Raw genomic sequence first — 144,179 nt, 5'->3', positions numbered from 1 at the left:
GTCCCCCACTCAGGGCTGGTGAGAACTGTAGACAGCTCTGGGACAAAGGCCAGGCGCTGGATGACGCATGTAAGAACAAGAAACACAAGAGGGACCAGGCAGTTACTGAGGACTGGTCTTCTGTCGCTTGGCTCATGGAGAATAGGAGACAAGAGCAAGTGGTGACATGGAGGGCAGAAGGACCCTGCTGGTGTCCAGCAGGGAGGTATAGAGTCCCATCTGTGCTGAGGACAGACATTTTAGGGACATATCCCATCATGCTATTTAAGGAAAATCAGAGTGTACATCCATATTGCCTTCTCCCTGCACTCAATCCCTCCTTTTCTTTATCATCTACTGTTCCTAAGGCAAGGAGCATGAGTCATTCCACCTAAATTAGGTAGCCAGCCTGGTTACATGTATGCATTATTTAATATGTGAAGTTATCCCATCCATTGCACATTTTAAACTTAGCAAATTCTGCTCCTGATCTTCTATGTACAATGTACAGAAACGGCCTCCATTTAGCCTACTTTAGGAAAACCCACTGGAGGTCCAGGAAGAAAAGCGCAAATTACAGTGGATCCAAATCAAATTCTGACTAGTTCACAACAGTACCATAAGTGATGCTCAAACTGGATAATCATATCACACTCCATCCTACATATGTCATTTTTAAAAGAGAAATGAATATTCATTTATGATAAAGGTTTAAAGATATCAGTCAGTGTATTATCCAAGATCCTCTTCATGAGACATCTTTCCAGTGGTAGCAGAAGGAATAGCTGTGTGGGGAAACTGGTTTTGTTTTTTCCTATAGATATCATGAATTACATATCTTATCAGATTTTTTCTCTTCTCACCAGCTGCAAGAAAGATTAGAGTCAAATTGGATACACTAAATATTACCTCTAGCAAGTATTTAGGTATCTGTAATAAGCACCTCATTCCTTGCTCCATTTTATTTCCCAACTATTTCTCTTTCTCACTAACTTTTAAAAAGTTACTTCTACTGTATATAAAAAGTTACGGGATCAGACATCATTTATGACCATCCCAGTTCTGGAAATACAAAATTTGGGGTTATTAGAATGTGAGTATATGCTATAGCTAACACTATGGGGATGACTGAGTTCACCAGTAAAAAGCATAAAAAAGCAAGAGGACGACCAAAAGCAATGTCAGCCACTCTGTGGGGTGAGTGGAAGAAGGACAGCCATTGAAGGAGACCGAGAAAGGAGCCAGAACTAGCAATGATGCTGAACAAGTGAATTTGCTGATGGGCCAGTTGGAGTGCCCCGTGTCCACAGTGCTACTGCAGTAAGGCAGTAGAGAAAGGACATTGAGCTGGGCGTTAACTGAACATCCGTGACTTTTGCAAGGGTACTTGCAGTAAATTCCGAAGGTGGAAGCCAGACTCTGGAGTTAAAGTGGAGGGGGAAGCATCAGGAATAAAATTTTCTTTTTCAGATACTTGGCTGGGAAGAGGAGGGAATGAGGTAAGTGTCAGAGAGGCAGGATGCAGGAAAGATTCTTTGAGTATGTCAAAAGCCTGAGTTTCTGGGCTAGATAGAAAAGTGCTAGTGAAGAAGAGATGCTGGAGGGGACGAGAGAGTGAAGGGGGAAACTGGGAAGAGAAAAACAGATGATACAGTCTTGAGACAGAGGCTGAGACAGTCTTGAGAGAGAGGAGATGTAATCAGAGGAAAGGATCATCTCTAGAAATCCATCAGGTCACCAGGGAAAAAAGACCAGTCTAGCAAGTTATTTGACACAGCATGCCTGCATTTTTAAAATGTTTCAGCCTGTTCTGTTGCACTTTTGAAGACAGAGCCATGGTGACCTATTTAGAAGCCAGCCAATAGAAATAGTGGCTTAAGGTATTGTGTTTTGTTTTTTTAAGTTAATCATCCTGGAAAATTTCAGCAGTGCTTAGGAAAAATCTTCCCCTACCTTTTTTTTGTTGTTGTTCTTTTTTCCTGTTTTGATGTAACCATTAAAGTATTAAAAACACATTCTTTTTTAATACTAATGAATACTTAGATAAAATATTCCATGAATGAATCCTATTTGTGGGGTGGAAAAATAAAGGTTTGCCAACAATGAACACTGGGACTCCCAGACATGCACTTCCAGATCTCATGCCTTCAGATTCTCTCCACACAGGTATTATGTCCTCTGTGTTCATGGACAAGGGACTCAAGCTGAAACTAGAAACAATTCCAAGTTGTGCCCACATCCATCTCATATGGCACCTCCTGTTGGAAAAAAAAATGACCACCTGAATCATAAAAAGTGTGCAGGGAAAATAAGCACTTTTATGCAACTTGATATTGTGAATACTTTTGTCTGTGATTATTCACAATGAAGGGACTTCCTTGATGGCTCAAATGGTGAAGAATCTGCCTGCAATGCAGGAGGTTCAGTTTGATCCCTGGGTCGGGAAGATCCTCTGGAGGAGGAAACAGCAGCCCACTGCAGTATTCTTGCCCAGAAAATCCCGTGGACAGTGGAGCCTGGTGGGCTATGGTCTCCAGGGTAGCAGAGACAGACATGACTGAAGCGACTGCGGGCACATGTATACACACAGACACACACTCACAATGAAGGTACCTAGGACATCAGCTGTCCTCAGTTCCAAAATAGGCAGCTGGTCTTTATCCATAAAAGCCTCACTGCTTTTTAATCTTATCACTGACACCTACTAGGAAATAGCATAAATTCCACATATTTCTTCCTGTTTTCAAATTTTCTTTTGACTTCTTAAGATCGTTTGGATTCTCTATCCTTAACAATTTAAGTTAAAATCTAATAGAATCAGGAAATCAGAATTTTCAGTTCATCTTATAATAAAATTAATAGTTTAATAGGCTCAATTTTGCCAATAATGCAAAGATATGTTTTAAAATTAAGTATAAGAATTCAGGAAATAAAAGGACTCTTTCCTGGTTACTAGACCCAGAGCTATATTTAAAAATATATTAAACTGATATTTTTAAAGTCAGAACTGATTACATATGGTCTACACATAAGCAAAAAGTTACGTTTATTTGACTAAATAATTTTCTTAGGCAACTATAAGAGCAAAATTTCTATGTCTTGTTTGTTTTCAGGCAAACCAACATGTTCAAAACACAAAAGTGCTAACTCACTGGGGAGGAAGGTGTATTAAGAGATTTCAGAGACCTAACTGACTGGGGAGGAAGGTGTATTAAGAGATTGCAGAGACCTGGCCTGTTCAGGGAATGCCTGATTCTAAATACAGCATTTGAACTGCAATTTGAAGGGTTGATAGGATTTCAACAAAACACGAGTTGAAGGAAGAAACGCCAAGTAGAATGGCAGAGGCAATGCCAATGAGAGAAAATTGAAATGTGCATGTTTTTAGTTATCCTACCAAAAGCTGGTCTTCTGTCATCTGCTAACCTCTAAAATATGTAAATGAAACAAACCCAGCACATACTCTCAAAGTTGCCCCCAGGACACAGGAAGAGCAGCATCAGCAACCCCACAGCCCACAGGAGTAGGTCTGTGTTTTCTGCCTTTCGTGTGCTTTGAGCAACCAGAAGAAAGAAGCCGGAGCTCTGGCTTTGTTAGAGATTGGCATGTCAGGAGAGCAGGAGAAAGGCCATCCCAGCAGAAAGAACAGCATATGCAGACACACAGACGTTTTTCCTGTAGTTTCTGTTTCCAATTATGTAACTGTGAGGAGAAGAATAACAACATCTAACTCATTACATTTGTCAGGTACAGGTATTAAAACCTCACTGAGTCTTTAGCCATGCCTCTGATGAAGGTACTAACTCCGTTTAACAGATGAGGAAATTGAGATACAGGGGATAAGTAACTTGCCCATGGGCACAGAGCCAGATAGGAGGATTTCAACTCAGGATGTCTGGCTCCAGAGCCCACATGCTTAACTGCAGTGTCACCACAGATAACCTATGTTGTGAGGTCAAGGAAATGTGGGAGATTTGCTCTAACCAATTCTATAGTTGGAACAGCTGTATTTTTCAAGCCCTAAAAGTTATCTGGATAGCAGCCATCCTTGAACATGCATTGAGCCCTTAAAACATTCTACTCGACATACTACCACCTCTGTCCTTAGGGCTCTTCTATTTCTGGTTGGAAACTGTGATGGACTGCTATCATATTTTCTTCTGCAAACCTCCCTTGTCTTGAGAACCTCTCTCCCCACCGCTACCTAGTGGAGACTACCATGTTCTTGCATGAGACGTTTGGTCACTACTGATGGATCTAGAGGTGTGCCTGCCTGTGGGCTTGACTGAACTACAGCTGAGAAGTGACAGCTGATAAAACTAATGGCAGGAGCTATGAGATACAAGACTTGGCATCATCAGCCGTGTGTTCTCAGCCACACGGAAGACATTGCTCTACAGCAGTGGAGGGCAAAACCAACAGTCAGAAAGAAACACGTTTGAGAGCTGGAGAGAGCAGGAGCTCTGAGGGCATTTGAATGTCTAGATCCTGCTGTCCCTAAGGTCCAGCCACATAGCTCCCCCACCTGAATTTAGGTTATATAAGATAAACCTATAACCTTCCAAAACATTCCCCTCTTGCTCAAACCAGCTGGAGTTCTACCACTTGCAATCAAAAAGTTATTAACACAAGCATAAAGAATTAATTTACATAAAAATACTCAGAAACCCTTTATAAACAACTGGCAAACAAGGGCTGCTGTGTCACTATGTAAAATATCATTTACATATACACATAGTAGGAAAAGTGTGAGCGGGGACCCTTTTCTAAAGGTAGTGATTGGCAACAGATAATTTAGTTCATGTTGCCAAGTGGTTCAACTTCATAGACTCTTATTGAGACCTTCCCTCTCTGATGCCAGAAATTTTAGGGCTAGGTGATCCTATGTGCTTTAAAGCATGGCAGCTTTCTGAGCACTCAAAGAATCTGGAGGAGATGCATTTCTAAGTCAAATGGTACACAAGTTTTGACTCCACAGTAAAGCAACTGATTTTTAAATAAATATACCAGAGTCTAAAGCCCAAATGTGTGCTTTTTCATTTAAAGCCATCAACCTAGGACCACACACTTAGTCGGTGAGGCTGTCTCAAGGCAGCATTGGAACTCCATTAGGGAGATGCCCTTCACAGCTTACCACCTACCTATCCTCTAAATATTCCTAATGGTACTAAACATTTATCACTGGAGGTAGATCTAGAGTTTTGGAATGATCAAAATATCTGGAGCCAAGATTGTTGATTAAGGTGAATGATGCAGCTTAAAAAACTACTTGGCACCAGAAATAATATTTGAATATAAATATGGAGATGGAGTTCTTCATTATTGACAAACCACTTCTGACAAGTGATTTTCCTCAGTTATGTACTGTTATAATTTTATAATACAGTTTAACTGCAAAGTAAAATTTTTAAATCTTTTAAATTTATAAGGAGAAGAAAATCTCCTCCCCCTAAGTCCAAGATCTGATAATAAGGGATGTTCTCCAGAAGTGTTTGGGTGTATTATGTAAACTTGTTTAAAAAGCAAAAAATCTTACTTTAGACTTTTACAGAATCTTCCATTCCAGCCTCAACTGTACTGAATTATCTAGATTATTATCAGGCCCAAGCGGGACATTTATGACTTTGAAGGATGAGAAGGGACAATTCTTCACTCTAAATTCTTCCCTCTAAATGTGATGATCTTCTTTGAGCAGCATAGCAGTTAAATTTTTTTCATTTTTTGCCTTTTAAAAAGTTTCCTTCCTCTGTAAGTTACTCTTTCTGCCTACCCTATGAGGTCACTGAGTCTACTGAGGACGCCCCTAACAGTCTAGGAGACAAGGATGCTGGAAGCTTCTCTTCATCTTTTCAGAAATTTTACTACTATAGAGCACTTCTAAAACCTTTTTTACATGCTCTCTGTTTAGTCGTAGATCACAAGGGTTACAAAGCAATCTCTTCTGGTCCCAGAAAATAAATACATCTGATTTGGAAATTCTTGTACCAGCGAGATTGTGCAAATATTATTTGTACCAGTTATTTCTTAAATAAATAAATAAAACCCCAGAAAATCTTTTTAAAACACCATCTCAAACAATACAAATGGAAATGTGACACGCATGGCATGGCTGTCTGTTTTACTTGCACTGTTTTACTGTTTCATATTCTGAGCAAACAGAGAGGCTATTTTCCCCCAAGGGTTCAGGAGGGCATACGATTTCATTTCTTCAGAAAATTGTTTCTCAAGATTTCAATCTTCTTTTCTGGAGATGACAAAACATAATATCAGAAACACTTATGCTTTTTATCTACTATATTTTCAAAGCATAAATAAAAGCTCAGTATACATTTAAGACAGGTAGATTCAAACTTAGGGATAAATCACATACATATCCAAATAGTTTTATCATGTAAGAACACTTTAATTTTAAAATGTTTAAGAGAAGATCAACAGAAAGACTAGCCCTTTAAAAATATTTTTCACTGTCACTCATTTTACTCAGACACCATTCAATTGTCTAAATCTTGGGGTTAATGAGACAAGTAATAAAAAAAATTAGATTTTTAGAAAAGGGGATTCAAATGGGCAGCATTCAACCAGAGCTTCTTTTTTCTTTTTCTAATAGTGGTGAGTACTATTTTGGTTTTCAACCTTATTACACTTCTATTCATAGAGCATGGTATAAAAACTTTAAACCTCAAATGTGTTAAGAGTAAAACAAATCATGCATCTATGAAAAGATGAGCATAATGGCTTTTTTCATAGTATGCCCAATCCACTTTGCAACTGGTCTCATAGCATTAGCTGAAGAATTCTCATTAGCATTAATATTCTCTTAAGTTCTACTGTCTCATCATTTAAGCAATAATTTGAGGATCAATTCAATTTCATGGGAATTTCATTATTCCAGGCCAGCTTAGTGGCTTTGCAACACAGGGAATTTTAGTTGTTGGGACACTGAAGTTTTCATGGTCCTTTGTGGAATAATTGAACACATACTTGCCCAGCACACACAAGTCATTAAACTAATGTCATGGATGAAACCAGTTATTGAATAAAGGAATAGCTTCTGAAGTATGGATGCCCATCAGCTCCCCACTTTTCTTCTCTTGGCTCCTAGCTTGTTTGCAGACACTATAGCGAGTAGGTCATCCAGGAAAATACCAGGGTTGGTCCCTGAAGAGATTTAAGGAGATGTTTCAGCATACTTGAGGCCCTATTTCATCTGGTTGCTGTCTTGGGTTAAGGCATTGCCTTTTAGAAGGTCTCTAAGATACCAATTTCTGATCTGGGAGACTTAACAGAAACTCCTCAGCAGTATGCCCTACATGTCATAGGTGTTCAATATATGTTTATTGAACTGAAATAGCATCCATGAGATCATGTCCATGTGACCTGCCCAGTTAGTAATGAGTGAAAGCATCACAGGACAGAGCAAGAGACCTGAGTGCAGCGGAGGGCTGGGGGTGGGGAGATGGAAATTAAAAATCCCACTTGGTAAATACAGAATTATTTTGCAACTGAAAAGGGTTTAGAAAAGAGCTTCATTGTGTGTTAAGCAAACTATATTCTTGACACCAAAAAATATTTTTACTGGTTGCAGGAAAGTTCAGAGAAGTCACCCTATAAGTTTAAGCAGTGTTTTATATATTCTCATTCACTGGATGAGACCACACAATTGCACTCATCTCACACACTAGCAAAATAATGCTCAAAATTCTCCAAGCTAGGCTTCAACAGTACGTAAACCACGAACTTCCAGATGTTCAAGCTAGATTTAGAAAAGGCAGAGGAACCAGAGATCAAATTGCCAACATATGTTGGATCATCGAAAAAGCAAGAGAGTTCCAGAAATACATCTACTGTTTTATTGACTATGTCAAAGCCTTTGTGTGAATCACAACAAACTGTGGGAAATTCTTAAAGAGATGTGAATACCAGACCACCTTACCTGCCTCCTGAGAAATCTATATGCAGGTCAGGAAGCAATAGTTAGAACTGGACATGGAACAACAGACTTGTTGCAAATGGGGAAAGGAGTACATCAAGGCTGTATATTGTCACCCTGCTTATTTAACTTATGAGAAACTTATGAGAGTACATCATGAGAAACACTGGGCTGGATGAAGCACAAGCTGGAATCAAGGTTGCCAGGAGAAATATCAATAACCTCAGATATGCAGATGACACCACCCATATGGCAGAAAACAAAGAACTAAAGAGCCTCTTGATGAAAGTGAAAGAGGAGAGTGAAAATGTTGGCTTTAAACTCGACATTCAGAAAACTAAAAGCATGGCATTTAGTCCCATTACTTTATGGCAAATAGATGGGGAAACAATGGAAACAGGGACAGACTTTATTTTGGGGGCTCCAAAATCACTGCAGATGGTGGCTGCAGCCATGGAATTAAAAGATGCTTGCTCCTTGGAAGAAAAGTTATGAACAACCTAGACAGCATATTAAAAAGCAGAGACGTTACTTTGCCAACAAAGGTCCATCTAGGCAAAGCTCTGGTTTTCCCAGTAGTCAAGTATGGATGTGACAGTTGGACTATAAAGAAAGCTGAGTGCCAAAGAATTGATGCTTTTGAACTGTGGTGTTGGAGAAGGCTCTTGAGAGTCCCTTGGACTGCAAGGAGATCCAACCAGTCCATCCTAAAGGAGATCAGTCCTGGGTGTTCATTGGAAGGACTGATGTTGAAGCTGAAACTCCAATACTTTGGTCACCTGATACGAAGAAATGACTCATTGGAAAAGACCCTGATGCTAGGAAAGATTGAAGGCAGGAGGAGAAGGGGACGACAGAGGATGAGATGGTTGGATGGCATCACTGACTCAGTGGAAATGATTTTGAGTAAACTCCGGGAGCTGGTGATGGACAGGGAGGCCTGCCATGCTCCAGTCCATGGGGTCACAAAGAGTTGCACACGACTGAGCGACTGAACTGAACTGATTTGCTGGAAGTAGGAGAGGCCAGAGGAATAAGAACATTGCACCTAGAATGATAGTTGTGAGGCTTCTGAACTTTGACACTTGTGAACCCACAAAACTTCAGCAAGATTCATGTTGATGTTTAGCAGAAACCAACACAATTCTGTAAAGCAATTATCCTTCAATTTAAAAATTAAAAAAAAAAAAAAACTTCAGCAAGTCTCCTGGCTGATCTTGGAACTTCTTCCTGTTATGTTCTTAATAGATGATCCTACTCCAACCTTAGGATCCTAGGACAAGTCCTGAACATGATCAGTTATGACATCCATGCAACATGCATTAAGAAAATGAAATACAGGCTCTTTTGCTATAAGAAATATATGTGTTTCAAAAGATACTTGCATTCTGCAAAGTCACAGGATTTACAGGGAAAAAAGTAGTAGCAAACCACTCCAAATTTAAGCAACTTTGTAACAAAAATACCAACACAAAGAATAATAAACTTAATAAAAATATTTTCAGTTTTTTTAAAGCTCAAGTTAACTTCCTAAAAGACTACTGTAAACACAGGAATTTTTACCTCTTTTAAAAAAAAGATATATACTTTTTTACCACAATAAAAGAGAGAGAGAGAAACTAGACAGCTTGCTAGAAGAGATAAATTAAAAGACAGAGGACACAAACAGATGGAGAAGCATACCGTGTTCATGGACTGGAAGAACCAATATTGTCAAAATGGCTATTCTACCCAAAGCAATCTATAGATTCAATGCAATCCCTATCAAGCTACCAACGGTATTTTTCACAGAACTAGAACAAATAATTTCACAATTTGTATGGAAATACAAAAAACTTCAAATAGCCAAAGCAATCTTGAGAAAGAAGAATGGAACTGGAGGAATCGACCTGCCTGACTTCAGGCTATACTACAAAGCCACAGTCATCAAGACAGTATGGTACTGGCACAAAGACAGAAATATAGATCAATGGAACAGAATAGAAAGCCCAGAGATAAATCCACGAACCTATGGACACCTTATCTTTGACAAAGGAGGCAAGGATATACAATGGAAAAAAGACAACCTCTTTAACAAGTGGTGCTGGGAAAACTGGTCAACCACTTGTAAAAGAATGAAACTAGAACACTTTCTAACACCATACACAAAAATAAACTCAAAATGGATTAAAGATCTAAATGTAAGACCAGAAACTATAAAACTCCTAGAGGAGAACATAGGCAAAACACTCTCCAACATAAATCACAGCAGGATCCTCTATGCCCCACCTCCCAGAATACTGGAAATAAAAGCAAAAATAAACAAATGGGACCTAATGAAACTTAAAAGCTTTTGCACAACAAAGGAAACTATAAGCAAGGTGAAAAGACAGCCCTCAGATTGGGAGAAAATAATAGCAAATGAAGCAACAGACAAAGGATTAATCTCAAAAATATACAAGCAACTCCTGAAGCTCAATTCCAGAAAAATAAATGACCCAATCAAAAAATGGGCCAAAGAACTAGACAGACATTTCTCCAAAGAAGACATACAGATGGCTAACAAACACATGAAAAGATGCTCAACATCACTCATTATCAGAGAAATGCAAATCAAAACCACAATGAGGTACCATTACACGCCAGTCAGGATGGCTGCTATCCAAAAGTCTACAAGCAATAAATGCTGGAGAGGGTGTGGAGAAAAGGGAACCCTCTTACACTGTTGGTGAGAATGCAAACTAGAACAGCCGCTATGGAGAACAGTGTGGAGATTCCTTAAAAAACTGGAAATAGAACTGCCATATGACCCAGCAATCCCACTTCTGGGCATACACACTGAGGAAACCAGATCTGAAAGAGACACGCGCACCCCAATGTTCATCGCAGCACTGTTTACAATAGCTCGGACATGGAAGCAACCTAGATGCCCATCAGCAGACGAATGGATAAGGAAGCTGTGGTACATATACACCATGGAATATTACTCAGCCGTTAAAAAGAATTCATTTGAATCAGTTCTAATGAGATGGATGAAACTGGAGCCCATTATACAGAGTGAAGTAAGCCAGAAAGATAAAGAACATTACAGCATATTAACACATATATATGGAATTTAGAAAGATGGTAACAATAACCCTATATGCAAAACAGAAAAAGAGACAGAGATGTACAGAACAGACTTTTGGACTCTGTGGGAGAAGGCGAGGGTGGGATGTTTTGAGAGAACAGCATGTATGTTATCTATAGTGAAACAGATCAGCAGCCCAGGTGGGATGCATGAGACAAGTGCTCGGGCCTGGTGCACTGGGAAGACCCAGAGGAATCTGGTGGAGAGGGAAGTGGGAGGGGGGATCGGGATGGGGAATACGTGTAACTCCATGGCTGATTCATGTCAATGTATGACAAAACCCACTGCAATGTTGTGAAGTAATTAGCCTCCAACTAATAAAAATAAATGAAAAAAAAAAAAAAAAGACAGAGGCTGCTTATTTGAGAAAACAAGATCAAAATACCCAAGGATCAGAGAGAACCACACACTCAGCACTTCGAAGATAAAGCACACAGCCAAGCTGTTCACAGGTTGGTCTTCTTTTCAACAGAGTTTGGCTGTAGGTCCTATTTCTATGGGGCTTCCCTGGTGGCTCAGACGGTAAAGAATCTGCCTGCAATGTAAGAGACCAATGTTAGATCCTTGGGTCGAGAAGATCCCCTGGAGAAAGGAATGGTTCCCCACTCCAGTATACTTGCCTTGAAGATTTCCATGGACAGAGGAGCCTGGCAGGCTACAGTCCGCGGGGTCACAAAGAGTCAGACACAATTGAGCAACTAACACTTTTACTTTCTATATTCTATGTTCTTCTAACTTGCTGCATTCAACTGATATTGTTTGGTGATGCAAAACATTAATCACCTGAGGGAAATCATGTATAATCAATATGACTTCTGAGTTATACTGGCCTCATTGTCCTAAATACCAGTTACATAAAAGCTCATTCCTATTTTAGAAACACTACAGATTCCCCTGGAAAAACTGTAGGTAAACTACAATAGGGCTTCCCTGGTGGCTCAGTGGTAAAGAATCCACCTGCCAATGTAGGAGATGCGGGTTCAATCCCTGGGTCAGAAAGATCCCCTGGAGAAGGAAATGGCAACCCACTCCAGTGTTCTTGCCTAGGAAACCCCATGGACCACTCCATGGGAAATTTCTCCATTGGAAATCCCACGGAGCCTGAAGGGCTACAGTCCATGGTGTAAGAGAGTCGGATATGACTGAGCAACTAAACAACAAAACAGATGAAATAGATGTAGATGACAATAAATATAGATACCGATAGGCAGGAGACCAAAGGGTTTCCCAGGTGGTGCTAGTGGTAAAGAATCCACCTGCCAATGCAGGAGATGCAAGAGACGCAGTTTCAATCCCTGTGTCGGGAAGATGCCCTGGAGTAGGAAATGGCACCCCTGTGCCATTCAGTATTCTTGCCTGGAAAATTCCATGGCAGAGGAACCTGGCAGCTACAGTCCATGGGGCCGCAAAGAGTCAGACACAACTGAGAGATATTCTAGTTCTAGGGTGTTGCCCAGTACCTTACGTGGAAGAGGAATTTTTCATAGAGAAATAATGATCTTGAAATCCCAGCATAACAAAGGAGATTAGTCAAATAAAAAGACAGTTAGTCAAGTCATCCATCAGGGGTACCCTTGCTTTGGTAAAACAAATGTCCAAGGTCTATTAAGGTTTTAGATCCAGGAAGGATCACTTCATTTATAGCCCTTTGAAGACACACTTGTAGAAACCAGCATTTCCACTCTTTGAGATTATTCAGCTAATGCATGGCCAACAGGCTATGCTCTAATCTGTTGCTTTTTCACCAAAAGAATTTATCCAGGCCTTTTTCCTTTAGGCTCTTCTTGATGCTAAGCAGTTCACCCTTTTAATCTGCTTATTCAGCACAAAATATGAAACACAAAATAAAAGCAGTGGTTGACTTTCCATAACTGCTTTTTGTTTTACCTCATTGGCCCCTTTTTGCCCTATTTGAATAGTACTGCATCTCCTTCACATTTTAGTTTTAATGAGGTTATTTACCTTGCATACCCAATGAGATTATACCTAATATAATAAATTCTCTGAGACGTGTCTGAGAGGGCAGCCTATTTAACTATTAAAAGGATTAACCTTTTAACTGAGAGTGGTCTTTAGGCTGGACACAACTTTCATGCTGAACTTTCAATTACTTAAAGATGTCACCATAGCATACAGAGGTGTTTGCATTTACATATACTAATAGATCAGCCTTAAAAATAGCCACATGCTAACTTTGCACAATGGCTGGTAAAGAAAGCTCACCTGTTGCTATGTATCACTCTTGCTCATGTGTGTTAATGAAATACATGTGAGCTAATAATGCAAACCAGGAAGTAAATAATATTTTTAATGCCTTAATATTGCTATCAATTATATGTGCTAAGAAAATACATGGAGAGACAATCCAAGCAGACCCTTCAAATTTCCTTTTAGTCAATAGCTTTCTTCCCCACCAACCTTTTTACCATAAGTGATAATGCTAATTACCTTAATTGTTTTCATATTGCCATTCCAGGTGAGAAACAATAGAATTGGCCAAAAGCCTATAAACAGAAAAGGCATGCTGCTGCTGCTGCTGCTGCTAAGTCACTTCAGTCGTGTCCGTCTCTGTGCGACCCCATAGACGGCAGCCCACCAGGCTCCTGTGTCCAAAGGATTCTCTAGGCAAGAATAGTAGAGTGGGTTGCCATTTCCTTCTCCAAGAAAAGGTATGAGGTAAAAGCAAATGACTTAGGTAATCCACCATTTGGCCAATAAGTTTGGCTTTACTTCATCAGCTGGGGGATGGGGATGGAGAGGAGGAGGGAGGGAGGTAGTGGTTGGAGGTTAGGAAAAATAGAGGAAAAATACTTATTTAGCTTATCTAGATCATTGCATTTGAGGTAATGTTAAAAAGAATTTTCATAAATCCTTTTTCCTCCAAAATCCAGTTGACTTTTGCATTATGGCACATCTCACTCTCAGATCCTCATAAACATTATCACTTAATCTGCTTGATTATATGTTGTACTGACCTAAAAAGCATCTGTTTATACAGATATCCAGGGAGAGCATCTCTCAAGTCAAAACAATTTGGTCTCTATTCTCAGGAAAGGAGTAACTGAAAGGAGACGCTCCCCTTGGACATAAACCATCTTGTCCATCTCCCCCTGCAAAATTCCCAGAAAAATCTAGCTTATTTACTAATGATCTGGGGCTTGTGGATTAGTCCTAGAGGATGCAAATATTTATTGATAACCTACCAACTGCTATCTACAGGGAATATAGCAGGGAACAAAACATTCAGAAATTTCTGGCAACATGAATTACTTTCTACAGGGGGAAGAAGTGCAAAATGAAGATGCCAAATATATAGTACATTCGATGGTGATAATACTGCTGTTGAATGTTACTGACAATAGAGAAGTTTTAGACAATTTTAAGAGAAGAAAAAAGCAGGAAAGGGAATGGAGGGATATTTTAAGGAGGTGTTGTCAGGTTAGGGAAGGCAGGCTGATATTTGAGTAAAGACCTGGGGCTGGAGCGTCCAGCTAAGCAAAAATGTTTAAGACAGAAGGACCATTAAGAAAAAAAGGCTTTGAGGCAGGAGTATGGCTGGCATGTTGGAGGAAGACCAAGGAGGACGGCAAAGCCAAAGAGAAATGGGATAATTAGAACAGGAACATCAAGCAGGGGGTGAGGGTAGGTAGTGAAGGACTTTATAAGCCATTGCAATGTCTTGAGCTTTTATTCTAGGTAATATGCGGAACTGTGAACCTAAACTATAGACCTAAATGCCTGTCACAGATGAACGGAAAAAGATGATGTGTTATATACACAATGAAATATCATCCAGCCATAAATAGGAAGAAATCCTGCCCTTTACAACAACATGAATGGACCCTGAGGGCATTGTTCTAAGCAAAATAAGCCAGAGAAAGACAAATACTGTATGATATCACTTATATAGACAGTCTTAAAAAGACAAACTCAGAGAAACAGAGAGTAGAGTGGTTGTTACCAGGGTTTGGGGATGGTGGAAGAAATGAGGAGATAATGGTCAAAGGTTATAAACTTCCAGTGAAAGATTAACAATTTGGGGGATCTAATACACAGCATGGTGATTGTAGCTAATGATGCTGTCTCATATGCTAGAACATTGCTAATAGAGTAAATCTTAACTTTCTCACCACAAACAGAAATGGTAACCATTTGACAGGATGGAAAAGTAGCTAATACTATAGTGGTAATCATTTTACAATTTATAACAAATCAACATATTGTACATCTTAAACTTATACAATACTATATGTCAATTATATCTCAATTAAAAAACAAAACAATAACATGCATGGTAAGTCACTTCAGTTGTGTCTGACTCCTTGCAACCCTATGTACCCCACCAGGCTCCTCTGTCCAAGGGATTCTCCAGGCAAGAATACTGGAGTGGGTTGCCATCCCTGCCTCCACGGGATCTTGCCAACCCAGGGATCGAACTCCTGCATTGGCAGGCAGGTTCTTCACCACTAGCGCCACCTGGGACAAAAGGATGGGAAACTATGGGAAGGTTTTTGAGTAGAGGAGTCATCACACCCTCCTAACAGGCTTACTTTGGCTGCTGCTGGAAATGGATTATGAGGAGAGTGAATGAGTGCCTGTTACAAATAACCCAGAGGAGAGATGAGAGGGGCTGCAATCTGAGAGAAGTATAGAGCTCATGTCTGAACAGCATGGAGTGAGATTAAAGACTGCCCACAGAGACAGCTAATATCTGTTACAAATGAATTTATTTTATAAATTTTAATTCACATTTATGTATTATGAAATCCATCACTGAGAACACAAATTAGTGGCCTTCAGTGTTAAAAATTGTTAAATACACTGTGTATACATTTTTTAAAGGTACTACACATCCACATTAGAAGCTAAGTCAAATGTTTGAGGAATGACAGGACTTGTGGAGTCAAGGGGATCTGTGGAATACAGCATGAAAACCAGCACTCCCTGGGCTGCTATGAGAGATGTCACATCCTGTGAAAGCTGATGGAGGTGGCCTCAGACTACCCTTGGGTAACATCAAGAGAGGCCGGGCCTGTTAAAGTGACTGGAAGCAATAGGACGTCCCACTTCCTCCTAACTCTCCTGGGAGGGCCTGAGTCTTACAGCCCAGAACTATTTCCTTACCTGCCTTCTCAAACATCTGGTGATAATTTCTGACAGCAACATGTGTTAGTAGAAGTTTGTAGAAAATATATTCTTTGTGAATAGGAACATCACAGTGCATGAACATGGAAACTACATGCAAAATCCATAAAGAACTATGGGAAAGCTGATACCCCAAATTCAATAGAAGGACATGCAAAGTCCTGGGGATGCAGGTCAGCAAAGGATGATCACAGAAGGAAGGGAGAGGAAGGAGGTGAAAGGGCCTAGAAAGGCAGCTGACTAGTGTGAGGTCCTTCATGAGGCCAGTGCATGTAACCAAAGGTTAAATAGAGAAAGGTAGCCGGTCATCAACGCCTAGACCTCTAGGTAAAATCCAAGGTGTGGGAGCTGTGGACAGCAGCAGTTCATACCCTTCCCTCCCTGGCATCAGTTGAAGACCTAGAGGCACAAAGGAATTCAAAATCAAGGTATCTTCATTTCATTCAAAAATATTAATTTTCAGACACGATAAGAAGATAATCTATATCAGAGGCACAGTGTCCTGCTAAGAAACAATTCTAGTTCAGCAAACACTCATGAAGAACATACTGTTTGCCAAGCACCACCGTAAGTGAGAGTTGAAGTTATGTAAGAGACAATTAGTCCCTCAGTGATAGTGAGATCCAGGAAGAAATATTCATCCTTTGTATAAATCAAACAAGCATCTGACATGTATTCAGAAAGATTCTGATAGACATCTTTTTTTAATATTTCTCAGTGCTTTCAGTAAAAATCTCAATGGGAAGACAATTTTTTAAATGGCACAGAATCAAAGAATTTGAATGTTGGTTTTAGAAATTCACTTAATACCAAGAATAGAAAGGTAATTTCTGTACAGAGCAACTAATAATCACCTTTTCTGCTTTTGTCATGAATCAACTCAACTCTGTATGGTAGCACAAAAGAGATAGAGCTAACAGTGAAAGCAGAAAGAATGCATACTGCCCGTAACTAAGCAGAGGAGGAGCCAGCAAGCAGTACCATATTCTTTTTTAGCTTCTAATAGTAACATCTCCAATACTGTTTCACAAAATCTGGGCAATGCAAGGAGTGCTCATCTTACCAAAAGAACTCTTCAAGATTTCCCTCAGAGTATTACTATGGAACATTTTTACAGGATATTTTAATCATTTTAATGTATACAAGGGAAAGAAATACTGCTGTTAAAAAGTCAGTTTGAACAAATAGGTAAGACTGGAGGTGGTGCAATATAGTGAAACATTTGTGGATCAAGTGAAGTTGCTCAGTCGTGTCTGACTCTTTGTGACCGCATGGACTGTAGCCTGCCAGGCTCCTCTGTCCACAGAATTTTCCAGGCAAGTATACTGGAGTGGGTTGCCATTTCCTTCTCCAGGAGATCTTCCCAACCCAGGAATCAAACCCAGGTCTTCCACACTGCAGGCAGGCTCTTTACTCTATGAGCTACCAGGGAAGGTTCATTTATGGACCAACCTAGGTTCCAATCCTGTGTTTGCCACTTATCAGCTGTGTGACCGTGGATGCATTACTGAATTTCCTGGAACTTCAATTTCCTTATCTAAAGAAAGGAGATAAATAATTTCCTACTTCAAAGAATTCTTTTAAAGATCAAATTATACTGTATATATAAGATGTCTTATAGCAGGTTGGGTATATATTAAACTTTCAGTCAATTACGGTTTCCCTAATAGAAAACCAGCACATCAGGTACATTGCTGTACATAAACAGACATTTAAAATAACTACCCAAAAAGTAAATATTTCTACAAAGCTCTAAATGTATTGTAAATTTACCTATCTAATTCTCTAAATCATGAAATTCATTCTCATCTCTCTCACAAATTGCCACAAATTCTCAATTTGGGAAGCTTAAGTCAGATTTTGCTATAACTGCTATCATAGAATGATTCTAGAGCAATCTGCACTAAGATACATCACTATATACTGTATTTGTGATTATTTCTAAATGTTTATCAGAAGCCAGTTTTAGGAACTTATTTAACCATCCATAAGAAGCAGTCTCCGTAATTTGTGAGATTTCCAAAGAAATATATTAAGGGAAGATTAAAGATTGTGGTGTCATATTACATAAAAATGAAGCAACTACTTATTAGAAGACAAAAACCTTTTGATTCATTCCTCTTAATTAAAGGAATTAATGAGCTGTGTATGGCTTTGTGCAAATAAAGGAAGGAGGAGAAAGTATGTAGATGTACCAGGGCTTCCAAACCATTCTACATAGGCTTAGAGCACTTTATTCAAGCTGATGAAAGAAAAAAAATCTAAGTTTCTCAGATTCCTTCCTAATTTTTAACTCCATATTTTTAATAAAACATTCACTTTTATTCTTTATTCCAAAATAACTTAACAGAGGTCTCTATATTCTTACTGCCCAGATAAACTCACTTTTTTCTCTGCCTTTTTTGAAAATGAACTGTTTTGCCAGAATTTGCACATACAAAAATGTTCTGAATGTGGGAATAACAGAACTATTAACTTGAATTAAAAATCTTTCTGTAACATGGTGATTTGTTGGAGCTCATTACTCCAGATTTTTAATTTAAAAATTAGACTCTAAAAGTAATGCACATTCTTGATATTCAGTTTGGGAAAGTTTTGGGGGAAAAGATGAAAAAACAGAGTAACACATATACTACAACCCAATATGATTAGTTAAAATTTGTTATATTTGTATAAACCCCTCCCTCTCATATGTCTGCATCTATTTATAGATAGATCTATATTTATAATTAGTTTCATATACTTGTATATGAGACCAGACTGTACATACACCATGTAACTTTATATCCATGTTTCTCTTAATATCAAATCTTGAGTATTTTCTTTCATTATTAAAAATACTTCAAAAATATTTTAAAATGCATTATTTAAAAACTTGCCCACTCCTGAACATTTTGATCATCTACTTTTTTTCACTGTCATAATTAATTCTGGGATGAACCTCACTTGAAAATGCAAGTGTAGGTTTAGACCTACAAAGCAAAGGTACAGACTCAAACTTAAGGTATATTCTGAAGGAGAAATGGAAGCAGAGATGTCAGGGAAAGGAGTAAAACCAGGCATCCCAGCCTTCGGCCTGCTTTTGCTTGAGTGTAAAGGAAACCTCATTACCACTTGACAGCTGTTTCACAGCCTGTAAAGTGTTAAGGGTTCAAACCTCCTCCCAGTGACCAAACACCCACGGCTTCAGGCGCTATGGAATGGTCAATAATGGACTCACGATTTTGGTAACAATTCAAGTGAGAAAAGCTACAGGAACAAGTGGGACCCCCCAGAGAGCCTCCTGCTCACAGTTTGGTTTAAGGATACAGCTGCGCGGGGGCAGGGTGCGGGGTGCGGGGGCTTCCCTGGTGGCTCAGCGCTAAAGAATCCACCTGCCAATGCAGGAGACGCAGGTTCCATCCCTTATCCATCCAGGAAGATCCCAAATGCCACAGAGCAACTAAGCTCGTGTGCCACTACTACTGAGCCTATGCTCTGGAGCTCAGGAGCCACAACTGCCGAAGCCTGTGCACCCTAGAGCCCATACTCCACAGGAAGAAAAGCCACTGCAGTGAGAAGCCTGCGCACTGCAACTAGAGAGCAGCCCCTGCTCACCACAACTAGAGAAAAGGCTGTGAACACCCAGCACAGACAAAAAACAATAAAGAATGCAACTGTGTTTCTATCAATTTATAAAGCACATACCTTAAGCTAAAAGGTCTAAAGACTGAAAGGGAACCTAAGGAAGAGAAAGCAGTTAATGTGTTACAGTGATAGAATGCAGTGAATAGCTTTTAAAATTTTGATTGTTGTACCTTAGATTTCCTATATTAAAAATTGAGAGGGAGACAGACAAGTGTTGGTGAAAAGCTAATTTTAAGACATCATTTCATGAGCAGGAAGTTCCTGGGTTGAGGGGAGGGAACAAGTAGGTATTTGGGGTAGGGTGGTGAAACTTTATTTATAACATCAAACCCAGTAAGATACCTTGTGATTCCTTACAATACTCCTATCTTATTTTCAAAACGCAATCTCACTAACCTGATGAGTTTTAAGCAATCCTCATGTCTAAAAGTGATCACTGATAAAGCTATCAGCAATCTAAAAACATGCAAGACTCATACACTGAACTTCAGTTCCATTTTTATACTAATTTTGCCACTACTGTGGCACTGTTGCTTTGTACCACACATATAGCTTCTGGCCATGGGGATAATTTGATGGATTCTTTAATGCCTGAAAAAAAGGATCTTGAGATTCAATCGTTTTTTTTTTTATATATTATTAAACATTAATGTTAATTAGTATCTTTGGTAGTTAGCTATTCTCTTAGGAGAGAGCTGCAGCATTCCTGCTCTACTGACTTGTGATCCCCTTTGAAAATTAGATGAAAGTTATGTATTCTCTTCCTAGAAAAATGTGCACATACACACATAAAACTCTGCAGAAAATTTCCAGAGGCCCTTGGACTCCCTGGATTCTTGTTAACAACCTCTATACCAGAAAGAGAGGAATTTATAGAGAGACAGTAAACAGGATGAGAGGTGGAGGAGATAAAGGATGGGAAGTAGAAAAGGAAGTTTCCCATTCTAGTCTACTTTCCCTATTTAATTTTCACAGCAGCTCCGTGCATTACATGTCATTTCTCGGTAGTCACGCAAACCAAGGTTTAGAGAGATTACCTAACTTCCCCACAAGCTCATACTACTGGAAATTGGCTGAGTCAAAATGCAAACCTGGTCTCCTGACTTTTCAAGTCCTGTGAATACTTCACTTAGAACTTACTAAGTTAACTTACTGCTTCTTCATCTTGGGACTTAAGATAGAACTGACCTATTAGATTAACCACTGAGTAGACAATGAACTCCCTGAAAGTAGGGTCCATGTCACACTCATTCTACATCTCCAGTGCCTGACACACAGGAGGCACTCATTAATGGAGAAATGAATATTTAAATTAATTCACTGGGGCAACAATCCCATAAACAGTGATAGAAGCTACATGCAGCTGTGTATGATCATATCATAAAGATCCTAATCACCACTAAATACTCCTTTTAGATGACCACTGGGCACAGACTTCAATATGTTTCAAATCACAAATGGTAAATCTCTTGTACAGAAGCAGCATTTAATCCTTTTGAAAAATCACATATTTATAAAACACAAAGTAGATTTACAGAAACCTGCCTAACATTATCATGTCAAGATCTTTGGCTAGTGAACTATTTCATCCTATGAACACCAAACTCATATTGAAAATAAGTTCATAAATTAGGACTGTTTCCAAAGATACTTATTTTGCAAATGTTGTAATGAGAACTTAAATGCATTTTTTTGTTTTTGCATTTTTTTATATTATTAAACATTAATGTTAATTGCTCTGAAGATGAAAACTAAAGTACCATTTCAATGAGGTAAAGGTAATTGCTGCATTTACTGCTCATGTCATGTTGATGTATAACCATGTATCAAAGGTCATCCTTCTGTACTCATACATTATCAAATTTGAAAGCACAATATTTGATTCTGACCAACCTTTAAACTGCCCACAATGAGTGTGAAAAATAGATGGAGTTCTACCTTGGGTTTAAAAAAAAAAAATGAACCCATGTTTCAGAAGCAGAAGGGTCAAGAAGCCAGTGGCAAGGTTAGATGTCAGTACCATGAATCTTGCAGTGTCTTAGCTTATCAGTGAGGGCTAGTACGATGATCACAAGCTAAAATTGCTGTACTAATGAAGACAAAGGTCTAAAAAATTAGATAGTACAGCCCTTCTGACAGAGGGCAGTATCTTGTGGGCAATAATGCAGAGATAGGGACATAAATCACTTTAAAGACAACAAAACCTATAATGCACAAACAGAATTGTTTACATGTCTATTGGAGGAGGCACGGTTGAAAACAGAAGTGTCAGCCATATACCTCTTGTTACTCATCTGCACAAGGCAGACCCGAATTCTGCTTCTTCATTAGGAGGCAAGTCATCTGCTCCCCTTTTCCTCTACCCACTCAAAGCTCACAGCACTACTGTCCTCTCAATTCAGCAGTCTTGTGCCATCCTGTCCTAAAAGGAGTGCTGAACATTCATGCTTGCTTCAAACTATTGCTAACAATTGTTTGCTACGATAAATTGGTCTTTTTTTCCCCATTTATTTTTATTATTAGTTGGGGGCTAATTTATTTTACAATATTGTAGTGGTTTTTGCCATACATTGACATGAATCAGCCATGGATTTACATGTGTTCCCCATCCTGAACCCCCCTCCCACCTCCCTCCCCATCCCATCCCTCTGGGTCTTCCCAGTGCACAAGCCCCGAGCACTTGTCTCATGCCTCCAACCTGGGCTGGTGGTCTGTTTCACCCTCGATAGGATACTTGTTTCGATGCTATTCTCTCAGATCATCCCACCCTCGCCTTCTCCCACAGAGTCCCAAAGTCTGTTCTGTACATCTGTGTCTCTTTTTCTGTTTTGCATATAGGGTTATCGTTACCATCTTTTTAAATTCCATATATATGCGTTAGTATACTGTATTGGTCTTTATCTTTCTGGCTTACTTCACTCTGTATAATGGGCTCCAGTTTCACCTATCTCAGAATCTACTAAAACCTGCTGCCCTTGCCTTTGCTGGTTGGAGGAGGAGAGGAGGTGTGGCAGGGCAGAGGGTAGGGGAAAGGGGGAAATGACAGCAGGAGAAAAATCCCCACTCTTCAGTAAGGACTGTGGCTGTATTAAATAAATAAAATACCATTTACTTTCATCAAGCCCAACTACAGGAGAGTGCCCTGTTGAAGAAAGATCATACAAACATCAAAAAGAATCCAGGTCTTTAAAAACCAAAAGAAAAAAATCGTGTTGAAAAGTGTCTACAACATCCACCAAAAACATGTTTCAAGTGTATAAATTTTATTTCAGTCAATACTCAGTTCATGTTATAAAATTCACAACATCCTATTCTGAAAAGTCATGTATTCTTTGGCTCTATGAAGACTCATAATTGAGAATACAAGTTCATTCCAAAATTTGATTTTGTCTGTTCCTAGGAAAGGTTTTTTTTTTAACCCTACCACTTATAATTTAATAAAATATGTCAACTCTTGGCAGGTAGGCAAAGCCTTTATAATTTTTGCTATAGACATTAAGGCAGAAGTAGCCTTTCTCATTTTCAGAAAAAAAAATAACTTAGCTAACTATAATTCATAAAATATAATGCAATAACCAAGTTTTAATTATATTTGCTATGTACAGTTTACCTCATGTTTAATGATTTTTTTGAGCAAAGTACTCAACTTTAAGATGTTTGTGTGTCTGGGCTCCAACAGACACAATGTCCAAAACCAGCTGCTTAATCCAGAAAATTCTAAATGTCAGATGCAACATTAAATGGTCAGAAATAAGAAAATAAACATAAAAATGAGATTTTTTTAAAATGCCATTTCATAGGTAAGTAAAATATGGGATCGAGGGTGGGGAGAGTAGGGATCTTCAAGAACGGAAGTTTGCTAAAAAACCCAATTTAGAAATCATACCGAGATAACGGACTCACGTGAATCAAGGAAGAGCTCTGACGCTGGTACCCCTCAGCACACCAGCTCTTAGGCCATCTTCAGCTCGGTTCATTCACAGTTATTAAGCACCTATCTCAGACATTAAGAATTCAAAACAAATGAATCCTCCCCACGCTCAAGGTGCTCACAGTTTCCATCTTCTCATATTTTGAGCTAGTCGTCCTCATTTTCTATCCCCAATTCCTGTATTTGTAGGAGTTTCAGATAGAAGTAGCATACCAACCACTAGTGCTGATCAACTCAGGCCTATCACAGGAATCCATTCTCTAAACAGACAGGTAGCAGACACCATGCCAGGCTTCAGTTTTGTTTTAATCTGTGCTGTTCTGTTGGAGGAATGCAAAAGTGAGAAATACAAGACTGAGCAACATGACCTTTCTTGTGTGTTACCAATCAAACGAGGGAGGCAGACAATCACCCAGAGGTCAGGAGATTACAAGTTCTACATGGTGTATAAAGAACAACAGGAACAAAAAGCAAGGAACAAACCGCTTAGGGAGGTTGAGGAAGTCACTCAGATTACAGAGTTAGTTCTTCAGGAAATGAGAGCTGACAAGAGTAGCATCATGAAGATCAGTGCAAGGCATCTCTCAGAAGTGTGGTCAGAAGGTGAGGGAGAACAGTGGGAGACAAGGCCAGAAATGAAGGGCACGCTTACAAGCCACCTGAGGTGGCCAGACACAAATAAGCCTGACAATAATTTTTGAAATTTGTGCTTTAGAACGCTCCAACAGCAATGTGGACAATGGACTTTAAAAAAGAAAAAAAAAAGACAAAAGCATCAATTGAAATTTTCCTAAGTTGTGAGGAACAAACTTTCTGGCCCTTTCCCTTCTCAATAATTCAAATAATTTGAGATTTGCAAAATTCTTCACTATAAAATCTGCAATACGAGTGAATGACCCCAGATCAGTTCTTTGGTTAGATCACAGTAGCTACTCTTGACAGCTGTTAACTTCTCTGAATGTAGGGACATAATTAAAAGTAGGATTTCTTAGAATAGTTGCATAAATATCAGCTTCAGAAAATGAGAAGAAGGCTTTGAGTTCAGACAAAAGAAAACAACTGTAAAGGTCTAAAGATAAACAGGAAAATAAATGCTTAATAAATGGTAGGTAGTAATATTTTTGTAATTATTGCTGGAATTATTGGATTCCTGCTTGTATTAAAGGTCAAGCAAATAATTTAATCTGTAGACTCCTGAGGTTAGAAGAAACTCAAATTTTAAAATAATATTATTTATAACCTGTGGGTAATCTTTTTCTTCCCTAAGTATGACTAAAGGAAACATCTAGAATAAAGAGCAACTAGTTATATTTTAATTCCTGTCCTTATAGTTGGCACTCCCTCAGCATTCACAATGTAGTTGTATTTATAATGAAGTTCTAGAAAAGGGGGCAAATGCATCTCTTAAGATTGGGGTCTTAATATTAAAATTAAGATTTAAAAATGTAAAAAAAAAAAAAAATCTGCACTAAAGACTACAGCAGTATTTCCCATTGTGTATACGTGTAGGTTCACGCATACTACTATTCAACAGATAATTTACTGTCTCTTCTATACACCAGGCACTGGGAACATAATAAGCAAAACCAGATATGGCCTTGACTTCAACGAGTTCATAGTTTGCTGCAAAAGATAATATTATGAAAGAATTTCAAGAGGAAGGTATGTCTGAGTGGAAAGTCTGACAGGTGTTAGGTTAAGAGAAGACCGCCCTGAAGAAGTAACAATTGAGTTACCACAAAAATGAGAAACCCAAGAGCCTGAGTCTATTTCTTTCAGCCAAAAGAGGAAGAAAAAGCTCATAGGTAGTGAAAAGGACAGAACTTAGAGATCCTAGGTTTCAATTCCATTTACAATATCCATAAATTAAGTGATCTTGGGGAATTCATTTAATCCCTGCTTGACAGGATTCCAGCCCCTCACATGGCTGTGTGAGACTAATGAGAATGTATATGAGAGTATCCAGGGCACATGGCCTGACCAAGAACAGGTATTCCAAAAAAAAAAAAAATGTTCAATTCCCCACTTTCTTCATCCTTCAAAACCAAACTTAGGATAGAAATATTTATTTTCACAAAAATAAATTTTTCCCAGTTTTCCTAAATCAAGTGCCAGGGATCTGGTAAACGTCTTTGGCAGTTGAAAATTTGGCCTATTCTCATATAATCCTGGAATAAGAACTTAAACTAATTTATGAGGGAGATTTTGAGAACTCTTTTTAATCTTCTCAGAGTGCTTCCAGATTCTATCAATTTTGCTGCCAAAACAAAAAAAAAAAAAAACAAAAAGGAAGGCATAAATATTTTTTTAAAAAAGAGAAAAATGCATAAAACAGAAAATCTAGGTTTTAAAAAACATCAAATAATATAGAGCTATGAAAGTGGATAGTATTTTCTTTTCCTAAAACCCATGAGTAGTATAAATTAAACTACATATAAAAGGAGCTTTGGAGGGAAAAGAATAGGAAATTGAATGCAGTCTAAGTTTCACACAAAGGCACACTGATAAAGGTAACTGCAGGGACACGTACTCTCTAATAAATTAAATAATTTTTAAAGGCATTTTTAAATAGTATTAAAGTAGAAAATGAGACTAGTTTCCAAGGAGGAAAGAAATTAGGCTGATACAAATAGATAGTTTATGGATTGATACAAATTCTGTACTCATTAATAATTTTAATTCTTCACTTTATTTGTATTCTTATGGTTATATTCTAATAAATGTACTTTTCTATATTTATATGTTTATCAGGCTAAACTCAGAGCCTGAATCTGTGGGTATAAATCAAACACTTTAAAGAAGGTCACCAGCACACCTGTTAACCAGTCTCATCTGCTTCTGTTTTTCTGTGTGTGCATAATAAAGTCATCTGACCAAGTGACCATGAGGAGGACCGACTAGGGTTCCTGTTTTTTTTTTTCTAGCAGCTGTTCCTCGTTATCACTGACCATGTTACTGTATGATTATCTCAACTGCGTTTCACTGAGACAGAAACTGAAGCTCTAGTAGTGAACTATTTAAACAAAAACTCTTCATTGCTTTACTAATTTGATGGTGCTGTTCAGTTACTCAGTTGTGTCCAACTTTCTGCAACCCTATGGACTGTAGCACACCAGACTTCCCTGTCCTTCATTATCTCCCAAAGTGTGCTCAAACTCATGTCCATCGAGTCGGTGATGCCATCCAATCATCTCATCCTTTCTCATCGCCTTCTCCTCCTGCCTTCAATCTTTCCCAGTATCAGGATCTTTTCCAATGAAGTAGCTCTTCGCATCAGGTGGCCAAAGTATTGGAGCTTCAGCTTCAGCATCAGTCCTTCCAATGAATATTCAGGACTGATTTCCTTTAGAATTTACTGGTTTGATCTCCTTGCAGTCCAACGGACTCTCAAAAGTCTTCTCCAACACCACAGTTTTTAAAAAAATCAACTCTCTGGCACTCAGCCTTCCTTCTTTATAGTCCAACTCTCCCATCCACACATGACTTACTGGAAAAACCAGAGCTTTGACCAGATGGACCTTTGTTGGCAAAGTAATGTCTCTGCTTTTTAATATGCTGTCCAGGTTGGTCATAGCTTTTCTTCCAAGGAGCAAGCATCTTTTAGTTTCATGGCTGCAGTCACCATCTGCAGTGATTTTGGAGCCCAAGAAAATGAAGTCACCTGTCAGTTTCCATTTTTTTCCCCTCTATTTGCCATGAAGTGACAGGATCAGATGCCATGATCTATTTTTTGAATGTTGAGTTTGAAGCCAGCTTTTTCACTCTCCTCTTTCACTTTCACCAAGAGGCTCTTTAGTTCCTCTTTGCTTTCTGCTATGAGGGTGGTGTCATCTGCATATCTGAGGCTATTGGTATTCCTCCCGGCAATCTTGATTCCAGCCTGTGCTTCATCCAGCCCAGTGTTTCACATGATGTACTCTGCATATAAGTTAAATAACAAGGGTGACAATACACTAATTTGGTAGAGTCAATATATTTAGGTCTTTAATAATTCTAAAACAAGTCAAATTACAAACTGTAAGATTTGGCAGATCATCAATTCACAATCATCTCTCTTGGTCCGTCTTCATGTAAATACTTTTATTATTTTAATAGCCTAAGAGTTCATAAACTATATGTAAATCTCTTCTATAATTCTTACAGTGAATTCATGTTATACTAGATAATGACACCACATTATTTTCTTTCAATTTTCTAAAGCAGATCTGTCTCCATAATTGTCTCCAAATTGCTATAATTCCACAAATTATCCTCATTCTTTGACCCTTCCACTGATTTGAGTGCAATCCAACAGGCAATATTGTAGAGTAATACTATAAGGTAATATAAGGGAAAAAATAAGAAAAGAAGTTTTAAGATAGTTAAGTAGTTACTGTCAGCTGAAAATAGAAATAAACATGTTACATATTTTAAATACATAAACTCTTAACACCATAATGACTGGCAGTATAAAAATAGTGGTTCAATATAAAGCATCCTACACTAAGAGCTAAGATTCGAGTTTTGACTTGCTTAGGTGCTAACTCTCCCCATGACTTCATGTAAGACATTTAGTATTTCCAGCACTCAGCATACAATGTTTAATGAAAATCATTATATAATTAGAACCTCTCCCCTCACTACATGAAACGATAGCTCTTCAGATTCAGTTATGTTCAGCAAACAATAGTGATTGTGTGTCCAATGCATTGGGCTTCCCCAGTGGCTCAGACAGTAAAGAATATGCCTGTGATGCCGAAGACCCAGGTTTGATCCCTGGGTTGGGAAGAACCCCCCGAGAAGGGAACGGCTACCCACTCCAGTATTCTTGCCTGGTAATGAGAAAGACCAAGTACAAGAATAAAGAGCATAGCTTAATAATTAGCAAGATTTCTAAACTTGGATTCTGACTGGAACTATTTCAATTGAATCCAACAACTGAGTGTCCTCCTGTCTGTGCAAGTGGGAAGATATCCCAAGCAGAGAAAGAGCACCAGGAGACCGGGGGATTAGGGAAAAAACACTGCATTTCCAAACAGAGAAAACAGTATAGCTACATTAAAAGTGTGGGGGTACAGGGGCAGAGGAACAGTGGCAACAGTTGTAGTGAGAAATGCCAGAAGAAACTAGGAGCAAAGTTACACAGGCTTTGTAAGCCGTATGGGTAACTTTGGACCTCATTCTAAGAACAGTGAGGAATAATTAAAGGGTTTAAGCAATGGTAGGACACGATTTGTTTTCCAGTTATGAAAAGTCTTTCAGGCTGAAGTGGATAGAATAGACAGCCATGGACAAGACTGGAGACAAGGAAACCAGTTAAGAAACAGTTCTGAGACGAAGGAGGCCTGAATTAGAAGGCAGTACAACCGTAATAAGAAGTAAGACTTCTAAAGTCATTTGTGTGTATATGTGTTAGTTGCTCAGTTGTATCTGACTCTTTGCAACACCATGGACTGTAGCCCACCAGGCTGCTCCATCCATGGAATTCTCCAGACAAGAATACTGGAGTGGGTAGCCATTCTCTTCTCCAGGGAATTTTCCTGACCCAGGGATTGAACCTGGGTTTCCTGCATTACAGGCAGATTCTTTACGGTCTGAGCCACCTGAAGTCACTTGCCTGCATTCAAACCTCAGATTTTTCACTTATCCAGTTGCTTACTATCTATACATGTTTCCCTATCTATAATCCAGGGGGGAAAATCCTCACAGGGTTGTTGCCAAGGAACAAATAATACTCACACAACAGTTAGCATGTTGCTTGGTACATAGGAAGAATGCAAATGTTTACTATCATTAATGTAACATTAATGGGGATGGAGAAATTAGAATATAACCGAAAGATGCTTAGGAAACAGAAATTGACAGTTAGGGTACAGAAAAAGGGGAAAGGAAAGAGTGGACAAACTCTATAGTTTCTAGCTTGCATAGTAGCACTATTTGATAAGATAAGAAACACAGAAATTAAACTGAAACACAGAAACTTTTTGAAGGTTTTGAAGGAGAAAACAGTGTTCACTTTTTAATAAATTGATTGGGAGATTCCAGTAGGCAGGTGTATCTATCACTCTGAAGTGAAGGAAAGAGATCAAGGCTGAAGATCAGAGAATGAGAGAGACAGATGGTAATTAAGTCCATGGGGGTTGATGAGAGCCTTTAGAGAGAGAAGACATAGAGCAAAGAAATGCTGACAAGGTAGAAAGGTGAAACACCAACATGTAAATGATGGGCAGAGGAAGAGAAACCTGCAAAGGACACTGAGAGAAAAGGGGCAGAGGAATAAGAGAAAAATAGTGTCAGAACTTAAAAGCTAAAAGAAAAAAAGTGTTTCAAACTAAAGGGAGCACCCAAGAGTGTCAATGGAATAAGGTAAGAACTGAGTTTTTGCTGGATTTAGCAACAAAGCTATTCATTCACATAATAAATAATAAATGTGTCAAACATTGTGCCAGGCTCTGGAGATACAAAGGTAAATAAGACAGAACCTTGCAAACAAAGACTCTTAAGTCTTGAAGAAATACAGTAAACTAATATACAGACAAAATACTCACAGATTGTAATAACAGATAGAGTGACAGGATCGAATAAAAGGCAGAGACCAGCTTTAGGTACGGAGCTTGGGAGGGCATCTCTCTGAGGAAAGAACATTTAAACTGAGACCTAAGGTGGGAAAGGGTTTAGCTCAGTCAGAAAATTGAAAGACACCCTAAGGCTACAGCATAATGGTGGAAGAGAGATGGAGAGAAAAGCCAGACATGTTTGCAGATTATGCTCAGGGCATAGTGAGAAGTTTAGATGATGACCTGTTGAGCATTAGTAAGTAGGGAAGTGAAGGTTACTCTAGCTAACAGCACTGATTAGTTTGCTTTTCCTCATTTATACTAGTCTTAATAATCAGAAATAGGACATTATACCACTCCTCAACCATTAACTGTTTATTACAATATCAGAAGAAACTTTTCTATTTTAATAGGTACTACATGATTACAGCATGTTACCCGTTACATTAATTTACCTATTTTAACCTTCTTCCATAGATACTTCTGATATCTACTTAATTCTATCACTAAATTAAAATATAATTTAATTTGAGATTATCTGAGATTACTGAGATTAATCTGAGATTACTCATTTTTCAGAATTTGAATGTTTTATAACAAGAAGACTCCGCAAAGTGTTACTAAATTGTTATGGGCCAATAACACACACACCAAAAAAACTGATGGGCTTCATCAAAAAAGAAAAAAAGGAGACTATATTCTGTAGTATTATTATATTCCACAGTTTCAGGTTCCTATTTCCTTAATCTATGCATTTATATACATGTATATGATAAAGAAAACCTGATGCAGAAAACTTTGGCTTGATTCTGAACAGCCAAATTATATTTCATATTGTTTTTTCATTTCTTTATCTTCAAGAAGGAGAATTCAGAGCCCTTCCATATTTCACAAAGACATCAAGAGTATACAATGCTACCACTTAATATCTATTGTCAGACAGTCAGCTAGGCCCACTACATAAATTACTTTTTATTGTCCTCATACTCCAAAAAGTAGGTATTCTTTCAATTTTAAAATGAAAAAACATGACCTCAGTGAGGTCAGGTGACTTGCCCAAGACTGCAGAGCTAGCCCAATCCTATAATCTTAAAAACTCTCAGACCATTAACAGATTTGGGTTCCTTAAAAAACCCTATCATATATGAGATATTAAATCATAAAGATGAATTTTTAAATGATAACAAATGGTATTTTATTTAATTTTTAACAAACCATATATAACTTAGAAATACTTGCCATATACACCATTCCTATATATTCCTTCCTTTGGCATAACTTGATAGTTTTTTCTTAGTAATAGATAAAAAGAAGATAGAAAAGATAACAACAAGAATTACTATTCTGGGTCCAAAAAACTGACAGTTAATCCTTAATACACATATTAAGTCCAATGAACTACTAGTAATTAACTGCCTAATCTCACAAAACTATGTCTCTCAAAATTAAAAACTACAAATGGTCTAAGGTTTTCCTGAATCAAAAAAATCTAACCTCTGATTAGAACCTCTAAATGTCACTAATTCTCTGAACTTGAAAGGTAAAATTTGAAAAAAAGATCATAATTTTTCTCAGCATAATCTATACATTTACTGAATTGTGAGCTCTTCCTACTAAGACTTTTCAGGTAGCTATCTCATCATTGTCTGAAGAAGTCTAGATATTTAACAAAAAGAAACTGCTGCCAGATCATCTTTATTTTCCTTAACAAAATACACATAAGAGCACAAAATTCACTTATAATATCATTATTTTACAAATATAAATAATGTTCAAAATTCAAGTACAGTCAAATGCAGAGATATTTCCTATATGTTAATATGTAAACATAAGCTAATTATATACATCAGGTACCTCTGGCCCAGCTGCAAAATAAGAGACATCAAAAGTAACACTGCACTTGACTGTTCAACTGCATTCTTACTAAGAATTCACACAAATGCCTATATTGTTACTGTAGTAACTTTCATACCTCTTAATGTAAATGCCTAAATAGATATTTTACCCCCTGGCAAATATCTCAAGAGTTAAAATTCTATCCATTTTAATAAGGAAGTATTAAAAATCTTAATTGAGTTTCATTCCTTAAAACAAATGCTATTAGAACTTTTTCCTAACCAAAGTTCTTCCTATGCCAAATGTATTTACAGGTCACAAGTAGAAAACAAAACTTCTCTTATATTTGTTTACTTTTAGAACAGAAAAAAATACCTAAACGTTGCCTAAACAGTGTGGGTTTCTGTACATTCAAAAGGATTTTACTTTACTGACACCACGTGCTTTTACTTTTAATACCGAGTAGACATAACTTTGATATATGAAATAGCTAGGCAATCTGAAATTCAAACGATACCAAGCATGTCTTTGAAGGGGCAAAAAAAGAAAGCACCACCTAAAAAAGCAATAACTGACATCAGCAAGACTACAAATGTCCAGCTGAAGGCACACGGAAGCATCTACTACATTGTCAAAGATTCTCCACTTAGTCCAGGATCAGGAACAGCATCAGCTCTGGGAACTGTTGGCTTGTCCTCACTCACTGAGGTTTCCTCATTCTCGGTCTCTTGTTTCTCCTCTGGTTCCTCTATGCCAGATGCTTGTTCAATCACTGGGTTTGTCTGCTCCGTATCTGGTATTTTGCCATCTGTCTGTTCTGTACTATTATCTAGAACATCTTGTTCTTCTAAAGATTCTGAAAAGATAAAGAGTAAAGACTTTAGGAATAGCCAATAACTACTAAATAAGATAAGCACATGCAAACAGAGACTAAGAAACAGAAGAATAGTCTAACATTATCCTTAAAATATATCTTTTCAATGTACTTAAGTACATCATGCATGCATACTCAAGTCGCCAAGTCATGTAGATTCTTCTGCTATCCCATGGACTGTAGCTCACCAGACTCTTCTGTTCATGGGATCTTCCAGGCAAGAATACTGGAGTGGGTTGCCATGCCCTTCTCCAGGGGATATTCCCAACCCAAGGATCAAACCCACATCTCCTGCATTGGCAGGCAGATTCTTTACCACTGAGCCACTTTGGAAGCCTATCCCTATAGCATACCATATATGAAATGGTATGGAAAAATGGTAAGGAAAAAACAATTTGGGGGAAACATACCCCTAAACATAATTTTACCTAAAGCTCCATCGTTCACAAAATAAATGAACTTTCAGAACTTTCCTAAAGATGGATTTGAAAGCTGAATGTCCGAATACATCAAAATTCCAATAGAATTATGTATTATAAGACAACAGCCCAGCAAAAACAGCAAATGCACTAACTCCCAGATTATGTTTCCTGAAGGAACTAGCCTCTCTTGCATCCAGGCAACACTGTGACCAATGTGTAAATGTGTACCTTTGTATGTGTGCATGTGTGTGTATAGGTGGTATGATTTCCCACACTGATTTACATCTCTATTATCCATGACTGTGGGGGTCTGGATTCACCTTTTCCAAAGTCAAGACAAGTCTTCCTTCATCCCTGTGTAAGACAAGTCCTTGGGATTTAAACCTCTGGGTCAGAATATGCTACATACCTTGAATGCTAGGGAGAGACAGGGAAGAGTCTTTTGCCTCTGACTCCATTAGCAGAGGCCAAGTAAGGGCATTGGTTCCTAACCTGAAAGTTTACTCCCTTCAAACTCTCTTTTGAGTTTCATTAATCTCAAATCTCTTAATAATAATTTAATAATAATAACTTTAATTCTTCAAAGTTTAAAGAATAGGATAGGGAAGGAAATGACAGGAGCAGAGTTTTGGGCCACTCAATTTCCAAATCAAAGATAAACACCTAACTTTGAGGTGTTTCTTTGTTTTGTTTCTGTAATAGCAACTAATATTACTGCTAGGAGAAATATGGTTAAACTACATCAGCAAAGCAAATAAGGAGATTTTCATACCCTCACAGATGATCCCTTATAATACATTACAAATGCTATTGATTCAAAAATCTGGAGGACAGGCCAGTTTACACTAGTAAACTGTTCTAGTTTTGCTCCTTGTAGAATAGTAACCCACTCCAGTATTCTTGCTGGAGAATCCCATGGACAGAGGAATCAGGTGGGCTATAATCCACAGAGTCGCAAAGAGTTGGACACAACTAAAGCAACTTAGCACATAGTAAATGCCAGTATTTTGATAACAAAATTAATACTTTTTAAAGAAAATATGCACACCTGTTGACATGGAGGTTTTATAAATTCATGGTTTTATCATATCAGTTTTAATAAATACAAATTATTATATAACATACTCTATGTGGAGTTGAAAAGAATTTTTTAACTTATTTTTAAACAGATATTTTAGACTCTAGTTTATGGAATTAATTACAATCTCTTTCTCTCTTTTTATATATAGAACAAAAAGCCAAAACTGCATAGCTAGGGACATCCAAGTTAATGAGGTTTACTGTATGGAAAATTCATATGCTCACAAAAAGATGAGGAATGTTCACGTGTCACAAAAATGCTATTTTTACTGTAAAAGAAACACTGTGCACCACTTGAAATCTTACAAAAATCAAAAGTTGAAAAGCAGTAGGTCGAGTTGTGTTATATGAAGTTGTGTTATATCCAGTGGTCAAAGGAAAAGCAGAAAGTGAAATGAAACTCTATGGACATGTACAGACCATTTCTGCTACAAGGGCAAGCAAACTCTTCAGTGGATACCTTCAGGAGTCAATAAGTGAAAGTCACTCAGTCATGTCCAACCCTTTGCAGCCCCATGGAGAATACTGGAGTGGATAGTCCTTCCCTTCTCCAGGGGATCTTCCCAACCCAGGGATTGAACCCAGGTCTCCCGCATTGCAGGCAGATTCTTCACCAGCTGAGCCACAAGGGAAGTCAATAACCATTTGTAATTCTACCTTCACAGAATTTATCCAGGGTAGAATTTTAAGAGTCACGGTTTTCTACGACTCTCTGGCCATAGAGCAATACTTACTTGCCAAGAATTTTACAAGCTGTTATGATTTAGTAAACCCTCCAATAAAGTTACATGAAATGAAAAAAATAAAAAGCTCAGAACTCAGGACTCAACTCATCAATAAACATGCTTCAGTGAACATGGGCCCACAGAGTTTGTTATCTGTTTGACATATTAACTCAGTATTAAACAGTAGAGGTATCAAAGTTTATGATTTATCATATTAAAGCTTTGTAATGTAATTCTTTTCAGAAACAGACACATCCCCAGTCAAATACAATGCAAATTTAAAAATTCTGGGATCTTAAAGAAGCAGTTAATACAAAGAGAAAATTTTTTTTTAATGTCTATAGAGGTGAATTCTAAGAAATACCATGTGACTTCTATGAAAGTCAATTATTTTCATAATCAGAAAATAGCATTATATACAAAACTTGCTCATCAATACTGTATTTCAGAAAATATACAAGAGACTAAAAAATGGTGAAATGATGAATAGGGTTTGAAAACAAAAATGACTATTAATGACTACTTTTCTTCCCCCAGGTTAATCTGTAGAAAAGTAATATTAATAGCAGTTAATGCTATAAAAATTTGGTATGTGTCATGATATAATGCAGATATTAGCTAGTCTAAACAACATAGATTTTCAATGTATGGATGTCAATGTCATTTCGTGAGAGGTCATCCCAACAAGCTTTAAGTGAACTAGGTGCACAAGATTAACAGAGATTTAATTACATACCAGTTTAATAACTAAACCACAGAACTTTATAAAAAAGATTATTAAATATATTCCAAAAGTACTTACTTTATTTCTGTGGGAGGGTATCATTTGCCTATTCTAATAAAAACAGTAAATTTTTTCTGTGAAGCTGTAGTTTATATATAATAGCTTGGTGGTATAAAATTCATTACAGTAGATGTCAATATTTGGGCATAAAATACCAAAAGAGAAACCATATTTCATGTTCACACTAATTAAACAGGTCTACTCTCCCCTGTTCAGCACCAGCTTAAGACTAAAATTAATACAAGGTTACCCAAATGACCTAATTCCATCTGTAAGAAAATTTTTAAAATCACCTTTGACAACTGTAATGCCAAGAAAACAATCTATCACAATGTGATAAAACGAAAATGACCCATGGGATTTGTTCCTTACCTGATCCTTTCCCTTCTACTATCCTACCCCAATACTCTTGAGAGAAAAGCTTTTCCCACCAAATTATAACAATTGGCTTCTGGTTGTTTGGGTAAAACTTCAATTCACCTAGATAGCTCAACCTCATAAAACTGAATGTAACTGCATAATGAACACCACCACTGCCTCACCTATAAACCACAAACATGCAAATCATTTAAGAAGACCATCGTCCCTTTAGGTTTTTCTTCTAGCTCTTGAAACAATAATTCTCTAAAAAAATTAAAGAATAGTTAACAAAACAATTTCATACATCTCCAAAAGAAACACATAATTTCTGCAGCAAAATACATGATTCTATTTATATTATGTATTCCAAAACTCCTAATATTTTAGTAATTTAGATTCTTACTTCTTATTCCTTTTTACAATAAATTTAAAAAAATTTTGCCTTGCTAACACATCAGTACCTACTATATGTACAGACTATAAAACTTACCCAAAAGAAATTTGTTAAATTAAAATGGACAATTTGTCTCTAACTCAAAGATTTTAAAGTTTTTTTAAAGATTTTTCTGCCTTAAGAAAAACAGCCAACTTATATTCAAGGACTAAAGACATGAATTTCATCCCACAATGCAACTTAATGGCTCAATGACTAAAATTCAAATAAATGATAACCACCTATGAGAAAATAGCTCATTTTAAACATAAAAATGCTGTGTAATTATTTACCATGTGTGAACAAATCCATTAGATGAATCATTAGAATGTCATTATTGAGCAATAATGTAAAACTATTAGGTGAAGGTGTTTCAGAAAAGGAAATCAAAAGGCTAAAAGATCTCTATGTCTAAAACAAGCATGAAAAAAACATATTATAGGCAAGTTTACATCTTGGGTAAGCTATACATAGCTAAAAATAGACATGTTTTTCTGATCTGATACATAGAATTCAATAAAATCTACATTATCAAATAGTACAATTTCCTAAAGCACCTAGTAAGCAAAACTAAAAACAGAACTTTCCCTAGTTCAACGTAACCTAATGGTAACAGTACATTGCTTAAACAAAAGAAAGGGAAGAGCAAAAATCAGACTATCAAGATAAATTTTACCTTATATAAATTTTACTTGCTATTTTTGATAGTACTAAGTAGATGCCATGAGTTTTATTACTAGCAAGTTATTTCCAGTGAATAAAAGCTATATTCTACTAAAAGAATTACATAAAATCTAACTAAATATAACTGAACAATGAAAACAATATTAACATTTTTTAAACATGCTAACTCCAAATCACTATACTGGAATATTAACAGTGTAGTACCCTTGTACTCTAACTATTACCGTATCTAACAAAAAGAATGCTATGAATCAATTATTTTGAAAAACACATTTAAAAAAGAAGAAAAAGTGATAAACTGATTTTAACATGGCTTAGCAGACACTCAAATATTACTGTACTATTCATTTCACAATAAAAGAAACCAAGGAAACTAAAAACCAGCTCATTACTTTGGCATACCATATCTAGTATGCTCTTAGGATAAAGTGACAATCTTAATTTTTTTATTTTCTCTAATAGTTTATTACCAAAACATCTGTGTACATAGTTTTAGAAAAAATTTTAGGAATTCAAATGAGCAGTTAACAGGAGGAATTTCTTTTTTTTTTTTTTTTAACAGGAGGAATTTCTTTCTTCTAGCGTTCCTTCTTTGATGAAAACTTTCCAAGGTTTCATGTGTTGTTCCAAGAGTGATCCAAAAATTTCAAAAGCCTTATGCCTCATCCTAAATGCAAAATATTCCAGTAGAATGAAGACAAAATGTAAAGTCTTGCATCATAAATTGAAAAAAAGGATTTCTTGTATTAATTCTAGATTCACATAAACAGTTATGAATTATGCTTTGGAAAAAACATTCAGACGAAAGAAAGTTACCTTTTGGTTCCAGCTGTAAATTCAGTAATGCAATTTCAAGAAGCTGGTTCAACGCTTTAAAAAACATATAAAAATTAAAACAGGAAAGTTTTTCTTTCAGACACTAAGTTTTGTGTAATTTTTCTACACAAAAGTGTAGAAATCAGCAATCTAAGCTCTTAATCACATTGGCTGTCAACAGAGGGAGTAGCTGATTGAGATGATATGCTCCTTATTTCACAGTTCAATTTAATCATAAAGGTATGCCACCAGTGTTTAAATAAATGTAGCTTCATCTCTTCATCAGAAATATTTCCCGCCATTTACTAATGGAATCCAGCTTGAAATTGATAACGGTATATCACAGTGTTGAGACAAGAGTCTTGGAAAAAAATTTGTCTTCTGACAAACCAAAGAAGTAAAACGATGCTCGTAATAGCCATTTTGATGAATCCAAAGAATGAAGAAGTTGCTACTATAGTGACTATCTTAACCAAATGGAATTGTTGCTTCAGTGTCTAGCATTGTGGAGCTATCATACCTTGCCTCAATGTCTTCACCTATTAACGTTACCTTATTAGGGTTGAGTTTGAGCCAGTTAGACTTCATTCCGGAGGTTTCTGACAGAAAATGAGACATCTGGGGTATTGCTCCTCCTAGATTAGATGAGAAGGAAAGGTATAGCTGGGTGTGGTTTGATAACTTTGCATCTTGACCTTAGCAGAAGATACAAAGCATGGGACTCTATCAAGATATCTATTTTGTTGGCTGTTTTTTCTTTTTTTGTCCCAACTATTGGCTTTCAAATATTCACTTTAGCTTTCATAAGCAAAGTTACTCATGGCAGGGATTCCAATTTTTCCTCTAGGCATCTTCAGGTTGGAATTCTTTAATTTTCAGTTCCAAGAGGCTGCAATGGCAAGGCAGATGATTTGCATGTGACAGCATGCAGTTCAGAGCATGACTTAAGCAAAAGAAAAAAGTCTGACATTGTGTTTGGAGTTGATGTTGCAGACATGGAGAAGACAAATATAATGATTCAGCGTTGAAGTACACAGGCCTCTTGTCATGGCTATCTGTATTCAAATTCATTTTGATATTTGTTAGTAAGCCAAAAGCCAAGCCCAAGTCAACACACATATTTTAGGTTCATTCTTCAAAGTTTAAAAAAACAAATATAGTCAAATTCTCATACTAAACGTCAGATATGTGAAAATTCACTGCCTTGTATATTATTCTCAGTTAAAGCACTTTTTTCACTACTCAGTGATTTTATAAAGAAATCAAATATATGTAAATGATAACTTCTAGAAGTTAAAAGAATGAATACTGACTGCTACCTTAAACTATGTGAATGAAATTTCCCATATGGATTTATTTTTTTTCTGTATGGGTGAAGCACCAAAACATCAGGGACTGTGTCATAACTTTAGCAATCTTCATAATTCAGAGCTGCTTAACAAATAGTTCCTCACCCAATATTAATAACAAGAAATAGTTGGCAATTAATAGTCAGATCTTCCATCTCATCTTTTCCATTTTTTCATGAAACTTCCTCAGGAATTCCTAAAACAGAACTGAAAGATAAGTTCTAAAACTCAATGAATCCTGATAACTTCCATTCCTTTAAACAAAGGCATTCATCAGCAATATTAAATCCTGTGGACCTCGATAAATTGCCTATTTCAAAGGAACACCAGTCCTGTTAATATAGTCATCCAAAGAATATAAGGCTGATTTTTCAACTTCAGAGTTTCCTGTTTTCAAGTAACTTCTAGTCATAGAAATGGTAAGGCACAAACCTATATTTATCAGTGTTAACTACAATTATTATAAGAAATTGACCCTTATGAGTAGTGGCTTCTAAATTGTCTTAAATCTGCTTCATTTACATAAATTGAAAAACAATTCCATGAAAGTATTACTAGTTAAATCTCCCAACAGTTAATTAAAATGATAACTCCATAAGTAATATTTACCAAGCTATTTCTAGATCCTGCTTAACACAATATATATTTTAAAACTCAAACACATCATAGGAGCCCATAATATCAGAGCAATACCTGATATATGCATGCTGCAAAATCTGATCCATTTTTGTCTAAAACATTTATGCCTTTATTGTTGAAAGCAAACATTATCAAGAGACAAAACTTTTTAATTAACATATTCATACCTTCATTGATCTGGTCCTCTGATGAAATTACGCTTCCTGAGGGCAAGGCGCCAAGTGTACTTGAGCCTTCCAATGCCTGCCTCTTTTCAAAACTAAATTCTGGAAGTCTTGGAGCCTGGGGTCTGGTTTTTCTTGCAGGATTCAAGAAAAAACAGTAGGCACAACGAAAAGCTGTAGAGAATTAAAAAAACAAAATACCATTAACCAAAGAAACTTTAAGGACTAATCAAGTAACCCTCAAGGTTATTTTTACAAAGAACCTTTCAAAAGCCATTTATTCCTTGTGAAATAACACATAGTTTTAATAATATTATGGCAGGTGTTCTAACGAAAGTTTATTTTAAAGCATATTTTAAAATTATTATTAGAATTATAATATCAATTTAAAGCAGCAAAGATAATAAGTTACAGAGCAGGTTAACTAACAGCAAAATAATAATAATGATCTAAATGTATTACAGAGATTACATTTCTAGTCACCACTAGGTATCTTAAAAGCCAGAACTTTACTCATCTGCCCCCCAAAATGCTGCATGTTATATTTGAGAAGCATGATTAATTTAGTTCAATATTTTTAAACAGTAGCTGCACATGAAAATACTCTGAAGAGCTTTAAAAAAAATGCTGATGCCTGGGCCCCACCTCAGATCAACTAAAGCAGATTATTTGTAGGTGGAATCTGGGCATCACAATGTTTAAAAGCTCTCCAGGATAATTCTGATGCACAGTGAAAGTTTAAGAATAGCTAGCCTAGAAGTTGTATATTGTATGAAGAAAAAACCTGAGCTGTCTTTTCTACTTTGCTCTGTGTTCTATAATATGCCTGAACAACATATACACAGCGATACCTAAAACAAAATGGCATTACATGGGAATTGGCACAGAATGAAATATTTAAGAGTAAAATATTTAAAATCTAACTGCCAAATAATTCTTACCAATGTACTCAAATTCTTCTTTCAAAGCCATGCCATTGTGAGAAAAACACTGCTGACATATAAGAGCATACCTACAGCAAAAGGAAAAATGAACAGATCAGTTACAAATGCAGACAAAACAAGCAGGAGAAGCTACTTTAGCCATCACAGCTAAAGTACACAGTTAGATTACATAGCATTTAATGTAGCTAGATGTGCCATAACAGATATTACTTTGTAAACAATAAACAACACTCTGTATGACAACAGTCAAAATTTCAATTATTTTAAAATATTATATATCAAATTAAAAATAAACTAAGAAACAAATAGAATTTTCTTACTAAGTAAGCAGAAATGTATTTGATAACAGAACACTTAAATTTTAATGTTTCCTAACTTATATTCCTGGGGATGATAGACCCCAAATCTGTGGTCAGATAAAGAGTAGAAAAGATGAAGCCTCTTAGAGATTCACAAATGAGTATTATTAAAACCTCTGTAGTAAAGAAATTTATTTAATTTTGTTTAGTCCAGTCCAAAGGTTAATTTCTATATATCATGATTTCTTAGCTATCCCAGTTACACTTAAACATCTTCCACATTTTCTATTTATATACCCTTTCTGTTCTCCAAGTAAGTACTTAATAAATACCTGGCCCTATCAAACAACATTCTATCTGTTTTGAAGAACATATAATTTTTCACATTAACATCAAATTCTAGTTTCTTTATTAAGACCCAGAAGGATGGGATGGGGAGGGAGGCAGGAGCAGGGATCAGGATGGGGAACACATGTAAATCCATGGCTGATTCATGTCAATGTATGGCAAAAACCACTACAATATTGTAAAGTAATTAGCCTCCAACTAATAAAAATAAATGAAAAAAAAATACAATAATATTAACCAATAACCTTGTCAAATATCTATTCTTAAAATACCTTAAGAATTATTTAAAAGTCTATACTATGATGTTTGCTCTGTTCATATCATACTTATAATCCTAGAGTTATTATAAGGATCAATTAAAATAACTGGAGAAGCATTTTGGAACTGTAAGTGTCAAATACATGAAACTGTCCTCACTGTTATTAAAATTACCAGCATCATTAAGCCCAGTACTCACATCTATAAAACTCCATTTCTTATAACCTACCAACTTTTCACTATTTACAAACTCTTCAAGTTCAAAAGATGCAACAAAATGATTCAAATTCTCTAAAAATAATGTTATAGCAGGGTTATAACAGCAGTTACAATATTGTTTTGTTATATATAATATGTTTTAAAATATTTTATCCAAATACTTTATCTAATCTACTACTGAAAAATAACTGAGTATGTACTCTTTTGCAGGGCCATAAAATACTCCATTATGTTCTAAAGTCAGGAGACAAGAACCACAAAATCATAGAACATTTAGTACATGTGCACATGCGCGTACACACACACACATCCCCCGACTCTGACCAATAAACTTTCTTCATTTTCATTTAGCTACACCCTAGTAAACATTACCTGTTCTGCGGACCATCACCAACTAAATATTCAACAATTCTATCCAGAGCACCTCGTTCTCGAGGCAGAATGGGTCTTGCTAAAGGTGGACCCGGAGGATGAAGACCTAGTAAATATACACAAAATTTATATGTGTAAAATACATTTAAACTTCAATTCAGTTGCCAAGAACTACCTACGCTCATTAAGAGTTTTTAAATGATGTTAACAAAGCAAAAATGATATTATCATCTCTGTATTCAAATTTTCATTAAAAATACTACACTACAAAAATATATTTATATATGTGCTATATTAGAACCAGCAACATAATCTATTAAGGAATAAAACTATGTTGAGTTCTGTACAAATTAATTTTTTAAATGCTCAGACTCTTAAAAGTTTATGTAATAATAAACTAGGAGACTTACACTTTGTACCGTAATACAGTAATCAGAGTCAGATTTAATCTCCCACTTAAAACAACTAAAATACCATGTAAAATATATTATGCAATGGTTTTAGAGACACTGGATATCAAGTAATGTAGGATAAAGACCCCTGAGACACATAAAGCAAATAAGATGAGCCCTACAACTGCCCCAACTTATTGCCTGGAGAGTTTTCCAGATAGCAACTCAGGCAGAGTAAATCCAGGTGAAGTTCATTAGTCTCCCTGAGTTGAAGAGAGAAAGCTGGAATGCTGGAGAGGACAAGGCAGGCTGAGTTCACTGGGAACAGTACCAGAGAGGAGGGAATGCAGAAAGCCAGAACACCAAAGATATGCCCAGGATGCAAATGAGAAAAACCACCTGAGGACAGAGAAAGAACTGCCCCCAAAATACTAAAGGTACCAGTGCTCACATGGGGCCAAAAATATCACATGTTCCCACCAGCCAGGATGGAAAACTTCATAACTCACAGGTCACTGGGTAAATATTCAGAGAGGCCCTGTACAATAATTTAAAAATATCCTGTACCCAATATGGCAAAATTTACAATGTCTGACATCAGATAAAAAATTATTAGTCATGCAAATTGGCAAGAAAATAAAACCCATAATGAGAAGAATCAATCAAAAGTAACCCAGAAATGATGGAGATGATAGCATTAAGAGACAAACATATTAAAACACTTATTATGACTATATTCCATATGCTTGAGAATCTAGGCGAAAACTGTAATATGTTAAGCAGAGACATGAAAAGAATTTATAAAAGATCCAAACTGAACCTCTACAGATGAAATCTACAATGTCTTAGATTTAAAAATTCACAGATGAAATGAACAGCAGTTTTCACATTACAAAAAAATTAGTAAATCTGAAGACAGCAATAGAAGCCATGCAAAATGAAACACAAAGACTAAAAAGATTTTTAAATGAACAAATCTTCAGTGAGCTGTGTAATAACCTCAAGCATCTAGTATACACATAATTGGAGTTCAGAAGAAGAGAGGAAGAAAAATTGACTCAAAGAAATAATGCACAAAATTTCAAAACCTGATGAAAACTGTAAACATACAGACCCAAGAATATCAACAAACCCTAAGTACAAGAAACAATTTCGCACCAAGATACAGCATAATCAACCTTCTTAAAACCAGTGACAGAAAATCTTAAAAGCAGTCAGAAAAAGATACATTAGTACAGAGAAACAAAGATAACAATGACAGATTACTCATCAGGAAATAAGCAAGGGAGAAGACAATGAACAGTATCTTTAAAGTTCTGAAAGAAAAACTATTAAATTAGTGAAACTACCTGTATTAGTGAAGACATCTTTTAAAAATGAAGGCAAAATGAAGACTTTTTTCAGACATACAAAACTGAAAGAATTCATAACTAACAGAACTGTACTATAAGAAATGTTAAAAGAAATCCTTCACGCAGAAGGAAACTGACACCAGACAGAAAGCTGGATCACACAAAAGAAAGAGTACTTGAAATGGTTACCATGTGGGTAAATATATAAAACATTATTTATATTGCTTTAAAAAACAATTGATGGCTTAAAGAAAAAGTAATACAGGTTTCCCTTGCTATCCATAAGTTCCCATGAAAGCTTTCGTAAGCCAAAATGGCATAAAGTGAAGAAGCAATTACCTTAGGACACATCTTGCTAACGGATGCACAAAATAAATTGAGACAAAGCACAGATGCTCACAGACAAAGTTCAAAGCTATGGCGACTTGATGATGAGATGCTGAGTGTAGTTCCCAGGGAAGGAGCTTGGTGGTGCCACTCTTGCTGCTCAGGATGCACGCTGCCTCTACAACGGCTCGCTGCAAAACAAATGCTGAACGCTATTTTCGCTTTTCATCTTTTTTTCTAAAAGCGAAAACCTTCTTCTGATTCTTTCAATTAGTGGAAACAGGCACTAATGTAGGTCTTTCATAAAATCAAAGTGGTGTAAAGTGAACTTTCAAACTGCAGAGGATATCTGTAATTCCTTGTGGGGTTTATAACACATGTATAAGTAAAATGTATGACAACAATACCACAAAGGCCAAGGGGAGATAAACATTAAGAATATTGTAATTTGATTCTTGATCTGTATGAGAACTGGTGTGATACCATTTGACATGAGCTATGATAAATTAATGATACATACTGCAAACTCTAAAGTACCCACTAAAATAACAACAAAAAAGCACTTTAGCTAATAAGGCAACAACAAAAAAATTATTAAAAGCAATCACAAAAGATACTCAACCCACAAGAGGCAGAAAACAAGAAAGGTAGCAGAACAGATGGGACAAAGAGAAAACTAGCACAATAAAAGATTTAAACTCAAACCTAAACATACCAATCATTACATTAAATATAAGTGGCCTGAGCAGCCTCACTATAAGGTAAAGATTGTCAGAATGGATAAAAAAGCAAGACCCAACAAATGTTGCTTACAAAAGATCCATTTTAAATATAAAAACACAAACAGACTAAACGTAAATGATAGGGAAAACTACATAAATATGCTGACACTAATCAAAAGAAACCGAGAGCATCTGTATTAATAGCAATCAAAGTAGATTCTGGAGCAAAGAATATAAACAGGAATAAAAATGTAATTTCGTAATGACAAGGAGCCAATTCATCAAGAGGACATAATAATCCTAAACCTATGATGTATGTGCATTATAATAGAGTTTTCAAAACACATTATGCAAAAACTAAAAGTAATACAAAAAGAAGTAAGTACACAATTACAGCTGGAGATATCAACAGCATTCTCTCAAGCACTAACAGAATAAACAGCAAAAAATCATTAATGATGCATAATACTATCTACTTAACCAACTTGATGCAATCAACATTTATAGCCATTCTACCCAATAGGAACAAAACATATATTCTTTCCAAGTGAACGTAAAGCATATACCAAGATAAATGATAGTCTGAAACATAAACCAAATCTCAATACATTCAAGAAGATTCAATATTACAAAGTATGTTTTCTGACCACAACAGAATTAAACTAGAAATCAGCAACAAAAAGACATCAGGAAAATATCCAAATATTTGAAGACTCAATAATATATAACTAAATAATCCAAGCTTTAAAGAAAAATAAAGAAATTAGAAAGTATTTTTAACTGAAAGAACAAAAACACAAATCAAATTTATGATATGAAACTAAAACAATACTTAGAGGAAAATCTATAACACTAAACACCTATACTGCTAAACACCTACAAAAGAGGACAGATCTAAAATCCATGAATTCAGTTTCTACATTAAGAACCTAAAAGGAAAGAGCAAATGAAACCCAAAGTAAACAGAATAAATGAAATAATAAAGGTCAGAATGGAAATTAATAAAAATATACTGTAATAATAGAGAAAAGCTAGTTCTTTGAGAAGACCAAACTGATAAAGACAAAACTGATAAAGCTCTAGTCAGACTAATCAGGATAAAAAGGAAAGATACAAAATATTAACAATGAGAGGAATGACATAAATCCAGATAGTAAAGATATTAAAAGAATAATAAGGGTATATTATGAATAACTTTATGCCAATAAATTCTGTAAGTCAGGAGAAACAAATTCCTCAAAAGACTACCAAACTACCACAACTTCCTCAACAAGAAACAGAAACTTCAACTTGCTAAAATTTTGTTAAGAATTTTTGCATCTATATTTATAGGGATATTAGTCTGTAGTTTTCTTTTTTTAAAACAAGTTGAATGCCTTTTTAAAAAAGAAAAATCCTTCCACAAAGAAAACACCATGCCTAGCCACTTCAACCTGTAACATTTAAATTTATTACTAAGAAATAATACCAATTCTATACAAACTTGTCCATAAAACTAAAGACAAGAAAATGCTTTCTCATACTGAGGCCAACAATATTCTTATACCAAAACCAGACCAAAAAAATTACAAGAAAACAAATAAAGAAAACAGACAAAACAAAATTACAAGAAAAAAACCAAAAAGCAAAAACAAAACAGACCAGTATCTCTAAGGAAAACTGATGTACACATTTCTAACAAAATTTTAACAAACTGAACCCAATAATATATACAAAAATAAAACATCATGACCAAGTCAAATTTACCTCACAAAAGCACGGTGGTTTAATGTCTAAAAAAAGTCAATGTTAAAAAAAAAAAAAACAATCAATGTATTTCACCATATGAAATAGTGATATTAAAAAAAAAAACTAAACTAAAACCCGATAAGAGCATCTCAATAGACGTAAAAAAAGGATTCAAAAAAATCCATCATCTGTTACTGATAAAAACCTTCAGCTAACTAGGAATGGAAGGGTACTTCTCCTCAATCTGATAGAGGCTATCTATTCAAAGGAAAAAAAAAAAAAAAAACCCTATAGCTTACACTGAGTTGAATGGTAAAAATGTAAATACTTTCCTCCTAAGATCAGCAATAAGACAATGATGTCTGCTCTCACCACTTCTATTTAACACTGCACTGAAAATTCTAGCTAGTGTAATAAGGCAAGAAAAAGAAATGAAAGGAATCTAGATTTAAAAGGAAGAAGTAGAATTATATTCAGTCACCAACAATCTGACAGCCTGTTTAGGATATATTATGGAATCTATATAAAAGTTATAAGAACCAGTGACTTTAGCAATATTACAGGATGTAAGATCACTATACAAAAATCAATTTCTATGTATGTTACCAATGAACAATGGAAACAGGTAATAAAGTATTTAAACTAGGATAAAAACATGAAATAATAAGATGTACATTTAATCAAAAAATGTAAAAAAGCTATGAACACTGCAAAACATTGCTAAGAGAAACTAGAGAGGATCTAAATAAATGGAGAGATACATTGTATTCCTATAATAAATTAGCCAGTATCAGAGATGATGAATGGAGAGTCAGGAGTAGAAGAATAACTTGGAATTTAGTTAATGATTACATCATATAAAAACAGTAACAAAAATAAAGTTACACCTTCAGAATTATGAATTGTGACTCCACGATCTCTGAAAACTGAAAGAGGCCTGTTTGCAGGAGATATTCTAAAACGAGAGACCACACAGAAGGCACTGGGAAGAAAGCAAGAGAATAAAATAAACGAGATGTGACGCTGGCCTTCATAAAACAAGGCCAGATAAGAGGAAGACAGGCAGCAAGGGACGTTTACATGGAGACCTTGTAGAAGACTTTCAAACAAAATGAGGTCTTGTTGAAACAAGCCCTGCAATACATAGATTAAAGGTCTTCAAAATGTGACAAAACCTTTAAAGCATTAAAAAATGGCTTTAAGGCAGCAATATGATATTAATATTCTAAAAGATAAGAGATTTGCTTTGTAAATAGTCACAAATCTTAAGGCTGTTACCACCTTAAAAAGGGGAAAATGATATAGAATTATAGCTAGTAAACGAAATTAGGTTCTAAAATAAGTTTTCAGTATTAGGAATCAAGTGCATTTTTCACATTTCATTGGCTATTGGCATTTCTTTGGCTAATGTTAAGTAGAGTTACACTTAACATTCAATCATTAGCATCAAAAAATAAACTTGAATGCAGACATTAAATGTCATTCCTCGTTATGAAATTTTCAACTTAAATAAGCATGCCAAATTAAATTTTGAAAGCATTTAAGCCAGCTTAACTTTTGCTGGAGTATTTTACTTCTACATGCTTAAAATGAAAATGTCCATAAAGGAATCTGGATAAATAAAACAACAGATTTCATAAAAACATTTTAACTTCCTTGCATATTAATAACTTTTAAAATAACACATCTTTGTATTCACGCTGTTATGGGTAACAGTAATTAATACAAACATCAAGAGCAATCATTGTAGGAATATTGGTCATTTTTACACAGCTTGGCAAATTATCAAGTACCTGCTGGTTATTAATTTTCAAACATATGGGAGCCCTGTGGTAATACACATTAAATTGATTCTGTTTCACAAATATGGCATAATGAAAAAATGAATTATTAATCTTCTCTATGAGAAATCACTTAGCTCACTCACATTTTTGGCAATGTACAACTTAAATACAAAGTCTTTTACACAGAAACTAATTAAAAACTTTAGTAAAACATATTATGTTTACATGATCATGAAATGGTAGGTTATTGAAACCTTGTTCTTACATGTGCTATTATATAGTTTTTATTACTCTGTATAAGTTGATAAACTCTAATTTCTTTACAAATAGTTAGATATACAAAACGCATTCTCACAAAATAGTTCTTCCATTAAACAACTAAGAGCTTTACTTTACAAGTCATGGGCATCTCAAATCAACCAGTAACAACTGAAAGATGAAAAATTTTCAACCAGTTTAACTTACTCAATTTCACAAAATATACAGTTGCCCTGAGTGGCATCATTATATGTTAAGTTTAAAAGTATTTTTCAATAACCAACAATTAAAAGTTATGATTTGTATTCATTTCATTTGTAGTTAGCTTTATTAATATATTTATAAATAAATAGTTTTTTAGTTTCCTAAAATCTTACATTGTTTTCAAAGAAAAAGGAGGGGGAAAAAATCTACTGTATTAGTAACATTTAGATTGCTTACTGATTTTATTAAGACTATGTAAATGCCCTGAATATCTGATATCAACTTCTGATGAGGCTCAAAGTCATAAATTATATGTAATTAGTCATGAAATATGAAATTAATCTAAATTAAAATTAAATATCCTAAAATAAAATAAATAATTTATTATCATATTTAAGAATCTGACATGGGACTCTACATACAATAATGTGATCTGCTGAAGAAGAAGGCTTTTATGTCCCAATCACAGTCCAAAAGAAAGTTCCAGGGTAGTATAGTCTACTACACTCCTAAAATGGGATCTTCCCCTAGAGTTCTACAAAACTGAAAAAGGAGAATCCAAAGAGACGAAACAGTAGTAAAGGCAGTATGTTAATTCAATAGGACTTTATATTAAAGTATCTGTCAGAAAATATTGAGGCTCTACGGCTTAAAAAAAGAAAAATCTACCAAGCTCACATTAACATTAGTAGTATTACACACTACAGCACATGAATATTCCTGAAATGTTAATCTGTCAAGTTTAAAAATATATACGAAGGGTTTAGCAAAAAGCATGAATACATTCCCAAAATGTTCTCTTCTATCCTCATTTTATATAAATCTGGAGCCACTCTAAAGCCGAATATAAAAAGATATGCTATACTGTTGACTACAGAATACTACAAAGTTTTATTGCCATTTAAACAAAGAAGCCATAACAGTTAAATGAGCTCAAGAAATAGGTTTCAGTATCACAAGGTGCCAGCTGTAAAGAGTTATGGCTAATTGAATATGGAACTCCTGCTTAATCAGATAACTGCTCTGCTGTTTCCAAATGAAATGCCATTTCCACACTGTCTGAAAATGGCCTGTTTTATTGGTAACCAGAGAAAACAATATAAACTGTAAATAACATTAAGTGCTCTGTTTACCCATTCCAGGCACTGAAGTAGCAGGGGATCCAAAACGTCTTGGTAACACATTTGATGATAAGGCTGGAGTAACAGTTCTTTCTGGGGGTCCACCAGGGGCTGAAGTGTCCTTTGGTGGTCCAGGAGAAACTGGAATTTGCGGAGGAGGGCCCTGGCTGGAGCCTGCTGGTGTTGGAGAAAGGTTTCTTTGAGCAGCAGTTCGCTGACGAATCTCTGAAAATAAGAATAAAAAGTATATATTAGGTTTAATATTTAGCTACCACCATTAGTCAATATCACAAATGACTTACATTCAATAAAGCTTTGCAGCACTAGAAATCATCTACAAGATCAAACTGCTTGTGAATAAAAAATCTGTACAATGTAACACTGAAAACTGACTACAGAGTACTCCATTTCTGAACCTAAAATTCAACTACATGTATATATTTACATAAGTCTTGATCTAAGTCTACCTACTGATACTATTTTTCAAAATAAATTCAAATAAAATAGAATCATCACCCAATTATGCATTATATCTTTTTATAATAAATCCCTCCCAAGTTATGATAAAGAAAGTTTATCAGAATCAGAGAAAACACCAGTGAAAACTGCAGAATTGTTTTTTCAAGATAAAAAATGGTAATGCTAAGAAATGAGCAAATAAGTGTATCTGGAATTGTCATGTAATTTATGAAGTAATTAATCTAAGTAGTCATAGAAATGCTGAAGAAAGGTACCATTCCTATTCTCCTTTATTCTACTATCTTTTGGGGTAAATTTTTTTTGTCAATACATTCAACAGAGGAAAACTTTTACTCTGCACAAATAATACAATAGAATAACAAATTTTATCTTTTTGTTGCAGAAATTACAAGAAGTTGGTAAATGAGTCAAATCCAGGCTGCCGCCTCTTTTTGTAGTTTTTCACTGAAACACAATAACACAGTTCTTTACATACTATCTATGGCTGTTTTAGAAAAGTTTGAGTAAATACAAGAGACCACATGGCTCTCAAAGTCATTCACTATATTTACTATCTATTCCTTTACAGAAAGTTTCATGATCCCCCTCTGTACTCAGTAACATAAAATTCAATTCTATCATTCCCCATCCTCACCAATATCTTACTTGAATGTTGACGGTACGATCTCAAATAAAGATGCACTTCTAACTTTGTAATTCTACATATCTCCTTAAATTATTACAAATCCTGAAACGGTAAGCTAAAACTAAAGAAGTTATTAATAAATTTTAATTAGCATGATTGGTAAAAAATGCAGTTTCAGAAGCAAAATACTTTAGATTTGGATTCATTTGACAGTTAAAGATTTTCATAAAAAGCTCACTGCAATCAAAAGTACAACCTGAACACCAGATTTCAGTTTACTATAATCTCGTCAACTATTAAGAACCTGGGTCCTGTGGTCAAAAAGGTTTGGTCAGAATCCCAGCTACAGCTCCATGACCCCAGATGGGTTAACTTTGTTAAGCCTCTATTTATTTGCAAAATTAGGATAATAATATCCTAACTCAGAATTGTTATGAGAATTAAATAAGATAATGTCTTTAAGTTGACAGCTCACATTTATTGAATACAAATTTCAGATGACAGTGCTTTCATACAATTAAGTATTTTCAAATCACCATTTAGCTGTAATTACCAGGACCAACAAACTTTCCATAGGTTCTTAATTTAGTCTCTAACCCAGCCACTGCAATAATAAATTACAAGCATGTCATCATTACATAAATGGAAATGTCCTTATATTTGGCTATTTTCCTTACAGTTTATAGAAAATTTTGAATTTTACCTAGACTAATTATTTCCTAATTAATTCTAGCAAATTAACTGGTCATTTAATTATCTTTTATTCACAAGGAACTTCTTAAAAGATGGTTACACATTAGGAAAGCCGTTAAATTCTACAAAAGGTACTGAGATCAGTGAAATCATATAAGGATCTGATTACTGGAATTAATTTAAAATACAAGGCATCAACATTTTTTTTTCATTTATTTTAATTAGTTGGGGGCTAATTACCTTACAATATTGTAGTGGTTTTTGTCATACATTGACATGAATCAGCCATGGATTTACATGTATTCCCCATCCCAATCCCCCCTCCCACCTCCCTCTCCACACGATTCCTCTGGGTCTTTCCAGTGCACCAGCCCTGAGCACTTGTCTCATGCATCCAACCTGGGCTGGTGATCTGTTTCACCCTAGATAATATACATGTTTCAATGCTGTTCTCTCGAAACATCCCACCCTTGCCTTCTACCACAGAGTCCAAAAGTCTGTTCTGTATATCTGTGTCTCTTTTTCTGTTTTGCATATAGGGTTATCGTTACCATCTTTCTAAATTCCATATATACGTGTTAGTATACTGTATTGGTCTTTATCTTTAGATTTTTAGGTAAAACATAACTCCAAAATGGGCTTCCCTAGTGGCTCAGTTGGTAAAGAATCTGCCTGCAATGCAAGAGACCCAGGTTCCATCCCTGGGTCGGGAAAATTCCCTGGAGAAGGGTATCCTTGCCTGGAGAATTCCATGGACAGAGGAGCTGGGCAAGATACAGTCCATGGCATAACAAAGAGTAGGACACGACTATGTGACTTTCACTTCACTTTCAACTCAAAAATGGTATTTTTCTTCCAGATAAATGCTTAGCATTTATTATACTATCTTAAAAGTCTTTAACTTCTTGAACAAAGACTTGAGACTGCTTCCTCTGAGTGTGCGTTTACCCAGCGAAAATTAACTAAAGACACTTTTAACGTTGCTCATATGCTACTGAAAGGTAAGGTCTATAACTAAAAGGACACCATATCCAGCATTCCATAAAAGAGACTTGGCTTCATATTATTTCTAAATCCAAAATTAGGCAGACAAAAGTGAAAACTGATATAAAAGAGTCAGGAAAGGGAGAAAACATTGTTTCAGTATTTACAAAGGAAAAGAAGGTAACAAAGAGTTACAATGACTACCATTGAAAACAGCTAGCAATACAATACCAAATCTATATTTGGTAAAGTACTATAGAATATTCTGGTAGTCTCAGTGAAAAATAGCTAAGATTTATCTACTTTTAGCTATGTGCCATTTACAAATGCTTTGTATTATTAAATCTCTTAAAAAGTTTTTTGCATTCAACAAAATAGTCATATTGGACATACTGAACATTTCCCACATTCAAATGTAAAATACCATCCCCTAACAACATTTACCAAGCACTCTCCATAAGTCTCGTTAGGTACAAGGACTATCCCATAAAGTTACCTCTTGACTAGAGGATATCCTTATCAATGACCAATCAATAATTCAATAAAAAATCACACTGAGTATGAGGACATTCGCTTCAGCCATGTCCGACTCTCTGAGACCCTATGGACTGTAGCCTGCTAGGCCCCACTGTCCATGCGATTCTCCAGGCAAGAATATTGGAGTGGGTTGCCATGCCCTCCTCCAGGGGATCTTCCTGAACCAGGGATTGAACCAGCATCTCTTAATGTTTTCTGCACGAGCAGGCAGGTTCTTTACCACTAGCACCACTTGGGAAGCCCAATTTTAAATTCAAAATGAGTCAAATAGAATCAAAATGAGATTGAAAACTACTATTTTATGATAAACAAAAGGAAGAAAACAAAGTTTAAAGTAATGAAACAAACTAGTTGTTAAAAACATAAATTATGGAATCAAATTGTCTGGATTTAAATTTCATCTCCACCCTGTTTATTAGATGTGCAGGAAGGCTTTTCCAAGTTGATGACATCTCTCAGTTTCCTCATAATGAGAATACTTACCTCTTACGGTTGTTATAAAGAATAAATGAGATAATCAACACAAAGAGCTTAGCCAGAGCACAAGAAAAGTAGTTAATAACTAATAACTATTAGAAGTGGTATACATCTAAAGGTTCCAACTTGGACAATAAATCTAAAGCTAAGCAATCTAGAAGTTCTAAAGTAATTATTAAAACAAAATATATATTAATTTGCAAATTAAATGTTTTCCTAGAGTTATTTGTGAACTTGTTTAATTGTTTAAATGCATTATATAAAACTTAAATCTATTACTCTAGCTTGCTATTAAATACTTCTTGAGATGAATGTTCTATAATACCAATAATTATCCCTTAATTTATCAGATTCTTAAATAATGATTCCTTACACATACAGGTAGAAGGTTTTGTCTTTGTTTTGGTATTAAGCTGTAGTAGCAAAAACATCATACAATAGTTAGGAGGCCTATATTTTCATCCTAGCTGATACCACCACTTCCTTATGTGAACTAAAAGTCTTTTATCCACTCTGGGTTTCAAATTTCTTTAAAAGAGTGTTGGCAGAACTACAAAGACAATCCTCATATTTTCCCTAATACTGGTTAAAGGCTTTTTGAACTATCGTGTTCAGTTCCAAGCGTCATACGAAGAAATTTCAATGACTAGGATTTTAGCAACAAACAGAAAAAGGTCTTTAAGTCTATGAACGATTAGCATATGCAGATGTGGACACTTAAATTTAGGGGAATTTGGTTCTTTATAAATGTGATCATGACATGTAGTTAGGTGGAACATGGAGATATATTTTCAGGAGAGTTTCTATTTTTGAATTTATATAAATTCAGGTCTTTCTTATTTAAATTTATATGATTCCTTTAAATAAAATAATAAAGATTATGCATCTGATATCTCCTCCTTTTACTTTCTAAATGATCTAAAGTCCACATTCACTGTATCATCTTCTTCACATCCTACTCATACTAAGCTCCTTTAAATTCAGCTTCTGCCCTGCTTTTCTATCTGATTTGTTTTCTCAATAGGTCAATGGCCTTTTATTAACAAAAATGACTCCATAACCTTTCTCTTCCCATAGAGGCAAAGCTTTAAGGGAAAAAAGAAAAGAAAGAAGAAAAACTTTCCTAACAGTTCATTCTTCAACCTAACGCAATATAGTTTTTGTCCTCCTCCTTAGCGACCAAAGTATCACCTACCACTCGAAGTACTATTGCTTTGGTTACCAACTTATAACATCATCATTACTGTTATTACATATGGTGGCAGTGGTTTAGTCACTAAGTCGTATCCAACTCTTGTGATCCCATTGACTACAGTCTGCCAGGCTCCTCTGTCCATGGGATTTTCGTTACTATATATACATTTTAACAAATCCCTACTATTTGCTAGGAACTATATGAGGCATTTTGTTTGTGTTTACTAATTTCATACAGTACTCAGACCAACTTTTTGTGATAACTCCTATCCTGTTTTCAAAAGAAACCAAAGCTCAGAAGTCAAGTACCCTCCCAGAAGTCTTACAGTAAAATAAGAGATGGAGCCAGGATTCAAATCCAAGGTTTCATGACAGATACCCTCACTCTGTTATATATCCTGCCAGATTCAATGGACTCACTTCTCTTCTACCCACTTGACCCTTTGCAGAATATGGCAGTGGGTATCATCCCTAATTATACTTCAACTTTCTAGATGCCAATTTAGTTCTACTTTTAACTCTAATCATTTTTTTTTCCCCTTTCTCCATCTACCCTTCATTTTCTCTCCCTGGAGAGAAAATTTCACTTGATCGCATTGTTTCAACAAATATCACTTATACTTCCCAATGACTCCTAATCTGTATCTATAAACTCAACTTTTTTCTATGCTCCACTTGAAATAATTAACTATCTATATGTTATATCACCTGGATTTAACTCCCACTCAACAGATACAAAAGCAAATTATCTTTGACACAAATCTATGACTTCAACTCTTATGTTCCTTATCTTGCTTAAAATACTAACATCTAAACAGTTGCCCAAGCCAAAAACCTTTACTCCTCCTTCCACTCCACACTTTTAAAATCTAATCACCAACAATTCCTGTCAATCTACTCTTAAGTCTGAATTCTCTTTTAAATCTCTTCCAACATTGTTGCAATAATCTATCTAGTGCAGGCCCTTATCTTTTACCTATATTAGCTGGTATCCTAATTCATCTCCATGTGTTCAGCCTGGCATTCTGGAATCCATTATCCATGTTACCAAAAAAACCAAAAACAAACAAAAAGGCTGTTGTTTCTAAAACACAAAGCCTCCAGTGGCTTTCCATGTTGCATATAAAATAAAGTCCCAAGCTCTGTAATGTTGCATACAAAATCTTTCATAATTATCCCTTTGTTGCTGTTGTTATTCAGTCCCTAAGTCGTGTCCAACTCTTTGTGATCCCATGGACTGCAGCACACCAGGCTTCCCTATCCTTCACCATCTCCTGGAGTTTGCTCAAACTCATGTCCATTAAGTCAGTGATGCCATACAACCATTTCATCCTCTGTCGTCCCCTTCTCCTCCTGCCTTCAATCTTTCCCAGCATCAGGGTCTTTCCAATGAGTCAGCTCTTCTCATCAGGTGGCCCAAGTATTGGAGTTTTAGCTTCAGTATCAGTCCTTCCAATGAATACTCAGGGTTGACTTCCTTTAGGATTGACTGGCTTTATCACCCTGCAGTCCAAGGGACTCTCAAGAGTCTTCTCCAACACCGCATTCAAAAGCATCAATTCTTCGGTGCTCAGCCTTATTTATGGTCCAACTCTCACATTGGTACATGACTACTGGAAAAAACAGCTTTGATTATATGGACCTTTGCCAGCAAAGTGATGTCTCTGCTTTTTAATACACTGTCTAGGTTTGACATAGCTTTTCTTCCAAGGAGCAAGCATCTTTTAATTTCATGGTTGCAATTACCACCTGCAGTGATTTTGAAGCCCAAGAAAATAAAGTCTCTCACTATTTCCATTGTTTCTCCATCTATTAGTTATGAAGTGATGGGACCAGATGCCATGATCTTAGTTTTCTGAATGTTGAGTTTTAAGCCAGCTTTTCCACTGTCCTCTTTCACCTTCATCAAAAGGCTCTTTAGTTCCTCTTTGCTTTCTACCATTAGGGTGGTATCATCTGCATATCTGAGGTTGCTGATATTTCTCCCAACAACCTTGATTCCAACTCATGATTCATCCAACTTGGCAGTTTTGCATGATGTACTCTGTATATAGGGCTTCCCTAGTGGCTCAGTTGGTACAAGAATCTGTCTGCAATGTAAGAGACCTGGGTTCAATCCCTGGGTCGGGAAGGCCCCTGGAGAAAGGAATGGCAACCCACTCCAGTATTCTTGCCTGGAGAATTCCACGGGCAGAGGACTCTAGTGGGCTATTGTCCATGGGGTTGCAAAAGGTTGACATGACTGAGCAACTAACACTTTCACTTTCACTCTGTATGTAAGTTAAATAAGCAGGGTGACAATATACAGCCTTGATGTACTCCTTTCCCGATTTTGAACCAGTCTGTTGTTCCATGTCCAGTTGCTTCTTGACCTGCATACAAGTTTCTCGGGAGGCAGGTAAGGTGGTCTGGAATTCCCATCTCTTTCAGAATTTTCCAGTTTGCTATTATCAACACAAAGGCTTTAGCACAGTCAATGAGGCAGAAGGAGATGTTTTTCTGGAATTCCCTTGCTTTCTCTACGATCTAATGGATGTCAGCAATTTGGTCTCTGGTTCTTCTGCCTTTTCTAAATCTAGCCAATACATCTGAAAGTTCTAAGTTCACATACTGTTGAAGTCCAGCTTGAAGGATTTTGAGCATTACCTTGCTAGCATGTGAAATAAGCGGAACTGTGCGATAGCTTGTGCAACCTGTTTTTATTCCAAGTCCAAAGAAGGGCAAGGCCAAAGAATGTTCAAACTACCGCACAATTGCACTCGGGAAAGGAGTACGTCAAGGCTGTATATTGTCACCCTGCTTATTTAACTTACATAGTGAAAGTGAAAGTATTAGTTGCTCAGTCATGTCCAATTTGTTGCCTGCTACATTGAGAATTTCAGCCTAATTTCAAGAGACCATACAAAAAAGCTTTCTTTTTCAAACATTTTCAAATACTATTATTTTCTAATAGTATATATGACATGCCAAAATTTAGTTGAGTTCACTTTTTTGTTGCTCTGCTTTTTAAAGAACTATAAAGCAAAATGTACTTTCAATTTATCTAAACATTTACTTTTCTTCATCACCTTGATAATTTATTTCTAGTTCTCTCTTATCTCTCAGCGTTAAAAACCTGTACCTTGCAGTTTGTCAAGGTCTCATTTGGTTAGTCACATTTTTTATAACATTCATACAAAATTTGTGAGTTCTTTTAAAAAAAATTTCTTCGTATTTCCTTTAACAACACATTTACTAAGCAACCACTATGAGTAAGACACTTCAGAATGGGATTCAGAGCTGTGTATAAAAGTGGTAAGCAAAGATAACACAAAGTTACAAATTACCCTAACTCAAGGTAAGTGCCACAAAAAAAGGAACTAATAAGGTACTATGGAGGGTTCAGGAAGGATGATATTAAACTCAGGGATGGGCTGAAGAAAGGTTTTGTGGTAATGGTGATAAACATTTAAGATAAACACTGGGGGAAGAAATGTTTTCGTTACCTGTATTAAGGTATATGTGGCACTTTTAAAAGTCCAAAATTATCTCAGTTGCCTCCATTAAAATGGAAGAAAGAGAATGTCTATGTCTCCTCCCTTGAATCTGTACTACTGCTGTTTGACCAAGAGAATATAGGTTCTGGTTTTCAAAACTACTTTCTGTCTCTTGGGCAGCTTGCTCTTAGAATCCAGCCACCATATTAGGAAAGTTCAAGTGGCTCCACTAAAGAGATCCATTCAGAGAGGAACCAACGGCCAGCACCAACTTGTCAGTCATGTGAGTAAGCCATCCTGGTAGTAGTTCCTCCATCCCCAATCAGGTAGTTCCTCCATCCCCAATCAGGTAGTTCCAACCCATGTTGAGTAGAGATAAGATATTTCTACCAAACTCTGCCAAAATTGTAAATTCATGAGCAAAACAAATAAATGTTGTTTTAAGCCACTAAGTTGCGGAATGGTTTGTAATGCAATAAATAAAAGCACAGCTGTAACAGGTAAGAACACCCAAAAAAGTGAATTTGCTATTTTATGTCTTCCCAGATTTTCTTAATCAAATGTATGACCCCTGAAACATCAAAATATGAAATATCATTATGTTTGCTAACAAAAGCAAAAAAGATTAATGATTTCTACTTTAAACTTCCATATATGTCATGGAACACAAGTGAGTAAACTGTAAAAACCTACTTAAATAAGTTGTAATCCATTTGCCAGAACCATTAAATTTTTTTTCAAAACTTCTTGATTTCAAACTTAGCTGTGGCACAATTTTGACTTTTGATTGACCTTCCTTTTATTAACTTCACTAGTAGAGATGCAGGGTTATATACAATAAACCAAATATTAGATGATCTGTTAAGGGGGTTATTTTCAGCTATCAGATGACATCCTCCAAAAATCTTATCAGCCTTCCTACTTCAGTCATTCATTGTTACGGTCATAACCTAGTTCTAGAACCTTGCCATTAAAGATAACTGAACTCCACTCAAGTTCAAGCATACCACTCTCAAACCACACTTACATTTCCTACTTCCTTCCTCTATGACTCTTCCAATTCCAAGGGGCTCTCAGTTCAGTTCAGTTCAGTTCAGTTCAGTTCAGTCGCTCAGTAGTGTCAGATTCTTTTCAACCCCATGGACCATAGCACGCCAGGCTTCCCTGTCCATCACCAACTCCCGGAGTTTACTCAAACTCATGTCCATTGAGTCAGTGATGCCATCCAACCATCTCCTCCTCTGTCGTCCCCTTCTCCTCCCACCTTCAATTTTTCCCAGCATCAGGGTCTTTTCAAATGAGTCAGTTCTTCACATCAGGTGTCCAAAGTACTGGAGTTTCAGCTTCAGCATCAGTCCTTCCAATGAATACACAGGACTGACTGGTTGAATCTCCTTGCAGTCCAACAGACTCTCAAGAGTCTTCTCCAACACCACAGTTTAAAAGCATCAATTCTTCAGTGCTCAGCTTTCTTTACAGTCCAACTCTCACATCCATACGTGACTACTGGAGAAACCAGAACCTTGAGTAGATGGACCTTTGTTGGCACAGTAATGTCTCTGCTTTTTACTATGCTGTCTAGTTTAGTCATAACTTTTCTTCCAAGGAGCAAGTGTCTTTTAATTTCATGGTTGTGGTCACAATCTGCAGTGATTTTGGAGCCCAAGAAAATAAAGTCAGCCACTGTTTCCCCATCTATTTGCCATGAAGTGATGGAACCGGATGCCATGATCTTAGTTTTCTGAATGTTGAGCTTTAAGCCCACTTTTTCACTCTCCTTTTTCACTTTCAAGAGGCTCTTTAGTTCTTCTTCACTTTCTGCCATAAGGGTGGTGTTATCTGCATATCTGAGGTTATTGATATTTCTGCCGGCAATCTTGATTCCAGCTTCTGCTTCATCCAGCCCAGCATTTCTCATGATGTACTCTGCATATAAGTTAAATAAGCAGGGTGACAATATACAGCCTTGACGTACTCCTTTCCCAATTTGGAACCAGTCTGTTGTTCTATGTCCAGTTCTAACTGTTGTTTCCTGACCTGCATACAGATTTCTTAGGAAGCAGATCAGGTAGTCTGGTGTTCCCATCTCTTCCAGAATAAGGGGATCTATAATCCATTAACTATTAAAGAGGTCAGCAAACTTTTTTTGGTAAAAGATCACATAGCAAATATTTAAGACTTTGTAGATCACATATGAATTTCTGTTGCATATTCTTAATTCTTTGGTTTTTTTCTTTTTTTCTGGAACACTTTTTTTTTTTTTTTTTGGTGTATGGCATGGGGATTTTAGTTCCTTTCCTCAACTAGGGATTAAACCCATGCACCCTGCATTGGGAGCACAGAGTCTTAACCATTCAATGGCCAGGGAAGTCCCTTGGAACACTTTAAAATGTTTAACTGTAAGCTCAAGCACCACAGAAAACAGATCTTGGCCCAAATTTGCAGACTGAAGACTGCAAATCCCTGTATTATTAATAATACTATCAATACCTTTTGACTGTCCATCATCCCCCTGTTATATCATTTCCTTTATGACCATCTCAGATTCAATAACACATCATTATAATTACCTCCTTGCATACAACTTCACCTCCTTGCCCTTTGATAATCCATTACACTAAACCCCAACCCTGCTTAAAATCAACTCTCTGCCTACTCCAAGCCTGCATTCATACAGCTAAATTCAACTGGAAAACATTCAGACAACTATGCTTTAAATACATAACCATTAACTTTCAGTGGACATAAATGTCCCCTGGTATCCCTACATTCTGAGAATTATTTTATTCCTTCTCTTCAGGTCCCTCAACATCTTCCTCATCCTCACTCTCATTAAGAAAATAAACAATCAGAAAACAATTCCAATCACCTACCTATAACTGCCTAAGTTCTCTGCCTGCCTTCCTAATACAGATGAAGTGAGCACACTCCTATCAAGAGCCAACTCCACACTTGTACACTAAATCCTATTCCTTCTTGTCTCCTCGTGGATGGCTCTCCACCAACTGTCGCACTCTCTCCATCATCATCTATGTCTTCTAGGCCATTCCAAGTAGCACATAAACATGCTATCATTTCTTTCACACATCATGCTCACCCATACATACAAAATGCTTCCCCCTCCAGCTACCCATGTTTTTCAAGTCTCTTTACGCAAAAGACTTGTCTCTTCTCATTGTTTACAACTTCTCTACTCCCTTACTTTTTTAAATCTACTCTAATGAATCCATTCCTCCACCAAAACTATTCTTTTCAAGGTCATCAAGTTCCTCAAAATTGCTAAAATCAATGGCCAATTCTAGACCCTCAACTTATTTGGCAGCGGTATTTATCACAAATGATCACTACCTAGAAACTCTTCAATAAGTGTTCAGGACATCACATACTTTTGGGTTTCCTATCTCACTGACCATTGCTCAGTTTCTTTTTCTGGTTCTTCTTTGTTACTCCAAATACCTTAATGTTAGAGTACCCAAGGGTGGCCTTGGTCCTTTTCTCTTCTTTCTCCACGTTTACATCCTTGATAATCTCATCTAGTTTCATGGTTTTAAAACAATCTACAAACTGATGACACCCAAATTTGTACCTCTAATCCAGATAATTCCTATTTACCAGACTCATATTCAACTACTTCCTTAGAATCCCCACTTGGACATCTGTCTAATAGGCATCTCAAAGATACATATCCAAAATCAAACTCTGTTCTTCATCACCTCATCTGAACCCCTCAAAGAGTGCTTCTTTTGTAATTTCTGCCATCTCAGTGGGGCTTCCCTTGTAGCTCAGTTGGTAAAGAATCTGCCTGCGGTGCAGGAGACCCGGGTTCGATCCCTGGGTCAGGAAGATCCCCTGGAGAAGGAAAAGGCAACCCACTCCAGTATCCTTGCCTGGAAAATCTCATGGACAGAAGAGCCTGGTGGGCTACAGTCCATGGGATCGCAAAGAGTCAGGCACGACTGGGCGACTAACACTTACTTATTTACTTACCATCTCAGTAAATACCTTACCAGTTACTCAGGCCAAAATCCTGAAGTTATCTCTGACTTCTCTGTCTCTGACCCCAACCATACCCAATCCATCAGGAACTGTTTTGGGTTTCAACTTTAAAACGTATGCAGAATCTTAAACCACTCCTATGTTACTAAAAGGTTCAGGTCACATCAATGCTTTCCTAAGTAACTGCAACTCCACTTTTGTTTCCTTTGCAGCCCCAACACAATCACTTTTCTTTTAAAATATAATTTAAATCATGTCAAACCTCAGCTCAAAAGACAAAACAAACTTTTTTAAAAACTAAAAACTGAAGTTCTTAAAATGGTCTGCATTCTACAAGATCCCATGTGATACGATCCTTCGCTGCCTCTTTTATTGCCTCTCTTACTATTCTCCCAATTGTTCAACCCAGTCCCAGCCATACTGGCCTCCACGCTATTTCTAGAGTAATCCAGGCATGCTTTGTATTCAATTTTTGCACTTAATGATCCCTCTGTCTGGAATGTAACTTCCCTCAGATATCTGCATGACTCATCCCCTCACCTCTTTCATGTGTGTATGTATGTATGTGTGTTAGCTGCTCACTCATGTCTGACTCTTTGTGACCCCGTGGACTGTAGTCCGCCAGGCTTCTCTGTCCATGGGATTCTCTAGGCAATAATACCAGAGTGGGTTGCCAGTTCCTTCTCCAGGGGATCTTCCTGACCCAGGGGTCAAACCCAGGTCTCCCACATTGCTGGCAGATTCTTTACCATCTGAGCCACTAGGGAAACCCTCTTTCATAACTTTGATCAAATGTTACCTCATCAATGTGGCATTCCCTGACAACCCTATATAACATTAAAACTCCATTCTCAATCAAGACACTACCTATGCATTATCCTTTTATCATTTTCCTCCAACATTATACAAATAAATTGATAAATAAAATTGTCTACCCCCCACCAAATGCACAAAAGGTGATTTTTTTACTATCTTTTGTTCACTGCTATGAACTCAGGGCCTAAAACAATGCCTGGCAGTACATACTCACTATAAAACAAAACAAATTAAAAAAAAAATCAGATTAGCACATACAGGTCAAATTTATTCCGCTATACCAATTAAAACCTTAAAAAGAAATTTAATTTTTCACTAACCCCAAATATCTATATTAATTTATCCTAGAGAAGCTATTCCAGAGAAGGCAAGGGCACCCCACTCCAGTACTCTCGCCTGGAAAATCCCATGGACAGAGGAGCCTGGGAGGCTGCAGTCCATGGGGTTGCGGAGAGTCAGACACGACTGATCGACTTCACTTTCACTTTTCACTTTCATGCACTGGAGAAGGAAATGGCAACCCACTCCAGTGTTCTTGCCTTGAGAATCCCAGGGACAGAGGAGCCTGGTGGGGTGCCGTCTATCGGGTCGCACAGAGTCGGACACAACTGAAGTGACTTAGCAGCAGTAGCAGAGAAGCTATTCAGGAATTCCCACTATGGCAAATTCAGTTTTCACTAAATCCAAACTTCATTACTTTTTAATCCAGTAAGGATATAAAATTCTTCCATTTTTCAGCCCATTATTTCTATAGAACTAAAATAAATGCTGCACATCTAGTAACCATATCACTCTATTTAATACATATATGTATATATACACACGGGCTCCCCAGGTGGCAGAGTGGTAAAGAATCCGCCTGCCAATGCAGGAAATGCAAGAGATATGTGTTCAATCCCTGGGTTGAGAGGGTCCCTTGGAGTAGAAAATGGCAACCCACTCCAGTACTCTTGCCTGGAAAATTTCATGGACAGAGGAGCCTAGTGGGTTACAGTCAATGAGCTCACAGAGCTGAGCCACTGAGCACACACACATATATGTACATATATCTATTTTTCTGTCAGTTATATTGGATTGGCCAACATGTTCATTTCCATAAGATATTATGGAAGTTTTTGGCCAACTCAATAATTTCATATCAAATGACAATATTGATTTTCTAAAATTAAGTACTCACTGATTAAAATTCCTTATTAAAAAAAAAAGGGTCAGGTTCAAACAGTTAAGATTATCAAAACCAAAGAAAAGTCTGAGAAACTGGCACAGCCAAATAAAACCTAATAAACATAACAACTAAATATGATGTGATATCCTGGGTGAGATCCTGGAACAGAGAAAGAACATTAGGGAAAAACTAAGGAAATTATTATAAACCATGGACTTTAGGTTAATAATAGTGAATTATTGGTTCATCAATTTTGTTACTGGTCCATCAATTTTAACAAATGCACTACATTAACGTAAGACATTAATAATAAGGAAAAGGCAGTGCAAAGGTATATAGGAACTCTTTACAAAGCTACTGCTTTGTAAATTTTCTGTAAATCTAAAAATGTTCAAAAAGATTCAATCGACTAAAAGGGGGGAAGAGGGCCTATATCAAGATTACAGAGTAGGATGAGCATGAGCTCACCTCCTCCCAAAGGCACACCAAAATTACAACTACTTAGAGAGCAACCATCTCTGAGAATGACCAGAAGACAAGAAGAAAAGATTTTCCATAACTAAGATATAAAGAAGCCACAAAAAAGCAGGTAGGAGGGGCAGAGACACAGTCTATTCAGGACCCACCCCACCACCCCAGTGTGGCAACCCACAAGGGGGAGGAAAATCACAACTATAGAGGTCCTCCTCAAGGACTGAGGAGTCCAATCTACACATTGGGCTCCCCAGCCCATGAGTCCTGCACCATGATAAGCCCCCAAAATGTCTGACTTTGAAAATCAACAGGGCTCACACTTGGGAGAGCCAGAAGGGTGTAGGAAACTGAGACACACCTCTTTAAAGGTGCAGGGAAAAACACACACAATCTGAAATTAAGCACAAGGCAGCAGTGTGAAACATGCCAGGGTCAAACCTACCTGCTGATCTTAAAAAACATTCTGCTGGGACTCCCCCTGAGGACTGACATGCTGTCAAGCAGCCACTTTTGTGATCTCATATTACCTTGATGACACTAAAAGTGGCAGGTGCCATTTTGGAATCCTTTCTTGAGCTTATTAACACCAGGGGCCTGCCTCACCTACCACTGTGCTAACAGAAATTGCATGGCAGCAGGCTTCAGAGCCAGATGTGAAGAGGCTGCATTGTCCACCAAAGTACCCCTAATAAATAACATGAAGCAGTTCATCTCAGCTACCTGGCCCAGGGGCCAGCTCCACATACCAGCAAACCCATATCGGTTGGTCCTGCAACAATAGAAAGGTGCATACAGTCCACAAAGGGTACACCCCTGAAGCATCTTTTGATGGATAGAGGAAAGCATGTACCTGGACACCTCCTACATAAGACCACTTCTCCAAAATCAAGAAATGTAATGGGCCCACCTAACACAAAGAAACAAACACAGAGAATTAAGCCAAATGAGAATGATCCAAATGAAAGAACAAGACACTCTCAGAAAAATGACTAAATGAAATGGAAATAAACAATCTATGTGATAAAGAATTGAAGGTAATAATTATAAAGATGCTCACCAAACTCAGAATAAGAATGGATGACCACAATGAGAACTTCACAGAGATGGAAAATATGCTTAATATCAGAGCTGAAGTACAATACCCAAATGGAAAACATACGAGAGGGAATCAGTGGGAGATTAGATGATACAGAAGAACAGACTGGTTATCTGAAAGACACAGAAGTGGGAAACTACACATGCTGAACAGAAAAAAAGATAAAGAACTCAGAAAAATGAGAAAGTTTAAGGCAGGGGTCTCAAACCTTTGAGATCTAATGTCTGATGATGTGAGGTGAAGCTGATGTAATAATAAAAGAAAGAAAGTAAGTGTACAGTAAGTGTAATGTGCTTGAATCATCCTGAAACCACCTCTCCTCCCCAGTCCGTGAAAAAACTGTCTTCTGCAAAACCGATCCCAGGGGCCAAAAACACTGGGGACCACTGGTAAGGGACCTGGGGGACAACATCAAGTAAGTGCACTAACATTTGCATTACAGGGATTCAGAAGGAAGAGACAGACAAAAGGGTAGAGAAGTTATTTGAAGAAATAATGGCCTAAAACCGCCCCAGTGTGAGGAAGGAAACAAACATCCAGGTCCTGGAAGAACAGACAGTCCCAAAAAAGATAAACCCAATGAGGTCCACACCAAGACACATTATATTTAAAATGTCAAAAGATAAAGAGAAAATCTTAAAACCAACAGGAGAAAAACAACTAGTCACCCGTAAGACTATCAGCAGAAACTTCGCAGGTCAGAAAAGAGTGGCAAAATATATTCAAAGTAATGGAGGGAAAAAAAGAAGCTTCAATCAAGAAAACTACCCAGCAAGGTTATCATTCAGAATTGAAGGAGAGGTAGAGGTAGAGTTTTAGACAACAAAAAGCTGGAGGAGATCACCACCATTAAACCAACCTTACAAGGAAAGTTCATACTGTTCATGGAGTTCTCAAGGCAAGAATACTTCAGTATTGAGAACCCCATGAACACTGTTGGGGTGTTGGTCCACTGGAGAAGGCAATGGCAAACCATTTCAGTATTCTTGCCTTGAGAACACCATGAGCAGTATGAAAAGGCAAAAGGATGGGATATGGAAAGATGAACTTCCCAGGTCAGTAGGTACCCAATATGCTACTAGAGAATAGTGGAGAAATAACCAAAAAGAATGAAGAGACGGAGCCAAAGAGAAAACAACACGCAGTTGTGGATGTGCCTGGTGATGGAAAAAAGTCCAATGCTGTAAAGTACAATATTGCATAGGAACCTGAAATGTTAGGTCCATGAATCAAGGTAAATTGGAAGTGGTCAAACAGAAGATGGCAAGAGTGAACAACAAAATTTGAGGAATCAGTGAACTAAAATGGACTAGAATGGGAGAATTTAACTCAGATGACCATTATATCTACTACTGTGGGCAAGAATCCCTTAGAAGAAATGGAATAGCCCTATAGTCAACAAGAGTCCAAAATGCAGTGCTTGGGTGCAATCTCAAAAATGACAGAATGATCTCTGTTCATTTCCAAGGCAAACCATTCAATATCACAGTAATCCAAGTCTATGCTCCAGCCAGTAATGCTGAAGAAGCTGAACCTGAACAGGTCTATGAAGACCTACAAAACCCTCTACAATAAACACCCAAAAAAGATATCTTTTCATTATAGGGGACTGGAATGCAAAAGTAGGAAGACAAGAGATACCTGGAGTAATGGGCAGATTTGGCTTTGCAGTACAAAATGAAGCAAGGCAAAGGCTAACAGAGTTTTGCCAAGAGAACGCACTGGTCATAGCAACCACCCTCTTCCAACAACAAAAGAGAAGACTCTACACATGAACATCACCAGACAGTCAATACCAAAATCAGACTGACTACATTCTTTGCAGCCAAAGATGGAGAAGCTCTATTTGGTCAGCAAAAAAGAGACTAGGAGCTGATTGTAGATCAGATCGAGAACTTATTGCAAAAGTAAGACTTAAATTGAAGAAAGTAGGGAAAACCACTAGACCACTCAAGTATGACCTAAATCAAATCCCTTACAACTATACACTAGAAGTGAGAAATAGATTCAAGGGATTATATCTGATAGAGTCCCTGAAGAACTATGGACAGAGGTTCGTAACACCGTACAGGAGGCAGAGATCAAGACCATCCCCAAGAAAAAGAAATGCAAAAGGTTGTCTGAGGAGGCCTTACAAGTTAGCTGAGAAAAGAAGACAAGCTAAAGGCAAAAGAGAAAAGGAAAGATATACACATTTGAAGGCAGAGTTCCAAAGAATAGCAAGGCAAGGTAAGAAAGCCTTCCTCAGTGATCAATGCAAAGAAAAGGAGGAAAAGAATGGGATATACTAGAGAATAGAATGGAATGGGAAAGACTAGAGATCTCTTCAAGAAAATTAGATACCAAGGGAACATTTCATGCAAAGATGGGCACAATAAAGGGCAGAAATGGTACGTACCTAACAGAAGAAGAAGATATTAAGAGATGGCAGATTATACAGAATAACTATACCAAAAAAATCCTCATGACCCAGGTAACCAGAATGGTGTGACCACCCACCTAGAGCCAAATATCCTAGAAGGCAAAGTCAAGTGGGCCTTAGGAATCATCACTACCAACAAAGCTAGTGGAGGTGATGGAATTCCAGCTGAGCTATTTCAAATCATAAAAGATGATGCTGTGAAAGTGTTGCACTCAATATCCCAGCAAATTTGGAAAACTCATCAGTGGCCACAGGACTGGAAAACGTCAGTTGTCATTCCCAAAGAAATGAAAGGAATTTGGTCAGTTTCAATCCCAAAGAAAGGCAATGCCAAACAACACTCAAATTACCACACAATCGCACTCCTCTCGCACACTAGCAAAGTAATGCTCAAAATTCTCCAAGCCAGGCTTCAACAGTATGTGAACCATGAACTTCCAGGTGTTCAAGCTGGATTCAGAAAAGGCAGAGAAACCAGAGATCAAATTCCCAACATCCGTTGGATCACTGAAAAAGCAAGAGAGTTCCAGAAAAATATCTACTTCTGCTTTATTGACTATGTCAAAACTTTTGAATGTGTGGATCATGACAAACTGGAAAATTCTTAAAGAGATGGGAATACCAGACCTTTACCTATCTCCTGAGCAACCTGTATGCAGACCAAGAAGCACCAGTTAGAACCAGACATGGAACAACAGACGGGTTCCAAATTGGGGAAGGAGTCGTCAAGGCTGTATACTGTCACCCTCCTTACTTAACTTCTATGCAGAGTTCATCATGAGAAATGCTGGGCTGGAGGAAGCACAAGCTGGAATCAAGATTGCCAGGAGAAACAGCAATAACCTCAGATACACAGATGACACTATCCTTATGGCAGAAAGCAAAAAACTAAAGAGCCTCTTGATGAACGTGAAAGAGGAGAGTGAAAAAGTTGGCTTAAAACTCAACATTCAGAAAACTAAGATCACAGCATCTGGCCCCATCACTTCATGGCAAGCAGATGGGGAAACGACAGAAACAATGAAAGACTTTATTTTCTTGGGCTCTAAAATCACTGCAAATGGTGACTGCAGCCATGAAATTAAAAGATGCTTGCTCCTTGGAAGAAAAGCTATGACCAACCTAGACAGCATATTAAAAAGCAGAAATATTACTTCACCAACAAAGGTCCATCTAGTCAAAGCTATGGTTTTTCCAATAGTCAAGTATGGATGTGAGAGTTGGACGATAAAGAAAGCTGAGCGCCAGAGAATTGATGCTTTTGAACTGTTGTGTTGGAGAAGACTCTTGAGAGTCCATTAGACTGCAAGGAGATCCAACCAGTCAATCCTAAAGGAAATCAGTCCTGAATATTCATTGGAAGGACTGATATTGAAGCTGAAACTCCAATACTTTGGCCACCTGATGCGAAGAGCTGACTCATTTGAAAAGACCCTGACTGGGAAAGATCAAAAGCAGGAGAAGGGGATGACAGAGGATGAGATAGTTGGATGGCATGACCGACACAATGGACATGAGTTTGAGCAAGCTCTGGGAATTCGTGATGAATGGGGAAGCCTGGCGAGCTACAGTCCATGGAGTTGCAAAGAGTCAGACACGACTGAGTGACTGAACTAACAAGTAAAGTTAAAGCCACTTCTCTAGGGGGAAAGGGAAAAAAAAAACTAGAAATAAGAAAATTATGAAGGAAAAGTCTCACTTGTAATGGTAAATATATAATGGAGGAAGTGGATCAGTCACTTATAAAGCTAGTAGAAAGGATGAAAGGCAAAAGTAGTAAAATCATCTTATCTACAGTAAGTAGTTAAGGAATACACAAAATTAAAAATGTGAAATATGACATCAAAAACATAAAATATGATGTGGTGGGTAAAAATGTAGGGCTTTAAGAAAGCATTTGAACTTAAAGAAGATCATCACTTAAAACAGACAGCAATATATAATACATATACAGAAACAAATAAAAGTACAAAACATACACACAGAACAAAAAAAAGAATCCAAACTTAATGCTAAAGATATTCATAAAATCACAAGAGAAGAAGAAACAGAGAAGAACTACAAAAACACCAGAAACAAATAACAAAATGGCAATAATTACTTTATATATAAATGGACAAAAATACCGTAATCAAAAGACAATGGGTGGCTGAATGGGTTACAATATCAAGACCCATACGTACACTGTCTACAAGACACTTCAGATTTAAAGATACTTACAGATGGAAAGCAGTGGAATAGGGAAAGATATTTTATACAAATGGAAACAAAAAGAAAGCTGGGGCAGCAATACTTACATGAGAAAACTTTAAACTACAGACTTTAAAGCAAAAATTGTAACAAGAAACAAAGGACATTACACAAAGATAAATGGATGAATCTTACAAGTCATATCACTTATAAATATCTATGTACCAACATAAAAGCATCTAAAAATATAAAGCAAATATTAACAGACATAAAGAGAGAAAGAGACAATAACACAATAATAGTAGGGACCATTAAGGCCCCAATTACATCAATAGATAGATTAGCCAGGCAAAAATCAATTTAAAACATTGGCCTTACATGACACATTATACCAGAAAGACTTTATATATAAATACACTAAACATTCCATCCAAAAGCAGCAGAATACATTCTTTTCAATTGCATATCGAACATTCTCCAAGATAGATCACATGCTTGGCCACAAAACAAGTCCCAATAAATTAAGAAGACTGAAATTATATCAAGCATCTTTTCTGATCACAACAGTATAAGACTAGAAAACAGTTACAAGGAAAAAATAGAAAAATACAAACACACAGAGGCTAAGCAATATGCTACTAAACAACAAACTTGTCAATGAAGAAATCAAAGGGGAAATTTAAAAATACCTTGAGATAAACAAAAACAGAAATACAACACATCAAATCTATGGGGCACAGCAAAAGCAGTTCTAACAGCTAAGTTTACAGTGATACAAGCCTACTCAAGAAATGAGAAAAATCTCAAGTAAACCATTTAACATTACACCTAAAGAAACTGGGGGAAAAAAGAATAAACAAAACCCCAAAGTTAGCAGAAGGAAGAAACTAATAAAGATCAGAGCAGAAATAAATCAAACAGAAACTAAAAAATAATAAAGATCAGTGAAACTAAAAACTGATTCTTTGAAAAGATAAACAAAATTGATAAAACTTTATCCAGACTCATCAAGAAAAAAAAAGACAGGACCCAAATAAATAAAATCAGAAATAAAAGAAGTTACAATCAACACAACAGAAATACCACAGAAAGAATCATAAAAGATTTCTATGAATAATTATAAGCCAATAAAATACACAAAGGCTACCCCGGTGGTTCAGTTGGTAAAGATTCCACCGGCAATGCAGGAGACCACCTGGAATGTAGAAGACCCGGGTTCGATCCCTAGGTTGGGAATATGCCCTGGAGAAGGAAATGGCAACCCACTCCAGTATTCGTGCTTGGAAAATCCCATGAACAGAGGAGCATGGCAAACTACAGTTCATGGTGTTGCAAGAGTCAGACACAACTTAGCAACTAACCCCCCACCATCACCACAAAATGCACAAAGCAGGAGAAATGGATGAACTCCCAGAAACATACAATCTCCCAAGACTGAACCATAAAGAAACGGCAAATATGAACAGACTATAGTTATCAATAATGAAACTGAATTGGTAATCAAACAAAAACCCCAACAAAAGTCCAGGACCAAATGGCTTCACAAGAGAATTCTATCAAACATTTAAAGAAGAGTAAATATCTACCTTTCGCAAACTATCCCAAAAAAAGAAGGATCACACCCAAATGCATTCCAACAGTGTCCCCTTTACCCTTATACCAAAATCAGATAAAGACATTGTAAAAAGATTATAAGCCAATACCCCTGATAAACAAAGATGCAAAAATCTTCAATAAAATACTAGCAAACCAAATTGAACAATACATTAAAAGGATCATACACCACAATCAAGTGGGGTTTATCCCAAGGATGCAAGGATGGTTCAATATCCAAAAATCAATTAATGTTATATATCATGTTAACAAGACAAAAGATAAAAAGATAAAAATCACGATTATCTCAATAGATGTCAAAAAAGCATTTGACAAAAAATCCAACATCCATTTATGATAAAAATTCTCAACAAAATGGGTATGGTGGAAATATACCTCAATATAATAAAGTCCATATATGACACCTTGCTTATTTAACTTACATGCAGAGTATATCATGAGAAATGCTGGGCTTGATGAAGCACAAGCTGGAATCAAGACTGCTGGGAGAAATATCAATAATCTCAGATATGCAGATGATACCACTCTTATGGCAGAAAGCGAAGGAGCCTCTTGATGAAAGTGAAAGAGGAGAGTGAAAAAGTTGGCTTAAAACTCAACATTCAGAAAACTAAGATCATGGTCTGGTCCCATCACTTCATGGCAAATAGATGGGGAAATAGTGGAAACAATGACGACTTCTCAGGGCTTCAAAATCACTGCAGATAGTGACTGCAACCATGAAATTAAAAGATGCTTGCTCCTTGGAAGAAAAGTTATGACCAACCTAGACAGCATATTAAAAAGCAGAAACATTACTTTGCCAACAAAGGTCCGCCTAGTCAAAGTTCTGATTTTTCCAGTAGTTGTGTGTGGATGTGAGAGTAGGACTGTAAAGAAAGCTGAGTGCTGAAGAATTGATGCTTTTGAACTGTGATATTGGAAAAGACTCTTGAGAGTCCACTGGACTGCAAGGAGATCCAACCAGTCAATGCTAAAGGAAATCAGTCCTGAATATTCATTGGAAGGACTGATGTTGAAGCTGAAACGCCAATACTTTGGTCACCTGATGTGAAGATGAGATGGGATGAGATGGCTGGATGGCATCACTGACTCAATGGACATGAGTTTGAGTAAACTCCGGGAACTGGTGATGGACAGGGAGGCCTGGCATGCTGCAATCCATGGGGTCACAAAGAGTTGGACACTACTCAGTGACTGAACTGAACTGATGACAAACCCACAGCTAAGACTCAGCAAAGAAAGCTGAAACCTCTTCCTCTAAGATCAGGAAAGAGACAAAAATGCCCACTCTCACCACATTTATTCAACATGTATTGGAAGTCCCAGCCACAGCCATCAGACAAGAAAAAGAATCCAAATTGGAAGAGAAGAAATAAAACTGTCACTATTTGCAGAGAACATGATATTGAATATACAAAACCCTAAAGACATCACAAAAAAACTTTCAAACCAACTTATGAATTCAATAAAGTTGAAGGATACAAATTTAATATATGGAAGTCTGTTTCATTTCTATACACTAATAATGTACTATCAGAAAGGAAAAAAATTAAGAAAACAATCCCATTTATAATTGTATCAAAAAGAATAAAATAACTAGAAATAAATTTAAGTAAGATGGTGAAAGACCTGTACTCTGAAAACTGTAAGATACTAATGAAAAAAATTGATAATGAAACAAATAAATGGAAAGATATACCATGCTCATGGGTTGGAAGAATTAACACTCAAAATGTCCATACTACATCAGTGCAATCTCTATCAAAATATCAATGGCAGTTTACACAAAACTAGAACAAATAATCCTAAAATTGATATGGAACCACAAAAGACTCCAAATAAGTAAAGAACAAAGACAGAGTTAGCATACTCCCAGAGTTCAAATTATACTACAGAGCTATAATAATCAAAGGGCTTCCCAGATGGCACTAGTGGTAAAGAACCCACCTACCAATGCAGGAGACATAAGAGACATCGGTTTGATCCCTGGGTCAGGAAGATCCCCTGGAGGAGGACATGGCAACCCACTCCAATATTCCTGCCTGCAGAATCCAATGGACAGAGGAGCCTGGTGGGCTACAGTCCATGAGGTAGCAAACAGTCAGACACAACTGAAGCAACTTAGCATGCATGCCAATGCAGGAGACACGGGTTCAGTCTCTGGGCTGGGAAGATCTCTTGGAGGAGGAAATGACAATCCACTCTAGTATTCTTGCCTGGAAAATCCTATGGACAGAGGAGACTGACAGGCTGAAGTCCGTGGAGTCACAAAGAGCCAGACACAACAAAGTGACTGAGCATGCATGCACACATACTAATCAAAATAGTGTAGTACTCACAAAAGCAGTCACATAGATCAACAGAAAGGAACAAAGCTCAGGAATAAGCCATGATTATAATCAATTAATCTATGACAAAGGAGGCAAAAATATCAAGTGGTGAAAGTCTCTTCAATAAATAGTGTTGGGAAAATTGGACAGTTAAACGCAAAAGAATCAAACTAGACCACTTTCTTATACCATATACAAAAATAAACTCAAAAATGGATTAAAGACTAAAAATATAAAACCCCTGTAAGAAAACATAGGCAATAAATCCTGACAACAGTATCTTTTTGCATCTATCTCCTCAAGCAAGAGAAACAAAAGCAAGAATAAACAAACAGGACTAATCAAACTAAAAGCTTTTGCATAGTAAAGAAAAACAACAACAAAAGAAAAACCCAACCTTTTTATTGGAAAAGATATTTGCAAGTGATATGGCCAACAAAGGGCTAATATACAAAATATAAAAATAATATACGCAACTCAATATCAAAAAACCAAGGAATCTGATTAAAAAATGGGCAGAGGAACAGAAGAGACATTCTTCCAAAGATGACACACACATGACCAACAGAAACATGAAAAGTTGCTTAATATCACTAATTATCAGGGAAATGCAAATCAAAATCATGATGAGGTATCACCTCACACGTGTCAAAATGGCTATTACCAAGAAGACAACAAATAAAAAGTGTTGGCAAAGGAAAAACAAACCCTCACATGTTGGTGGGATAAACTGGTGCAGCCACTACAGAAAACAATAAGAAGGTTGCTCAAATAATAAAAAGAACTACCAGAAGATCCAGCAATTCCACTCCTGGGTTTCTATTTGAGAAGAAAACAAAATACTAATTTGAAAAGATATATGCACACCTATGTTCACTGCAACATTATGTCAAATAGCAAGATATGGAAGCAAACTAAGTGTTCACCCATAGATAGATAAAGAAAATATGGTATACATTTATGTATACAATGGACTACTACTCAGCCATAAAACAGAATGAAATCTTGCCATACGCAACAACATGAATGGACCTATGGGTTATTCTGGTAAGTGAAGTAAGTCAGGCAAAGAAAGGTAAAAACCAGATGATTTTACTTATACGTCATACCTAAAAACCAAAACGAACAAACAAAACAGAAACAGACTCAGATACAGAGAACAAACTAGTAGTTGCCGGAGAAATGGGGAGTTGGCAAATGGTCAAAATAGGTGAAAGAGATTAAAAGGTACAAACTTCCAGTCACATAATAAATAAGTTTTGAGGATATAATATAATGTACGGCATGAGGAATGTAGTCAATAGTATTATAATAACTTTGTATGGTGACAGATGGTTGCTATACTTTCCAAGGAGAGCATTTTTTAATGCATATAAATGATGAATCACTATGTTGTACACCTGAAACCAATACTGTATGTCAACTATACTTCAAGAATTTTTTAAAAAATAAATACAAGAGATAAAAACGGGGGTAGGAGGCTGGCAGTCGGGTTAGTATTATGTCAGTAAATACTATATTCCTTTTAGTGCTAAAACCTAAACAAATTAATAAAAACTATTCACAAATTTCATAATAAATCTTAGTATAATATACATTGTGTTCAGTTCAGTTCAGTCACTCAGTCGTGTCCGACTCTTTGCGACCCCATGAATCGCAGCACGCCAGGCCTCCCTATCCATCACCAACTCCCGGAGTTTACTCAAACTCATGCCCATCAAGTCAGTGATGCTATCCAGCCATCTCATCCTCTGTCGTCCCCTTCTCCTCCTGTCCCCAATCCCTCCCATCACTTCAATTATGTTCAACTCTTTTCGACCCTATGGACTATAGCCCACCAGGCTTCTCTATCCATGGGATTCTCCAGGCAAGAATACTGTAGTGAGTTGCCACGCACTCCTCCAGGGGATCCTCCCAACCCAAGGATTGAACCCACATCTCTTACATCTTCTGCAAGGGCATGCAGGTTCTTTACCACTAGCGCCTCCTGGGAAGTCCATAATATATATCATTTACATCTAAATAATAAAAAATGAGAGAAAGCTATCTATTGTACATGAATCTAAGTTCCGGTTTACTAAACATTAAAGAAAGCTAGTAAAATAAGGACACTCCAATTAGATTCAGTTTGGAGAGCAGATTTGTTCAAGGGCCATATAATGTACATACAAACACCCTTTAGTAGTTTTTCCCCTTTCCTATTATATAAGCTCAGAAATAGGTGAAAGAAACAAAAGCAAAAAAAAGGAGGAGGGAGAGAAAAGAGTAATGGGGAGGGAGGGAGTAATGGGGAGGAAGGGAGGAAGGGACTAACAATGGTTTAAAGCAAAGAAATAAAGACAATTTTAAACACACAGAAACACAGAACTTAAACATAAATAAAATGTATGACTAAGTCACCTATCAAAATAATAGTAACAAGATCAAATTAACAAGAAAACTGTAATTCTCAATAAGGAGAATAAAGTTGAGATATAGTTTAGAATTTTTTTCAAATAGAGGAAAAAATTCCAAATAGTAATTAATATCTACAGATCTGGAAAAGTTAGGAATACTAGAATAGTGTACTCCAGAAAAAATATTTCAAAAAATAGATTATAAGCTTCTTAAGGTCAAAAGCTATACTATATTCATCTCTTTATTCCCCCTGGTGTCTACACATAAGAGTAATTTAATACATTTTTTAAGTGAATAATTCATTTGTATTATAGCTAAATGTTGATTCTCCCTAAAAGAATATCCAAAAGTAGTGCCTCAGGAATCCAAATCAGAGAGACCAGAGATGGTTTTTCTATAGTTACAATATGACATCAGAAGAAAAAAAGTTGGAGTTTCAAAAGTTTCTAAGGAAAGATAAGTTCAGATTCCTAAATGAATTAATGCTGCCTAATTATTAATAAATGCTTAAGAAAGTCATACATCTGTTCTTTTATAATGAGAGAAAATAGATTTTTTTAAAGTAACAGCACCAGCTTTCTGCAAAATAACACATTTTAAAAATATATTCACGAAGGTTATTTAAAAAGTACTTTTGTAAAGTTAGTACCAGTTATATAAGTAAAAAGTATAGAAACCTGGCCTGCAGGCCACAATATTTCTTATAATTACTAGTAAGAAGTATAAATTGTAGAAAAATTTAAACTGATTATGAAAGTAGGTGTTACACTGCAAATAATTTTCTTTTCTTCGGCCATGCCATGCAACTTGCTGGATCTTAGTTCCCCAGCCAGGGATTGAACCCGAATCCCCTGCAGTGGAAGTACAGAGTCCTAACCACTGGACCACCAGGGAATTCCCTAAAACTAATTTATTTTAATCATCTTTAAACTTTAACATAACTTTTGATAAACTTCTATATTCATTGAAAGAGCAGGCTAATATTTCTATTAACCAGAATTCTACTTATAAAAGATGGCAGAGATGAGATTCTATCCACATATCTCCACCAATTAGAATACCTAAAACTATTACGGCTTATTAATACCCCTGGTCACCGGGGAAACTAATAAAAGTACTGACTTCTCAAAGTTCTAAATATCACCCTAACTTTATAAACCAGCTCCAATTCTGATGATTTATAAGAGTAAAAATTAAATACAGTATATTCTGTATTGCAACAAAAGCCTTACAAACTACAGGCATACCTCATTTTACGGTGCTTCACTTTATTGTGTTTTATGTATACTGAATTCTTTTTTTCTTTTTTTACAAAATAAACCATACAAATTGAAGGTTTATGGCAACTCTGCATTATCAGATGATGATTAGCATTTTTTAGCAACAAAGTATTTTTTAATTAAGGGATATACATTTTTTTCTTGACATAATGCTGTTGCACACTTAATAGACTACAGTATGGTGTAAAGATAACTTTAATATATACCAGGAAACCAAAAAATTCATGTGACTCACTTTATTACGATATTTACTTTTGGGGATGGTCTGGAACCAAACCTGCAATATCTCTGAGGTATGCCTATGTATTATTATATTCTAGAGACAAGAACAAAAAGGGAAGCCAAAGCAAACTCAAAAATATCTTTTCACACACTAGTCATGGGAATTCTCTATATAATCACTTAAATTAATAACTTTTAAATTACAAAATATTTAATGATATAATAGTAATGGTTTCACTAGTAATCTGGCAATACAACCTCAAAAAGCAAGAGTTAATGCTTTTATATAGCAGTAATTCAATATTCTTCTCATTTCTAAATTATTTTCCTCTTCCTAACTAAAAGTGTTATTTTAGAAGAAACTCAAATTTGACAGAAATCTTCATTTAATTTCCTCAAAAATAAATCATAAAGATGTAGGAATTTTCATAATAGCAGATATTCCAGGAGGCTCTTATTTAAAGGGGGGGCAGGGGAATTACAAAATACTGGTGAAATCACTTAAATTTCAAAAGACTGTAACCAATTATATATTTAATCTCAATAGATAACATCTTTAATGAAAATGAAATAAACTTACTGCCAGCTACTTTAAGTCATATCCCAAATAACCAATACAAATTAATATAAAAGCATTTTACATTAAGTTTTTCACACCTCTATCACACTTTTGAACTCACTTGGGTAAACAGGGATCTTTCCAACAGCAGCAGCAGTTTCTACAAAGTTTATTTACCTTGTCCAGGTCTGGGAGTTGCAGTTGCTCCAGCAGATGGTGGCTCAAACTCCTATCAAATACAGAAATGTTATTACAGTGTCCTACTACAATGGGCAATTTATAATGAAATGGTGATATCACAGCCTTACCTTTGCTTTCTTTGAATCTGGATCAAACCTTTCAAGAATTACTTTAGCTGTTTTATAAGTTTCTTTCTCCATGACTTCTTCAAGCTGCAAACAAGAATTTCCACAAATTGTCACATTTTAAAACACTCATACACTACATATTTTTATAAATCCTATTCAAAAAGTATTCAAGTACAAGGCTTAAAATAAATAGCACATAATACATCCAGATAGCATGAAAGACTTCCTACATTCAAATAATAAAATTCAGAATTTAAAATGGCTTCTAACCTGTAATATGCTACTTGTAGTTAACAGCTTTACTACAAGGAAATACCAAATATTGCTAATTGTTTATGTATAATGAGGAGAATAATTACATGCACCAACTTCAATAATGGAATGTGCAAAAATCTATCAGCCATCATTATTGGAAGTTATTAGACATGACAAGCAAATGACAGGCAATTCCTCAGATTTATTTCCTCATAGCACTTAATGCTATTAATTTAAAGAAGGTCGTTAGCCAAGAGCTTTACAAAATAAAATCTCTGTGCCAATTAACTGCTGTCAGCATCGATTTTAGATTATTTATTAGCAGAAGCAATTAGCTTGCTGCAAAATGCAGTGAAAACTCAGTAACTGGGAGAACAGCCATGCTCTCTCAAGGAATTTGCTCAAATGACTTTACAAGGTGAAGCTCTCCCTTTTTTACTTAGATTCAAACAACTTTAGAGGGAAAAAAACAGAACACAGTAAGAATTTAAGTAAAAATCTTACTGAGTTCTATGCTCACACTAGTGACTATAATTAAAGCACTTCATTATTATAGCATTTTATTTACAATGCACTCAAGTCGCTTTATGGCTTAATATGTGGGTTTAATTTCAAAAGCAATCACTAGTAAAGCATCATCTTAGCAGTTAAAGCCCAATATCAGAAAAAGTTTTACTTTAATGCAAGACAGTCATAATTATGACAGATAGCTAATATACAGAATGAAAATGCTTTTGCAAAATCTGGAAGAGGAACTTCCTTTTCAGTGACCACTGACAGCCACTTAGATTCATTAAATGTCATGTTTATTACAAAGGCCATTTATTTTAAAACGCAAAGCAGAGCACATTTACCAAGTTAAACTATAATTAAAATACGCTGCCACAATAGTAGTTAATAGATTTCTCATTAAAAACTCAATATAATATTTAAGAAGTTAAAGTGCTTAGATGAATGATTTATTAATCTTGGTTTAGTGAAACTAAAACATTTTTCTAATTATTTCAAAATCTTCATAAAGTCTTAAAACAAGCACATCTAAATTTCTGATGTAAAGAAAATGTTTGTAACATTATTTCTTTAGGGTTGGGGAAAAACTGGGAATGGGGACAGAAGGCAAGATATGATCTATCCCCAAATGAACATAATCTACATGAAATAGCAGAGAACTGAATCCCTGACCTCTACAAATTAATTTTTGATAGTCCAGACCAGTTATAACAACAGAATTATATGTAATAATGAAAGTGGTTTATATGTACATAATACAATAGCTACAATACAATATGTGATAAATGATCACTTAAAATATTGCTTGTACAACTAAGGAACCCAACTGTAGCTTGTATTCTACTTTGTACTCAATCACTCAGTCATGTCCAACTCTTTGGGACCCCATGTACTGCAGCCCGCCAGGCTCCTCTGTCCATGGAATTCTCCAGGCAAGAGTACTGGAACGGGTTGCCATTTCCTCCTCCAGGGGATCTTCTTCCTCACCAGGGATAGAACCCACATCTCCAGCATCTTCTGCACTGGCAGGTGGCTTCTTTACCACTAGGACCACCTAGGAAGCCTCTTTATCCTACTTCAAATAACATAAATTTTAAAAGCTACATGGGTCTAGTGGCTGATTTGGACAGCACAATTCTAGAGTAAGACTATGTTGCTGCTGCTAAGTCACTTCAGTCGTGTCCGACTCTGTGTGATCCCATAGACAGCAGCCCACCAGGCTCCCCCGTCCCTGGGATTCTCCAGGCAAGAACACTGGAGTGGGTTGCCATTTCCTTCTCCAATGTGTGAAAGTGAAAAGTGAAAGTGAAGTCGCGGAGGGAGGAGCCAAGATGGCGGAGGAGTAGGACGGGGAGACCACTTTCTCTCCTACAAATTCATCAAAAGAATAACTGAACGCAGAGCAAACTTCGCAAAACAACTTCTGATCGCTAGCTGAGGTCATCAGGCGCCCAGAAAAGCAGCCCATTGTCTTCAAAAGGAGGTAGGACAAAATATAAAAGATAAAAAGTGAGACAAAAGAGCTAAGGACGGAGATCCGTCCCGGGAGCTCTTAGGCGGCATTGCTTGGGGTAGGGTCCGGGCCTGAGTGCCCTGAGGACAATCGGAGGGAGCTTCTGTGAGTTGCCAACATGAACTGTGGGAGACCAGAGGAGAGAGAGTAAATTAACCAGCCCGAACACACTGCCGGCCGTTCGCAGAACAAAGAGACCGAGAGGGTCCAGAGAGGAGCTCGCAAGCTGCGGACCGGCCCAGCCCCGCCGGAGGCAGGAGGCAGGGGGGAGGGGAAGGTCGCGGCGAGACACAGGGCGCAGGCACCCGACCGGCGCGGGCGGGGACTGGGGCTGGGGACGCGGAGGGCAGAAGGCGCGCGCACCCGACTGGCGCCAGCGGAAACTGAGACTGGGTCCGCGGAGGGGAGGGGGCGCGCCACACCTGGGGAGAGTGCGCCCACCGAGCCCCTGGCTGCCTGGACCGCTCTGACGGGGAAGGCACTGAGAGCGGGCGCAGCTTTTCCTTCCGTGCTTATGTGGAACACCCGAGGGCTGGAACCTCGCGCAGCGCGGGGCGCACTCCATATAGAACAGCCGGGAGCCTGAGCAGCGCAGAAGGAAAGAGCAGCGTCAGCCCCTCCTGGCAGCCCCAGCCCATCCCCGCGGCGCAAGCCCATCCCCGCGGAGCGACGGAACTAGCTACCTGAATAAGAGTCCACCTCCGCCCGCCTGTGTCAGGGCGGAAATGAGGCTCTGAAGAGACCGGCAAACAGAAGCCAAATAAACAAAGGGAACCGCTTCAGAAGGGACTGGTGCAACAGATTAAAATCCCTCTAGGAAACATTGTCTACACCGGAGGAGCCTGTAGATATCGAGAAGCGTAAGCTGGAACGAGGAGCTATCTGAAACTGAGCCGAACCCACACTGACCGCAACAGCTCCAGAGAAACTCCTAGATATAATTTTACTTTTTTCTCTTTTTTTTATTTTTTTAATTTTTTTTTCCTTTTTTTCTTTTTTATTTTTTCTCTTTTATTTTCCTTTAAAATCCCCTATTACTCCCCCATTACTCCTTAACTTTCATTTCCATAGACTTTTATGATTTTTTAATTAGGGGGAAAAAAAAATTTTTTTTTTCTTTTCTTTTTTTTTTTTCCCTTTTTTTTCTTTTTTTTTCTTTTTCTTTCTTTTTTTTCTTTCCTTTTTCTCTTCTATTTTCTATTTTTCTTTTTCTCTTATTTCTTTTAAAGTCCTCTAGTACTCCTCTACTACTCCTTAATTTTCATTTTCAATACACTATAACCTTACAAAAAAAAAAAAAAAGAAGAGAAGCCCTATTTTTAAACCGAAGATTATTCTCTCCCAATCTTGACTCTCTGTTTTCTACCTCAGAACACCTCTATTTCCTCCTTTCCCCTTCTCTTCCCAATCCAATTCTGTGAATCTTTGTAGGTGACTGGGCTACGGAGAACACTCTGGGAACAGACAGCTGCGTAGATCTGTCTCTCTCCTCTTGAGTCCCCCTTTTTCTCCTCCTGTTCATCTCTATCTCCCTCCTCCCTCTCCTCTTCTTCATGTGACTCTGTGAACCTCTCTGGGTGTCCCTAACGGGGGAGAATCTTTTAGCCATTAACCTAGAAGTTTTCTTATCAGGGCTGCATAGTTGGAGAAGTCCTGAGACTACAGGAAGAATAAAACTGAAATCCAGAGGCAGGAGACTTAAGCCCAAAACCTGAGAACACCAGAAAACTCCTGACTACAAGGAACTTTAAGTAATAAGTGACTGTCCAAAAGCCTCCATACCTACACTGAAACCAACCACCACACAAGAGCCAATAAGTTTTAGAGCAAGACATACCACGCAAATTCTCCAGCAACGCAGGAACATAGCCCTGAACATCAACATACAGGCTGCCCAAGGTCACACCTAACACATAGACCCATCTCAAAACTCATTACTGGGCACTCCATTGCTCTCCAAAGAGTAGAAATCAAGTTCCATGCACCAGAACACTGACGCAAGCTTCCCTAACCAGGAAACCTTGACAAGCCAATCGTCTAACCCTACCCACTGGGTTAATCCTCCACAACAAAAAGGAACCACAGACCTCCAGAATACAGAAAGCCCACTCCAGATACAGCAATCTAAACAAGATGAAAAGGCAAAGAAATACCCAACAGGTAAAGGAACATGAAAAATGCCCACCAAGTCAAACAAAAGAGGAGGAGATAGGGAATCTACCTGAAAAAGAATTTAGAATAATGATAATAAAAATGATCCAAAATCTTGAGAACAAAATGGAGTTACAGATAAATAGCCTGGAAACAAAGATTGAAAAGATTCAAGAACTGTTTAATAAAGACCTAGAAGAAATAAAAAAGAGTCAATTACAAATGAATAATGCAATGAATGAGATCAAAAACACTTTGGAGGGAACCAAGAGTAGAATAACGGAGGCAGAAGATAGGATAAGTGAGGTAGAAGATAAAATGGTGGAAATAAATGAAGCAGAGAGGAAAAAAGAAAAAAGGATCAAAAGAAATGAGGACAACCTCAGGGACCTCTGGGACACTGTGAAACGCCCCAACATTCGAATCATAGGAGTTCCAGAAGAAGAAGACAAAAAGAAAGGCCATGAGAAAATACTCGAGGAGATAATAGCTGAAAACTTCCCTAAAATGGGGAAGGAAATAGCCACCCAAGTCCAAGAAACCCAGAGAGTCCCAAACAGGATAAACCCAAGGCGAAACACCCCAAGACACATATTAATCAAATTAACAAAGATCAAACACAAAGAACAAATATTAAAAGCAGCAAGGGAAAAACAACAAATAACACACAAAGGGATTCCCATAAGGATAACAGCTGATCTATCAATAGAAACCCTCCAGGCCAGAAGGGAATGGCAGGACGTACTGAAAGTAATGAAAGAGAATAACCTACAACCTAGATTACTGTATCCAGCAAGGATCTCATTCAGATATGAAGGAGAATTTAAAAGCTTTACAGATAAGCAAAAGCTGAGAGAATTCAGCACCACCAAACCAGCTCTTCAACAAATGCTAAAGGATCTTCTCTAGACAGGAAATGCAGAAAGGTTGTATAAATGTGAACCCAAAACAACAAAGTAAATGGCAACGGGACCACACCTATCAATAATTACCCTAAATGTAAATGGGTTGAATGCCCCAACCAAAAGACAAAGATTGGCTGAATGGATACAAAAACAAGACCCCTATATATGCTGTCTACAAGAGACCCACCTCAAAACAAGAGACACATACAGACTAAAAGTGAAGGGCTGGAAAAAAGTATTTCATGCAAACGGAGACCAAAAGAAAGCAGGAGTCGCAATACTCATATCAGATAAAATAGACTTTCAAATAAAGGAAGTGAAAAGAGACAAAGAAGGACACTACATAATGATCAAAGGATCAATCAAAAAAGAAGATATAACAATTATAAATATATATGCACCCAACATAGGAGCACCGCAATATGTACGGCAAACGCTAACAAGTATGAAAGAGGAAATTAATAGTAACACAATAATAGTGGGAGACTTTAATACCCCACTCACAACTATGGATAGATCAACTAAACAGAAAATTAACAAGGAAACACAAACCTTAAATGACACAATGGACCAGCTAGACCTAATTGATATCTATAGGACATTTCACCCCAAAACAATCAACTTCACCTTTTTCTCAAGTGCACACGGAACATTCTCCAGAATAGATCACATCCTGGGCCATAAATCTGGTCTTGGAAAATTCAAAAAAATTGAAATCATTCCAGTCATCTTTTCTGACCACAGTGCAGTAAGATTAGATCTCAATTACAGGGAAAAAATTGTTAAAACTTCAAACATATGGAGGCTAAATAACACGCTTCTGAATAACCAACAAATCATAGAAGAAATCAAAAAAGAAATCAAAATATGTATAGAAATGAATGAAAATGAAAACACAACAACCCAAAACCTATGGGACACTGTAAAAGCAGTGCTAAGGGGAAGGTTCATAGCATTACAGGCTTACATCAAGAAACAGGAAAAAAACCAATTAAATAACCTAACTCTACACCTAAAGCAATTAGAGAAGGAAGAAATGAAGAACCCCAGAGTTAGCAGAAGGAAAGAAATCTTAAAAATCAGGGCAGAAATAAATGCAAAAGAAACTAAAGAGACCATAGCAAAAATCAACAAAGCTAAAAGCTGGTTTTTTGAAAAAATAAACAAAATTGACAAACCATTAGCAAGACTCATTAAGAAACAAAGAGAGAAAAACCAAATTAACAAAATTAGAAATGAAAATGGAGAGATCACAACAGACAACACTGAAATACAAAGGATCATAAGAGACTACTACCAGCAGCTCTATGCCAATAAAATGGACAACTTGGATGAAATGGACAAATTCTTAGAAAAGTATAACTTTCCAAAACTGAACCAGGAAGAAATAGAAGATCTTAACAGACCCATCACAAGCAAGGAAATCGAAACTGTCATCAAAAATCTTCCAGCAAACAAAAGCCCAGGACCAGATGGCTTCACAGCTGAATTCTACCAAAAATTTAGAGAAGAGCTAACACCTATCTTACTCAAACTCTTCCAGAAAATTGCAGAAGAAGGTAAGCTTCCAAACTCATTCTATGAGGCCACCATCACCCTAATTCCAAAACCAGACAAAGATGCCACAAAAAAAGAAAACTACAGGCCAATATCACTGATGAACATAGATGCAAAAATCCTTAACAAAATTCTAGCAAACAGAATCCAACAACATATTAAAAAAATCATACACCATGACCAAGTGGGCTTTATCCCAGGAATGCAAGGATTCTTTAATATCCGTAAATCAATCAATGTAATACACCACATTAACAAATTGAAAGATAAAAACCATATGATTATCTCAATAGATGCAGAGAAAGCCTTTGACAAAATTCAACACTCATTTATGATTAAAACTCTCCAAAAAGCAGGAATAGAAGGAACATACCTCAACATAATAAAAGCTATATATGACAAACCCACAGCAAGCATCACCCTCAATGGTGAAAAATTGAAGGCATTTCCCCTGAAATCAGGAACAAGACAAGGGTGCCCACTCTCACCACTACTATTCAACATAGTGTTGGAAGTGCTGGCCACAGCAATCAGAGCAGAAAAAGAAGTAAAAGGAATCCAGATAGGAAAAGAAGAAGTAAAACTCTCACTGTTTGCAGATGACATGATCCTCTACATAGAAAACCCTAAAGACTCTACCAGAAAATTACTAGAGCTAATCAATGAATATAGTAAAGTTGCAGGATATAAAATTAACACACAGAAATCCCTTGCATTCCTATATACTAACAATGAAAAAACAGACAGAGAAATTAAGGAAACAATACCATTCACCATTGCAACAAAAAGAATAAAATACTTAGGAGTATATCTACCTAAAGAAACAAAGGACCTATACATAGAAAACTATAAAACACTGATGAAAGAAATCAAAGAGGACACAAACAGATGGAGAAACATACCGTGTTCATGGATTGGAAGAATTAATATTGTCAAAATGGCTATTCTACCCAAAGCAGTCTATAGATTCAATGCAATCCCTATCAAGCTACCAACGGTATTTTTCACAGAACTAGAACAAATAATTTCACAATTTGTATGGAAATACAAAAAACCTCGAATAGCCAAAGTAATCTTGAGAAAGAAGAATGGAACTGGAGGAATCAACCTGCCTGACTTCAGACTCTACTACAAAGCCACAGTCATCAAGACAGTATGGTACTGGCACAAAGACAGAAATATAGATCAATGGAACAGAATAGAAAGCCCAGAGATAAATCCACGAACCTATGGACACCTTATTTTTGACAAAGGAGGCAAGGATATACAATGGAAAAAAGACAACCTCTTTAACAAGTGGTGCTGGGAAAACTGGTCAACCACTTGTAAAAGAATGAAACTAGAACACTTTCTAACACCATACACAAAAATAAACTCAAAATGGATTAAAGATCTAAATGTAAGACCAGAAACTATAAAACTCCTAGAGGAGAACATAGGCAAAACACTCTCCGACATAAATCAAAGCAAGATCCTCTATGACCCACCTCCCAGAATATTGGAAATAAAAGCAAAACTAAACAAATGGGACCTAATGAAACTTAAAAGCTTTTGCACTACAAAGGAAACTATAAGTAAGGTGAAAAGACAGCCCTCAGATTGGGAGAAAATAATAGCAAATGAAGAAACAGACAAAGGATTAATCTCAAAAATATACAAGCAACTCCTGCAGCTCAATTCCAGAAAAATAAATGACCCAATCAAAAAATGGGCCAAAGAACTAAACAGACATTTCTCCAAAGAAGACATACAGATGGCTAACAAACACATGAAAAGATGCTCAACATCACTCATTATCAGAGAAATGCAAATCAAAATCACAATGAGGTACCATTACACGCCAGTCAGGATGGCTGCTATCCAAAAGTCTACAAGCAATAAATGCTGGAGAGGGTGTGGAGAAAAGGGAACCCTCTTACACTGTTGGTGGGAATGCAAACTAGTACAGCCGCTATGGAAAACAGTGTGGAGATTTCTTAAAAAACTGGAAATAGAACTGCTATATGACCCAGCAATCCCACTTCTGGGCATACACACTGAGGAAACCAGATCTGAAAGAGACACGTGCACCCCAATGTTCATCGCAGCACTGTTTATAATAGCCAGGACATGGAAGCAACCTAGATGCCCATCAGCAGATGAATGGATAAGGAAGCTGTGGTACATATACACCATGGAATATTACTCAGCCATTAAAAAGAATTCATTTGAACCAGTCCTAATGAGATGGATGAAGCTGGAGCCCATTATACAGAGTGAAGTAAGCCAGAAAGATAAAGAACATTACAGCATACTGACACATGTATATGGAATTTAGAAAGGTGATAACGATAACCCTATATGCAGAACAGAAAAAGAGACACAGAAACACAGAACAGACTTTTGAACTTTGTGGGAGAATGTGAGGGTGGGATATTTGAAAAGAACAGCATGTATACTATCTATGGTGAAACAGATCACCAGCCCAGGTGGGATGCACGAGACAAGTGCTCGGGCCTGGTGCACTGGGAAGACCCAGAGGAATCGGGTGGAGAGGGAGGTGGGAGGGGGGATCGGGATTGGGAATACATGTAAATCCATGGCTGATTCATATCAATGTATGACAAAACCCACTGGGAAAAAAAAATAATAATAATAAAAAGAAAAAAAGAAAAAAAAAAAAAAAAACAAAGGGAGATGATATCCAACGGACTGTTTTCTGTGAAATGAGTTACCCTAATGATATTTTGATGACTACAATTTGTTAATACTTTCTGATAACTGAGTTTATCAATGAAAGCAAAATATATCAGATTAGTGAAAAAAATAAAATTGAATTTTTTAAAGCAAAAAAAAAAAAGAAAGTGAAGTCGCTCAGTCGTGTCCGACTCTTAGTGACCCCATGGACCGCAGCCTACCAGGCTCCTCCATCCATGGGATTTTCCAGGCAAGGGTACTGGAGTGGGGTGCCATTGCCTTCTCCGAGAGTAAGACTATAGCTAGGTTTAAAAACATTAGCTATAACTGTGATCTATAAAACAATACACAAAACTAAAAACTAAAATGCCACTTTAACAAACGACTGTCACTCCTAGTACATCATTCAGCAAATATTCATGTTTATGTCTATGTACATGTAAAGTACCTTAAAATCATTTTAAAAAGCAAAAAATACAAATCCATTCTCTTTTGCACTTCAGTTCAGTTCAGTCGCTCAGTCGTGTCCGACTCTTTTCGACCTCATGAACCGCAGCACGTCGGGCCTCCCTGTCCATCATCAACTCCCGGAGTCCACCCAAACCCACGTCCATTGAGTTGGTGATGCCATTCAACCATCTTATCCTCTGTCGCCCCTTCTTCTCCTGCCCTCGATCTTTCCCAGCATCATCAGGGTCTTTTCAAATGAGTCAGCTCTTTGCATCAAAAATCTTTTTTCAGGTAATAGCTTAATTCACACATTTATTCCTACCACATTTTAAGCGAATAATCTCTTTCATATAGAGAGACATCTGATCAGTGGGAAGAATACAAACTTGAAACCACAGCATCAGAAAAGATCTAGGTTCAAAGTACATCTCCATTCTTAATTAGCTGTAGAAAGACTTTAAACAAATCTGTTAGCCTCAGTTTCTCCTTTTGTAGAGCTGAAAAAATACTACTACTTTCTCATAATACTGTTGTGCAATTTAAATAATATAGGAGAGTCTACAATAGTACCTAACACAAAACACACGATCTTCAGAGATTACCTTCAATTTTTCATAGTGGAACTGAAACAAGTTTTCAAACACATTTTCAACTACCCAACATATTAATACCAGGACTCAGGAATGAGAAATTGAATTCTCAGAATACCCGAAATTATAAATTACTCTGTATTCTTCAAAATATTTTACATACTTTAGATAATAATGAATGATGTAACAAAGAATGGATTGCTTTTCTGTGATATGATTATATTGAAAGTTCCAGAGTTTTTTATTTAATATAGAGAGGGAACCACTGGTTCAGTTCAGTTCAGTCGCTCAGTCGTATCCCCCCACTGACTGCAGCACGCCAGGCCTCCCTGTCCATCACCAACTCCCGGAGTTTATTCAAACTCATGTCCATTGAGTCGGTGATGCCATCCAACCATCTCATCCTCTGTTGTTCCCTTCTCCTCCTGCCTTCAATCTTTCCCAGCATCAGGTCTTTTCCAATGAGTCAGCTCTTCACATTAGGTGACCAAAGTATTGGAGTTTCAGCTTCAACATCAGTCTTCCAATGAATATTCAGGTCTGATCGCCTTTAGGATGGACTGGTTGGATCTCCCTGCTGTCCAAGGGACTCTCAAAAGTCTTCTCCAACACCACAGTTCAAAAGCATCAAGTCTTTGGTGCACAGCTTTCTTCACAGTCCAACTCTCACATTCATACATGATCACTGGAAAAACCACAGCTTTGACTAGATGGACCTTTGTTGACAAAGTAATGTTTCTGCTTTTTAATATGCTGTCTAGGTTGGTCATAGCTTTTCTTCCAAGGAGCAAGTGTCTTTTAACTTTATGGCTGCAGTCACCATCTGCAGTGATTTTGGAGCCCCAAAAAATAGTCTGTCACTGTTTCCCCATCCCTGATACCCTGTGGTACAGAATCCACCTACCAATGCAGGAGATACGGGTTTGATCCCTGGTGCGGGAAGCTTCCATGTGCCACGGGGTAGCTAAGCCCGTGCTCCGTAAGAACGGAACCTGGGCTGTAGAGCCAGGAGCTGCAACTACGGAGCCCGTGCACCACAAACACTAAAGGCCGAGCCTGTGCTCCTCAACAAGAGAAGCCTCAGCAATGAGAAGCCTTCGTACTGCAAGCAGAGAGCAGCCTCCACTTACTGCAACTAGAAAAAAGCCTGGGCAGCAACAAAGATCCGGCACAGTCAAAAATTTAAATACATAATATAAAAAAGAGAAAAATAAACACATGATTGCTTATTATGAATCAACATTATTTTGGCAAGCTTATATACTTTGAGAACATATAAAAATTATTTCTACCTGATATAGAATTTCATCAGAGAACACTAAAAGAAGGGAACACTAACACAAAATAAATGTCAATTCTTTTTAATTTTGAGAGACAATTCTACAATATTTAAATTATAATTCTTGAAATAAAATTTTAAAACACAGAAAGCATTAATTGCCCTATCCAATATTCTTGTTCCCTGTCTCATAATGAATATTCCACATGTAGAAAACCATCTTTTGGGGTTTCCCTGGTGGCTCAGTGGTAAAGAATCCACCTACCAATGCAGGAGACACAGATTCTATCCCTGAGTCGGGAAGATCCCACAGGCCTCAGAGCAACTAAGACCATGCACTACAACTACTGAGGCTGTGTTCTAGAGCCCAGGAGCCACAACTACTGAGCCCACATGCCTTATAGCCCATGCTCCGTAACAAGAGAAGCCACTGCAATGAGAAGCCTGCACACTGCAACTGGAGAGTAGCCCCGGCTCGCCATAACTAGAGAAAAGCCCACACAGCAACAAAGACCCAACGCAGCCAAAAATATATTAAAAAATAAAATTTTTAAAAAGAGAAAAATGTCTTTTGGACTTCCCTGGTGCTCCATTCATTAAGAATCCACCTGCCAATGCAGGGGACACCAGTTTGATCCCTGGTCTGGGACATCCCACATGCTACAGAGCAACCACAACCAATGAAGCCCACAAACTGCAGTTACTGAAGACTGCATGCCCAAGAGCCCACGCGACATAACAAGAGAAGCTACTGCAACGAGAAGCCCACACACCACAGTGAAGAGCAGCCCCTGATCACTGAAACTAGAGAAAGCGCACACACAGCAAGGAAGATTCAGTGCAGCAGAAAATAAATACATAACATTTTCTTTAAAAATGTCTTTTGTTTTGCATTGACTTTGGTCAAATTATTAAGAGTGTGCCCCAAAGCATCTTCAATTCACAGCATCAGGGTACATGTTTCACCATTTAAACACATATTTTTAAACTGATAAAATAATGTCTTGCTGTTGTTGTTCAGTCGCTCAGGCATGACTGACTCTTTGCAACTCCATGGACTGCAGCATGCCAGGATTCTGTCCTTCATCATCTCCGAGTTTGCTCAAACTAATGGCCATTGAATCAGTGACACCATCCAGCTATCTCATCCTCTGTCGTCCCTTTCTCCTCCTGCCTTCAATCTTTCCCAGCATCAGGGTCCTTTCCAATGAGTTTGCTCTTCTCAGCAGATGGCCAAAGTATCGGAGCTTCAGCATCAGTCCTACCAATGAATACTCCAGGCTGATTTCCTTTAGGATTGACTGATTTGATCTCCTTGCTGTCCAAGGAACTCTAAAGAGTCTTCTCCAGCACCACAGTTCAAAAGTATCAATTATTCTGCACTTATCCTTCTTTATGGTACAACTCTCACATCCACACATGACCACTAGAAAAATCATAGCTTTGCCTATATGCACCTTTGTCAGCAAACTGATGTCTCTGCTTTTTAATACACTTCTAGGTTTGTCATAGCTTATATTTCAAGGAGCAAGCATCTTTTAATTTCATGGCTGCGGTCACCATCAGCAGTGATTTTGGAGCCCAAGAAAATAAAGTCTCTCATTGTTTCCGTTGTTTCCTGATCTACTTGCCATGAAGTGATGAGACCAGTTGCCACAATCTTCATTTTTTGAATGTTGAGTTTTAAGCCAGTTTTTTCACTCTCCTCTTTCACCTTCATCAAGAGGCTTTTCAGCTCCTCTTCACTTTCTGCCATTAGGGTGGGTGTCATCTGCCTATTTGAGGTAATTGATATTTCTTCTGGATCGTGATTCCAGGTTGAGCTTCATCCAGCCTGACATTTCACATGATGTACCCTGCCTATAAGCTGAAAAAGCACGGTGACAATATACAGCCTTGACATACTTCTTTCCCAATTTTGAACCAGAAAATATTGTCTGCTTACCCTGATTTTAGTATTGCTGTTGAAATCAATATTTTTTTAACAATTCAGATTTTAAATTATTTTTTGATTTCACATAGGCATAGTCCACAATAACACTAACTTCTCTGCATTTCTTCTGTTAAAGTATTTACAAAGATCTGTAGCCTATAGTGAATATTCAAACACTGGAAAATGCCAGAAAATATTATTGGGTAATATAAAAATGTAACATTTGAAACTTCTAGGGTGGTTAATAGCCCCACACAGAATCATATGCTAAAATTGTCAATTTAAGGACTTCTTTTGCTTCCAAAATTTATTTTATGGAATGTCACTTTGCACAGGATTCTGTACAGAGTATACTACAGTATACTGTGAGTGACATTCCATGGAATAAACTGTGGAAGCAAAAGAAGTCCTTAAAAAATAATAAATAAACTTACTAACATTAATTTGTAAGAATAACTCACTATTATAAGAGACAAGGCCCAAAACATACTTCGAACACGGCCACAAAAGCAAGACTAAGTAGATTGTGCCACTTCTCTTCTATGTGCTTCTGTCCTGTTACCTGAAATGTCCACATTAACCGACAGCTACTCTTGCCTGGAAAATCCCATTGACAGAGGAGCCTGGTGGGTTGCAGTCCATGGGGTCGCAAAGAGTCGGACACGACTGAGCGACTTCACTTTCACTTTTCACTTTCATGCATTGGTGAAGGAAATGGCAGCCCACTCCAGGGTTCTTGCCTGGAGAATCCCAGGGACGGGGGAGCCTGGTGGGCTGCCGTCTAAGGGGTCACGCAGAGTCGGACACCACTGAAGCGACTTAGCAGCAAGCATGTCAGCAGTTTTTAGCTCCTGCTTTCAATTGGCAGTAGATTCTTTTGAACCAGTAACATTTGTAGTAATTGTTAAGTTTTAATTCTCAGAGAGTTATAATACTTCTTCCCATGTTCCCAATTTTTCAAACGATTCTCCTCAGGACTTGGAAAAATATAAATTGCCTGAGAAATGGCAGGAAGGACTTACCACACAGAAATACCTGTACTACTCAGAAAAAAGCACAGAATTTTCATGAAGCCACTTAAAGAGGTCATTTTGACTCGTGTTTTGATGGATTTTGACTTTGAACTGTTTTAATGGAATGCTCATGGATAGAGACGGATTATCTGTTGAACAGTGATAATTTTTAAAACTAAAAGTTTAAAAAAAAAAAAGACCACAAAATATGTGAGTGGCAAAATGTTCACATCTAGACTTGGGAGACTTTTTAGGTAACTAAAGATTAATTCCTAGTTTTATTTTAGTAAGTACTTATATTAAGTTCTTAGATTTAAAACATTTGTTTTAAAAGATTGTTCTTACTCATTTTCCTTTCTAAGTAATGTTTTAATCAATTGATAATTCATGTTTACTGTTACAAATTACACGTTCACAAATTACAAATTACATTACAGATCTATCCAGATTAAAGAGATGCATCCCTGAGGAAACCACCTTCAATAAAACATCAAGTAGTAAATACAATTTATATTAATTTTTTTAATGAAGGAGTTAAGAGTTGGGTAATTTTAAACTAATAGTTATTTGTCATGTCAGTATATTTAAAGCTTTAAATGTAGGGTAAAATATCAATGAACAATATCAGTTTTGATTACATTTTGTTTTCGCTGAAAAGCAATGTCCCTTCTTTTTCCTCTCATTACCAGTACAATCATTAGCTAACACTGTACTCCTTATAAATTCACCTTTTAACACCCATTGTTCTAAACAAAGTATAAAGTACTTCTGAAACAAAGCAGCTCTGTTGAGGGCTTGAGCATTAAAGACAAGGGACTAGTTCCTAATAGCAACAGTACTGTAACCTGCAACAATCAATTCAATGCAAATTGTGTTCCCTTAAGAGTGCAGCCAACTTATTTTTTTCTAATCATACTGCAAGAGAAATGCCATTCTGAACTATTCTTTAACACTGATGCCTCATAAACCATTTATACATACAAAACAATAGAACTTTGAACTGAATTTCCCAACTGGCAGACCTAGATGCACATTTTCTATTTTGCAATTCCATCAAGGGCTATTTAAGAAGTAAATAGCTTAGTTTGCTCTCTCATAGAATTTTCTAAGTCTGTTCTGTTCCTCTACTGAGAATTTTTCCCCAATCATATATGTTCTCTAAGATTCTGTTTTCTGGTCATGTAATTCCACTGACATTGAATCAGCTTCTCATCACTTGGAACTTTTCTTTTTTCCTTTTTTGTCTTCCTCTTTGCCTTTTCTATGTTAATCAATATTTCTCCATTTTGGTACAAGTAGGGCTTGGCTTTCATCAACACTATCAGATCTTCTTCATCACACCAGCAAACCAAACCAATCATATCACAACTTTTATATTATTGAGAATTGTTGGCATTTCCTCATTTTGAACTTCTGGCTGTTCCATAACATGTAAAAGGCCAGAAATATAATAAGATACAATGGGAATATGTTTACAACTCAATTTACGACCATCAAAAATGTCAATGCAATTTTGATAAATACCTCACAGAATACTGAGGGACATCAAACAAAAAAAGATTAAGGAATCCTTTCAAAATTAAAGCTTCTTTATTTTTCAGGGACTTAAATCCCTTGACTAGTATCTTATCAGTTCACAGAACAATTTTTAACATTAATCTTAACCTTTGTAACTTTTATTAGTTTCACCCATAATTGTTACTTATTACATTGTTGTTGTTCAGTCTCTTAAGTACTATCTGGCAATCTCTTAAGTACTATCTGACTCTTTGCCACTCCATGGACTACAGCACACCAGGCTCCTCTAGGCTCCTCTGTCATCCACTATCTCCCTGAATTTGCTAAAATTCATGTCCATTGAGTCAGTGATATCATCCAACCATCTTCTCCTCTGACACCCTCTCTCTTCTCCTTTTGTCTTCAATCTTTCCCTCAGTCAGGGTCTTCTCCAATGAGTCGGTTCTTCGTATCAGGCGGCCAAAGTATTGCAGCTTCGGCTTCAGCCTCAGTCCTTTCAATGAATATTTAGGGTTGATTTCCTTTAGAATTGACTGGTTTGGTCTCCTTGCAGTTTAAGGGACTCTCAAGAGTCTTCTTCAGCAACAGTTTGAAAGCATCAATTTTTCAGTGCTCAGCCCTCTTTTTGGTCCAACTCTCACATCAGCACGCGACTACTAGAAAAACCATAGCTTTGACTATACAGACCTTTGTCAGCAAAGTTATGTCTCTGCTCCTTAACAGGCTATCCAGGTTTGTCACAGCTTTTCTTCCAAGGAGCAAGCATTTTTTAATTTCATGGCTGAAGTCACCATCCACGGTGATTTTGGAGCTCAAGAAAATAAAATTTGTTACTGCTTCCACTTTCTCCCCTTTTATTTACCATGAAGTGATGGGACCAGATGCCATGATCTTAACTTTTCTCAACGTTGAGTTTCAAGCCACCTTTTTTACTCACCTCTTTCATCCTCATCAAGATGGTCTTTAGTTCTTCTTAAACTTCTGCCATTAGAGTGGTATCATCTGCATATCTGATGCTGCTGATATTTCTCCTGGCAATCTTGATTCCAACTTCTGATTTATCCAGCCCAGCATTTCACATGATGTACTCTGCATATAAGTTAAATAAGGAGGGTGACAATATACAGCCTGTCTTACTCCTTTCCCAATTCTGAACCAGTCAGTTCTAACTATTGCTTCTTGACCTGCATACAGGTTTCTCAGGAGGCAGGTAAGGTGGTCTGGTACTCCTATCTCTTTAAGAATTTTCCACAGTTTGTTGTGATCCACACAGTCAAAGGCTTTAGGAAAGTCAATGACGCAGAAATAGATGTTCTTCTAGAATTACTTTGCTTTCTCTATGATCCAACGGATGCTGCAGATTTGATTGCTGGTTCTTCTGCCTTTTCTAAATCCAGCTTGTACAACTGCAAGTTCTCGGTTGACATACTGCTGAAGTCTAGCCTGAGGGATTTTGAGCATTATCTTGCAAGCATGTGAAATAAGTGCAACTGTATGGTAGTTTGAACATTCTTTGGCACTGTCCTTTTTGGGACTGGAATGAAAAAGGACCTTTTCCAGTACTGTGACCACTGCTGAGTTTTCCAAATTTGCTGGCGTATTGAATGCAGCACTTTAATAGTGTCAGCTTTTAGGATTTTAAATAGCTCAGATGGGATGTTAGACTAAACTACATTAAACTGACTTTGCATATGATTAAATATCACTAAATAAGTTTCCATATAACATGATACTCCTGTCAACTATCATTTTTATATTTCAAAAATAATTATGTGAAAAAAGTATATGTAAATTCAAGTCAAACACCAAGTTCAATTCACTTAGTAAAACTACTAAATATCAATCTCTAAATATCTGAAGTCCTTCTTCTCTCTTGGTCCTCATCTTTCCAAGTCATCTGAAGGATGCATTTAACTGGCCCCACAAAAGATGCCCATATAATTAGAACTGCTGATAGACAATGGAAGAAATCAAATAAGAAATATTCTCTTCCCCACCCCCACCTTTTCTTTAGGGTTATTTTTCTTTTATCACTGTTAAATTTCTTTTATAGCCAATCCTCTTGATTCCCCTCTCTCTTAGTCTTACTATGTCAAAAAAATCTGAGAACTGACATATGATGTTTGGTAGTTTTTTGGCCCTAATAATAAAACTAGGTACTCACCTTTTTACCCCTCTGCTCATTTAGTGCTCCAAAATAATTCATTTACTAACTTCTCAGTTTCCAACTGACATGGACTCTCAGAAGCTCATAAGTCCATCTAACTACTTTTTCCTGTCAATCATTATTTACTAGCAAAAATATTCGTAATTTAGCTTCACCATTAAATTGCTATTTAAAAGCATATGTGTTCCTTAGAGAGTCATTACTTACAGCATATAAACATTAATTATTTAGTCCTTAATTTATTAGCTTTATACAAATTAACTTAAATAAAAGTTAACTTACTATTTTTTTCTTCTGGGATTTTAAATCATCCAATGCTTCATCTAGAAAACAAGATTTAAACCAAAAGTAAATCAGATACTAAGATGCTTAAGATACAAGAAAAAAATCATGTCAAATGATATACATTAGGCAACTGCAAGAAAACGTTCTCATTTTAGGATTTCTCATTGATGTGTACTGACAGAAGTTATCTCATCTTTACCCACATATATTTTATATATTTGCCTATATTATATACTACAAGCTCAGCTGGAAAAAAATGGACTTTACATAGGATAAAACACTTTTCCCAAATGTAAAAAAATATGTATTTTTAAATATTTTCAGACACATCACTTTTTATAATTTCTCCTTCCTTTCAACATCCCACCCATGTTAATTTACAAAATTAAAACTGATTCTCTTTTTATACATTGGTAATAAAAATGTTCTCTTTATTTATAAGGAAAGAACATTTTATTAAGCTATTTGATCTTCAAGAAAATGAGCAGTAAAAAGAAAACCTTTGAAAACCTACAGTATTACACCTGAGGAGGGACTTGGAAAGAAAGATGTTACTAATTACTTTTCAAAATTAAACTTTCCCAAGATTTGCATGCTTAGTTAGGTTGCCCTGGTAGAACATAAAGAATCATTTCAAAGTATATAATTTACGTAATTTATGAACATCAGTATCTGCTTTACAAATTTATTTTAGGTTTCTAGTTTTTCTCTAGAAATATTGAACTAGCATAAATAGGAGTACTATCTCAGCGAGAAAGAAGAGACATAAAACTTGATTTAAACATTTTACCACCATATGCAAAATAGATAGCCAACAGGAATTTGCTGTATGGTTCAGGAAACTCAAACAGGGGCTCTGTATCAAGGTAGAGGGGTGGGATGGGGAGGGAGATGGGAGGGAGGTTCAAAAGGGAGGGGATATATGTGTACCTATGGCTGATTTAGGTTGAGGTTTGACAGAAAACAACGAAATTCTGTAAAGCAATTATCCTTCAATTAAAAACTAGATTAATTTTAAAAACTTTTACCAAATAGAATTTAAATAATTGTTCTTAATTTTTCATTAAATTTACTTACAAAATTATCTCTTCATTGAAGTTTTGGAGTAGCAAACATCTAAATATCAATTCAAATAATATTATTTACATAAAAATTCAAAGAAATATAAACTTCAGAAAAGATGATTTTACTATATTTTTTCCGAAATGTATTAAGTAGTCTTTAATGTTATAGCTGATTTATTACTGAAAGGAGAAAAAAACTGCTGACATCTTTAAAGAGAACAATCATCTTTACTCAGATAAGACCAAGCCAAATATTTAGCCTCTAATGCAGAGATGAGCAGACTTTTTCTATAAAGGGCCAGACAACAAATGGCTTTATGGGCCAAAAGCCAAAGTTAAATTGGTTTAAAGCAAAATAGTAAATGAATTTCCACAAAACTTTTAATGACAAAATTCAAATATAATAATAATTGTGGTCAACTGTTCATAACGTAGGTCTACCAATGAAAAGAAAAATTTTAGGAGGTAGGTGGGGGATAACATTTCACTTAATTGAGATTCAAAATTAGTATCCCCTACAACCAAAACTGATTGCAAAAGTCAATCTGTTAGTTTATCTGTAGTTTTTCACATATTTTATTTTTGAAAACTTTTTCACCAAACAAAAAAAAAAAAAACTTTTTCACACAGATAGGTGCTGCTAAATATTTAAATTAATCGATAACCACATGATTTTAATTGAGCATATTCACTGTGTGAAAGGCATTTATAAAATTCTTTAGATCCTTCTCTTGATATTTGTCTTTATTATGTCACTGCAAATTAATCACTTTCAGTTAAATGGATTTTGAAATATGGAAATTTTCTTTGTACTTGCATGAGGTGTGAAAAACACTGCTGGAACTGCAGTTTGAGCTCATATAACCTATCTGTTACAAATCTGTGTGGGAATTGAGATCTTGCTTCTTAACTTTTCATAGCACTTTTTAAAAAATTACTTTTTGTCATTAAATTGTTATTTAATTTCTAAATCACTTTATAGCACTGTAGGTTTCACATATGAGGATTGTTTCACCTTGCAATCTTAGGCTGAGTTCATTAAGAACCATTATCAAGTCTACAAGACCTAATTTCCAAAGCCAGTTCATTCACAGTGATTGAAGGCAGTCTGCCTCAGAAACATGTCAGTCCTGGCTGAGCTCAAAAATATCATAACAAAACTTTACTACTATTACTAATCCATCCAACTGCTTCTATTTCTTTTATTTATTTGACTGTGTCAGGTCTTAGTTGTGGCACGCAGGATCTTCATTGCATCATGCAGGATCCTTTTTTGAGGCACACAACTCCCTAGTTGCAGTGCATGGGCTTAATTGCTCCGTGGCAAACAGGATCTTAGTTTCCCAACTAGGGATTGAACCTGCACCCCTTGCATTACAAGGCAGATTCTTAACCACTGGGCTACCAGGGAAGTACCCCCACTTCTATTTCTGATAAAAGATCACATAACTGATGATGATTAACTCTGTGAAAGCAAATGAAGTTCCCCATTGACTATGAGTTCAATAACCCATGACAGGTTCAAATATGCTCTGCAAGTATTGCTATCTTCTCTTGAGCAACACAGTGAATAACCACAGAATTTAAACACCTTACAGTTTCATGAGCTTTGTAAATTAATCCACTAAGCCTTTTTCTGCTTCACACATATTTTTACCACCAACAGTTGTAAATGAATCTCAGCAGAGTCCACTTCTGGTTGTATTAAATTAGTGCTTTTTCAACTTCTTTAAAAATATTCTCTCCCAGCATGCTCTACACAGACTGTTTACAGAGGCTAAGTCTTTAGTCAGTTCAAGTTCAGTACTGACGCCTCAAATAAACTACAATTGAGCTGTATCAGTAACATCTGTCAACTCATCAAGAACCAATGACAGGGAATTCCCTAGCAGTCCAGTGGTTAGGACTCAGCACTTTCACTGCAATGGTCCAGGTTCAATCTCTGATCAGGGAACTGATCCCACAAGCCAAACAGTGTGGCCAAAAAAAAAAAAAAAAAAGAGCCAGCTGACAATCACTTGAAATCATCTGTCTTGTTTTTAAATGAACTATGTTGCTTCCAGTGTTCTTAACTCTTCAACCAATTGTTCTTGCTAAAAAGGCTACTAGCCAAGCAAGCATCTTCCCTAAATACATTTTTTCATCTGCTGCAATTACATAATTTAATTAACTCACAACTGGTAAATAGCTATCTTTACTTCAGAAATAAGCCACTCAGAAACTTACTTTGAAGATACATTTTCACTTTTTAGTTTTACAAAGAAATTCTGCTATGATGAGATATCCTATTTTAAATGTTCTAATTTTTTTAACATTGCTTTTCTGAGTATTGGGACTATCATGATGAATACTTAACATGGTAGTTAGTATATATGTGTATTCTTTAGTACAATTATACCATCAATGCATAAAAAGCACCATGCTTTGTGTTTTGGTAATAATACATTCCACACCACTGTGACACTGAAAGGAATAGATGCAACTAATAGAATAAATCAAAAGATGTTTAACTATATTTTACCCCCTAATAACATAAATTGCCTATAAAGATAAGCAGTATGATTTCTCTTCACCTAAAGAAATGACTTATTTTGTGTATTGAGTAAAAAAAATTCTAAATGGACAAGACAGAAATAACACACCTGAAAAATAGAACCAGTTTGATCATTCATAAACTTTCTGATGCTTTAAAGTGAACAACTTCTCAATATTTACCACACTGTCATTTCAGTATACCATTTCATAACCTGTCATTCAGTTACAAACCAACACACCATATAAGATGGGTTTTTTTAATGTATTTATAAAAACTTCAAAATTAAACTTACTATTTCTTTCTGTTCTCTTGGAAAAGAAGAAAATAAGCACTGTTCTTATGCTCCAGATGCTATACAAGAAGCAAAAATCAGAAACAAAAACCATAATTAGGATACATGAATTAGAAGCCACATTAAATGAAAACAAATACACATTTCTAATTACAGTCAGAGACAATGTTTTCCTTTGTATTTTGAAAATAAAAAAGCACTCCTTTCAGAAGCCACCAGAAATCTACCTGTGTTTTCAAAGGAGGAATTCTCAATCCAAAATTCATGAACCTCCTGACGGTCCCTCCAAATTACGAAATTGCCTTTGTGCACCTAAGTGCATTTCTCTGGAGAGACTGTTGCCCTTATCATTCTCAGAGGGATCTATGAATCCTCCAAAAGATTAAGAACAAATTATAAAATTCCTTCTTACTAGGTAAATAAGAACCCTAAAACTTTATCTATTTCTATACATTAGGAAAAACACATTTTACAAATCCAGAGCATTATACAAATGTAAGTTGATACTCCTTCCCCGTTATTGAATATTAGAGGGAACTTTACCAAACAAGTTAAGCTATCTTGAGAAAAAACCAAAATAGTACAATCAAATAAATAATTGACAAGTAAATTCAGCTAAACATCTCCTTTCATAAATTTTGTGAGTTATTCTTTAGGTTTTACATTAGTAAGACATCAAATGATATTAAGAGAGTTAAAAGAAAATCGAAGAATGATCCTAATCACAGACTTGTCCAGGTCATCTCTTAAATTCAATGTAAATAAACCAAAATTCCTTTCTCCATAGAACATATCAGAATAAGTATACAAACATTATCCATCATTTTATAAAAGAAATACATTGTATCTAAATGTAAATTCAAATAATATGTATGAAAACTAGTTCTTCACTCTTAAATATATCATTGCTTTTCTTAGGAATCAGCCTACAGGGTTATCACCAGAGAACTCTGTCTCCTGGTATTCACAACTCTGAACTTTGTGTAGCCCTCTCTCACCAGTGTTGGTCTGTGTGACCAATAGCATATGACAGAAGTGATAGTATGTCACTTCAAGATTAGGTTATAAAAATACAGTTTCCATCTCAGGCCTCCTCTTCAGCTTGCTATCTTTCTCTCTCTCGGATTACTCACTCTGAGAGAAGCCAGCTGCTATGACATGAAGACCTTCAGGGAACTCTATAGAAAAGCCCATTTCATGAAAACAGAGGTCTCTGGCAAACAGCCAGGAAGGAGCTGAGGCCTGCCAACAACTACACGCGTGAGCTTAGAAGTAAATTCTCTAGCCTTAGTTAAGCCTTGAGATGATTGTAGCTCCAGCCAATAGCTTAACTGCAATTTATATATGAAAAAAGACCCTGGGCCAGAACCATCCAGCTAATAAGCTGCTCCCACATTCTGCCCCTCAAGAACTGAAAGAGAGAATAAACATTTGTTAAGCTCTAAAGTTCTAGGGCAATTTGTTACAGAGCAACAGATAACTTGTCCATGTTTTTTGTATTATGACAGTTTACTTTTATGACATGAAAACACCAAAATAACCAGCAGCAGATTCCTACATGGTTCTTGGACAACTACCCTCATACTAAAAAAAAAAGGGACACCGGCCTTCTTTATCAAGGGAAGGGAGATGAAAAAAAAGGTTAAACACACAACTGACAACCCTCAAATATTCTACAAAGTAGAAAAGTCCCACAATATTTCCCCACTGGAAACCCACTGAAACAGTGGCAAACTGACAGATGATTTGGGGGTGAAAAAAAAAAAAACATATAAGGAGAAAACAGGAGAAGGAACTGCAGAGATAAAGACTAAAACTCTGTACGAAACCTATTAATTTTCTTAAATGGTAGATATTTGTTAAAGTATATGTAATTTTCAAAGTGTAAAAGTTATAAGAATGAAAATACAGTCCCTTATTTCACAATAAAACTTACTAATACCCCTTTCTGAACAACAAATTCTTCTTTTGGTTTTTATCAGAACAACTGGTGGAGAAAAGGAGCTGTCAAACAATACACATTTTTAAGTGTCAAGTCTTCAAGACTTAAAAAGACAGACTGTAATAGAGTTAGCTATTTTTTAAGGAGAAGTTAAATGAAATTCTTTTAAATAGATAATTCTTTAAAATAAAATTTAGGAAAAGAACTAAAGTACTTCAGGAATATGTGTTCTAGTTATCCCAACAAAGATGTTGCTCTCCCAAAAATTAAACATAATTTATGACAATACAGTAACATGTTTGTCAAGATATTAAGGATATTTCTACTGACTCCTACTTGTAGAATAGCGGCATAGTCTCCATTTCCCCCTTCTCTTCTTGGAAATCATCCAAACAGCAGGGAAACAAAAACAAAAACACAAATTCATTTTCTGATAAAATTAAGATAAGCTAAAACTCATCTCTCAAAATACGTGAAAGAGTTCCCCAAAACAATAGAGATCATGCAGGGGCTCAAAAGAATAAAAGCAGAGAAGGAAAACTGCTTATCTCACTAAAAGACGGGAAGATAAACTTCTCAAAGTGTAAAGGTTAGAACTCCTGTTTATTACAGTGAGAACAAGATACACATGCTGCAGGCAGAAATTCCCCAGTTTGGTTCCAAAAATGAAACAGAAAAATCAGGGCTTAAAGAGAAATCACTCATAAATGCCCTATATACAAAGAATACTCTGTTTCTATGGCAGCAGGGCAGAGTTTTGTATTATGAAAAATTTTATATACAGTTGCCTAACCTTATTAGCCAGAGACAAATAAAAGCTGAATAAACTAACATACTAAACCCTGGATCATAAGGAAAACTACAGATAGCCTAAAATGTAGGAAGATTTGCCTCTATACTCTCACATACTGCTACTGCTGCTGCTAAGTCACTTCAGTCATGTTCGACTCTGTGCGCCCCATCCCTGGGATTCTCCAGGCAAGAAAACTGCAGTGGGTTGCCATTTCCTTCTCCAGTGCATAAAAGTAAAAAGTGAAAGTGAAGTTGCTCAGTCGTGTCTGACTCTTCGCGACCCCATGGACTGCAGCCTACCAGGCTCCTCCGTCCGTGGGATTTTCCAGGCAAGAGTACTGGAGTGGGGTGTCATTGCCTTCTCCCATACTCTCACATAAACCTCTTACAAATAACTGGACGAAAGGTAAACATACCACATACCTAGATATTTTGTTTCTAAGTTATACAAACCAAAATCAAAATAGAAAATTATGTTTCAAAACTTAGACCAACATCTTTCATTTAAATGAATGTAAATGAGCTAAGCTCACCAGAGCGAAACAAGACGACTTTCAGGCTATATCATAAAATAAAAACCAACCCTATAACGTAAACTGACACCTAAAACTAAGTTTTTTGAAGGTTGAAAATAAAACAATGGACAAAAAACATAGTAGGCAAATACACACAAAATAAGGTTTGATCATAATATGATACAAAATTAAATTCAAGACTACCTCCCCCAACCAAACAAAGCTTTAAACTAGAAAAAGCTCATTTTATAGCATTAAAAAGGATGAAGTTTCTTTCCAACAAATACAGCTGAAGCAATGGGCATCCACAGGCAAAGAAAGAAAGCGACAGACAGGATCTCAATGTAACCTCACATCTTATATTTAAAAACAGGCTCAAAATGGGTTATGAACTCAAATGTAAAATGTTAGAAGGAAAAAAGTACAGCAAATAAAGAAGAAAATCTTCAAGACCTACAGCTACAGGGGAGGTTTTTTTTTTTAACTTTTTATTTTGCATTGAGGTATAGCCATTAACAGTGTTGTGATACATTCAGGTGAACTGCGAAAGGACTCCACCACACACATACACATATCCACTCTCCCCCAAATCCACCCTTCCCATCCAGGCTGCCACGTAACATTGAGCAGAGTTCTACGTGGTATACAGTAGGTCCTTGTTGGTTATCCATTTTAAATATAGCAATGTGTACATGTCCATCCCAAACTCCCTAGGTATCCCTCCCCGTCCTTCCCCCTGTCAAACATAAGCTCATTGCCTAAGTCTGTGAGCCTGTTACAGAGGGGTTCTTGATAACAAAAGCACAATCCATAAAAGGAAAATTGTAAATAACACACTTGGCTCTGTGAAAAATCCTTTATAAGGATGAAAAGACAAACTACAGACTGGGAAAAAGTATTTACAAACCATATATCCAACAAAAAACTTCTATCTAAAATATATAAAGAACTTTCAAAACTCAACAGCAAAAAGACTAATAATTCAATTAGAAAATCAGACAGCAGACATGAATAGACATTTCACTGAGAAGATAATACAAATCAAAAATAAACACATGAAAAGATGTTCAACATCACAGCCATCAGGGAAATGTAAGTTAAAACCACAGTGATCTATCAATACACACCTATCAGAATGATCAAATTAGAAAATAGTGATAATACCAAATGCTGGCAAGGATGCAGAGAAACTAGATCACTTAAACATTATAGTGGAAGTGTAAAAAGGTACCTCCACTCTGGGGGAAAAAAAAAAAAAACTGTTGGCTCAGATGGAAAAGAATCTGCCTGCAATGCAGGAGACCCAGATTCAGTCCCTGGGTTGGGAAGATCCCCTGGAGAAGGGAATGGCAACTCACTTCAGCATCCTTGCCTGAAGAATTCCATGGACAGAGGAACCCAGCGGGCTACAGTCCATGGAATTGCAAAGAGTCGGACACAACTGAGCGACTGAATACACACACACACACACACACTCTGAAAAAAAAGTTCAGCAATTTCTTATAAAAGTAAACATGTATTTACACGTGCCTCTGACATTACACTCAGGTATATACACCAGAGAAATGAAAACTTACATTCAGACAAAAACCTGTACACATATATTCATGGAAGCCTCATTTGTAAGAGCCAAAAACTGGAAAACATCCAACTGTCCTTCAACAAGTATATGACTAACAAACTGTGCTACATTAGTGCCATGAAAGGTTACTCAGCAATAAAAAGGCATTACTGTTATACTTAACATTTTGAATGGATCACAAGAATATAACATTTTGGGTGGATATCAAGAATATGCTGAGTTTAAAAAGCCAATTCCAAAAAAGTTATGAGATTTCAGCACCACCAAACCAGCTTTACAACAAATGCTAAAGGAACTTCTCCAGGCAGGAAACACAAGAGAAGGAAAAGACCTACAGAAAATAAATCCAAAACAATTAAGAAAATGGTAACAGGATCATACAGATCAATAATTACCTTAAATGTAAATGGATTAAATGTTATCAACCAAAAGACACAGACTGGCTGGGTGGATGAAAACATGTGCATGTATGCACTTTCACTTACATCACTGCTTGATCTTCCAAATTGTTTGCAATTATTTTATACTGTTAGATTAATCATGTTCCTATTATGGCTTGCAACTGTGACTATCTTTTATTGTTTTGTCTATTGATTGTGAAAACTGATAAATATCTTTTACTATTGTGGAAAAAAAAAACAGAAATAATAACAAAGCCAAAAAACCAAACATACAAACACACCCTGCCATCTAGAAATAACTCTTAAATTACAAAAACTTAAAAAAGAAAAAACTAAAAAAAAATGCAATGATGTCTTAAAATAACCAAAGTAAATATACATCACTACATATTAAGTCCTGTGGGATAAAACTAAAAGTCAGAAAATACCATGGCCTCAAATATATGCACTGTGTATTGTGTTAAGAAGTAAGAATGAAAATAAATATATTAAAGCATCAATTTTGAGTTACAAGAATAAAGTAAATCTAAGTGTGAAAAAATAATTAATAAAAAGAAGTCATTTTCTAAGCTGGTTGTTTGGAATAAAATAGCTAATAAAAACAATCCAATCAAAAAAGAATTATAAATATACAAAATAAGAAACAATAAGGAAGCAACAATCATAGCTACAAGGAAGATTTTAAAAATCAATTAGAGCCAGTGATTACTACTATTACAACACTGCAAATATATTTTAAAACTGCAGAATGATTAATAAAACTAAACTTGGGAGAGAAAGAAAGCCTAAAAAATTAACTACTATTGAATTTTAAAAGTTGTTACGAGCTCGCCACTATTAAAAAACACTAAGCCAAAAAGATTTCAAATGGAATACTACTAAACCTACAAAGGACAGATAATGCCAATACTATTTAAACTGTTACAGAGCATTTAAAAAGAAAGAAAAGCTTTCCAATTTTTCATAAAATGACTGCAACTAAGAAAGTAGAAATTTTCCTAGAAACCTAAATTTTAGCATTTGAATTCAGCATTTAATATAATCTATCATATATAGAGGTGTAAGATGAAAAATTATCTGGCTATCTCCATAGATGATGAAACAGCATTTAACAAAATTCAATTATGTTTCTTAAAAAAAGCTAAATGAAATACAGAAAGCTAGAAAATTCTTTAACATAAAATATATGTCTCAAACCAAAAGTCAGAATAATGCCCAATGGGGAAATTAGAAACATTCCCAAAGAACAAGTCAAGGATGACAATTATTTTCTCTGTAAGTTAACACTGTCCTGCAAGTATTAGCCAACACAATTAGCAAAGAGGGGAAAAAAGATCTGAAAAGAGCCAAAAAATCTAAAAGGAGGTGGTAAAATTATTGCTATGTACAAATAATAAGATTGCATACTTGTAAACTCTCAGAGAATCAACTAAAATACTTATTAGAAACTGTTCACCTGAAACTATCACTATATTGTTAGTCGGCTACACTCTAATACAAAATTAAAAGGGTCAAAAAGTAAAATTTTAAAAAGAAACAATAAGACAATTATTATGGTTCAATACAAAATTAGTATAGAAAATCAGTTAAGTTCATATATACAGTCAGTTCCAAGACAGTAATACTAAGACATACTAAAAACCCTTAACTCACATTCATTAAATTATTTCTGTTATTCCTTTCTGAATGAACTTGATGTTATTTGAAAAGTCAGTCAGCATGATTTTCTATTGAATATTATCAGTGACTTGCACTGTAAATTTATAAAGGTGCTCTAACATGAAAAATTGGAGTTTCAATAAAACAGAATTATATCCTAGATTCAGTAAACATTTTAAATCCTTCATATTAAGTGTTTTTATTGTATTAAAGTTAAAAATGATAAAAGTTAAATGCATCAGAATGTCTAAAACTTAGCAACATAAACCTTCCTCATTTTTACTGAAGGATTAACATTCCATAAATCTCTGATGATTTTTCAGCAATCATCATATACAAAGGAGTTTTTACTTATTTGGACCTTTCTGCCAAATTTAAGTGCTTTCTACCAACTACTTAAAACCCATCCAATTTATTGAAATGTTTTAAGATGAGACTTAGCAATACATAAAGCTAAAAGTGAAAAAATACAGGTCTCGGTATATATAACTAGTCAAGGCTATAGTTTTTCCAGTGGTCATGTATGAATGTGAGAGTTGGACTGTGAAGAAAGCTGAGCGCCGAAAAATTGATGCTTTTGAACTGTGGTGTTGGAGAAGACTCTTGAGAGTCCCTTGGACTGCAAGGAGATCCAGCCAGTCCATCCTAAAGGAGATCAGTCCTGGGTGTTCATTGGAAGGACTGATGCTGAAGTTGAAACTCCAATATTTTGGCCACCTCATGCGAAGAGTTGACTCATTGGAAAAGACCCTGATGCTGGGAGGGATTGGGGGCAGGAGGAGAAAGGGACAACAGAGGATGAGATGGCTGGATGGCATCACCGACTCGATGGGCATGAGTTTGGGTAAACTCCGGGAGTTGGTGATGGACAGGGAGGCCTGGCGTGCTGCGATTCATGGGGTCTCAAAGAGCTGGACACAACTGAGTGACTGAACTGAACTCAACTGACTATTTTGTCAGTTTATTTAATCATCAAAGGCTTTAGCAAAAATTATTTTCACATTCAGACAAATAGAAATAATTTATTTTGGTATAATGAACAAGCTTTATTTTTTTAAGAAAATAATTTTTATTAAACAATGTTGAGTAGAATTATTTTTTAATTAATCAATTTAATTGGAGACTAATTACAATATTGAGGTGGTTTTTGCCATACATTGACATGAATCAGCCATGGGTGTACATGTGTCCCCCAGTCCCAAACTCCCTTCCCCCCTCCCTTCCCGTCCCATCCCTCTGGGTTGTCCCAGTGCCCAGCTTTGAGTGCCCTGTTTCATACATCGAACTTGGACAGGTCATCTATTTCACACATGGTAATATACATGTTTCAATGCTATTCTTTCAAATCATCCCACCCTCGACTTCTCCCACAGAGTCCAAAGGCTGTTCTTTTTATCTGTGTCTCTTTTGCTGTCTCATATATAGGGTCATTGTTACCATCTTTCTAAATTCCATATATATACAAGCTTTATTTTTTTATTTTATAATGGAAAGGGAGATATAACTCAACACCATTTTCCCCCAATGAGTTCAAATGTTATCTTTATCATGTATAAAATCCATATGCAATAAAAATTCCTTTGGAGATTTATTTCTGGATTCTTGTGTCTCTCTTCCTTTGGTCTGTGTCTCTATTTAGAGCAAACTTTTACTTAATGAAATTTTATAATGCATCTGAAGCCTGGTAGACCTCTACTCCTTTTCTAGATTTTCCAAGACATTCTTATGTGCTTATTTTTCCATTAAAAATTATGGAATAAGTGTACCAAGATTTTTTAAGTATCATTAGTATTTTTATTGTGATTACACATTTTTAGATTAATTTAGGGAGAACCAATCTCATTACAATACTGAATCTCCCTATCCAAGAACAGGATTTGTCTCAATTATGTCTCAGTACATAATTCTTTAAATACAAATTTCTATCAAGTGAATATCTATGTTTTAATAGCTATCAATATTATAAAAGGGATGCTTGCAAACTATTTTCTTACCTACAAAAACTAAGTAGTCTCCTTGAGTAAATATCAAGAGATGTTCAGATACCTTCTTCTTTACAACTATAGTTGATGAGAGATACTTTATTATACTTGATACTTTATTATTAGAGTCCATGAAACAAACTTTTAACTTTCCTCAAAAGGCTACAAATTATGTCCGTTAGCTATCTAGAGGGATTGAGGAAATACATATCACAAGCTGGTTGGGAGAAGAGAAAGTGGGAAAGAGGCATAAAAATTGTATCAATATAAGATCAAAGCTCTATCCTCAAACAGCTTTCAAGCAGAAAAGTAAGAAAACATATGAAACAGAACAAAACCACCTGCCTCAGTTACTTTGCTTAAATTCTCCCCCTCATAAACTCATTTTAAGAGGAAAACACACATACAAGGAAAGAAAACATGGTTAAATCCTATGGGGAAGTCAATATTTTATGCTAATTGGTCTCTGAAATGATCTTTTGAATGGAATTTCTAGAAACGTATAACTTGTAAGAATAAGGTATCCAGAAATAAAAGTTTATAAGATTGCTCCAAGAGTTAGTTAAGGATAGAGATGAACTTTATGGTTGTTCACCCAAAAAATGAGCCAGCTCCCAAAGTAATGCATTTATCAGCCAGCATAATGCAGAAATATAAAAATTTAATTGTAACCCAGAACTTCCCTCACTATGGAGCATGCAGTCTTAATAATTCCTATGAAATCAGTTCACCATAATTTCAGTTTTAGTAACACTTGGAGAGATCAGAAAAATATAAATATATTATCAAATCTGAAAAACAGAAAAACAATAGATTGGAATCTCACCAAGTTCCTCCATATTACATCCTAAAAAGAAGACATAATAAAATCTTGAGTACTGATATTCTATCATAAAAGATAATTTTGGAATAGTTATGATTAGGCAATATATGCTCAGTCCTAAATCTATAACTTCTCTGCCAGTAAAAGCATTTGGGAAACTTGGAATGCAGAGACAGCAATCACTTCTTGTAGTTATGAGGTAGATGTCTAAACTTTAACAATGTAGACAGTGATGAGAGTGAAGCAAAGCATTTTATTGCTTCTTCTGCCTCCATTTCTTTAAGCAAAACCTGGCTAAGACCTCAAAAAAAAAAAAAGTTTCCAAAGGGGGAAAAAAACCTCAAAAAAAAAAAAAAGTTTCCAATGAAAAACAGCCCAGAGGTAAGCTTGGGCAACAGCTCACATTACACGCAAAAGAAAATGTCCTGTGGTGAGTCTTCTTTCTATTTACCACATTCCCTCTCAGGTTGCTATATTTTATTTCACGCTTTTGACTGTCATCAATCAGAAGGACAATTCTATTCTTTGTTGGATAACTGGGCTATGCTTCCAAAAGTGACGAGCACACTGAAATAGAAGCTGCAGCAGAGAATCAGGTCACAGATGTGAATGAGAGGCCGAGAAACAGCTCTGAAGTGTAACATGCCGAGAAATACTAGATGTAGCTGATGCAGAACAAGCAGAAGGACACAGTAAGGATAACAAAGTTTCATACTCAAAAGAGTAGAAAGATCAAACGGAAGAAATAACAAACATTTTTAAAGAAACTAAGTATTTTTTACTTTTAAAAACAGTGTATGATTTATTTGGGGGGAAAAAAGTCTTCTTGAGTCAAAATAGCTGATGACAATCTGTGGATAGGCACTGGAATTAACACAGTAGAGTTTCCTGACAGGTGTTCTTTTACAACTAGATAAAAAATCTTTTATAATCAGAAAATTAATTTTTATATGGAAATGGATGTCAAGTGAAGTTTAAGTATGTAAAGACACTTAAATAATATTCCCACTTACTCGCTTTCTGAATTTTTCTCTCTTCATTTAAAGGAAAAAAAAATAGGAAGGAAACAAGGGAAAGCAGCTCAGCATTATGAAATCTGTGACTACATGTGGGGTTAAGAAGCATTCCAACAGATTTCAAAAGAGAAGAAAAAACTTTTAAGTGGCAGAAACAGTTATTTTGTAATATGCATGCACTTGATTTTTGGCTCTTTAACCTACACACAAAGTTAAAATTGTATCAGCTCCAGGAGTTCCTAAAGACTAAACAAAAAATGTTTACTATAGAAGTCCCAAAGGAAAAGATCCTACCCACCAATGTCAAAGCAAAAAACTTATCACCCTGATTCCTCCTTTTCCCTTACCTTCCATTTCTTCCCATCAAGTTGTCTCAGTTTTACTTCCAAAATATTTCCAAATCATTTGTTCATCTCTACTGTCACTGGGAAGTCCAATCCAATTCATTTTTAAATTAAACTTCTATAACAGCCTCTGAGCTGATTTCCTGGCTTCTACTTTTGTCCTCCTCTTACTCCATCTCCCTAAGACAGTGCATATGATCTTAACTTAGATATCATCATGCCATCTTCTCCTAAACCTTTACACATTTACCATTTCACCCAAAATGAAATTCAGACTCCTCTCTGTGATCTCCATGATCTAGATTGTGCAAGCTTACCTTGTATTGCTCTTCCTCTCCATTGCTCATCCTCTCCTCACACATTCCAGATATACCTATGTTTTTGACCCTTGCCTAAGTAACACTCTCATACTTCACAGGCTTTGCGTTTTCTTTTGGAAAGATCTTCTTGGAATTTTGTTTTTAATTTGAAGAATACATTGATATTAAAAATTCAAATAACACCAAAAAAGCAAATGGAAAGAAGTGATTACTTAAAATTCCAAAGCCTAGAGAAAATTACATTATTTTGAGGATAATTTTGAGGATAATTAATTTGAGGATAATCCTTTCCTATATCTCTCTGTAGGTATACATGCTATTCTACATTGTATATATAAATAATCTTCCATATATTCCAACTCTTTCCATACTGGTTCTCTCTCATACTTTAGTTCTCACCTCAAATACCAGGTCCTCAAAAGAGGCCTTTTGAACCACTCCTCTCTATGACATCACCTGTTTATTTCCCTCATTGTACTTATCTTTCTCTAAATTAACTGTGTTTGTTTACTTGGCTCTCATTTTTTGTCTGTCCAACCCCAAAAGAATGCAAGCTCCATGACGACAAAGATATTATCTCTGGGGGCTAGCTCCAAACCTAATACACTGCAGGTACTCAATATTTACTGAATGAACAAGTGATGGCTTTGACTAATATTTACATACTGCCAAATCCTAAATTTGTACCTTCTATTCAAATTTCAACCATCCCACTCAGCAGCTCTGTCTGGATAGAACACAAGTATTGCGGTCTCAGTGGGTCACCTACCTGCTCCCCCTCATGTTGTTGCTTATTCAGATGAATGACACTACCATCAACCAAATTTCCCAAGCTATGAACTTCAATTTTATCCTTGATGCAATTCTTCCCCCTCACCCCATATCCAACCAATCACGAAGAACCTCTCCATATTACCTCAATTCTACCTCCTAAATCTCTTCAACCCATCCACTTCATTCAGACCATCTGTTCCTCTCCAACGTTGCTACCACCATTCAAGTGCAAATTACCGTTATTTCTCTCCTGGACAGCTACAATAACCTTTTACCTTGCTGCTCCAGATCCACTCTTACCCCCTCTAATTTACTCTCCATGCTGTAGCCTCAGTGGTATTTTCAAGATAACAATACAATCACGTCATACTTCTTAAAAGTCTTCAGTGGCTGCCCACTATTCTTAGATTAAAAGCTAAAATCCTTATCACGGACTATAAGGCCCACAAGAAATATCCTTCACCTAACCAGATTTTTCTCCATAATCCAGTATTCAGCTTTCTTTCAGTTCTTTAACCTACATGCTCTATCTTCCCTCGGCGTCTTCACATATGCCGTTCCTTCTGTCTACTACACTACCTACCCATATCACACCACCCTTGCTACACATATTCAACCTTCAGATCTCAAACTCAAACATCCCTTCCTCCGAAAGGCTGCGGTAGGCAGGATTCTAAAGATATCCTCCCTCTCTCTCCCCAAGATTTCCATTCTCTGGTTATAGAAACAGTTATCTAGGTACTGCTATAAAGGGGCTTTGCAGATATAATTATTACTCAATTGATTTTAAGATAGGAAGATTAACCTGGATTATTCTGGTGGATCTAATATAATCAGCTAAGTCCTTAATGCAGAAGTTTCTCCCAATCAAGGACAAAATAGGAAATCAGAGAGAGACAAAAGAAGTCAGCCAACACCTCGTTTGGGCCTAGAAGCAGATTCTCCCCACCAGAGACTCCAGGCCAGCTGATAACTGATTTAAACCCACAAGACCCTAAGCAAAAAGCCCAAACTACCTGGACTTCTGACTTACTTCTGTGATATAATAAATGGGTATTACTTTAAATCACTAAATTTGTGGCAGCAGTAGTAAAAAACAAAGGACTGACCCCCACCTCCACCTCTCTGACCCCCACCTCCACTCCAGACTGTGTTAGGGACCCTGTCAAATGTTCCCAGACCATTTGACACTCTCATAATACTCATTATACTTAATGTATGCAGTCTAAGATCTATGGACAAAGGTTTAGTATTTTTGTATACAATAAACCACAATAATCCAACATTTACACAATTGGTACCTATAAATATTTGCTGACTTAACAAATTTTTCACTCAACTTTCTGTCAAAATTTTCAATCATGACACACCTCCTGTAAAGTACTATATTACAAAATATTTCTATAATAAGGGTCAATTGCTTTATAGCAGTTACAAAAAAGAGGGGAATAGTGGGAGAATGGAATACATTCGGAATCACTGGGGGATTTGTTCTTTTTGTTTTATAAGCGTTCCCTCACTTACTATTACCCACAATCAGAAATGCCCACTCCATGCCCAATACTCCTAGGGAGCATGACCATCTATTAGAGAATCACAAAAAGCTTACCATATAGAACCATTATTACAAATGTCACTGGGTCATATTCGTCAAGTATACTGGACTGTAAATAAAGGTTTAGAACAACTGTTCTACTTTTTTAAAGAAATAGTTTTCAAACTGCAAAAAAAAAGGAAATTTATTCAATCTGCAACAGTACTATATTTCATAATAAAAAGAAACTGACTATATTAAAACTATCTAGTCAGAAAGAAGAAAAGTCAACAAAAAGAATATTTTACTTACATTAACGGAAAAGCAAAAAATGGGAGTGTCATGGCAAGTCTTGCTGTAAGTTCATCCGGAAGATACCATAAGTATACAATTAAACATGTAAACAGATAGAGGACTGAAGAGTACAAAATTAATCTTCCAACCCATAATTTTTGTAATCTCTGATTTTTTTCCCTAAATTCTTCCAACGCTTGGATTTCCTGTGAAGAGAAAAATTCATAAAGAAAATAAACTGTTTAAAAAAAACATTTAACATGATAGAGAAGTTATAGAGAAACCACCCTTAAAATTCAATGAAATAAAAAAAAAAAAATTCAATGAAATATAATACCCTGATATTTGAAACAGAACATAATATGAAAAGACAATTAAAAATGAAGTTTAAAATATATTAAAATGCCTAAAATGATTTGACACATCTTTTTATGCAAGATATTTAAAAATGATATTTGATAACCTATCAAACTAGCAAAGCTCAGAGGTATAAAATTGGCATCAATAAACAGTATTTGTTAAAACAAACAAGTAGTAATTCTCCTTGTATAAGGCCAAAAAAAAAGTGACTATAAAAAGGATTAATAAAAATTGAAACAATGATCCATACTAGATTCCCTCAATCTATTCATCATTCTCAATATTCCCAAAGAATAAGTATTTTTTATGATAGAAACTGTAAAAAGCTGTGAAGTTTGCAAACTGATATAAATAGTTGCAGACTATTTTATAATCTACTTATCTATAATGGTGTAACATTGATTTACACCATGCCGTAGATCTAATTTCATTCTAACAGTCATTATTATTTGACACAGAGTTCTTAAGTCACTGATAAGACTTTGGACTTTAACATGAAAGTTCTCAGGCTTACTGTATATCACCTCTAAATTCCCATACCAGATCTAGTCTCCAAAGTAATATATACTGAAATAATATTTATGTAACACCCCAGAGCCAAAGAACATACCTTATCTATATTTTCCAGAACCTCTACAGTGGAAGGTTTCGTCTGTTATATAAATAGAAATAGCTTGTTATTGCTAACTTGGAAACACTTTGACTTTTTTAATCATAAAAGAACATTTCAATCCAAAACTAAGTTTTTTCAGTATTATCAAGCAATATGTATTCCTGTTTATTTACAAATGAGATTTAGATTTAAATAAAAATTATAAGTATAAACAAAATTACACAAGACTAAAGAAATAAGAAATAAGATGCTCCTATTTAACTTATTTTTAGGCCCAAAAGTACTTTCAACTCTGTAGCTCAATGTTTACCCTTCTTAACCCCAATAAAACATACTCAGAAACTACTGAGAGATAATTTGCTTTTCTTAGATATGATTATTCAAAAGAATTATATTAAATTATTATAAATTATTAATTCTAAATAATTATAATAAATTATTATAACTATAAATTCTATTTTAAAATTCAAAACTAAAGTTGTTCTGATCTACTATTGCTAAAAGTTCACTTAGGACGCTGGGGGTCAAAAACCAATTAGCTACCTTCACTCTGAATTCCTAAAGTACTTTTCTGAAGATCAGATTTTTAAAGGGCATCTAAGAATACTTCGTTACAACAGAGCTTGTTTTTCAGAGACATTTTTTATATCACCTAGAATAAAAATCAGCCAAAATGGCTCACATAACACTTGAAAAAATAATTACTAATTATATACTCAACCATCTAACAGGGTAGTGATAACCAATTCATTGTAGTGCCCACAGGAATTATTAATATTAGATTAAACCATATGAAATTGCTGTTTATGTAGTCAAAACTGCTGAAGACTGGTAATTTCATATGGTTCAACCTAACAAGAAAGACAAAGGAAAAACAGATAAATTCAATTATCAGGTTTTAAAGGTGGGGTGAGGGAGGTGGAGAGTATCAATAAAACGTCAATCCAAAGCAAAGCAGTTCCAGCAATAGTTTAAAAACTAAACTGTATATCAAGTACTGCTAGATTCCATTATTATGGTAAAAAGGAGTAAAAAAAATAGGCAAAGCAGTTTGTCCTAGACTACATTACCTTCTCCTATATTGAAGAAGAGCATTTACCAATATATTTTATAACCCTAAATTTAAAGACTTAGCCAATAAAATAAAACTCTATTTTTAATTGTGTTTAACCTAGTAATTCCTAAAAGTACATCTAGTATGACTTCAGTAAATATTTGTGATAAGCTTTAAGCAAAAAGATACAACCTATAAAAGCATTAGGTACTGCATAGAATAATTTCAACTATCTTTCAAGTAAGATTGAAATTTAGGTACTATGAAAACAAAAAAAGATAACCATTTGCACATGAAGGTATAAAGAGAGAAATAAAAATAATTCATAAGTCAAGGTGAAATAATCCTGTTAAACAGAGACATGAGACACCTATAAAGCAAGTATAACCATTAAAGTCCAAATAAAAAACAAATTCACAAGAAGGAAAAAAAATTAAATAGTTAGGGATAATATTAAACTACTACTCAAGTCTACACCACAAAGGACACCTTTACAAATAACTTTATGGGACACTTTTACATTAGACTAGGAACTATTGTAAAGAAAACTAACTTACCCTCCATCGAGAAAATAATCCACCCATTTTTCATTTGTAGAAACTGGGCACAATAATAAATATCATCAGTTGTCCAAAGGAATTCACAGCTAGAAATAAAGCAATTATTTTTAAAGTTTAAGTTAAATATACAGCATACTCACTATAAAATTTAAATGTTGCAATACTATAAAATAAATAAAATACTATAAAATATTAATTTCCTTGGGTTCCACTTATGTGAGATTTTAATTCAGATAGACTTGCAGATAGTCCACCTTTTAAAAAATCTTTCTTCCAAGGCAGAACATATTTAAAAGTGAAAATAAAGCTGGAAGGACTTTTTAAGTCGCGAGGCATTTTAAAAGTGTATATTTATACCATTTTGCAATTTTCTGTTCCTTAAAGTAGGTCCCCTATGTTGTTCTTGCAAGAAAAGTTCTGCTATACTTTTATTCTCCAGTTTTAAACACAGCCATTTCTATCATTTGGCTGTCTCCCAACTAAACTAGTTATTTGGAGTTAGGGGTGCTCTACAATGTTCAGAATAACATCACTTTACAATAATAGAAAGCCAACTGGATTCTAAGTAAGAAAATAAGGGTTACAAGGCTACCTGTGACAATGAGCATATCATTTAATGTTTCTGAGCCATAATTTTCTTTTCTGTACATTAAAGTTAATAATATTACCAGTTTTCACAGAACAATCCTCATTACTACCATTTCACAGATAAAAAAATTAAGTGGAAAGAAATCAAGTGATTTGCCCAATAACTCAGAAGAAACATTACCCAAAGGAACTCTATCTTCAGACTCCTGGTCTGTCCACAACCAGTCAACACCCAAATAAGCACTTCTCTCTGAAACTCTGTTTGAGCCCCTCCAGTTAAAGTGTCATGTCAGGTAGTTGTATCTCCTAGCCCCATCTTTTGGTTGGTTTTCTATGACTCTCAAATGTATGCGATTCTCCAGGCAAGAATACTGGAGTAGGTTGCCATTTCATTCTCCAGAGGATCTTCCCAACTCAGGGATCAAACCGCCATCTCCTGCATTGCAGGCAGTCTCCTGAATTGCTGGTAGATTCTTTACCACTAAGCCACAAGGGAAGCTATATTAAATATTACCATACATTTAAAAAATGTATCAGCAATATTATAACCTAAATCAATTTACCAGTCAATAATTATATAATTTTTAATTCTTTTAAATTGAAATAGTGGAGGTATATTTTCAAACTTACATATTTTTACAAGGTTACAGTTATATACTACCAACATAAAACTGCTTCATTTCCACCCAAAAAAAAGTTAGGCCATAATTCTTATATTTTTTAAAACCTATAAATGTAATCACCAAATAATGCCAGCACCAAGTAAGTACATACACTCTGAGATACTACTTTTAGGTTGGAATTAGCATAAGGCATGCCTACCTTGGACTTTCTTGGTTACAGAAGTAACAAAAAATCTAATTATAAAACTTACAAAGTGACTTTCATGGACAGAAATATCTATCATCTATCCTAACAATTTCTGCAGTTTATAAATGTAATCAATGCTATAAAGTCACACTTAAGTTGCAATCTAAATATTATTATTAATCCTTCAATAGTAACTCAGTATTCAAATTTCTAAAATGTGGTTGTAGGAAACCCAGGAACTTTAATGAATAAAAGTTAAAATTTCTAAGCTAAGACATTAAATAGATCTCAAAACCATAAAATGCTAAAAATCACCAAGACACGTGACTGAGGAGGGAAGATTCAGATGAACCACTTAACTTGTATACTTTCAAAGTATACGTTATCCCACGTATGCATGATGTATAGGACAGTGATTTGTACACAACTGACCTACACATTCTGGTTTGAAAAGAAACAGTGATGTGCCTCCAAGTTAACAGCTACCATAAACTAGATTTTTTTAACATTTGAAAGTAATGACAACAATAATATTTAAACACTTAGTACTCAATCTTCTAGCAAGCCCTAAAACAAATGTTTTTCATAAATTTTGTCAAATAGATACTATTATCAATCTGTTTTACAAATGAGGAAACTGAGGCTACAGAAGTGAAATATTTTGCTAAGTTCCCAAAGACAGTAAGTACTAATAGAAGAGCCAGACACAGTATTTTAGTTTTGATTTTGTAAAAAGCAACAAGTTAGGGATAGGGGATTAAGAACTACAAACTACTATGTATAAAACAAATAAGTTACAAGGATATATTGTACAGCAAGGGAATATAGCCAACATTTTATAACTATAAATCAAGAATAATCTTTAAAAATTGTAAATCACTAAGTTACATACCTGCAATTTATATGATATTGTAAATCAGCTATAGTTCAATAAAAAAGGCCAAAAAAAAAAAACAAATTATTTCCAGCAACTCAAAATCAGAAATAAAATCTTTCTGTAGATTAGACTGAATTATTTGTACATAAAAGCACCTCAGACATTCTCAAACATCTGGTAAATGGGGTTACTGCAGTGGAAAGTTATAAACACAAGATCCAGAGTTGGTACAGTGTATCATGTAGCCCAATTCCTTTATTTGATTAAATTTGAATGCTTAAGTCTACATAGAAGAGAAGCTAAATGATGTGCCAAAATCATGTACCTCCAGGTAGGGGCAGAACTGGTACTAGAAGTCTGCAAGTACTGCCTCTACTTGTTTACTGCATATCACTTTTAAAATACATGTCATATGAAATATATGCATAATACTACAATTAATACCAACTTTCACATCAATTATTTGCTTGGAGAATTGTTTTGGTATTAATGAAACATTAACATTACTATGAAACCTTGGGCAAATAAATTACTTAACCTCTCAGTTACTCATTATCTTCATCTGCAAAAGAGTGACAGATAAGAACCCTCTCAAATGTTAAAAAGCATTCTAAAGTATTTACATAACGCATTCTCAAGTATTTACAGCAGTGTCGGACACATCCTAATTTCTCAACAAAAATTGTCTTTACTGCTGTGGCTGTTCCCTTTCTCCAGTCCATCTCTGTTTCCTTTCAACACATGGAAAATACATGAGAATCAGACTACTAGCATTTTTTTCTGAAGCATAAATCAATTTGCTTGCCCTTGAGTGGACAGATGGTTCAATCTCAACTGGCCTATTCCAAGAACTCTTCTATGAACATGTACAAAGAGTCTCCTTCCACTTTGATATAATGGGACCTGACATGACCGTAAGAGCTGGGTGCATCTAATGTGTTTTTCAATAAATAACGATGCCCACCATATTATTCAAATGCTTTCTACTAACTGCTATTCACACTCAGGTTTAAGTGTCAGAATTTAAAATCTCAGGACATGTTATTCTTAAATTTTCAGCTTACTTCAATTCATATTGAAATAACGGAATAAAAAAGGTCTGGATTCAAAATATGACTCAACCACACACTAGCTATGTGATCTTGGAGAAACTAAACTCTCCAAGCCTCAGTTCAGCATTTGTTTAGCCGTGAAAATACACTTCACATAATTGTTGCATGAGTTAAATGAAATCATACATCATTTGGCACAGTGTTCAACAAATAATGAAGTGTATAATAAACTATAGAACTTATTACTATTACCAGAAAACACATGTAGTACAGCAACACTTCTCATATGGAACACATTTCTTTCTACCTTCTTATAAAGAAACTGTTTCATAATTTTAAAATTGGAAAACAAAATTAGCTTGCATTTTAAACTGAAATTGTATTGCCCTCGTTTCCTCCAGTATAAAAAATAAAGCAAAATACTCTGATAACTCTTCCATTAAAATAACCCTGTAGGGCCTTTAACAGCAAAGGAAGTTTAGTTTTATCAAGTTCCAAACTTAAGTAGAAACGATTCAGCCACCACCAATAGAAACCTCTATAATACACTGGACTACTCAACTTGAGATTAAAAAGGTTTGTTCTAGAACTCTAACTTCCAAATATCCTAACTGAAAAGACAATTCTGAAATATCTCAAATCACCACATTTATTGCTCAAAAACAAAATTACTGAAAAGAAGTACACTTCTAAAAGCACTTTTATTATTTAATGATTAAGTTCTGGTCTTCACGGTAAGTCAATAGTCATTCTAAACTAAATACTACTCAAAAAATGACTATTTGATTGGAAAGATTTCTATAACAAAGCATACCTGTTGTAAGCCATTTCTTCCTTATATTCTTTCAAGTTAATAATATATGAACACTAAGGTTTTTAACAGTATTGTGCTCATCCCAGTAGATGACAGAAAAACTGAAATTCTAATTGTAAATGCATCACTCGTTTAAAAATGTGTTCAAAACCAACTTGATTCTCCTAAAACTGAACTACGGGGGCTGTTGAGGACAAGAAATTAGCAATGCCCTGCCACTTTGAACACATCCCTGAAATCAAGCTTTCTCAACAACCACACAAACTGCTGTTGAATTTTGTGTGGTAACAATTTTGTCAACAGTGACACCCAGGCCACAGAGAAAGGAGAAAACAGTCGACAATAGGCACCACAAACCAGAAGCCTACTGGGAAAAACGGAACATGGAAAATTCAGTGAGTCACAGATTTTACTTAGTACAGCGAGCGCACCATCAGCAAAACTGAGTGCACCAATCCCAACTTTCTCTTAATCCCCCAACACAATATTCAAGAATTAAAACTATTGATGCGGTCTAGATTTGCTCTTCTTCTGCCAGGCCTATGACACCCACGCAATCTCGCCCTTCCCTTCACCCCACCATCGCTCAAATAAGGACAACGGCTGAAAAGAGGCTTCTCTAAGCAGCACAGAATCCACGCCCACACGCCTGGGCCGAGCAGTATGACACTGACAGTCTTCGGTCCCTCCCGATCTCTCCAACTCGCGGCGCCTCCGCACACAACTCAGCAAAAGATGACAAGGGTAGAACCCACGCAAAGCGATGGCTTACTGTAGGACCATCTTTCCCTTCGCTCGGACAGGGAGGTGGGCCAAAGGAACGGTGCTCAGCTCAACCCAGTCACCGCACCACCACCCCCGCCTCGAATCTCCGAAAAAAGGCTGGGGAACCAACTCCCCTCCGGAGACAAAAAGGTGTCTCCAGCACTCCAGAGCCATCCCAGCCACTGCACCGGGAAACCAAGGGGATCAGGCGGTGAGACGGGGTCAGCGCTCAGCCAGGCAGGAGCCCGAGTAGCCGCCGCCGCCGAACTGGTAGGCCACTCGGCGGGAGGCGGAGGCGCCTGGGAGAGGCAAGCGAGGTAATCGGAAGCGTATTTCCCAGGGAAAAGCTCAGCGCGCCTCCCTTCTGCCGAACCATCCCAATGACCCTCATTCTGAGCCCTCTACCTTCAAGGAGAAACGGGCAAAGCCCGGCGCTGGCGTCCACCTCGGCCAGTTTCGGCCACCACCGCGCAGTCCGCCTCCGGAGCGGACAGCAGCAGCCAGTGACAGAGCGATGAGCCCGGCCAACTCCTTCCCATCAAACCCCGCGCTCCCGCCGACGGCCAATCGGCGCCGCGGCCGGCGCGCGCCGCTCCCTCGTCACGTGACCGTGACTAGGGCGGGCAGTTGGGGGAAGAGGCAGGCGGTTGGCGGGAGGAGTTCAGTGCATCCCGGTGGCTTCCGCAGCCAAGTGGGGTGCTCGTCGTCGCGTCTTACAGGTGGAGTGTCATTTGTTTTGACTCTTACCAATAGTTACTTCTTACTCCTCCTCTGCCTCCTGTTTTTCTTTTGGAACCTGTTCTGCAGAGTCTCACTGGCTAAAGAAAACCCCGAAATTGGTCCTGATGGCCCAAGACCGCCGCGCGAGAGAGAAGTGGGTTTGACGGTGGAGATAGGTGCACCTGGACACGAGCCCGCCCTGAAGAGTGCGGGATCAGCTGTCATCCTGCCGGCAGCGGAGCCAGTTAATGCTACACAGCTAAGGAGAGACGGGTTCCCAGACAAGCGAGTGAAGAAATTCAGCCTGGACTCCAGGACTGCTGGAGACTTCAATGACTCATGGACTTCAAAAAGGGTCCTTTGATGACTGGGCCGCTTACCTCACCATTATGTGGTAAACGTCAACTGCCCGAGGATGTTGCTTTCAAACCGGTGGCTTAACAACATAAACTGAGTTTTCTCTCTTAAAACGCTTAAGAACACTCCCTTGGCAGGTCTTGGTACTAGGCCCACGAATAAACCACCTAGGTTTTATTTGCCTCAGATTTGAAACGTTGGCTAAAGTGCATTAAATTTACTAGTCAACTGAGAATGACAAGTCTCAATAACAAATAGTACTTGAATCACACAAGGTAATGTTGGAGAAGCATAGAGAAACTTCAGCAAAAGTTCTTGTCACGATTTACCCCTGTGTGCAAACATTTTCCATGGGATTTTTCTATTTTGTTCAGTTACACATTTTAAGTGCCCATGGTATTTTAAAGAGTATAATCGTTGTATTATGCTATGTTTAAACTTTGACAACCAAACAGGTAAATTATGAAAAGAAAGCATAATATTTAGTTGGTAAGAGTAATTTATTATATTGGAAGCTACCAGATAATTCATTGTAGAGTTGCTTAACTGCTAAAATGTTTAGTTACAGCTTTGTAAACGTGAGGGGAAGGAAACCAAAGTTTCTTCTCATACTCTGGGTAAGACACTTTACATATCTAAAAGAAAATGAAACATTTCACTTATTTTGGTATGGAAATTTAACCATTTTGTTTTTCATCCTTTATTATTTTAAAGTTTAAAAAAAAAAAAGCAACTTAGAGAATGAACTTTTGGTTACCATGGGGGAAGGGTAGTGGGGAGAGATGGTTAGGCAGTATGGGACTGACATGTACACACTGCTATATTTAAAATATATAACCACCAAGGACCTATGTATAGCACAGGGAACTCTGCTCAGTATTATATAACAGCCTAATGGGAAAAGAATTTGGATATGTATATATATTTAAAATAAATAATTGAAAGGCCTGTGCAGTTTTGCAAATACAGCTCCTCACCTCAGGACAATCTCTTTTCCTAAGAGAACAAGGAAGACATGTTTTCTATTTGCTAATGATTTGTTTTCTAGTTTTAATTGATCCGTCAAGACTTACTGAAAAGAGGACAGAAATAGGTGGGGAAAAACAAAAGAGCTAACTGGGTGCAAGAAATTCCAAAAACCTAATCCTGAGACAAAATACCTTAGGTAGTTGATATAAAAGAGGAGAAATTTGACCTGACAAGGGGAGACAGAGGAGTATTAATTAGACCATTAACTTTTTTAACCCTCCCAATAACCTTTTAAGGTAATTATCAGTTTTCAAATGAAATTGAAAAGAAAAAGGAACTGAATAAAAATTATACATATATTGTTGAAAGTAATGCTATCCTTCTCTATATCACTGCCTCCTCTAAATCAAGAGGTAAGAGTTTGTAGGCAAAGTGAGAAAAGATATTAGAAACAGAAAGATCAGCATATGCACTATATGGCTGAACTAGGCTCCAACAGTCATTCCAAATATTTATTGAAGACAAGACCATGTGTTAAGTGCTGAGAATACAGAGATAAGTAAAATAGCTTCCCTAAAGCCACTGACCGGAGAAAGCAATGGCATCCCACTCCAGTGTTCCTGCCTGGAGAATCCCAGGGACGGCGGAGCCTGTGGGCTGCCGTCTATGGGGTCGCACAGAGTCGGACACGACTGAAGCGACTTAGCAGCAGCAGCAGCAGCAATTCAACAAATAAGTGAGCCACATTTATTTAGATAGATAAGTGAAAGTTGCAAGAAATAGGTGCTCTGAGAGCTTAGAGTCAGTCATTTATCTGGTCAGGAAAGTTAGGTAAGGCATGCTTGAGGAGGTCGCCTGGAATACAGATCTGAAGGATGAGAAACTGAAGAAAGGAGAAAAGAAAACAGGGAACAATATGTGTACAGCCTTTTGTCGGGAATGAACAGTGCAAGCCCAAGGGTCTGAAAGGAGTCATTGTGACTAGAGCATAGTTTGCAGGGAGAGCAGACAAAGCAGGACTTGCTTGGCCATACTGAAAACAAAATGGGGTAGAGATTTAACCAGATCAGATCCGTGTTTGGAAAAGATTATTCCAGCTGCAGTGTGGAGATATGAACAGGGTCCATCTTGGACCAGTTAGGATCTTTGAATCATGGCTAATGTTGGTAGTAAGTAGTTCAAGTGGATTGGGATGAGCACAAGGAGATGGAGACAAGTGGGGAAAATGGAACAATTTAGGAAGTGAAATAGGTCTAGGGAATGGATTTAGGTAGAGTGGAACGAATGGGGATTGAGGGAGAGGAAGGAGTCATGACAGGATATCTGGCAGGCACAGTGGATGGAAAGCAGTGTTCACTGAGGTGTGGAGAACACTGAGGTGTGGAGAACACTGAGAGAGAGTCAGATTTGGGGGCAGACGGTGGCTTCAATTGATTTCAACAGGTTGAGTCTCAGATGTTTTCATGACTTCAGGGAGAGATGTCACATAAACAGATCTATGGGTCTGCAGCACTGAGAAGTCTGAGCTAGAGAAAAAGTGTTCAGGTTTGTAATGTGTTCTTTTTCACAAAGTATTTATTTTTTCAAAATGCAACTATTATAAGTATTGTGGAAAAACAAAAAGTATAAGTCTCTAAAGCTGTTTGCCAAACTTCTTTTCACATTACCTGGGGCCTTCATTTAAAAAAAAAAAAAAAGTTCTCTAGTATGAGGCATCAAATTTTGGAATTTTAACAAGTGCCACCAGCGAGTCTTCTTCTCAGGGAGTTTCTCTGGGCAGTGGTACTGCAGTGCCAGAGGCCACCTGCATAAGAGTTATCCTGCTGCTGCTGCTGCTAAGTCACTTCAGTCGTGTCCAACTCTGTGTGACCCCATGGACTGCAGCCCACCAGGCTCCTCTGCCCATGGGATTATCCAGGCAAGAGTACTGGAGTGGGTTGCCATTGCCTTCTCCGGAGTGTTATCCTAAGTGCTTATTAAAAGCACATCCCTCTAGGGATGCGAGGACAGGAGAAAGGAAGATGATGCAGCACCAGGTAGTCCAAGATTTCACCCTCCATCTTTGACAGAAGTGTCCTATGTGCTCCATCAGGCAGTTCAGAGGAAAGCTGGTGTCCTTTGTTGAATGATGCAAATGTGGGCACCAGGCAGCCCTGACAGGCTGCTGTGCCAGCTTTCCTGGCTCCTAGCCCAGGACCCCTACCTTCTCCACTGACATGGTGCTCAGCCTGCTCCGGTGCTCTCTTTTTCTGCCACTCCCATCAGACCTTGTCCTTCCCTCCCTGGGGAAGGTGTTATGGGTGTTATGCTCCATATACTCCTACCAATTCAGAGGTTTCTTTTAGCTAATCTGGCCAGGGTTGAGAGGGAAATAGGTTCAAATGCTATGTTTCACTCTCAACAAATTCTCAAGAACTTAATTTGTAAGCATTTTGTTTTTTAAAGACTGAATTGTTTGTGTAGTCTCACTGTAACATCTTTTTCTCTATGAAGCACTGTAGATGTAGAGGAATAATCAGAAAGTAAGGGGGGGAAAGAGATTAGAATTATTTTTTGAATAGGAAATATAGCAAACAGATGTATACTACTTAAAGACTATAACCCAAACACTCATGTAACCCACACTGGGTCAAAAAGTAGAACATTACCAACACCCTAAAAGGCCCCAAAGTGCCCCTTCCTTTATAACCCCCAAGTACCTAGGGTTAATAAACACTATCATGATTATTAAAATATTGACTTCCTTGCTTTTCTTTATAGTTGTATTGCTTAATTACTCACTCAAACAGTATATTTCATGCCTGGTTTTTAACTCAATGTAAATTGAATCATAGAGTAAATTTTTTTTTCATGCCTTGATTTCTTTTACCCAAAGTTATGTCTTTAAGATTCATCCATGTGGCTGTAGGTTTTTATTCACATTTCTGTAATTGTAGGTATTAATTTCAGGGAGAATAATATCTTTCAACATGAGCTTCCCCTTTCTGGCTTATGGTATGACTCCACATTTGTTCAGGTGTGCCCATGTGTTTTCCAAAAAATTTTTTCATTTTCATAACATGAGTCTCATACCTTTATAGTAGGTAGAATTCTAAAAATGGCCCTCCAAGATTCCCATCCCCTGATTAATCAATAAAACGATAGTCTAAGTACTGCTGTGAAGGATTTCTGCAGATGTAAAAGAGGTAACTCTGAGCTCCAGAGAATCCAGTCTCCAGGGACTACACCTTGAAGGATGTGTTTGGGTTGGAGGGCCCATGTGTGGACCAGGAGGTGAGCAGGCTCCACTCTAAAACTAGCCTCTAGAATCAGCTTTCTGACCTGAGGCTGTTCGGTGCATCCTTGGTGGACACAGGTGGCAGATGCTGCCATGCCTGGGCCCTGCACCAGGCTAAACCGCATGCTGTTAACTGCACGTTAGCTGCAGCATGCCTGGATTTCTGATCTACAGTACTGTGAGATAATAAATGAGTGTTATTTTAAGATGCTAACATTGTGGTAATGTGTTACAGCAGCAAAAGAAAATTAATATGCACCTTTCTTATTGAGCAGAAATCTTCTTGGTGGCTTATCAAGTAAGCCTTCACTTGAAGTAGGATGATAACCACAGAGGTCACACTACTCGAGACCTGCAGCTGAGACTGCTTCACCATTTAGAATCCAGACTAAAAATGCACCTGTATCTACACCTGCCTCTGAAGCTACGTTTGATAGATAGACAGTACTTGGGAGGAGAGGGACGGCAAATCAGGGAAAGCACAGCACCAAAAGCCAAGCGCTTAGGATGCCACAAAAGGAGCTCCACAGCTCCTCAGCCTGTTTGCTCATATCACGTTTAGATGAGTCCAGCCCACACTCCAGAAGCAAATGACCACTAAATGTGGTTCCTGTGTTTCAATAAGAGGGAAGGGACATAAAGTCTAGATAGCAGTGAAATAACTGAAAGTAAATATTGACATCAAGTCTAACGCTAAAGATTCCTACTATCATAAGTAACGCATAATTCCAGAGACCAATTGTGTCTGAAAGGCATAATTTAAAATTAGAATACAAAGTATTCTGGCATGTAGATAATTCCATGTGAGTCCAAACTAATTATCATAAAAGAAAGAAACATTTCCTTCTTGAAATGAAAAGAAAAAAAAACTTTGCTTGTTCTGGAAAATATATATAAACTAAGGTAAAATAAATTATTGGCTTGCTGTCCAGTAAGTCCAAAAAAGATGGCATTCTAATGCTTCCTGAAAAATGAGGGTACACATGGCAAATCAGGGATCTGGTGAAACTTGAGTCTTCTCTTGTATGCATGTAAAGCTTACACATAAAACAAGGAAGATATAGCTTTCGCTAATTCACACTGAGATTTATTTTTAATAAGAGTCATAAGAGTACATGGGATTTTACAAATCATAAAATAAAGAAGACAAATTTTCTGCCTTGAGCTTAGTAAAACACGTGTAGGTGGTAGCTAACACGAAAAATATTAAGTCATGATGATTTACAGGTGATCACCAAAGGGAGATGGGTATATAAAAAAAAATATGTCTTATGAAAACAGAGAATTGGGAAATCTCAGGGATTTGAAAAAAAAAGCTTGAAGGAAGAATGAAAGATGTGAGAAATTAAAGAGAAAGTTCTAAGAAATGAGGAAGGAGAAAAAACTGAAGATAAAAATAGAAGAAAAGACTTGCTGCTGTGAGGCATGAGCAAATACATGAGAAAAAAATGTAGGGTTGATTTGCTTGGGAAACTTCTGAAAATAGACAACCAGAAATCCTAACTATACAATTCATTTCTTAGAAAGGTTAAAAGCTAAATTTCCCAAACAGTAGACCCTAAACCAAACTTCTTGCTCAAACCATATTATTCCATCTGTAACATTTGTATATATAAATAAAATTCCATACAACTCTATATGCAGCTGAATTGTGAACAACTTCAAAGCTTATGAATAAAAAAAGAAGAAAAAAGAAGGAAAAAAGAAGAAAAAAATGAAAAAAAAAACAACAAAGCTTATGAATATTTTTGCGCTATAATGAACAGGGATTGGGGGCAGGAGGAAAAGGGGACGACAGAGGATGAGATGGCTGGATGGCAACACCGACTCAATGGACATGGGTTTGGGTGGACTCCAGGAGTTGGTGATGGACAGGGAGGCCTGGCGTGCTGCGGTTCATGGGGTTAGAAAGAGTCAGACACGACTGAGCAACTGAACTGAACTGAACTGAGCTGATAATGCACAAGAAACTTCGTGTTAGAATACATATATTCAAAAGCACTAGTTTTCTTAACATATACATATGTTCTAGAAAAGTCTGAGTGCTATGGCAATACTGATATCAGACCCAATATTTCTCTCCAAGATAAGGGCGAACTTACTGTGTAGTGTATTCAGGGCACAAACCACCTCCCTGTGCTACCTTTGTAGACACAGCAGCTCTACAGTTTTCTCTTTATTATCCAAATAGTTCATACTCAGGAAATTATCTGTTCAAAACATTTGCCGATTTTTAAATGGCATTATTTGTCTTTTTATTAATGAGTTTACTATACCTTTACAGTGGATTAGTGGTAAAGAATCTGTCTGCAATGCAGGAGACCTGGGTTTGATCCCTGCATCGGGAAGATCTCCTATTAGAAGGGAATGGCTCCCAACTCCAGTATTCTTGCCTGGAGAATTCCATGGACAGAGGAGCCTGGCGGGCTAGAGTCCATGCGGTCCCAAAGAGTCCAGTACATTGAGCAACTAACACTTTCATTTTTTTTCACATACCTTTACAGTAACCAAATGAGGTGGTGTGAGTCCTCCAACTTCGCTCTTTTTGAAAATTGTTTTGGCTATCCTAGTTCTATATGAAGTTTTAAGTAAATGTATCAATTTCTAGGAAAAACTTTGTTCCAATTTTTATTGGGATTGCATTGAATACATAGATTAGCTTGAGGAAAAGTGGCATATTAACAATACTGAGTCTTCCAATCCAAAGACAGAGTATGTCTTTCTATCTACTTGGATATTCTTTGATTTCTTTCATCATTATTTTATAGTTTTCAGCATACATGTCCTGCCTATTTTTGCTATATTTATGTCTAAGTATTTTATGGCTTTGGTACTATTTTAAATGATACTGTGCTTTAAAATTTGATTCCCAAATATTTGTTGGCAATATGTAGAAATAAAACATTTTTGTATTTTGACCTTTTATCCTGTGACTTCTCTAAAATGGTTTATTAGTACTAGGAGGTTTTTTATAAATTTCTTGGTATTTTCTGTGTAGAAGAATCACATAGTTTTAACAGAGTTTTTTTTTTTTTTTTCTTCCTTTCTAATCTGTGTTTTTCATTTGTTTCTCATGCTTTCTTGCACTATATGGTACTTCTAGTACAATATTGGATAGAAGTATTGAAAGCAGACATCCTTGCTTTGTTCCTAATCTTAAGGGGAAACATTCAGTCTTTCAATTTTAGTATAATAGATGTAAATATTTTGTAAGTCTTTTTATTAGATTAAGGAAGTCCCTTCTTAGTTTGCAGAAAGTATTTATCATGATGTTGAATGTTTATGTAGTTAGGATTTCCAGTTGTCTAATTTCAGAGGTTTACCAATCAAATCAATCCTTTATTTTTTGTAGGAATTCCATTTTTTGTATGGAATTTTATTTATATATACAAATGTTATAGATGGGATAATATGGTTTGATATCGAATGTATGATTGAATGTTGAACTTTGTCAAATGCTTTTTCTGCATCTATTGAGATGATCACATAGTTTTTCTTCTTTAGTGAGTCGATATGATGAATGATATTGATTTTCAAATCTTGAATACTATAATAAGCTGTAACCACAAGCATAATAATCCTCAATGAGTTCTGAATGCTTTGAGTGAATTATTGAGTGTGAATATAGATTGGTGTCAGAAGTCTAGAGCACTGAACCCTCAAATTTCACATTTTGACTAACTCTAGGTAGCATGCAAAAAAAGCAGAGACATTACTTTGCTAACAAAGGTCCGTTTGGTCAAGGCTATGGTTTTTTCAGTGGTCATGTATGGATGTGAGAGTTGGACTGTGAAGAAAGCTGAGCGCCGAAAAATTTATGCTTTTGAACTGTGGTGTTGGAGAAGACTCTTGAGAGTCCCTTGGATTGCAAGGAGATCCAACCAGTCCATCCTAAAGGAGATCAGTCCTGGGTGTTCATTGGAAGGACTGATGCTGAAGCTGAAACTCCAGTACTTTGGCCACCTCATGCGAAGGGTTGACTCATTGGAAAAGACCCTGATGCTGGGAGGAATTGGGGGCAGGAGGAGAAGGGGACGACAGAGGATGAGATGGCTGGATGGCATCACTGACTCGATGGGCATGAGTTTGAGTAGACTCCGGGAGTTGGTGATGGACAGGGAGGCCTGGCGTGCTGCGATTCATGGGGTCGCAAAGAGTTGGACACGACTGAGCAACTGAACTGAACTGAACTGAACTGAGGTAGCATACAATCAACATATTTACATTCAAGAACACAAGTTTCATCTCTTCTTCTGTCTTCACTATCTGTAGGTCATGGTCCCAATATTAGTTTTGGGGTTTCTTTTGTTTTGATTGATTGATTTTTTTAATTTATTTGCTAGGCTATTTTATATTTTTTTATGTACCACTTAAATGTTAGTCTGAGATTTGAGATTTGTAGATCCATTCACAAAGACTTAGCTATATAAATTGGATCTGTCCCACTGTGGTAAAATAAAAACTATAAAATATATATTTGGGCTTTGTTCCAGGTTCTTGTCATAGAACTCCTAAAACCTTGTAATCTTGTATATGATAAGAATGCATTTGATATGTTGATGAGATGATTCTTGGCTGAGGGGCTCCTAGATAATTTCAGAATGGGAGCAGATCACCAGAAAGACAAACCTTGATTAGAAGCTTAGAACATTCAGATCCATCTCCCAACTTCCAGGGAAGGGATAAGGGCTGGAGATTGAGTTAATCACCAATGGCCAAGGTTTAATCAATCATGCCTACATAATGAAACCTTCATAAAAATCTCAAACCTATGAGTTGAGAGATCTTCCAGATTGGTAAACATGTTGTACTAGGAAGAGAGTACACCTGGAGAGGGTGTGGGAGCTCCAAACCACCCACTTTCCCCATACCTTGCCTTATATGCATTTCTCTCATTCGGCTATTCCTTTATAATAAACTAGTTGCTGTTGTTGTTCACTCATTTGGTCATAACCGACTCTTTGAGACTCCATGGACTGTAGCATGCCAGGCTTCCCTGTCCTTCACCATCTCCAGGAGCTTGCTCAAACTCATGTCCATTGAGTCAGTGATGGCATCCAGCCATCTCATCCTCTGTCATCCCCTTCTCCTCCTGCCTTCAATCCTTCCAAGCATCAGAGACTTTTCTGATGAGTCAGCCCTTCACATCAGGTGACCAAAGTATTGTAGTTTCTGCTTCAGCATCAGTCCTTCCAGTGAGTATTCAGGATTGATTTCCTTTAGGACTGACTGGTTGGATCTCCTTGCAGTCCAAGAGTCCTTGGAGACTCCTTGCAGACTCAAGAGTCTTCTCCGACACCACAGTTCAAAAGTATCAATTCTTTTGCCTTCTTTATGGTTCAACTCTTCCATCCATATGTGACTACTGGAAAACCATAGCTTTGACTATACAGAACTTTGCTGGCAAAGTAATGTCTCTGCTTTTTAATATGCTGTCTAGGTTGGTCATAGCCTTTCTTTCAAGGAACAAGCATCTTTTAATTTCATGGCTGCAGTCACCATCTGCAGTGATTTTGAAGCCCAAGAAAATAAAGTCTGTCACTATTTCCACTGTTTTCCCATCTATTTGCCATGAAGTGATAGGACCGGATGCCATGATCTTTGTTTTTTGGATATTGAGTTTTAAGCCAGCTTCTTCACTCTTCTCTTTCACTTTCATCCAGAGGCTCTTTAGTTCCTCTTCACTTTCTGCCATAAAGCAGAAATAAACTGGTACTAGTGAGTGAAATATTTTCCTTAGTTCTATGAGTTGATTGAGCAAATTATTAAACCTGAGGGAGGGAGGTTGTGGGAACTCTGATTTGTAGCTGTAAGACAGAAGCATGGGTAACCTGGGGACCCAATATTTTTGTGACTGGCATCTGAAGTGAGGACAATCATCCAAGCGTGCATGCATGCTAAGTTGCTTCACTTGTGTTCAACTCCTTGTGACACTATGGACTGTAGCCTGCCAGGCTCCTCTCTCTGTGGGATTTTCCAGGCAAGAATACTGGAGTGGGTTGCCGTGCTCTCCTTCAGGGGATCTTCCTGACCCAGTGATCGAACCCACATTTCCTGTGGCTCCTACATTCTAGGCAGCTTCTTTACTGCTGAGCCATTGTGAAGTCCAATCTTCCGGGACCTAGCCCTTAACCCTGTGGCATCTGATGCTAATTTCTGATAATTAGTGTCAGAATTGAATTGAATTGTAGGGCACTCAGTTGATGTCCAGAGAGTGAGAAAATTGGTTCATTGTAAAGGAAAAAAAACCCAAACAGTTGGTGTTAGATGTATTGTGAGTAAAATACCTCACCCAATCATATGCAATTCAATGATGTCGGCTGGCATTATGCTGGTTTATCACAGATTTGGGGGAATCATCTTCTCTAAGTCTCTCCCTTCCAGGATTTTCCTCCCATTCTCCAGCCCTCTGAAGCCTTGTTTTCTGATCTTCTGGCCGGAAAGGTGGGATTTCTCTTGGATTTCTAGATGTCCATGTTGCTGCCAGTTCCCCACAGTTGGGGCGACCCACTGGGCAAGGCAGTGGGTGGGAAGAAAGATTTTTTAAAAAATGGGAATGCTCCCTACCTTCTCTGGCCCTCAGCTCCTCTTTCTCAACTCTTCTGGACAGAAAGACAGGAAACCCACGCTTTAACTCCACTATAGGTCAGCCCTCTGTAAGACACAAACAAAAAAGGAAGTAAAAGAAGAGAGAGAGAAAAAAAAAAAAAAAAAGAAGAGAGAGAAAAGAGTGTTACCCCCATACTCTCTGGCCCACAGGGGTCCCCTTTTCTGGTCTTATGGACAGAAAGATGGGATTTCTCTGAGTTTTAGCTATCTGTAGTACTGATGTGCCAGTTGTACCAGGAGCCTACACTTAACACCATGAGCAAGAAAAAGGCAAAATATGGGAAATTCACCGCCATACAGCTCACTTCTCCAGGTTTTGACTCCTTTCCCCAATCTTCCTGCTTTTCTTTACTTTCCAAAGTCCTCAGAGAGTTGCTTTTTGCATTTCATCTAGTGCTTTTAGATGTAATCAGCAGAAAGATAGGCTTTAGTAGGCTTATAATTTGACCACATCAGTTCAGCCTGCTAGTTTTTCATTGACTCTTCATGTGACAATAATTTTATAATATCATTTTCTATAAAGAGTAGAAAGATAATCCAGTTTTTTGTTGATTTAAATGGTTTGCATTATTGATTGTTTAGGAAAACATTTCAGCTTTCTGTTAATATGTAAATTTCAAGAATGGCTATCAAGTGTGGGAAAAGTGCTACCAGATTGCTAGTTTTTTTCATCTAGGCACCATAAAATGTCAGAGTTTTCACATTTCTTTGTGCAGTAATTAATCAAAAATAGTCTGAATCAATAACAGTTATTACTCATTCTTGATGTCTTTGTTGCAATAGCATACTATGAGTTTTATATTACTTTTTGCAATGTAATCATTTTGTGTCAAATCAAAGAGTTATAGATCCTTTTCTGTTGTGTTCATATGATTCTTCCCTCTCATTAACTGCATTATCAAACTATACAGGAAGCCTATTCGTGAGTTCTATTTGAAATGTATCTCTTCCTTTGGTTAATTCCTGCCTTTGGTGACGATTTCAAATCATTTTGTTGTTGTTACAAATACATCTTGATGTCAGAATAATTTCTATTGACTTAATTGCTTACCTTTTCCACTTTTGTTTCATATTCCATTAATTTTTATCTGAATTTTTTCTCAATTTTTTTATAAATAGATTTAAAGATGAAGAAAAGTGGTCCCCTTTATATAATTCAAATATAGTGACTGCAATTTCTTAAATATCTTATAGAAACATTTTAAAGTGTCTTTCTATATTACAGTTATAGTGATGTATTTGCTGGGTGTCAATTTTTTGAATAAGCTTTTTGGTTTACTTTTGTGTTGGGGGTTTCCTTCCAAATCTTTGAAAAATGTATTTTAGAGCCTATAAAATTTCCTTTACCCATGTTGCAGAGCTTGAACAACTGTACAGTGGATAATCCATTGTATTACCCTTAGACTTTTTTTTAAATCCAAGTTGATATGTTTATGTAAAATACTCCATTTATGAGAGGAAATTGAAATGAAAATAGCTGTCGTAAAATGCCAACATGGTTAACAACTGTGGAAGCAGCTTTTTCTCTTATAGATTAAAGGAATAAACTGCACATGGTATACATCCTGCATACTTATTAATATCTTTAAAGAGTGCTGGGAGCCCTTTTCCTCACCTATGTCTAGACAGACAACACTCCATGAATGTTTTCAACCACAGGTTACTATTTCCAGAAGTTATTTCACGTTGTTGGATAAAGCCAAAGGCTGGTTTTCAGTTGGTGAAAAATGTCAAAATCATATATAGAGTTTTCAGTCACAGCGGTAGAGCACAACAGTGGCCAACTAATCAGTGTCAGATACATCTGGCCTAGAATCTACAAAAATGGAGTAACATTTGGTTTCTGGTTTATTTATCTGTTAACCCTTCTATTATGTATTTTCCCATTACTTCTACTCATTCTTCATAAACTGTTACTTTTTTTCCCCCCATTTTGGGCATTTTTCCAAGCTCTCATGCAAAAATGAATTAAATTTAATAGTTATTTCTAGGATTCCCATTAAATTTCTGTTATTTGAATGATTATATTTCATCATGACCTCTGAAAGTCACCTTAAAAATGCAATAACCTCAACTACTTCTTTTCAGCACTTCAGAATAATTTGGAATGTTCTTACGCAGCTGGTTTTTGATTTATGGGTAATCTAAGAAAAGATAGTTGTCTTGTGCTCCATAGAATAGTCACAGCTTTTGAGGGCTATCAATAAATTCATTTAGTCTGAAAAACCATCCAGTGCATGTAATGTCTGTCTTGTTGAAAATAATTTACAAATGAAACAATATTTATAATCTTTTTTTGCTTGGGATAACCTAGCCAGAATCTCCTAAGAGTATGACTCTTTAAAACTTTTTTTCAAAATATCTTTTTGAGAAACATCTCTCTTGCTCATTTTATGTTCTGTTTGATTCTATATAAATATTATTGGACTCACAATTTTGAAGGAAAAAATGTCTTTAATTAAAATACTGAATGACATTATTACTTTTTAGCAATAGGGCCATAATAAAAAAACCACAGTTCTTATTAAAGTCAATGAAGTCATAAACATGAAGCTGCTGCCAACATTTGCTGACTATACAAATTGTATTTTGCTTGATTATTTTCTGTTTCTCCAGATTTTTCATTTCCTCTTTGGGAGTGCCCTGATTCTCATAATCTTTATCTCTTCCACTGTCACTATAATCATCTATATTTTCTTGCCTCTAATGGATCCTTCCTTTTCTTTATGATTTTGGCATTTTTAGCATGTATTCCAAGATAATAAGAAATCTTTTGGTATTTTGAAGCTTCTGTGAGTCTTCAGTTTAAATTTTTGGCTTCTAAGAAGGACACTTTCTTAATGAAAACTCAAATTTCAACTTAAAATTTTACTCATCTGATGATTGAAAGAATTTTCCACAAACTGTCTTCTAGTCCATGCATTGAAAACCTTGTTTCTCCTCCACTAGCAAGCTATTCCCATGATCCAGGTAACACTCATCTGGCAGAAGCCCCTGGCCCTTGCACCTTCATATCACCATGCCAAGTGAGTTGGCAGAAAGGGCAACTGAAGTATGCTGAGAGGTTATTCTTACCCTGAGATGGTTAGCAATAAGCACAGGAGTGGCTGTGAAACATGTGAATATATCCCACAAACAGAAAACACACAAGAACTATACAAAAAAGATCTTCATGACCCAGATAACCACGATGGTGTGATCACTCACCTAGGGCCAGACATCCCGGGAAGTCAGGTGGGCCTTAGAAAGCATCACCATGAACAAAGTTAGTGGAGGTGATGGAATTCCGATTGAGCTATTTCAAATCCTAAAAGATGATGCTGTGAAAGTGCTGCTCTCAATACGCCAGGAAACCTGGAAAACTCAGCAGTGGCCACAGGACTGGAAAAGGTCAGTTTTCATTCCAATCCTATCCCAAAGCAAGGCAATGCCAAAGAATGTTCAAAGTACCAGACAACTGTAGTCATTTCACACGCTAGTAAAGTAATGCTCAAAATTCTCCAAGCCAGGCTTCAACAGTACGTGAACTGTGAAGCTCCAGATGTTCAAGCTGGATTTAGAAAAAGCAGAGGAACCAAAGACCAAATTGCCAACATCCAGTGGATCATACAAAAAGCAAGAGAATTCCAGAAAGATGTCTACTTCAGCTTCACTGACTACCCTAAATCCTTTGACTGTGTGGATCACAACAAACTGTGGAAAATTCTTTAAGAGATGGGAATACCAGACCACCTGACCTGCCTCCTGGGCAACCTGTATGCAGGTCAAGAAGCAACAGTTAGAACAGGACATGGAACAATGAACTGGTTCCATATTGGGAAAGGAATATGTCAAGGCCGAATATTGTCACCTTGCTTATTTAACTTATACACAAAGTACATCATGTGAAATGCTGGACTGGATGAAGCACAAGCTGGAATCAAGATAGCAGAGGGAAATATCACTAACCTCAGATATGCAGATGACACCACCCTTATGGCAGAAAGCAAAGAGAAACTAAAAAAGCCTCTTGATGAAAGTGGAAGAGGAGAGTGAAAAAGCACCATCACTAGAGTCCCTATCAAGAAGCTTTATTAACATTTTATTCCAAGGAGTCTTGACCTATCAACCTCCTTGGTTTCTTGGTAAATCTGCCTCTGGACATTACTTCCAGGCTTTCTTCACAATTTTCCCAACTGCCTGAAATGTCTTGTCTCTTTTTCTACTCCTAGCAAATCCCTACTCTTCCTTTGAGGCTTAATTCAAATGGCAATAATTCCCTGAGAAAGAACCCAATGTATTGGAAAGAATTTAGGCTCTGGTAAATGACAGAGAAATGGTTTCAATCTTAGCTGAGCCACATGTTTTTTGTGTGTCCAAAGCAAAGTACTAACTTCTTTGAGCCTCAGTTTCTTCATATATAAAATATGGAGAAAATATACATATCTTGCTGAATTGTAAGAATTTTTAAAAATTTAGCATTTCATCAGTTCTATTTTTTCTCATTTTAATATCTTTCCATAGAATATTGGGAACATTGAGAAAATGGTACATAAGAGAGGCTTTAAATTATTTTTGTTCTCTTCTTTTAACACTATTTTATTATTTGAGGTTCAAAAGAACTGGATGAAGTGAATGAGGCATTTGCATCAAGTCCAAACTATAGGGAGGTGTCAAAAAACTCCGTAATCAACATAAACTTTATACTTGTTAAGATCAATGCAAAAAAAATCTGTAATTAATAAAATGTCAAAAAAAATTTTAATGGAATAACTATTGCAGATTTTTCCTTTGCCTTAGGCTCCAATATGATTAATATTGGTACTGGTGATCAAATCTTGATGAAAGAATTTAGAATACTACTTTTTATAACTATTCATAGCAAATTTATTGTTTTTATATTCAGCTGTTTTTGCACATGCCATCTTTCAACACCTCCAGTATTAATTTCTCTGGCATTAAACTTTGACCCTCCACAACAAACTATTATGAGCAAATTATCTTTGTTTTATCCTAGAAATATTGTTTGTATTATTGAAAAGTAGGTTACTGCTTTGGAAATCAATTTCCATTAGAGATAAATTCACTCTAAAATTATCTACTCCATATTTTCCTACACTGGAGCTATTTAAATTTCACTCTCAACCTTTTGCAAAATGACTCATTTCAGAGTACTTCAGAGATCTTATGCTTCCTTTAGGAATTCTATTTTATACCAGTAAGTTGTTCTTATTTTCCATCTAAATTATTTAGCCAAAGTTATTTATTTGTCCTTATTTCTCTGAGGTGATTGGAGAAGGGCATGACAACCCACTCCAATATTCTTGCCTGGAGAACTCCATGGACAGAGGAGCCTGGCAGGCTATGGTCCATGGGGGTGCAGAGTCGGATAGGACTGAAGCGACTGAGCTCACATACATGCGCTGGGGTGATGGAGTAAAACATGTCATAGTCTACCTGACATAAGTTCTGTAATGTGTACTCTCATACACTGTGGGTGAAAGTATAATTCGGCCCTTGCTTAAGGTCAGTTTTAAAATAACCACCAAATTTGAAATATGCATGGCATATCTTACTTTTATAATTAAAATAATAATTTTTTAAAAAGCAATTTTGTCCTGTTTTATCTTTCTAGGTAAAAGAGTACATGATCCCTGGCTTCAAGGACCTCATACTTTAAGGATGAAGGAGAAATGAATAATGTTGGTCTTTACATAGGGCAATATATTAAAACTGTTTCAAAGTGGGTTTTCATATTATAAATAGCAATTATAACCCATAAATATAGCCCACACAGAAAGTACAAGCAGAGTCTTAAAAAGTTTGATATTGCCATAATTCTACATTTTGAAATTAAAGATAATTTTGTGTTAATGTAAACAAATCCTCAAACTCAGAATAAATGAATTATTCACAATATTTTTCTTTTTTAATTATTTTGTTTACTTTTTGAATGGGTAGCACATGCATATGATACAAAATTAAAAATTGCAAAAGGGCATAGGTGAAAATTGTTTCTCTTCTACCCTGTTCTCAGCACTTACAGTTCCCTTCCCTAGAAGCAACCACTATTGCCAGTTCTTGGTTAGCTTCTCAGACGTCTTTTGTGAATATAAGGATATATTTCACTCACTGTTTTTATTTTTGCACAAAGATTAGTTCATCCTATACACTATTAAGCATATATCTTAAGAATGACAGTCTTTTTAATAGCTGTGTTATATTCAATTAAAAGGATGTAGCATTCTTCATCATCAATACTTAGGTTGCTTCTGATCTTTTAACAGTTACAAGCAATAAGAAAAAGCCCATAATCATTTACATGTGCCATTTCTTTCTATATCATGTACATCTGTAAGAAAGAATATTTAGAAGTAGAACTGCTGGGCTAAAGGGTCTAGACAACTATACTTTCAATAGATATTGCCAAATTATCCTCCATAGAGGTTGCACTAAGTTACATTCCCACCAGAAATGTCTTTCTCCCCAACCCTGGCCAACACAGTGTATGATAAAAATGGTATCTCATAGCACTGTAAGTCAACTATAATTAAATTTTTTTAAATGGTATCTCATTGTAATTTTGTAGTTTTCTAATTATGAGGGAGGTGGATTATCACTTTTGTATTTAAGAGCAACATTTACTTTCAAAACTCATTACATAAAGAGTAGTCAATATTTCTTTCCAAATTTGACTCGATTTTTTTCCTTTCAATGAAAAAAAAGACTCCTACTGAGTTGTAACTTTACAACAGCTACCATTAAAATAAATGAATAAATACATAGAGAGAAATAAATAAATAAACACTAAAACACCTTAGAATTTAAAGGGGTTTTCCACCTTTTCTGGAAGAATTCAAAAGTATATCTTTGGATTGTAGCAAAAATGTGAAATTTCACTGAGATTATTGAATTGCTTTTGTAGCCGTGATATTATTCAGTAATAAAAAAGTCAACTTCTGAAACAGAAAATCCCTCTTCTAATGAAAGCTCATCTTTAGGGGCCTTCTAACATTATTATTGATGAGTAACACAAGTATAGTATAAATTCAACACAATATCATAAATAGCATTCCTACGTTGTTGCTAGTGTTGCAAAACAATGTAAATAAATATAAAGAAATGTCAAAAGTAACATTTTTCTCTATTCTATGTCATTTCACTGTTGGTATTAAACCACTATCTTTTTGAATTTTTAAAAATTTTTATTGGAATGTAGTTGATTTATAATGTTGTGTTAGTTTCTGTTATATAGCAAAGTGAATCAGTTACACATATATCCACTCTTTTTTAGATTCCTTTCCCATATAGTCACTACAGAGTACTGAGTAGAGTTCCCTGTGCTATACAGTAGGTGCTTATTAGTTATCTGTTTTATATATAGTAGTAAACCATTATCTTTCAATCATTGTAGAAGTTAATCTTACTAAATAAAATCTAGCACTTGAAAGGTATAAAAGTCTTAGAACTCTTCTAGTTAGTTTGTATTGATAGTAGGGAAATCACTTAGTATCTTAGAATTATAGGTGCAAACTATACTTTTTCGTATCTTTTTGGGGGAAGGGGAAATAAGTTTTCTTATTCTCTACTTTCAACCCACCCCATCATCCTCATCCAGAGAAATAGTTCTCCCAAGTTACAGATAAGAGACGCCAGTTAATCAATCTGGCTGGTCACTGGAGTGAAATATGTCACTGCCAGATCCCCTGATGCCTTGTATAGTGGCACAGACTCCTGGAATTGAAAGGGAGCCAGCTCAAGGAGTCATTTAATCCAGACCTCTCTCTTCCTGCAAGGCTCTGCCTGAAATGTCTAAGACAGATGGTTTGTTCTTAAAATTCACCAGGGACAGAGATTCTACAATATTACTCTGGAGCCTTTTCTAATGTTTAATCACTATTACTGTCAGGTCAGTTTAAGCTCTTTCCTGATAGTTTTTCCTCTGCAGACATGGAAAACAGTTGGTCAGCAACCTCTTTATAATCACCTATCCAATACGCAAAGACAGTTATCA

The 144,179-nt window shown here is 36.5% G+C and overlaps 1 protein-coding gene and 1 non-coding gene across 5 annotated transcripts; both read right to left on the bottom strand.

Moving 5' to 3' along the window:
• Positions 1 to 29,727: 29,727 nt before the first annotated feature.
• Positions 29,728 to 124,785, bottom strand: LNPK (lunapark, ER junction formation factor). 4 transcript variants are annotated; one of them, XM_061135501.1, is made up of 14 exons: positions 124,660 to 124,778; positions 121,639 to 121,666; positions 119,346 to 119,434; positions 117,732 to 117,773; positions 116,780 to 116,967; positions 102,784 to 102,842; positions 98,889 to 98,929; positions 80,090 to 80,173; positions 79,959 to 80,010; positions 50,764 to 50,976; positions 42,864 to 42,969; positions 41,365 to 41,435; positions 40,427 to 40,597; positions 29,728 to 32,949 (listed from the first exon to the last, which is right to left on the bottom strand). In XM_061135501.1, the coding sequence occupies exons 3-14, from the start codon at positions 119,370 to 119,372 to the stop codon at positions 32,717 to 32,719; spliced, it is 1,287 nt and encodes a 428-aa protein (XP_060991484.1). In that variant the 5' UTR covers positions 119,373 to 119,434; positions 121,639 to 121,666; positions 124,660 to 124,778; the 3' UTR covers positions 29,728 to 32,716. The 4 variants fall into 4 exon arrangements, with proteins under 4 accessions (XP_060991484.1, XP_060991482.1, XP_060991485.1 ...); XM_061135502.1 differs by lacking the exon at positions 121,639 to 121,666 and adding an exon at positions 38,824 to 38,906 and having other exon boundaries at positions 32,807 to 32,949; positions 124,660 to 124,785; XM_061135503.1 differs by lacking the exons at positions 29,728 to 32,949; positions 121,639 to 121,666 and adding exons at positions 38,305 to 38,325; positions 38,824 to 38,906 and having other exon boundaries at positions 124,660 to 124,785.
• Positions 78,542 to 78,614, bottom strand: TRNAG-UCC (transfer RNA glycine (anticodon UCC)). The gene has a single exon. It is a non-coding gene; the product is annotated as a tRNA-Gly (tRNA).
• Positions 124,786 to 144,179: the final 19,394 nt, after the last annotated feature.

Source organism: Dama dama, chromosome 33 (assembly GCF_033118175.1).
Source record: "Dama dama isolate Ldn47 chromosome 33, ASM3311817v1, whole genome shotgun sequence".
Classification (NCBI taxonomy): Eukaryota; Metazoa; Chordata; class Mammalia; order Artiodactyla; family Cervidae; genus Dama; species Dama dama.
Note: the sequence above shows the minus strand (reverse complement) of the source record. Positions and strands in the feature narration are given on the sequence as shown.

Coding starts and splice junctions, on each gene's coding strand:
- LNPK (XM_061135499.1), bottom strand. CDS start 119,372: ATGGGTGGATTATTTTCTCGATGGAGG. Junction 98,930..102,783: donor CAAGAGAACAGAAAGAAATA/GTAAGTTTAATT, acceptor CTTGTTTTCTAG/ATGAAGCATTGGATGATTTA. Junction 32,950..40,426: donor AGAGGACCAGATCAATGAAG/GTATGAATATGT, acceptor TTATCTTTTCAG/AATCTTTAGAAGAACAAGAT.